The 124940-nt window shown below is 44.3% G+C and overlaps 4 protein-coding genes, 1 pseudogene and 1 gene segment (V, D, J or C); 3 read left to right on the forward strand and 3 right to left on the reverse strand.

Annotated features, from left to right (window-relative positions):
* Window positions 1-993: 993 nt before the first annotated feature.
* Window positions 994-7974, forward strand: LOC308571371 (histamine H2 receptor-like; the record flags this gene model as incomplete). 2 transcript variants are annotated; one of them, XM_081167024.1, is made up of 3 exons in its annotated part: window positions 994-1265; window positions 3843-4019; window positions 6277-7974. In XM_081167024.1, the coding sequence occupies 3 exons, from the start codon at window positions 994-996 to the stop codon at window positions 6938-6940; spliced, it is 1113 nt and encodes a 370-aa protein (XP_081023150.1). In that variant the 3' UTR covers window positions 6941-7974. The 2 variants fall into 2 exon arrangements, 1 of the variants encoding a protein (XP_081023150.1); XR_014001334.1 differs by lacking the exon at window positions 6277-7974 and having other exon boundaries at window positions 1158-1283; window positions 3843-3949.
* Window positions 7975-8095: 121 nt separating this feature from the next.
* On the reverse strand, window positions 8096-51317 carry EIF2AK3 (eukaryotic translation initiation factor 2 alpha kinase 3). 2 transcript variants are annotated; one of them, XM_081166149.1, is made up of 17 exons: window positions 51146-51317; window positions 43662-43791; window positions 36239-36433; window positions 33922-34052; window positions 32674-32908; window positions 32295-32457; window positions 30737-30874; window positions 28531-28653; window positions 26094-26314; window positions 25116-25225; window positions 23642-23764; window positions 22773-22922; window positions 17520-18294; window positions 14399-14566; window positions 12859-12960; window positions 10789-10851; window positions 8096-9146 (listed from the first exon to the last, which is right to left on the reverse strand). In XM_081166149.1, the coding sequence occupies exons 3-17, from the start codon at window positions 36416-36418 to the stop codon at window positions 8982-8984; spliced, it is 2847 nt and encodes a 948-aa protein (XP_081022275.1). In that variant the 5' UTR covers window positions 36419-36433; window positions 43662-43791; window positions 51146-51317; the 3' UTR covers window positions 8096-8981. The 2 variants fall into 2 exon arrangements, with proteins under 2 accessions (XP_081022275.1, XP_081022274.1); XM_081166148.1 differs by having other exon boundaries at window positions 25116-25228; window positions 51146-51314.
* A 2554-nt stretch (window positions 51318-53871) lies between these two features.
* On the forward strand, window positions 53872-72747 carry RPIA (ribose 5-phosphate isomerase A). Its single transcript, XM_081166837.1, has 9 exons — window positions 53872-54137; window positions 56744-56804; window positions 61421-61476; window positions 63455-63514; window positions 64347-64411; window positions 66212-66280; window positions 67360-67501; window positions 68860-68959; window positions 71635-72747. Exons 1-9 carry the CDS (start codon window positions 53958-53960, stop codon window positions 71730-71732), a joined length of 831 nt encoding a protein of 276 aa, XP_081022963.1. The 5' UTR covers window positions 53872-53957; the 3' UTR covers window positions 71733-72747.
* On the forward strand, window positions 57208-57718 carry LOC308571336 (small ribosomal subunit protein eS12 pseudogene; annotated as a pseudogene). Its single transcript has one exon. The product of its transcript is annotated as a small ribosomal subunit protein eS12 pseudogene (transcript).
* A 12088-nt stretch (window positions 72748-84835) lies between the features above and the next one.
* On the reverse strand, window positions 84836-93077 carry LOC308571291 (immunoglobulin kappa light chain-like). Its single transcript, XM_081166916.1, has 3 exons — window positions 92968-93077; window positions 92248-92550; window positions 84836-85393 (listed from the first exon to the last, which is right to left on the reverse strand). Exons 1-3 carry the CDS (start codon window positions 93011-93013, stop codon window positions 85065-85067), a joined length of 678 nt encoding a protein of 225 aa, XP_081023042.1. The 5' UTR covers window positions 93014-93077; the 3' UTR covers window positions 84836-85064.
* A 9219-nt stretch (window positions 93078-102296) lies between these two features.
* On the reverse strand, window positions 102297-102698 carry LOC308570797 (immunoglobulin kappa variable 1-39-like). The segment is given in 1 exon: window positions 102297-102698.
* Window positions 102699-124940: the final 22242 nt, after the last annotated feature.

Here is a 124940-nt window from a genome sequence, read left to right on the forward strand (position 1 = left end):
GTAATTTGAAGCTTCTTTTATTTGGCTAGCTAGCTTGCACTTTTGACTAATGGATGAAGTGGCTCATTCACCACAAAAGTATTTCATCCGTTATCCTGTGCACACTATGAATGTTGTTGTTGTTTAGTCGTTTAGTCGTGTCCGACTCTTTGTGACCCCATGGACCAGAGCATGCCAGGCACTCCTGTCTTCCACTGCCTCCCACAGTTTGGTCAAATGAATAGATTTCTATGAATAAAAAGGTACAGTGGTACCTCGGGTTAAGAACTTAATTCATTCTGGAGGTCTGTTCTTAACCTGAAACTGTTCTTAACCTGAAGCACCACTTTAGCTAATGGGGCCTCCTGCTACTGCCACACCGCCGGAGCACGATTTCTGTTCTCATCCTGAAGCAAAGTTCTTAACCCGAGGTAATATTTCTGGGTTAGCGGAGTCTGTAACCTGAAGCATCTGTAACCTGAAGTATATGTAACCTGAGGTACCACGGTAAAGGTAAAGGACCTCTGACAGTTAAGTCCAGTCACAGAAGGCTTTGGGGTTGTGGTGATCATCTCGCTTTACAGGCCCAGGGAGCTGGCGTTTGTCTGCAGACAGTTTCCCCGGGTCATGTGGCCAGCATGACTGAGCTGCTTCTGCCAAACCAAAGCAGCGCACAGAAACACCGTTTACCTTCCCGCTGGAGTGGTACCTATTTATCTACTTGGACTTTGATGTGCTTTTGAACTGCTAGGTTGGCAGGAGCAGGGACTGGGCAACGGGAGCTCACCCTGTCGTGGGGATTCGAACTGCCGACCTTCTGACCGGCAAGCCCAAGAGGCTCAGTGGTTTAGACCACAGCGCCACCCACATCCCCTTTCTATGAACAGATAGCGACAAGTTGCTCAATATATTGAATCACCTCTGTTAGTGAATAAAGCAGTCTCCCCCCCTCTCTTTTCACAGACTTGACTTCGATGTCCTTGGTTTCTTCAGCTTTAAGCCCAACTAGAAGAGATGGATATAAATATCTCTTTACTGTCCAATATCTGTTCAGCCACCATGTCCTTGGTCAAAGCAGGCACCAATCAGACAGAAGCGGGCATTGGATTCCAGCAGGTGGCAATCGGACTGATACTCGCTTTTATAGATTTGGCGACTCTTTTGGGAAACACAGTGGTGTTTATCTGCCCCTTGATGGAGAAGAGGCTCCGGACAGTCACCTATATGTTCATCATGTCCTTAGCAATGGCAGATTTTCTTGTGGCTTGCCTGGTGATGCCATTTAGGTAAGAAATCTGACAAAGGTAAGCTGCTTCCTGGGGCTTGGGGTTTAATCTTCTTCTTTTTAAAATAATTTTTATTAAATTCTCCATTTTAACAATCCAATCAAATCACATTAAGTACAGTGGTGCCTCGCAAGACGAAAAGAATCCGTTCTGTGATTCTCTTCGTCTAGCGGTTTTTTCGTCTTGCGAAGCAAGCCCATTGACGGATTAGCGGATTAGCGGCTTTTAGCGGCTTATCTGCTGATTGGATCAGCTGATAAGCGGCTTAGCGGCTTAGAAAAAGGGGGGGGGAGGAAAAAAAACCAGCAGGAACTCGCAAGACATTGTCGTCTTGCGAAGCAAGCCCATAGGAAATTCGTTTTGCGAAGCACCTCCAAAACGGCAAACTCTTTCGTCTAGCGAGTTTTCCGTCTTGCGAGGCATTCGTCTTGCGGGGCACCACTGTATTCCAAATTATACGAATACCATATCATATAGTCCAAATATTCTGCCAAATTATAAATTTTTGTTGGGGCTTCCCATGCCTTAGGTTCAGTGGGGTGCTAATCATCTTATGTTTCTACTGCCTTGAGTTTCCAATAGTTCCTTTTTTAAATCTTCCTGTTGTTATCCTTCCTTCTTTCATAGCCTCTGAGTTGTTTACAAAGGCAAGTTGAAATGAACAATGATGTGCTTCTGTGTGAAATTTATATGACTCTCCTTTTTTTTTGCAGCTGGTAAGTCTGTTGTTTGCAGAATGTCCTCACACGCTGGTGTTCATGCCGAATCAATCCAAAAGTCCTTCTCTGGTGGCAGATGCCACCTTCACTCAGTTCCGATTAAATAAAATCTGGGCGTTTGCTCATCAATTTTCTCAGACAGGTTGCACCAAACATTAGTCTTTCTAGGGGAGATTTGCCAAATCGGACTTGAAGTACAGATATAATAACAAATTAAGAGCTCACCTCCCCCAAGACTATTTATTTCTGCAACTCGTTCTTTCCCATAATGGCGGATCCCAATTAAAGAATGCGTCACATCACCCTTCTCAGAATCCGTCCAAAGTTTTTTGGTGTCTCTCCAGCGGCTAACAAGATCCTGCTTCTTTCTCATATCAATATTTGGAGAGTCTTTTATCTTCTTCCAAACGTTTCGAAAAACAAAAGCTTTAGTTATATAGTATTGCTATTTCCACAGTTTATATTTTCCCATCTCACTTGCTGTAAATAATAATAATAATAATAATAATAATAATAATAATAATAATAATAATAATAATAATAATAATAATAATAATAATAATAATAAATTTTATTTATATCCCGCCCTCCCCAGCCGAAGCCGGGCTCAGGGCGGCTAACAACAATAAAACAGTACAAAAGTACAACATAAACAACATTCTAAAATCATTCATTATAAAAATTAATTAATAATATAATTAATTTTAAATTAATTATATTAAATAATATGAACGGTTCTTCTGGGGGGGGGGTTGTTAGGTATTATCGTAGTAGATTGGGGTTTAATCTAGTTGCACGTTGCTATTCCCTGTGCCACTGATACTGAAAGCATAGAATAGATGGTTAGAAATAAGCTGGAAATATTTTACCAACAGAAAGTGTCAGGAAAGAGCTGGGCATCTTCTAGAATGCCTCCAGTTCACACAAGGTCAAGAATAAATCTGGCCACGTCCCTGTGTGCCATTGACCATGTTCCAGAATCCACAGCTGGCATGCAAGCCATTTCTATGCAGACAAACAAAGGTGGGATGTTTTCCCTCGAGATGCAAAGCTTGAAAATCAGTCTTGGAAAAAACCCAACTCAATATTTAAGTGATTGTAGAGCGTGCTGAGTGAACTGGCTCAAAAGCAATGCCATTAGAAAGCCCTGATGCTAGTATACCTGAAGGAGCGTCTCCACCCCCATCGTTCAGCCTGGACACTGAGATCCAGCTCTGAGGGCCTTCTGGCGGTTCCCTCACTGCGAGAAGTGAAGTTACAGGGAACCAGGCAGAGGGCCTTCTCCGGAGTGGTGCCCGCCCTGTGGAACGCCCTCCCACCAGATGTCAAGGAAATACAGTCGTACCTTGGAAGTCTAAAGGAATCTGTTCCGGAAGTCCGTTCGACTTTCAAAACGTTGAGAAACCAAAGCGTGGCTTCTGATTGGCTGTAGGAAGTTTCTGCAGCCAATCGGAAGCCACGGAAGCCCTGTTGGATGTTCAGCTTCCAAAAGTCATTCGGAAACCGGAACACTCACTTCTGGGTTTTGATTGTTTGGGAACTAAGGCATTCGAGATCCAAGGTACAACTGTAAACAACTACCAGACTTTTAGAAGACATCTGAAGGCAGCCCTGTTTAGGGAAGTTTTTAATGTTTGATATTTTATCGTGTTTTTAATATTCTGTTGGGAGCCACCCAGAGTGGCTGAGGAAACCCAACCAGAAGGGCGGAGTATGAATAATACATTATTAATTATTATTATTATTGGACCTATATTCGGCATTCTCCCCGCATAGTTGCGATGTGAAGGCTGGGAGGAAAACAGCGAAGTGGCCCCAGCCATCAACTTAAGCTTCATCTCTTGGTCTCTCCTTTCAGCATCGTTTATGAAGTGACTGGCATGTGGATGTTCGGGAGAGAGTTCTGCAAAGTCTGGATCTCATTTGACGTCATGTTCTGCACGGCTTCCATAGTCACCTTGTGTTTCATCAGCCTGGACAGATACTGTTCTGTCGTAACACCCTATCGTTATTCAAAGAGGATGTCGCGGCAAAGGCAAGTATGTTTTGTCCCCTTTGTTGGTTAAGAGCTGCCGAAGCCTCTTTGGAACATGGACAAAGCTTCCGTTGCAAAACCTGATTTGCAGGTTTTAAGGATTGAGAAAATGCCATTGTTGCTCTTGCAACTCAGGAGGAAATGAAAACATAGGAGCCATTTCATTAATACCTTTTGGCCTCAAAATATAAGCTGTCATCAAATATACATATATGTAACTGTTTTATGGAGGGACGTGGGTGGCGCGGTGGGTTAAACCACAGAGCCTAGGACTTGCCGATCAGAAGGTTGGCAGTTCGAATCCCCGCAACGGGGTGAGCTCCCGTTGCTCAGTCCCAGCTCCTGCCAACCTACCAGTTCGAAAGCACGTCAAAGTGCAAATAGATAGGTACCATTCCGGCGGGAAGGTAAACGGCGTTTCCGTGCGCTGCTCTGGTTCACCAGAAGCGGCTTAGTCATGCTGGCCACATGACCCGGAAGCTGTACGCCGGCTCCCTCGGCCAATAAAGCGAGATGAGCGCCGCAACCCCAGAGTTGGCCACGACTGGACCTAATGGTCAGGGGTCCCTTTACCTTTACCTAACTGTTTTATGTATGAAATTGTAAATAGCTTCAGGATTCCTCATGGGAATAATAATAATAATAATAATAATAATAATAATAATAATAATAATAATGTGCAGTCTTATGTCTGAAGGTGAATTGCATATATTTTACCTTCATCGCCAGCTGGAACTTATATCGCCAGCCATGGGATCTTAAAAGGGTTCTGTGGTTGAGAAAAGGAGGCTGCGTATCACTTAACTGGTTCAAAAACATTAGGATCTTCTACAAAAATTGAATCCTAAAGCCAGTGAGTGATCTGCAACCCAAGAAGTTGGTGCTTCGAATCTTTTCTCTCCCAGGAAACAAACAGGTGGCTTCAGACGAACTACTAAGCCTCAGTCTCCCTTTCTGCTGTACTTATGCAAAATTGACTCATGTGCAACCGTGTATATGTGCAGCAGCAGGAAATACATAGATGCAAACCAGGAAGTGGTGGGAAAGGTGCAGAGTCTTTGTGGCTTGCAAGGAGACGACAACTCCTCCCCCGGAGCCGGAAGAGGACTTCAGTGAGCCCTGAAGCCCCAAAGAGATGGGAGACGCAGCAGGGCTTTAGTTTACGCTGCTGAGCCTCCCTGCCTAGCAAGTGATGTGCGGGGTGACACAACAGCAGCAGTCACTTTTCTGCATGGCCTCCAGACTAGTTGAAAAGTGTTATGTGGAGCGTGGGAAAGCAGGGGGAGAATGCAAGTTTAGAGGCTTTTTAGAGGGTGCTCCCCACTTGAGAGGGATGCGGGTGGTGCTGTGGATTAAACTAGAGAGCCTAGGACTTGCCGATCAGAAGGTCGGCGGTTTGAATCCCCGCCACGGGGTGAGCTCCCATTGCTCGGTCCCTGCTCCTGCCAACCTAGCAGTTCAAAAGCACATCAAAGTGCAAGTAGATAAATAGGTACCACTCCGGCGGGAAGGTAAACGGTGTTTCCATGCGCTGCTCTGGTTCGCCAGAAGCGGCTTAGTCATGCTGGCCACATGACCTGGAAGCTGTATGCCGGCTCCCTCGGCCAATAAAGCGAGATGAGTGCTGCAACCCCAGAGTCGGCCAGGACTGGATTAATGGTCAGGGGTCCCTTTACCTTTTACCCCACTCGAGATTTCCACTTATGTGCGCAGGGGCCCAGAATGCGACCCCCGCTTAAGTGGAGAGAACGCCTGTACAGCGGTACCTCTGGATGAGAACGGGATCCGTTCTGGAGCCCCGTTCGCATCCTGAAGTGAACGTAAGACGCGACTGTGCGTGCCGCGCATGACGTCATTTTGAGAGACTGCGCATGCAGCGAAACCCAGAAGTAACACGCTCCGTTACTTCCGGGTTGCCGCGGAGCGCAACCCAAAAATATTTAAGCTGCAGCGTATTCATCCTCAGGTATGACTGTATAGGATAAGCAAAGGCAGCAACAACTTTACTAAGATAACGTGAGCATCCTTGAACATTCTAAATCGGTCTGTACATGACAAATATTCTAATGACAATAAAGCAACGTTTCCTTTTTGGCAACCCTGGAGCGGAAGCATGCATCGAAAATCCTGATCTTTCCTCATTTTCCATCCGCAAGGTGGCCAAAAGCATTGGCTCATCTTCAGCACCTGTGCACCAGTTACAGCAAGTGGGATGTAGCAACAGGTATCCCAATAATTCTTTTCTTTTCATGCACAGGTGCATCATAATGACCTGCACTGTCTGGATCTATTCTTCCCTGATTTCCTTTCTGCCCATCATGAAAGGCTGGAATGAGATACCCGGCGTGGATTTTGACGCGAGCAAAGAGTGCGTCTTTGTCACCAACTGGGTTTTCGCCATTGTAGCTTCAGCCCTGGCCTTCTTCATCCCCTTCGCCATCATGTGCAGTATGTACTTCTTCATCTACCGCGCATCCAGACTCAAGGCCTCCCGCATCGTCTCTCAGACCCTCGACCTTCACTACCACCCACAGAGTAAACGCCAGAACAGCCTGCAGCTGGAAAACAAGGCCACTCGCACCATCAGCATCCTCATCTCAGTCTTCATACTGTGTTGGCTGCCGTATTTTGTCTTCAACGTATGGTTGGCCACCAAAGGGGCCAATTCCAGCAGCAAAGTTCTTGTTGGCACTTTCAAGATCATCACCTGGCTAGGCTATTGCAATTCCACAATCAACCCAATGCTCTATGCTTTCCTCAACCGGGACTTTCAGCGAGCTCTGAAGAAACTGCTGACCTGCAGGCGCGGGTCTCAAGTGGACATGGGCGAGGATATCGTTTCGATAGTGACGTTCACAAAGACGGCTCAAGACCCCAGAGTGCAAGGGGAAAGAAGATCTATGTTCTGCAACTCTGAATAAGTCTTCACACATGTGGGCAGGAGGAGTCACTGGAATCCTTCACCATCCAGTATGGGAACCCTAGATATAAAATGGATTTTGGGCTGAACTTGTATTGCAAAACATAAGCATGGTGAAGTTTTTTCTTGTCCAGCAGGTGAATAGCTACAGGGGGAAATAGCTAGAATATGCCGACAAAAGAAGCCATTGATTATTCTAGCCAGGGCTGGATTCGAGCCCTTTCAGTGCCAAATGTAGCAGAGTACCAGTTAGATCCATTAAGCTACAGACCTGGGTTTTAGCTTTCTATAAAACACAGCCATTCTGAAAGGGTGTCTGCAACAGCCTTTGCCACTACTGTTATTCCCTTTGGCTCAGTTTCTCCACCGCTATTTTCGATGCTGTCTCCAGCTTAAATCACCACTTGAATCAATGGCTAGGTAGGGTTGATATTCCTTTTGTCTGTTTTTGTTCCTCGCTAGTGTCCTTCTTAAACCTCTGAAGGGACAACTGCAGTAAACTTTTGAGAATCGATGGTCTAGGATTAACCACAAAATCAAGACCTTTCTGGTCAACTCCCTGGTCTTAGTAGGCATGTTGGTGTTCAGCAGAGACTAAATACCATATTTTTCGCTCTATAAGACACACCAGACCACAAGACACACCTAGTTTTTGGAGGAGGAAAACAAGAAAAAAAATATTCTGAATCTCAGAAGCCAGAACAGCAAGAGGGATCGCTGCGCAGTGAAAGCAGCAATCCCTCTTGTTGTTCTAGCTTCTGGGATAGCTGTGCAGCCTGCATTCGCTCCATAAGACGTACACACATTTCCCCTTACTTTTTAGGAGGGAACAAGTGAGTCCTATAGAGCAAAAAATGCGGTAAATTGCATTATACTTCGTAAATGGCAGCAGAAATCAGAATATACTATCTAGGATCCAAAAGGTCAAGTGTGCTACGGGATGTTTTCAGTTCTTCTTCCTACTGCAGCCTGCAAAAAAAGAGGTTAATATGGCTTGGGTAACCCTCCAGAGTTAGGTACAATGTGAGGGATGCGATCCATCTGTGAGACAGAGAAATATTTGGCAAAGATGTATCTCTCTTTGGATTGCAGCCAATGGAAAACGGCAAAAGGAGTTACACTGGTTATTATTTAAGGGGAGGGGGAAACAACTGCATCTAAATAAAAAAAGACTTTATTAAATCAGACTTGAAAAAAGTCACAGTAATTAAATGCACCTAACAATTGTTCCAAGTGCATACTGTACACCGCCAACCCAAATGGATTGATCTTGCCATTTTATAAATAAAATTAACATATTTACAGTGAGAAAAGGGTGTTATTAAGCAATAACATCCTGGTAAAGAAATGTGTCAGAATGATTACTACAAGCCTGCAAGATTACAGTGGATGCTACATCCAGGAAATACAAAAAAATATTAATGAATTAATGCTTAATTTGTTATTGTTGTAATTCGAACCCAGGTTCAACCAGATTTTTTATTACTAAATCTTCTTCCATCTTCATCTAAACACTTTTCAATAACTTCTACTGTGTAGAAACAAATCACCATTTGCTCTAGAACTGGCTACCAATAGTAAAACTATTCTTACTTTATCCTCCAGGGACAAAATATAGAGGGTTTTTATTATATATTTTAAGCTTGTTTTAAAGGTCTTCATGTCTTAAATGAATGTAATCAGGACCTAGATGTCAGAGTTAGAGAGACCACTTGGTTCTATAAAAATACAGAATTTAATTCTATTTACATAACAGGCATCCTTTCCAAATTCCCTAGAAAATATTAGCACAATCCAAACACCAAAGGGTGTATTGCAGCTAAGGTAGGCCAAGTTATGGTGTGAAAGTCATCTGAAAAGCGTTAAACAGAAACGATTAGCTTCGTCCCATGATAATTTTGTGCATAAAACTGAAATGAGAAAATAAAGCTCTGAGCAGGAATATTCCAGTGACATTGCTTGATGTTGGATTTTCCTGCTGGGTGACCGCTCTGAGATCTGTCCAGTGTGCTCATAATAATTGTGCCATCTTGTTTACTCAGCTATCTTGAATGTTTCATTCCGGATGTACTCATTGTCCGTGACCTTTGCCTGAGCACTGGCGTTGCTGGGAACTCGACATCTTCAAATAAAGGGTTTTCGATGATGTCTGCAGCCTCTGGTCTTTCCGTGGGGCTTGGAGACAGCATGTGTTTTACCATTGCATACTAAATGGAAAATAGGGGGAATCTGTGAGATTTCAGACAGTGGAGATGTTTTCAGTTATCCTCAGCTCTAGTCTCCTTCCCGACTACAAAAGAAATGCAAAGACTCTCTTTGCACTGCATTTGAGAAGCAATTTGGGCTTCTCGGTCTTTTATTTTTAAATTCCAGTGATTAAATACTGTATTTTTCGCTCCATAAGATGCACTTTTTTCCTCCTAAAAAGTAAGGGGAAATGTGTGTTCGTCTTATGAAGCAAATGGCGCTGCGCAGAGAGGGAGAGCGGCGCAGCGCCCCTTCAGCAAAGTGGGAGGAGAAACGGAGTCCCTTCCGTTTCTCTTCCTGCTTTGCTGGAGAGGCGCTGCACAGAAATGGAGAGATTTTTTTTCTTGTTTTCCTCCTCTAAAACTAGGTGCGTCTTATGGTCGGGTGCGTCTTATGGAGTGAAAAAAGATGGTGCCTATTTTATTTATTACTTACTTCTCTTGGAGGTCTTAAGACTCCTTTTTCCTTTGCAAAACTCTAAGGGATTTTTTACAAAAATGAACCATTTGCTCAATGAAATGAATTATAATTAACTTAAGTTTTTGCCCAACAGAATGGTAGGGAGGTGCCTGATATTTCTATCTCTGAAGCTAAGATGGAAAACTGCTTGTGGAACCCACACAAACTGATTTAATTAATATTAAGGAGAGCTGATGCTTCTAACTTTTGGGTTACTTGGGTTTTGTGTGGACACCGTGGTGCCTAGCCCCTGTTAAATTAATATCGTGGATTTCTCCACTTATTTCTATAGGCAGCATTTAAAAATAGTTTATTATATGCCCACTTACTTTTTTCCTGCAGAGGTTTTGTACCTTAAGGTCAGCCTAAGTCTACTGATAATTCCTCTCTTGTGTGTGGCTGGTGCAGTTTTGACTACATAAGCATGTGACTGGGAATACTTAATTTGTAATTAAAAGGACTGGATTGCTTGTGCATAGGGTGGACAAAATACAGTGGTGCCTCGCAAGACGAAAAGAATCTGTTCTGTGATTCTCTTCGTCTAGCGGTTTTTTCGTCTCGCGAAGCAAGCCCATTGACGGATTAGCGGATTAGCGGCTTTTAGCGGCTTAGAAAAAGGGGGGAAGGGAAAAAAACCCGCAGGAACTCGCAAGACATTTTCGTCTTGCGAAGCAAGCCCATACCATAGGAGATTCGTTTTGCGAAGCACCTCCAAAATGGAAAACTCTTTCGTCTAGCGAGTTTTCCGTCTTGCGAGGCATTCGTCTTGCGGGGCACCACTGTACATTCCTTTTAACGTGGTGCCAGTCTTGAATAAATGATTTAACGACACACAGTACTAATGTTAGGAGAGCAAGCATAAACCAGAAATGAAGCCCAAATAAGATGCAGTGGAATTCCTTTCAACTTTAATTATCTTATGGACTTCTTTCATTAACATCAATTTACGTCATGATAAAAATCGTTCCCTTTTGAAATCACAATAAGACATGTGAATTTTCTAATGAACCACCATTATTTATTTTGGCTTCTTAAAATGTTATCCCCCAAGATAAAAAAAAAATTTCCACAGCTTAAAATTATAATCCAAGCAAAGTTTGAAAATAAACCACACAACCAGACCAAAGTTATATTAAAACTTACCTCCTGTGGATATTTCTGAATGAAGAGTGGAGGGAAAGTCAAATTCCTTACTTCGCTCAATGTCTGTAACAAGAAAAGAAAAAAAATAAAGCCTCTGTATTGTCATTTGAAACATTGCTCTTTACAAGCCATACACTTGCTTTAGCTTGAAGCCCTGAACTGTACTTCTTTAGATAACAAAAGCAGAAATCACATTTTCCACACTCCACAGAATCATGCAGATCCTAAAACCATGTAAGCTCCCCCGCATTTCTAGCAGTGCCGAGGGCCTTCTGGCGGTTCCCTCCCTGCGAGAAGTGAGGTTACAGGGAACCAGGCAGAGGGCCTTCTCAGTGGTGGTGCCCGCCCTGTGGAACGCCCTCCCACCAGATGTCAAGAAAATAAAGAACTATCTGACTTTTAGAAGACACCTGAAGGCAGCCCTGTTTAGGGAAGTTTTTAATGTTTGATGTTTTATTATGTTTTTAATATTCTGTTGGGAGCTGCCCAGAGTGGCTGGGGAGGCCCAGCCAGGTAGGCAGGGTATAAGTAATAAATTTATTATTGTTGTTATAGCACTACCTCTGTTATTTATCCATTCACACATTGAGTTTTAGATTGAAAACCACCAGAGTAGGGCCTGTCAGCTGGAATTTTGTAATTCTGTGTGCCAAAGTGTCTGCCCTGCTACTGAAATAGCAAATATTTCACGGTATGGAAAAATTATAGAAATCATGAACATTTCTATCTGCACAGTTGTATTAAAATACTCCAGTTATTTTAGGTCTTCCTAGATCAGGGATAGGCAACCTAAGGCCCGTGGGCCGGATGTGGCCCAATCGCCTTCTCAATCCAGCCCAAGGACAGTCCGGGAGTTAGCATGTTTTTACATGAGTAGAATGTGTGCTTTTATTTAAAATGCATCTCTGGGTTATTTGTGGGACATAGGAATTCAGTTTTTTCCCTTCCAAAATATAGTCCGACCCCCCACATGGTCTGAGGGACGGTGGACCGGCCCATGGCTGAAAAAGGTTGCTGACCCCTGTGTCCTGGATACATAAAAATGTAAGGTGTCATCACACTTTGCAGTTCATTTGACCGCCAATAGGTGGTCACAGTAACTGCCATGGATGCTGTAGTTCAGATTCCAACATTATAAGGGGTTTGACTAGATGACCCCTGGGGTGCCCCCAACTCTACAATTTTATGGATGGCCAGCCCAGGAGAGCTGTTTAATGAAGGGGGGAGCAGGCAGTGTGCTGGATCCAGTCGTCCCCCCCCCCCCATTGAATGCTTTTGGGCTTGGTACACATTTCAGGCTCCATAGAAGCTCGTATCCCTTTTATATGTAACATTTGGGGGTTTCCCTTTAGTGGACGAACATATTTTAAAAAGAATAATTTACAAAATCAAGCCCATCAATTACCAGAGCAAAGGCCCACTGTTATGCTGCTTATTTTGGGGTGGTGATGGTGGAGAGATCACATCTTGCTTCTGATGCAAGAAAGCTTCCCAAAATAGGTATTGCAACCATCATTCCCTTTATATTGTACAAGCTTTCAAAAGTGTACAATACAAAAAACTGATATGAAAACCAGCCCCAACTTGGATTCAGGGTGGCGCTGTGGGTTAAACCACAGAGCCTAGGACTTCGAAAGCACACCAGTGCAAGTAGATGAATAGGTACCGCTCCAGTGGAAATGTAAACGGTGTTTCCGTGCGCTGCTCTGGTTTGCCAGAAGGGGCTTAGTCATGCTGGCCACATGACCCGGAAGCTGTACGCTGGCTCCCTCGGCCAATAAAGCGAGATGAGCGCTGTAACCCCAGAGTCGGTCATGACTGGACCTAATGGTCAGGGGTCCCTTTACCTTTACCTTACAATCTACATGGCAACATACTTTTACGGGTGTCCCTGCCTAAAGTGTCTCCAGAACACCCAAGGTGTATTTAGTTTGCTCCTCCAGCGATATTATAAACCCACAACTCCATGCCAGTACTATTTTGCACACCCAACTTTTATCTTATTACTAAGCTAAAATCTACTTTCTCACAGGAAAGAGATAAGGATATCTTCTAGCAGGAGGTACCTACCCTGACTCTCTCCATTTGAGTGCTGAAAGGGTAAAGGAGCTCAAACAAGATCAGCCCCAAAGAAAAGATATCCACTTTGTGTGAATAAGCGTTTCCATAGACCTAGAGAATTCAAGACAAAAAAAGTGGTGGTCAAGCAATTGGATCTTTTGAACTCATACAGGCCACAATTATTCCTTCCTACACCTGTCTCTGACCAAACCCAACAAAATATACAGAACTGGAGCGAACTGTGTATCAGCTGATATCTAATCATCTTTGGCTGGTTTTAATAAACGTTAATGGATAATCATTTCATTGTAAGACACCACAATTAGTTGAAGAGCATGAAAATGGTACAGACTTACTATGCCCGTAACTCAAAAATCTACTTCATAACAGCAGCCAACTAATACATGCAACAATATTGAGGAATGTGGGAAACCCCTTCACACATATACACCAACCCATGAATGGTGTGTATTTTCGAATAAAATGTTATTCGCAACAGTAACCCCTCCCTCTAATAAACGGTAACCAAGTGGCACCAACTGAGAAGAGATTGGGATGTTCAGGGGTCCCATGAGGCTGCAGAGATAAGCATCTTTAGAAAGAACCCTAAGGGACTCCAGCTCAAAACAGACCAGTGAGGACAGCGCATCCACGAATAGCAGGGACAGGATGGACTATCGTGCAAGAGGGCGTGGCTGGCTGGACAGGAAACAGGGGCACTTCACACTGCAATGTTTTATTGCAGGCCACACTTGCAAATATCTATTCCTTGACACCCTATATAGTGCTCACTGGAAGGACAGATCCTGAAGCCGAGGCTCCAATACTTTGGCCACCTCATGAGAAGAGAAGACTCCCTGGTAAAGACCCTGATGTTGGGAAAGATTGAGGGCACAAGGAGAAGGGGATGACAGAGGACGAGATGGTTGGACAGTGTTCTCGAAGCTGCTAACATTAGCTTGACCAAACTGCGGGAGGCAGTGGAAGACGGGAGTGCCTGGAGTGCTCTGGTCCATGGGGACACGAAGAGTCGGACACGACTAAACAACAACAACTGTCTGAAAACACGTAATGACACCCAGAAATATTTTAAAACATTATTCTACATTTACAAAAAGTTGAAGTTATATGATTCTCCAGTGTACAGAATTTTTAAAAACCAGCCACCAATGAATGTAATGAAAGCCAATATAATATTTAAAGCCTGAAAAGGCTACATATACTCTCAGCAGTCCTCACTACAACCTTGTAGAATGGAACAGAAATATTATTATTATTATTATTATTATTATTATTATTATTATTATCTGATTTTATATACTGCCTTATACCTGGAGGTCCCTATTCCCATATTGTAGAGGAGTGCTGAGACTGGGAAAAAGAGTTGTTTGTCCAATGTCACTTAGTCAGCTTGTACGAGATTTAAAAAAACCAACAGCTTCTTGGTTCACAGTTCATATTTACAGTCAATAAGCTGCTCTAGCATCTAGGTTTTAAAAATTAAAGTGGCATTTAGCTCTGCTGATTAAAACCAAGGCATAGGGCGCACCTGTTCTGGGCTCATGTAGAGCTTGGTCCCAACTTGCCCCGTGTGCCTGTCATAAGCCGGCATTGGTGTTAGAACAGAGTTGTCTTCTTCGTCTTGGTCCATTTCAGTCACGAGTCCGAAATCCCCAACTTTTACTATGTCATCCATTGTGAAAAATATGTTGGAGGGCTAGAAGAAAAACAGACCGAGTGAGCACGTGGAGGACCAAGTCAATATATTAAGTAAGACCTAGCTTGCTGTCCACATCTAGCAGGTCCTCTTCAACTGTGTCAATACATTTTCCTAATTTGCTGAGCCCTTACAACATTTGGGACGCGGGTGGGACTGTGGGTTAAACCACAGAGCCTAGGACTTGCCGATCAGAAGGTCGGCGGTTTGAAACCCTGCGATGGGGTGAGCTCCCGTTGCTCGGTCCCCGTTCCTGCCAACCGAGCAGTTCGAAAGCATGTCAAAGTGCAAGTAGATAATTAGGTACCGCTCCGGCGGGAAGGTAAACGGCGTTTCCACGCACTGCTCTGGTTCGCCAGAAGCGGCTTAGTCATGCTGGCCACATGACCCGGAAACTGTACGCCGGCTCCCTCGGCCAGTAAAGCAAGATGAGCGCCGCAACCCCAGAGTCGGTCACGACTGGACCTAATGGTCAGGGGTCCCTTGACCTTTACCTACAACATTTGTGAAAGATAGCCTTTGTTTATCCAAAACGTAAAACACACATGTGCTGATCTGAAAGCCATCCTGAAGATTCTGTTGACTTTGCTGCAGGACAATAGCTTCAAAATAAAATAGAAGCGGTGGCGGCACACTTTACAGGTGTAAAGCAGAAGCAGAGTGTCCCACAGTGGCAGAATTATGCCAAACAAGGATAGGGGAAGTGAGGTAAGAAGCACACACCTTTCTCCCTCTTCCTCCTGCTTGCCGTTTGCTCTGTGACTGAAACTCCTTGGTTTCAAAGGCCAGATTGTACCTGCTCTAAAGCTCACAGAAGTGCAACCAAGTCCTTGAAGGAACTTTCCCCCTCACCCGCCACCTTTCTGCCTTATGTCAACCCCCAAGGTGGTTCACATTAAGAAGCTGCCACTGCAGCTGGGGGCAGCATGGGGGAGATCAGGGGGAAAGTTATCCGAGTTGCCAAAGCCATTGCTGATCCCTTTGAGACTGCAAAGCCTTCTCTTCAGTGGAGGGCAATGATCCTTGAAGGCAACTGGAAAGGTTGCAGAAACCAAAGGAATCAACAATGCACTCAACTGAAGATGATTGCCGCTGCTCCCACTTAAGCTGCAGTGTTTTTAGTAGAAGTGTTTTGCCTTGGTTTGCTTCTTGGCCACAAGGGACCTTCTGACGCCTGAATGGCCTCTGCTGCACTGAAAGTGGTACATGACCAATGGACAGAAACCAAGGACATGGTGTATTCATCATCACCCTTACACATTCTTAATATTTTTCCCAAGTACTAGATTAAGGCCTTAGCGCTGTGGGTTAAACCACAGAGCCTAGGACTTGCCGATCAGAAGGTCGGCGGTTCGAATCCCCGCGACGGGGTGAGCTCCCGTTGCTCGGTCCCTGCTCCTGCCAACCTAGCAGTTCGAAAGCACGTCAAAGTGCAAGTAGATAAATAGGTACCGCTCTGGCGGGAAGGTAAACGGCGTTTCCGTGAGCTGCTCTGGTTCACCAGAAGCGGCTTAGTCATGCTGGCCACATGACCCGGAAGCTGTACGCCAGCTCCCTCGGCCAATAAAGCGAGATGAGGGTCGCAACCACAGAGTCGGCCACATCTGGACCTAATGGTCAGGGGTCCTTTACTTAAGTGCATAAGCCAGAAACAAATACTCTAGTGCCCAATAAAATGGGGAACCTGGTATTACAAGTTTTGGGATTGTAGTCAACTTAGTTCTTCTCAGTGAAGGCCCACCAAGTAAGGCATGCACTGAATGGGTCGACTCTGAATTTGACTAAGCTCCCTCTTAAATCAGACTGCCTCGAAAATATTCCTCAGTTTCTTTTCAGTTTATAGACATGCTAGAGGATGAAGGGACATGCGAAGATATACAAAGGGGAACAAGTGAAAGCTTAAGCTGCATGTGTAACACACATCTACAACTAATGAACAGGAAGGATGCTCTGACACAGGTAGAATGCACAAGAAGAAATAATCATATGGAGAAAGAAATCTGAATTGATGTAACCAACTGCTTCAGATCCTATCAAGTACATTTCAAAGAGAACAATGGTTTCTTAAGGTCAGGTCAGAACAGCAGTTCCTTGAAAAGCTGTATAGTGGTACCTCGGGTTAAGTACTTAATTCGTTCCGGAGGTCCGTTCTTAACCTGAAACTGTTCTTAACCTGAAGCACCACTTTAGCTAATGGGGTCTCCCGCTGCTGCCGCACTGCTGGAGCACAATTTCTGTTCTCATCCTGAAGCAAAGTTATTAACCTGAAGCACTATTTCTGGGTTAGCAGAGTCTGTAACCTGAAATGTCTGTAACCTGAAGTGTATGTGACCCGAGGTACCACTGTATCTTAAATTAAACAGAGTGAAGTTGCACATGGAAGATGTAGCAACTACTGTGGGAGCATTGTGCTACAGTTCCCAGTTTGGACTCTGGGTCAGCCACACTAATCCCTCATTTGATACTCTGCTAAAGGGCAAAGGGACGCGGGTGGTGCTGTGGGTAAAACCTCAGCGACTAGGACTTGTCGATCGCATGGTCGGCAGTTCAAATCCCTGCGGCGGGGTGCGCTCCCGTTGCGCGGTCCCAGCGCCTGCCAACCTAGCAGTTCGAAAGCACCCCCGGGTGCAAGTAGATAAATAGGGACCGCTTACTAGCGGGAAGATAAACGGTGTTTCCATGTGCTGCGCTGGCTCGCCAGAGCAGCTTCGTCACGCTGGCCACGTGACCCGGAAGTGTCTGCGGACAGCTCTGGCTCCTGGCCTATAGAGTGAGATGAGCGCACAACCCTAGAGTTTGGCAAGACTGGCCCATACGGGCAGGGGTACCTTTACCTTTAAAGGGCAAAGAGCAATGAACACAATTCATGGGGTTCTCAAGCATGCACATGCAAACTCCTAACTAGCTTGTGCTAAGGAACTGAAAGTTTACGGTGTTGTTGTCCGGTACAAACCTTGAGGTCCCGATGCATTAACCCTTTCCCATGCAGAAACTGAACAGCTTCTGCTATCTGTAGAAAGATCAGCAGGCAATCTGTCCTGTCTCTCTCCTCTATCGTACATCTTCTGTTCATCCAGTCTTTGAGGTTTTCTTTCCTACAGAGCTGCATCTGAATGTAAAGGTACACTTTTGGAGTGGTAGGCATGGCTTTTTGTGCAGAGTTCTTAGAGAAGTCTAGACTTAAGGTCGTTGGTCTTGGCGGAGAAACAGACAAAGGGCTTGTGGAAGAGGACTTCCTGTTACTGGATCCTTTTGTGCTTGTTGCTTTATCCTCACAGTGGCTATTGTCAAGTGAGCCGTCCGTGTTACTTTCTTTACTAGAAGTATTATCACAACCGGAGTCTTCAAAGACAATAGACGAAGAGGTCCTCTCCCTCACTCTCACTGCTGGCATGGCTGGAAGACAAAGTTCAAAGGAGTTTCCAGGATCATTTTCATCAACAGTACTACCCTCCATATCACAGTCGGCAAGGAAGCTGTCTTGCATGTTTGACACAGGATCTGCCAACTGGCTCAAGTCTCCGTTATCAATGGCAGAGAATTCCAAAGGGGAGAACTGGCTCTCTGATGAATCCGATTGGCCACAAGGTATCCCAACAGAAAGCAAGGTCTTCCTTTCTACAGATGTAGCAATAACTTCAATGTGTTCCTTTGCAGAGAATGGCTCAGTTCTAATTTTAAATGATGGCACTTCCATTGGGCTGGGAGAACTGAGTGGCCAATCAGTACTTAATTAAAAAAAAAAAGAACAGAACATTACAAAACTTTTGGTCATTTAAAAATGCATTACCTAAAGAACAGTATCAGCATAGCTTTGGATTTTCTTTCTCAAAATACTGTAGAAGTATAAACAAGTTAAACTAACATAAAGAAAACTGTCACCACCTACTGGGAACCACCATCAAATATTTTTTCACCATTATTTTTTCAACCATCAGTGTTTTACCTTTTTTTTTACCTATGGACAGTATAACAAGGAATGTCCCCTGAACCCTTTTGATACTTCCCTGTGAGGTGGCACTCCTACCACCAAATGTTCCAGAAAACCACATCACTGATTGGACAGGACACAGCATCAGGTTTCATCCTCACCCCTTTTCTAATCTCCCCCTATTAAAGAATCTAGGGCAGGTAATTCTTTAAAAAGCAATATAATCAAAAATTTAACTTACTTTATGCAAAAACAAATTTGAGATAGCCCATGTTTGCTTATCCCTAAGCTTCAATCTGTTCTAGGTTCCCCTGTAAGTCAATTCCTTATAAGCCATTTCTAAGTCTACAGTGTGCCGTAGTCACCTTCTATTGGAAATAAGTGCAGGTTACAGTGGTGCCCCACAAGACGAATGCCTCGCAAGACGGAAAACTCGCTAGACGAAAGAGTTTTCCGTTTTGGAGGTGCTTCGCAAAACGAATTTCCTTTGGACTTGCTTTGCAAGACGACAATGTCTTGCGAGTTCCTGCTGGGTTTTTTTCCTCCCCCCCCTTTTTCTAAGCCGCTAAGCCACTTATCAGCTGATCCGATCAGCAGATAAGCCGCTAAAAGCCGCTAATAGCGCTAATCCGCCAATGGGCTTGCTTTGCAAGACGAAAAAACCGCTAGACGAAGAGAATCACAGAACGGATTCTTTTCGTCTTGCGAGGCACCACTGTACTTACCTGTAACACACATTCTTCAAGTGGCCTTCTGCAAAGGTACACATACAGAAATTGCAGCTCCACAGAGCAACATCCTGGAAACTTCTAAAGCTAAAAATGGTGGGAGATTGTTAACCCCTTCCCTGGAGAAAGAAGTTCACTACATTACGCCTGTGCCTTGATGGGCAAGTGAGAGCCTTCCCATTCCTGAGTACCCACTTCTGGAGTGTGAAGACCAACTGAAAAGAGAGCCTGCGGGGGGAAGGAGTAACTGAACAGAAGACAGTCAAAGACTCTTCCTTACAAGTAAGCAACCTGTCTTGCCTTGTTTGAAGTTTCTTACAGGCACACATATGGCAGAGTAGCTGGCTGGCTTACTGGTGTTAAGTGAATACTAATCAGCTGAAAACACTACAGGGACCACCATTCCGAACACATGCATATAGAATGGACGAAAAGGATGCTGTCTTGCCAAATGTTTGAATGTCCAAAATGTGGACTGTCCACTCCACATCATTCTTAGCGTCAGAGAAGAACGCAGGAAGGACCAAGTCCCGATTCAAAAAGTGATGACTAGTTGCACTTGAGCAAAGAGCCTGCAACATTCTGCCAAAATGATAACAACCAAAAAAAGCAGTTTTGTGAGACATAACTGCGGTTCACAGGTAGCCAGAGGCTAAAACAGGCAGCTGCAAGTTAAGCCCAAGCTCCATAAAGGGATGGACACATAGGCAGGAAAATGGGAGTTACAAAATAATTTCAGAAGATACTTATAAGGGATGAGACCACACTGAGTAGTAATCAACTGAACAGCAATAGGCTGATAAGCAGAAAAGTGAAGAGGCAGGGAGGAGCTAGCCAGATCCAGGGCTTGTTCCAAAATCAACGGGGGCAACTAAAGGCAATGCATCCTGTGCAGCCATATATGATTTCTGAGTACCTAGCTTCTACAAGTTCAAAAGTACCATAGATGTAAAGGGACCCCTGACCGTTAGGTCCAGTCGCAAACAACTATGGAGTTACGGCGCTCATCTCACTTTACTGGCCGAGGGAGCTGGCGTACAGCCTCCGGGTCATGTGGCCAGCATGACTAAGCCACTTCTGGCGAACCAGAGCAGCGCACGGAAACACCGTTTACCTTCCCGCCGGAGCGGTACCTATTTATCTACTTGCAGTGTGTGCTTTCGAACTGCTAGGTTGGCAGGAGCAGAGACCGAGCAACGGGAGCTTACCCTGTTGCGGGGACTCGAACCACCGACCTTCTGATCGGCAATCCCAAGGCTCTGTGGTTTAACCCCCAGCGCCACCCGCATCCCTTCAAAAGTACCATACCCCAAGGTTAAATAGGGGCTGAAAGCTTCTACTGCACAAAGAAGTAGCAGCCCATTTAGCTAATGGGGCCTTCTGCTGCCGCTGCACCTCCTGACCACCATTTCTGTTCTCATCCTGAAGCAAAGTTCTTAACCCGAGGTACTATTTCTGGGTTAGCAGAGTCTGTAACCTGAAGCTTCTGTAACCTGAAGTGTATGTAACCCGAGGTACCACTGTACTAGCATTGTTTTTATACTTCTTGTTATGTGCAGATGATGCCACTTGGTAGCTTTGGGGCACTTTGAGATACTTGGATCCCATGTCCCAGTAACCCCGGAAGCCAAAAATGCTCATTGTGCATGAAGGGGTGTATTCTCCCACATTCAGAGGCATGGTGCCCATTGCAGGCATGTCTTAAATATTTTTCCTGTCTTCTCTATATTAATCATCACTTCACTTGACATTCATTCAATGTTCTTCTTGTCATTCCATCTGTGCTCAGACTCAGATAGTCTGTAAGTGGGTTGTGCAACTGACTCAGCTTGCCCTTCTTCCTCTGAGTCAGTGTCCAAGCCACTGTCGGTTGCCTAGGTCACAGCCTAAGTCCCTGGGCTTTGACTACATAGTTTTTACAATATTCCTTCAAGCCCAAACAATGCACGGAGCTTACAAGGGTCAATGATGCCGATAGAATCCCATTTGAGAATCCAGGCTGTGCTGAAAGTTGTACTAAAGAAGTCTCAGAACTCGAAGGCCTCAAACCTCAGAAAGCAGAAATGCCAGCATCAGGGTCAGGAGACAAACCCTGTCCAAAAGCCAGCAGATTGGGTCATGCCAGGGTAATGTGATGTTAACATATGAGCGTGCTGGAGGTGAAACAGTTAAACAGGTTACCCAATCAGGACCTGGGGGGTGGCGTCAGAGGGACTATAAAACCAGCTCTGGGAGGGGCAAAGGGAGGAGTTCATTGGGAGTTGGGTGGTTGGTTGGAGTGGGAGTGAATTGGGATAGAGTTTGTGAGTAGGTTGAGTTAGTGTAGCGAAATAAACTGAGTCAGGAATGGTTAGGGGCTAGGAAGACAAGTAAATATCTGAGAGGTGGTTTACTGAGTGAGAGCAGGTAGCGGAAGTTATAGGTCTGGATAGGCACCCCATGAATGTAATTGACCGATACCGCTTGTTAAACTGCAATAAATAAACAGAAGTTCATGTTCCAATTTAAACCCTGACTGGACTCAGTATTGTACCAGGTAGGGCCTGGGTGGCAGCAGCAAGAAATAAAGTGGTGGCATAGGGATCAATAGACGGTGAAACGTCCGGGGACCCTGTGCGATCGCCACACAAGGGTCAATGATGCCGACAGAATCCCATTTGAGAATCCAGGCTGCGCTGAAGGTTGTACTAAAGAAGTCTCAGACCTCGAAGGCCTCAAACCTCAGAAAGCAGAAATGCCAGCATCAGGGTCAGGAGACAATCTCTGCCCAAAAGCCATTACAGGTTTTTAAAGCCCATTCCCACAAAGCAACAGAGTGCAGAGTACTATTTAATCAAGCCTGCTTAGTAAACCCGAGGCGGAAAATGCACAATACCACCCTTTGCTCCTTTCCCAAGAAGAAAGGCTTGTTGTTCCTGGGGACCTTCATCCCACAGCAATGAGAGTTTTAAAAGGTGTCATAGTACATGCAAGGCCGGGCAGTTCTCATGGCTACTGAAGGCCTAAGAAATAACTTACAGGGGGGAAAGCCCACAAAAGCTCAAGAGTAAATTCTCCATGATGCTCCTCTGAAACTTCTCTTAAAGGGAGGGAGTGTGCTTTCTCCCACCTTTTAAAGCTCTATAAGTCTCTGGTTATTGTATTAACATCTCACTTTTCTTCCATCATGGAAGCCTGCTTAGCTTCTACAGGGTGGATGCATCATTTGCCTGAGACCATGTCCTGTTTCCTGTGCAGATACACGTCCTGTATGTGTACTTGCAAAAAGCCCATAAAGAAAAAACAAAGTTTTGAAACAAAGCAGTAAGATGAGCCAGCCGAGAGGCTGTCCAAGTACATGCATGTTATATTTTAAAAGCTAGTGCGAAACAAATCCGGTAGAAGATAGGGACAGCTGAACAAGGACTCATAGAATATACAATTTTTATACAAACTAGAAGTTGCAGTGCAGAAATATAGAGCTTTCTCATTTCTTGCAGTTGGAGTACAATACTTTCCAGGGAAGTATAATACTTTCCCGAGACTTTCCAGGAAATGAAAGTGATACCTTTCGTCTTTTAGCCACAGTTTGTCCATTCTTTCCTGCCAGCTTTCAGGCGGCGCTTCCAGCCACGCATTGAAATAGCGAACAATACAAGGGTGTTCCAGTTTGGCTAATGCTTTTACTTCCCGCATCACCTTCTCACGAGCCAATTCCCTAAAATTGAAAGGGTCATAATGTAAATTAAAGAAGAAGTCAGTTCTCTGTGGGGGATGAACTGGAACGACTTTTAACTGTCATGGTTATTTTAATTTATGAAAGACAAAATTCTGCTTCGAGTCTCATGCTCTGGTGTGTGGACACCACACTACAGGTACACTTTGTAAACAACAGGTAAGTGCAGCAACTTATTATTAACACAGTTTTTTCTCTTGCTTTGTTGGGATGAGAAAAAGTACCCAAGAAAATGTTCAACAATGCCCCAGGAACTCTTTTGGTGTGCAAGACATGTCCTAGGATGAGACCAAGTAGGACTGACATGTGGACCACAGTGCCACCTAGAGATGCATCACGGAAAGGAAACTAGAAAATAAAAGACATTTACAGTGGTGCCCCGCAAGACGAATGCCTCGCAAGAGGAAAAACCCGCTAGACGAAAGGGTTTTCCGTTTTTCGATGCGCTTCGCAAGATGAATTTCCCTATGGGTTTGCTTCGCAAGACAAAAACGTCTTGCGAGTCTTGCAATTTTTTTCGCTTCCCCCCCCCCCTTTTTCTAAGCCGCTAAGCCTTTAATAGCCTTTTAGCCGCTAAGCCTTTAATAGCCGCTAAACCTCTAATAGCGCTAATCGGGTTGCTTCGCAAGATGAAAAAACCGCTAGACGAAGAGAATCACAGAACGGATTATTTTCGTCTTGCGAGGCACCACTGTACTCACCTATTTGGAAGACGAATTCTTTTAATAGCGTAGTTGCAGTCATCCACTTTATTTCTGGCTTCAAACACTACTCCAAATCCTCCACGACCTAGACACTGAATTGGCTCAAAGTCTGTTAGATATCTGCAAAAGAAAGGAAGGAAAATGCTTGTGATTAAGATCTGATTATGATGATGATGATTAGCAGTTCATCTAAAATACTGTCATACGTCGAGTTGTGTTTGCTTCATGTTGTATTTTTTCAGGTTACGAACGCGGCAAACCTGGGAGTGTTTACTTCTAGGTTTGCCGCTTTGTGCATGTGTGATCTGTGCGCATGTGCAGGGGCGCTCTATCGCATTGCGCACATAAGCAATGGTCTACTTACGGACTTTTTGGGGTGCAAACGGCACCCTGGAACGGATCGCGTCCATAAGTAGAAATACCACTGTACTAGAGACGTATTTTGGTTTACTTTTGAACACAACAGTGGTATAAGTACATTCAGCCAAATATTCCTCTTAAAACATAGGAAGATTCCTTACACCGTATCAGCCCATTACTATGTCCAGCTGGGTATTGTTGAAGCGAGATGAGCGCAGCACCCCATAGTCACACTTGACTGCACTTAACCATCCAGGGGTCCTTTACCTTTATCTGTTGACAATGACTCAGAGCAGCTCTCCAGGGTTTCATACAGCAGTCCTCCCCAGCCCTAACTGGAGAATCTGGGGCTTTCTGCTCACAATGCATGTGCTCTTATCACTGAGCTAAAACCTACCACACTGTACTCCAATGTAACATCTTCTGGCAACTAGAGCATTTTATTCATTTATTTAAGGAAACCCTTTCCACGCAAACGGCATCTTTTAAATAAGGAAGCCTCCAACAGCACCAACTCCATGTTTCAGAGCCACAACAACAGAGAGGCATACACTTTCCACTTAAAGGTAAAGGACCCCTGACCGCTAGGTCCAGTCGTGGCCGACTCTGGGGTTGCGGCACTCATCTTGCTTTATTGGCCATGGGAGCCGGTGAACAGCTTCTGGGTCATGTGGCCAGCATGACTAAGCCGCTTCTGGCGAACCAGAGCAGCGCACGGAAACGCCGTTTACCTTCCCACTGGAAGGTACCTATTTATCTACTTGCACTTTGACGTGCTTTCAAACTGCTAGGTGGGCAGGAGCAGGGACCGCAACGGGAGCTCACCCTGTCGCGGGGATTCGAACCGCCGACCTTCTGATTAGCAAGTCCTAGGCTCTGTGGTTTAACCCACAGCGCCACAACATACACTTTCTATTTATTTCCTCTTAAAAACTGTACCTTGTGCTATGTAGGAGGCTGCTTTTAAAGCTCCCCCGAGTTTGAGGGATGGCTTGTTGAGTTTTACAGAGAAGGATAATTGCTTTTGGAAAGAGGGACTCAGAAAGAATGCAAGTCCATTACATTCCAAATGGTGCACAGAAGAGAGGGAGAGAAAAGTAATTGCTTTTACCTTGACACATATCCCGAGTTCTGAAAGTCTCCCCAGCTGTTATCTTTAGCCTGTCCAACTGCAGGTTCATATTTACTGTCCGTCTGACACTGAGTTTCAGACTCCTTCCGCTGCTGAGATAGGAACAGATTGTTTATAACTGAGGCAGCTCAATACTAACTTTATTGACAAGGATGGAAGAACAAAATTTAAAAAGGTAGTGCTACATCCTGGTCACCACACACAAAAATTGGGGGAGGGGAGAGAGAGGGACATGATCTTCATAAGCTAACATTTGGAGGTTGTTTTAGGTAACAGTAACTTCCTGCATGACACGGCAGGGAGTTGCTTTGAGGACAAAGCAATAGTTTGCTAACAACATTTTCCCACACCCTTCTAATAGTAGATGAGCTTTTCCACTCTGCAGTGACACAGCAGAGGCTTCTTGAAGCCTTGAAAACCTTTAAATAATTAAAAGTAACTAAGCTGCAAGATGGGATAGGCACCAAGGGAGTGGTGTCATCATTCACAATCTCGGGTAAATCGTAACTGCACATGGCAATTGCCACGCGCTTGACACCTGGAATAACATTATATCATTTATAAACTGCCTCAAACTCTAGATGCTGTACAACTGCTTGTCAGATAATTAGAAAAGAGGAAGGTAAAGAGTTCACTACATCTAGAACTGCGAAAACATGACCATTGCAACCGCAATGTGGAAGCTTCAAAGCACAGCTTCAAAGGGAAGTTCTTGCTCTGGGTGTAACTACCTGGTTGTATAAATTTCTATTAAAAGTAATGATCAGGACAAGTGCCTGAGACAATCTAGTAGTCAGTTCTTATGACAACCTACTGATTTATGTGAAACCAAAGCAAGCTCGTATTAAGTTCATAAGCGCTGCATTTCATTACTTGAATAAATGCAATCTAAAACATGAAAAGCCTCAAAAGGGAAAACATGCAGTTACACTTCAAGAATCAATTCACTCTACTTACTCGATTGCGAACATGCGGATGGAAAAGTCTACGCACAATAAAAGTTGTGGCCACAATGCATAATATGATGGTGCTAATGATTTCTTTCCACCAGTGCAGAAGTAGAACTGGGTCTTTTTTGCGGATGTTTTGTGGATAGTTCATGTCAGCAAATCTCACGGTGATCTGGGTGCTTCGTCTGTGCCTCTCTCGAGTGTAGTAGGGCAAAAAATAACCATTATCTATATATTTAAAAATATGAACAAAGGGTATAAGAATGTTTTCGTAAATCTACAAACCACCAGGTAGTACTAATCTTTCGATAAATAAAATTTCCCCTTTCAAATGTTGTTGACCAGTGAAAACCCCATGTAGTGGCCAAAGACACTGGCTAGAATCTAAAGATTATGTCCAACTTTAGGCAAATCCAGTGAGAATTTTGATATTTTGTCCTTTGAACAGTGACTCTCTATACCAGGGATGTTCAAGAAGTTGATAGAGACTCTCCTCCCTGGAATAGAGGGGAGTGGTTGTGGGCGGGAGACCGAGCTCCGCCCCTGGTAGGGGGCATTAGCCCCCTCCCCTCCTACCTGGCTGGTGCCCACGCCCACCGGAGGTGGCCAACCAGGTGCCTCCGGGGGGCGTGTGTAGCAGCTTAATGCTGTGGTGCCAGCTCCGCCTCCTCCTCATTCGTCGTCGTCCCTCAGCGAGTCACCCACCCTCCACTCCCATTTAGCTCAGGGTATAGGTTTTTGGCCTTGCTATGGACCTTAGGTTGGTCGCCCTGGTTGGCTGGGGGGCCTGGTAGGAATTTTTCCATTTGGAATTAGGCCTTTTGGTTTTTTCGCCTACCTCGTAGCAATCGTTACAACTTTTGTGGTATTGGTGGGTAGGTTAGGCATTGGATTCATGTGTTGTGCTGTGTCAAGGGCTAGGTGTGGCCATCGCCTATGCTATCTACCGTGGGTTATTCCGTTAAAGGAATCTGGCGGTCGTGTATTCCGTCCGATGCCTGCTTGGTGGGAGGCCATGGCACGACCCTCGGTGACATCAGGGGGTGAGCCTATAGTTGGATGAGCATCAACAGGCTCCACCTACTGTTGAATAAACCCACCACCTATAGTCATCCAATGCCTAAGCCAATACCTTTTCACTGCTGTAATCAATAAAGTTGTGGCCTTTTCTTGCCCATTAACCTTATATCACGTGTCCTTGTGTATTTATTTCACATAGCGGGGTCGGGCCCTCGATCCACAATGATCTACTGGTAGATCCCCATGGGGTTTTGGTAGATCGCGGTCGATCTCTGGCTCCCTTTCCTTAGCGTTGCTAAAACTGACTCCTGTCACACCCCCTCGCCCTGCCCTCCATTGTTGTATGATCTCTGTAAGGGAAGAGAATAGCTTTCTCAGTGCTGCTGTTCTGATCCATAACGATGTTTTTGTGAGTGACTTTGCCCCTTGCCTTTAACCCCCCCCCCCAAAAGAGAACTCCCCCCGCAAAAAAGCTTTTTAAACCCCTTTTAAAAATGGGGCTTTCCTCCTCCCTAAAAAAAGCTCCACAACTTTGAGCTGAACCCCCCCCCCCCAAAAAGGGGGGTAGATCACTGCCAGTTTTTAATTCCGAAAGTAGATTGCAGTCTCTTGAGAGTTGGCCACCCCTGCTCTATACCATACTAGAAGATTTTTGAAATCTCATAGAAAGCTACCAAGTCAAACCATTGGTCCTTTTGGTTCAGTACAGTCTACAGCAAGTAGACTGGGGAATCTTTGGCCCTCTGTATATTTCTGAGCTACAACCAGCTAGCATGATGGGAATTGTAGTTCTGCAACATCTGGAGGGCTAATGGTTCCCCACACTTGGTCTATGCTAAATGGAAGGCTTTCCTGGATTTTAGGTCTCTCTTAGTCCTAACTGGAGATACCAGGGATTGAACCTGTGGACTTTCCTCGTGGCTCTCCTTCCTTTCAAGATGGGTTTTGCAATGGAGGCTGCTCTTCAAGAATGATGCAGAAAGCCTCCTTGGGCTGAGGTTCTCTATAGGGCTGACAAACTCTTCCAGTACAGTGGTATCTTGGGTTAAGAACTTAATTCATTCTGGAGGTCCGTTCTTAACCTGAAACTGTTCTTAACCTGAAGCACCAGTTTAGCTAATGGGGCCACGCTGCTGCTGCACGATTTTTGTTTACATCCTGAAGCAAAGTTCTTAACCCAAAGTACTATTTCTGAGTTAGCGGAGTCTGTAACCTGAAGCGTCTGTAACCTGAAGCGTATGTAACCTGAAGTACCACTGTATTCAGAAGACAGCCATCTCAATTTATTTAGGGGCTAACAATTAGGGTTCCACAGATACCATGATTTATTTTAACTAGGTTTTGTTACTCTAAGTATAAAAAGGAGCTAGGGGTTTCACCTATCAAAACCATGGATGAAAACAAAGCATAGCTCACACACACACCATAGGGATACTGCAGGACGGAAAGGGCACCATTACTGTATTCTTCATGAGAAAACTTGTCATTGCTGAGACATTTGTCAAACTCATCTGATCCCACCAGCACAGGAGTTCTAGAAGGAGAATCTAGAAACAACGCATAATTTTCAGAGTGAGTCTGTTTCACACATTACATTTGAATGAGCATTCCTGCAGGCATAAAACCTTTCAGAAATCCTAAATAGTGCTTCTAGAAATGGCTACCATCATCCAGAGCAGGGGTGAGGAACCTTTTTGGCCTGGTGGGCCAGATCTTCATCTTCCTCCATACTGAGGACCAACTTAATAATAATAATAATAATAAATTTTATTTATATCCCGCCCTCCCCAGCCGAAGCCGGGCTCAGGGCAGCTTACAACAATAAAATAGTACAACATACCAAAATCATTCATTATAAAATTAACTCAAATCAAACTGATGGCAACCACTGGGCCAGAGCTCTGCGAAGATTGCCAAAGGAGGGAGTCAGGCTGTGCCCTGACCAAAGGCCTGGTGGAACAGCTCTGTCTTGCAGGCCCTGAGGAAAGATGTCAAGTCCCGCAGGGCCCTAGTCTCTTGTGACAGAGTGTTCCACCAGATCGGAGCCACAGCCGAAAAAGCCCTGGCTCTAGTTGAGGCCAGCCTAACCTCTCTGTGGCCTGGGATCTTCAAGATGTTTTTATTTGAAGACCGTAAATTCCTCTGTGGGACATACCAGGAGAGGCAGTCCCTTAGGTGCAAGGGTCCTAGGCTGTATAGGGTTTTAAAAGTTAAAACCAGCACCTTAAACCTGATCCTGTACTCCACCGGGAGCCAGTGCAGCTGGTATAGCACCAGGTGAATGTGATCTCGCAGCAAGGACCCTGTAAGGAGTCTCGCCGCGGCATTCTGCACCCGCTGGAGTTTCTGGGTCAGTCTCAAGGGCAGCCCCACGTAGAGCGAGTTACAATAATCCAGTCTGGAGGTGACCGTCACATGGATCACAGTGGCTAGGTCAGGGCGAGAGAGGTAAGGAGCCACGGAAAGGGAGGTGTCAAAGATTACACTCAAACTCTTAACGAACGGTGCTGGAATTAATTGCACCCCCGCAAGAGATGGGAGTTGCCCCCCCCATTAGACAGGTACCACATCATGATGACAGGTAACTGACAAGTGGGTGGTCCTGCCCACCCTGGAAAGTTGACCTGATGGTGGAGAGAGACAGTCAGCTTTGCTAGCACATTCCCCACTGGGAAAATACTAGTAAAGCAGCACCAAGCAGGACTGAACCTCACCAGTCAGGTGACTGATTGACAGGTGGGTGTAGTTGGGGGCTTTGGGGGGAGAGAGATTGCCTTGCAGGCCAAATTTGGATCACCTGGCAGACACCTGGCCTGCAGACTGGAGGTTCCTTACTCCTGTTCTATGAATTTCAAGTTTTTCTATTGCCAGAAAAAATGTACACCTGACAATCGTTAAAACGCCTCAGCTGGAAAGCTCAATAAGCAGTGATAGTTTTTCTGTGGAAAATCCTCCATTTTTAGAAACGCCTTATGTACTGAAATTAGTAACCTAATGAATAAATATAATGCCAGCTAAGTTGGCTCTTTGGAATGAGCAATATACAGTCTAATATAAGAAATTAAAGTTGAAATTAACTTTTTTCAGATGGCTATCCTTAGAATGAATTAACAAATAAATGCAAAGCACAGCTTTGCAGGCATGCTAAAATTCCCAGCACTTTTTCAGTGCTTTCATTCCCTCCCACCACTCAAAATGTAAACAAGGTTAGAAAATAATTTGCCATGCTGTGTCATGTCTTAAAATATTTAGAAGTATTCCGGCAAATATAGCTTCTATGTAAAGCAAGTGTGGGGAGCATGTGAACCTCTAGATGTTGCTGGACTACAACTCCCATCATTCTTGGCCATTGGCCAAGCTTGCTGGGGCTGATGGGAGTTGTCGTAGTAGAGCAATGTCTGGAGGGCCAAGGGTTCCCACACTTGATGTAAAGCTTTGAATTAGTTTCAACGAAACACTTGAATCCACTCGGAGAGCAGTTTCGTGACACCCCACCATCAGTAATCAGACATCTCGTATCAACTATGTTCGAGATATACTTTTGAAAACAGTAATAAAACTCTCTATCAATATTATGGCCTATAACCTTCCAATCTGAAAAAAAAGGATAATGCTAGGAACATCACTTACGAATCAATGGTTTCCACTTGATTACAGGCAAAGGGATAACAGCATTATCATTTCTGGACTCCAAAGCTTTAGGGTTGGTTGGGAACTTATCAGAAATTCTGACTGATGACTGAAGGTACAGCTGGCCTTTGTACATTCCTGCATAATAAACCACAGATCATTATTTATCTCAGGGATTATCATTTTACTTGTGTGCACCTTTAAGAATAGAGGGGAAGAGAATACAAATGTGTGAATTCTAGAGCAATGCAAAAGATGCACTGCCTACATTGTAAGATGATATTATTACATCTACCTACCATATTTTTCCGTCTATAAGACACCCCCATGTATAAGATACCCCCTATTTTGTGGGACTCAAATTTAAGAAAAGAGGGGGAGATGGTCCAGAGTATAAGACGCCTCCTAATTATTGACATTATTTTTTAGGGGGGGAAACCTAGTCTTATACACGGAAAAATACGGCACCTAAGAATACGAAACATGTACAAGAAACAAATTAAGAAATGGAATCATTTTCATAACCTAGCAGCTATTTAACATTCTTGCTCTATGCAGCTTTTAAGCAAGAAAATCTGCAGAAGTATAAAACTGAAGCAACCACTGGAGACTCCACTTGCCTTAGTTGTTAAATCCCCCAAAAATCCAATTGGAAGGAACCACCCTATCCAGGATGTCATCCTCTTCCAAAGAAGGACAATCGGTGAGCTCACAACTTCATGACTCATGAGCTCTGAGGATTGGTTCATTATTTATAAGAAAAGCCAGAGATAAAAACTTTAAAATACAAGTAAACACTACTGCAATATTGCATGCTTCAGCCCAACGCTAAATGAATTTTGACAGATGGTCAAGAAGTTAGTTACAACAAAATCTAGCAGTCTCATTTATTAATTTTCAGGAATGTGCACATAGTAGTGGAAGGTTGGAAGCACAGACAAATATTTCTGAATTACAATTCACTAGAAAGAATGAAAGCCACCCACTGTAGGAGTAGGGGACACTCTGGAAAATAAGAGCGAGTGAAGGACAGATACTTTATAAGACGTCATGTCTATGGCAAACATTAAGTCTTATCAGCAATTCACCGACAACAGAGAAAAGGCCTACTCTAATCGAACTACTCTCTATTTGTGGGTTTAGTTAAAATCATACTATTTGTGCATATAATGGGACAGTACTTTACATAGCTTAGTAACTCCAGCTGCAATAATAAGCTAACGTCGTACTTAACATCCAACACTGACTAGAAATGAGATCCCACTGAATTAAACAGAATTTAGTTCTGAGTAAACATGCACAGGATCAGGATGAAAATGCACAGATCATATTGATGCATGGCTTTTTTTGTCAAGAATAATGCACTGATGCAACAAATATTCCACTGCCAAAGCAAAACACACAATGCTTTAGATATCTACCATGTTGTTCTTTGGCTTTTGCTGAAACACTTAAATTAATTATACCCACCTAAAAAGAAAAGAAAAATCAAGAAAATGTCTACTAAGGGTTTGGACAATGCAAAGATTATATCTTGTGTTGAAAGTTGGTGCTGTACCTAAATAGACACTGGACTCTGTAGCTCCTCTTGCAGCTTCCACTATGTCTTCTTCATCTTCTAAGACATCACTATTGGAGGTGTAGCTTGTGTCATCAAAGAGGCTAATTGGAATTACCTTGCCATCCTTAACCAGCCAGGCAGAAGCAACAGGTGTGCAAAACTGCAGATAAAGTATGAATATTTGAAAATCAGTTCAATGCATTTTCTCGGTAATACCCAATCTTTTAAGAGCACAGCTTTTCATGAACTCAAAAAGTGAACATATTACAAAAGCAAAACATTACAAAACAAGCCTCAAATTCCAGAAAGATGCAAGGTATTTTTGGCAATGCTGTAATATTTCTAGAAAGCGTCAAAATGTTACCATCTTTAGTACCTGGTATTCCCATTCCAGATGTCCTCCCTGCTTATTAAATGCCATCACCTTCCAGTCGGCTACTGAGACCTTTATCACCGTATCCTTCATTACAGCCTCCTGCTCTTCCACATCTGAAATTATTTTAGAATCTTCTTTGTTTAGATTTGGTTTTAAATTGCCTTCAAGAAATCCCATTCTCTTTTCAGTGTCTGGAACATAGCGCAGTTCAAAGTGACCAACACTAAAATTCCACCTTTAAGTTAAAAAAAGAGAAGATGACGACCGTGACTGCAAATCAATCCAGTTTTTATAATACGTAAAAGGAGACAACATGGTATTTCTAAAGTAATGTAAGCCTATTTTGCACTGCTGTAGTAAAGCATGTTATCTTCTAACACAGTACACAAGCTTTTGACTTCACACAAATCTTATCCACAGACTGGGTGGTTGATAAAGGAAGGGGAAAGCAGTACTTTTGCGCCAAAGGTAAAGGACCCCTGACAGTTAGGTCCAGTCGTGGCCGACTCTGGGGTTGCGGTGATCATCTCGCTTTACTGGCCAAGGGAGCTGGCATTTGTCCGCAGACAGTTTTTCCGGGTCATGTGGCCAGCAGGACTAAGCCGCTACTGGCAAAACCAGAGCAGCACACGGAAACACCGTTTCCCTTCCCGCCGGAGCGGTACCTATTTATCTACTTGCACTTTGACGTGCTTTCGAACTGCTAGGTTGGCAGGAGCTGGGACTGAGCAACGGGAACTCACCCCATCACGGGGATTCGAACCTTCTGATTGGCAAGCCCAAGGCCAAAGCACATTTGAAAACAAACAGCTTCTCTGCATCTTCAAAGGAGGTTGCTATAATGTGAATAGAGTTACAGCAACCTCCTTTGAACTTTGACAAGTGTCAGTCACCTGACATCATCATCAAGATTCAGTCCCCCACCCCTGCCTTAGGGCATCAATGCAGGCAGCATATCCCTCCAGTTCCTCCCAGCTGGTACCTGCAAAATACATCAGGACACTGGGCAAACCATTTCCTAGTTACTACATTGTTGTGAAAATAGTAAAATCTATCAGAATTCAATGTCTTCTGGGTAAAGGAAAGAGAGAGCAAATTCAAGCATCTTCCTAAAAACTAGACGTGTCAGATTCCTTCTAAATTGTTGGAGTAAGAAAGAACATGAACTCTTCAAAGGGCAACAATCTGACAATGCACCTTCTGTTGCAGAAATTATATACAAATCTCATATACTATGTGTGTCCGTACTTCTCATTGCCGCTGCGGGGCCCAACAGCACGAACAGTTTTCTGAGTTCGATGTAAAAGAAGAATATCTTCCTGTTCCATTTCGTCTTCATCCCAGCGACGACAGCCCATGGCAGAGCAGATATACTTCACCTGAACAAGAAAGAGAAGTCTTAAAGGATCAGACATAGTTTTTTCAGTATATCCTTCTATTTACTAATCATGCAAAAAGTGTGACTCCACTCCATTTTGCTCTCACCTTCCCATTACATTTGTACCCAGAGATGTAAAAATGGATTCCATACACAAAACAATACTGAGGAAAAGTTGCCAACTAATATAAAAATTCACCAAAATAATACTTAGCATTAAAAACAGGCTATGCCCATCACATAGGCAATTATTGTTGCTATGTTTATATGCACGGAAGTTGGAGAGATCTACTATTTTAATGCTATCATTGGGTTTCTATTGTACTGGATGTGGAATGTGCTCTACATGGGGCTGCCCTTGAAGGAAACTCAGAAATTTCAATTGGTCCAAATTGCAACAGCCAATTCCTGGCTGGGGTTCCTTTAGATTGCACAGAATCCTGTTTTAAAACAGCTGCATTGGTTACCAGCACAATTCAAGGCGCTTAAGCTACCTTTTTAAAGCCCTAAATAATTTAGGCCTCAAATATTTGAAAAACTGCCTTCTTTTGCTGCAGACCCTCTTGGCCAGTGATGGCCAAATTAGGCTCTCCAGCTGTTTTGGGACTACAACTCCCATCATCCCTAGCTAACAGGACCAGTGGCCAGGGATGATGGGAATTGTAGTCCCAAAACAGCTGGAGGGCCAAGTTTGGCCATCACTGCTCTTGGCTGTTAAGATTGGCGGTGGGTGGCTGTAGTCTGGGAGACTGCATTCTCTGTGGCAGCCCCAAGTTTGTGGAGCACCCTCTCGACAGTGGTGTGTCTGGCAACTTCACTGTACAGTTTTCGGTGAATGCTGAAGACATACCTCTTTCCCCCTGCCTTTGAAACCAGGGATGTCAATTTTAAGGAGTCACTCTATTTTTTCTGGCTGTAGGTCACTTTAAGCTGCTTTTAATGTTGTATTTTAAATTGTTGTAACCTATCCTGAGGCTCAAGGATGAAAGGCAAGTAATACATTTAAACAACCACCCTGCCCCCTGGTGGCTTACTGAATTAAAGGGCTGTAAAAAAGTAAAGTAAAGTAAAATACAGCTTGGAAGCAGAATAGAAATTTGTAAAAATAAGCCAACCTCTGTAAGACCTAGAAAACTTGCAAGGTGGGCCAATGTTATTACTCTATATTACACATAGCGCTGAAATTCAGAGAATAGCTTGCCTAAATCCACCTTGTATGTGAGATTAAAACTGAGGCCTTATGTGAAATATGAAAAGAGTAAGTCGGATCCAGACATCTGCCAGCAAAAGGAGCAGGTGTAAGCTGGCTTTCCCACCTCCTCTTGCCTTCTCCCTCAACTCCTGCTGAGTGGAGTGAGCTGTGGTACAGGGAAACTGCTCAGTCCCACTTCCCTGTGCAAGATCCCTGAGCAAGATCCAGCCACTCAGCCCTGCTCAGAGGATTCTGGTGGGAGCCCTGCCTGGTATGATACTAGGGAAGCACAAGGGCAAGAAATGCTACTACAATAACCCTGGTTCCATATGGGTTATTCCATAAGAAATTATATAATAAATCATCTTTAAGCAGTAGGTAAGCAAGTGCATAGGGACGCGGGTGGCACTGTGGGTTAAACCACAGAGCCTAGGACTTGCCGATCAGAAGGTCGGCGGTTCAAATCCCCGCGACAGGGTGAGCTCCCGTTGCTCGGTCCCTGCTCCTGCCAACCTAGCAGTTCGAAAGCACGTCAAAGTGCAAGTAGATAAATAGGTACAGCTCTGGCGGGAAGGTAAACGCCGTTTCCGTGCGCTGCTCTGGTTCACCAGAAGCGGCTTAGTCATGCTGGCCACATGACCCAGAAGCTGTACGCCGGCTCCCTCGGCCAGTAAAGCGAGATGAGCGCCGCAACCCCAGAGTCAGTCACAACTGGACCTAATGGTCAGGGGTCACTTCACCTTTACCCTAAGTAAGTGCATAAGTAGCCTCATCAATTTCAGTGAAGCTTACCTTGCTCCATCTGGGCTAAGTGAGAATGTCTTTCTGGGAAACTGTTAAATTTCCATATACATACAGCTTTTATTAAGAGTATGCAGCTGATAGCCAGAAGTAAAATGGGCCAGTGCTATCTGGTGCTGAGCGCATGATGTATTTTGATGTGCTCTCTTGCAAATATGTAAGAAAAAGTCTGTCATCAGTAAGAACCTTTTTACCTTTCCTGAATATGAGCTCAGCCCATATGTTGTCAAGGACTTCCCTCCAACCAGGACAACATCATCTCCAAATTTGTATGATGATTCGAGAAGAGATTCCACAGTGAAAGGGACAGCTTCCATGCTTTCTCTGTCACGATCCCATTGAAAAAGGTCCCCATCCAAGGAAGGAATTATCATCTTATTCCCAAATACCTACAAAGCATTAGAACAGAAATACATATAATGGCAACCAGGACACAAACATATTTTGTACCAAATGTGGGGCACAATGCAATAATAATTTGTAGCTTAATCTTCATAGTTTGTCTTTTACATGTCTACTGTAAATGTCTGCTATACATTTTACATGTCTACTGTAAATTGTGAATATTCATTTTTAGCTACCGGTACTTCCTCCACCTTTAGCTTGGCATGGATGGAAATGCCAGTTTGTGTGTTTTGTATTGGAATCTGCAATAGCTTTTATATGCATAGACATTCTCAATATTTATTACATAGCACTCAACAAGTGTTCTTTAGGCAGTTTACAGTAACAGTTAGCACTATTTAACAAACAAATAAAGCAAACAAAAAATTTAAAGCAGAATAAATAAAAAAGCTGCAGAATAAAACCAAAGTAAAACTAGAAAGGGAAAAAACAATAGTGCAGTATCACTATTACTTCCCTGGTTCAAAACACTATACTTCTGTTGATGCAGCCTATAATAGCATTAGTTTTGTTTTGTTGGGTTCTTGTTGTTTTGTTGGGTTCTTGCTGCATCACACTGTTAACTTGTTTTAAGCTTGTTGTCTACTAAGGCTCCCTAGATCCTTTTCACATGAACTACTGGCAAGCCAGGCGTCCTCCATGTTAAATTTGTGCAGCGGGTTCTTCTTCCCTATGTGTAGAACCTTATATTTGTCCCTATTTGAATTTGTTTTGTTAGTTTGAGAGCAGTTCTCCAATCTGTTATGGTCATATGGAATCCTGATTCTGTCTTCAGTAGCATTGACTACCCCTCCCAGTTTGGTACCATCTGCAAATTTGACAAGCATCCTCTCAATACATTCATCAGTGTCATTTATAAAGATGTTGAACAACATGGGGAGAGGTGAAATATGAATAAATATTCCCTCCTCCTCTGGGTGCCTCTGCAAAATGAATGGTGTCAGAGAGGCTCACCTAGCACCTATTTTGTCTTGTGGGTGGGCTTTTCATGGAGGACACCTGGCTTGCCAGTAGTTCATGTGAAAAGGATCTAGGGAGCCTTAGTAGACAACAAGCTTAAAACAAGTTAACAGTGTGATGCAGCAAGAACCCAACAAAACAAAACTAATGCTATTATAGGCTGCATCAACAGAAGTATAGTGTTTTGAACTAGGGAAGTAATAGTCCCGCTTTACTCTGCCATGTCAGACCACACCTGGAGCTCTGTGTCCAGTTCTGGGCAATACTATTTAAGAAGGGTAGTGACAAGCTAGAATGTGCGCAAAGGAGAGCAGCCACGATGGTCAAGGGTCTGGAAATCAAGCCTTATGAGGCACGGTTTAGGGAAAAGAGGAGACTGAGCAGAGATAAGATAGTCATCAAAGATCTAAAGGGCTGTCACGTGGAGGATGGAACATACTTGTATTCTCCTGCTCTGGAGACTAGCTGGGTTAAGGGGCTGTGAATGGCCCAACGTCACCCTATGATCTTCATAAGTGAGTGGGGATTTGAATGCTGATCTGCCAGGTTCTAGTCTGACACACTAACCACTACACCACACTGCCTTCCTGGAGTCCTCCTGCTATGGGGCAGCTATATAAATTTAGTAGGTAAATAAATATGGGGAAAGCAAAATCTCACTTAGAGAAGCATCTGAAATATTTTCCTTGAAGCTTGAATTTGTTCTGTATTGTTTTATTCGATGTTTTAATGTGCTGTAAACCGCTTTGAGATTTAATAATAAAGTTTGCTGCAGTAAAGGCACCTGGACATTCCATTGTAGCGACTGTAACCTAGGTTTAAGGCACCATTTGCCGATTAGCTTATATATCTGATGCTGATCTTGGCCTCTTCCAGCAATTGTTCCCTAGGGGAGAGAGTTGTTAACAGTGTTTAAAGCAGGGGTAGCCAAGGTGAAGCCCTCTTCAAGTTGCTGGACTACAGCTTCCACCATTCCTCTAAACTGGCCATGCTGCTTGGGACTGATGGGACTTGGCTACCCCGGTCTAAAGGAACTGGGAAGTTCCGTCTATCTTAGATAGTGGTGTGAGTGACTTCCTTTTTAAAATCTCTGCTTAAACTGCCATCTACATTCTTGGATGTTCAGATTTTAAAAAACAGAAACGAACGTTTTTCATTGCGCATGCACAAAGAATCCCCTGAGTATGTAGAACAGCTTTCTTATTTTGGGGCAGCCTCATTTCATATCAAAACAGAAAGGCACTTGACTATATGAATTAAATATAAGACAGAATTATGATTTCTGTTCGGTGAAGTTGAACAAATGATGACTTAAATTGACAGTTCACAAGGCATGTGTAAGTACCTTGTGATACCCTACATCCTTTGTATCAAGATAATTGGACATGACTGCCTGGATGACTCATTCTTGCATTAGATGAGATAATGCTTTAAGCAAAAAGGAAGAGGGGGTGATGTCATTTCTTTACCTAACTTACATGCCTTTGCTGATTCTTACCGCCTCCCATGAAATCCCTTTCTACTTCCGCATGATAGTACACATTATTTGAACCTCTTCCTAATTCCACTGGGAGCCCATGCTCCCAATCTTTCTGGAGCATGTGGTGATCTCATCACTTGACTTATGCATACATCAACCAGAAGAGTCTGGTTTTAACTTCACTTTACTTCTTGAATTCTGAATTGTCTCCACTGGCATTGATTTCTGCTATCACAATCCTTCCTCAAGACCTTTGAGCCCTCCAATTTATAGTCTGGGTTTTCAGCTGGGAGATTCCAGGTGAACTTTTTAAATTATACATTGCAAGAATATCCCTATTTAGAATGTTCTAAAGCAGTATAACCAGTTTGTTTTTTTCTATGTTCTCAAAAATTGATGGTTCTTTGTTCTCATGCATAATGTGATTTTTCACTAATTTCTATTTATATAATCTTAGCTGTAATATCTGTTCAGCTGTTTTGTATTGGCCATCCCAGAATACCATACAGGTGCACTTCCTCTTACTGAGTGCTACAGGAAGCTTTGAACATGATCTGCAGTGGCAACTATAAGCAGACTGCTGTCTTTATGTGCAGGCTATGCATAGGCAGCCTAACATGGAATATGTATAATCTGTGTGTCCTTGACTGCTTTTAGGGATAAACCCTATAAATAGTGCAAGATAGGCATATCCCAACTGAAACTCATTGGCTTCCTTCTTGGTTTCATCTACAGACTTCCAGTTCTCCTACACTGCTTCTTTAGAAGATCTTGGTTTTTCCCCTTAGATATAAACTTTGTCTACTGCTGGAATGTTGATTTAGTTGGTTAATGTACACCTGCTGATTCATTGGTTTGTGGCCAAAAATACCAAATAAGTAGATCACCTGATTACCTAGTTTGCAAAGGTACGGAAGACAAGAGGTCAGAACAACCCTAACTCCTGCTACCTTAGATTTTGAAAACTTAACCCTGTCTTGCCCACAGAGTACTCTGGTGAATTTGGTCACTTCTGTATAGTTATTTGCATTTATTTATAATCTACAAATTTAACTGTAATTAGGGTTCGCTCTTCCTGTCCACTGTCTACATGTCAGCCTGTGAATTCACTTAGGCTTGTTTTCTGCAGCGCTGCTCTTATGTTTGCAGGGAAGGAAGTGAGAGAAGAGTGATTCCTTCCTTTAGGGAAAAGGCAGGCTGCTCATTCACCTTTCAAAAGCTGCATGATATGAGATTGGACTCTGATGTTCCTGAGAAAATCTTTAGGGATTCTTCTTAAGTTGCCTTGAGTCCCATCATGGGTCCCTGCAGGACCCCATGTGACACATATTCCCCAGGATGATGAGAAACTGTTACTGAGCATTCTTTGGGTTTGGTCAGTCAACCAGCTACAAATCCACCTACGAGTTATCTCACCCAGTCCACATTTTACCAGCTTCTCCACAAGAATAACACCCCACTCCCCAGTTTAAAAGGCCTGTTTAATTTGCCAAAGGCCTGGGAGAAGAGGAATGTTTTCCTCTGGTGCCTAAAGATATGTAAGGAAGGTGCCAGGTGAGCCTCCTTGGGGAGAATATGCTACAAATAGAGAGCCACCACAGAAAAGGAGCAGCAACAAATGGCAGAAATGCATATAGAAAACAAGTAACACAATCCCAGTGAACCAGGGTCTACAATAACGCTTTATCAGAAATATACAGTGGTGCCTCGCAAGACGAAATTAATTCGTTCCGCAAGTCTCTTCGTCTTGCGGTTTTTTCGTCTTGCGATGCACGGTTTCCCATAGGAATGCATTGAAAATCAATTAATGCGTTCCTAGGGAAACCGCCTTCAGACCAGGTCCGGGGACAGTCTGTCCCCGGACCTCTTCTGAAGGCTGGGGGGGGGGGGACAAGGGCTTTTCTTCCCACCCCCAGCATTTTAAAAAACCCTGGGACAGCGGAGGACTTCTCCGCTGTCCGGGCGATCTTAAAATGCTGGCGGGCGGCATTTTAAAATCCCCCCGGACAGCGGAGGACTTCTCCGCTGTCCGGGGCGATTTAAAAGCCCCTGGGAAGGCAGGCAGGGGGGACAAAGACTTTTGCCCCCCGCCAGCCTTCAGAAGAGGTCCTGGGGGCAGCGGGAAGCGAAGCGCTTCGCTTCCCCGCTTCCCCCGGACGTCTTTTGCAGCAAGGGGCTGCGGGGAGATCGCTATCTCCCCCCAGCCCCTTGCTTCAGAAGAGGTCCGGGGGCAGCGGGAAGCGAAGCGCTTCTTCCCCGCTTCCCCCCGACGTCTTTTGCAGCAAGGGGATGCAGGGAGATCGCTATCTCCCCCCAGCCCCTTGCTTCAGAAGAGGTCCGGGGGCAGCGGGAAGCGAAGCGCTTCTTCCCCGCTTCCCCCCGACGTCTTTTGCAGCAAGGGGCTGCAGGGAGATCGCTATCTCCCCCCAGCCCCTTGCTTCAGAAGAGGTCCGGGGGCAGCGGGAAGCGAAGCGCTTCGCTTCCCCGCTTCCCCCGGTCTTTTGCAGCAAGGGGCTGCAGGGAGATCGCTATCTCCCCGCAACCCCTTGCTTCAGAAGAGGTCCGGAGGCAGCGGGAAGCGAAGCGCTTCTTCCCCGCTTCCCCCCGACGTCTTTTGCAGCAAGGGGCTGCAGGGAGATCGCTATCTCCCCGCAACCCCTTGCTTCAGAAGAGGTCCGGGAGCAGCGGGAAGCGAAGCGCTTCGCTTCCCCGCTTCCCCCGGTCTTTTGCAGCAAGGGGCTGCAGGGAGATCGCTATCTCCCCGCAACCCCTTGCTTCAGAAGAGGTCCGGGGGCAGCGGGAAGTGAAGCGCTTCTTCCCCGCTTCCCCCCGACGTCTTTTGCAGCAAGGGGCTGCAGGGAGATCGCTATCTCCCCCCAGCCCCTTGCTTCAGAAGAGGTCCAGGAGCAGCGGGAAGCGAAGCGCTTCGCTTCCCCGCTTCCCCCGGACGTCTTTTGCAGCAAGGGGCTGCAGGGAGATCGCTATCTCCCCGCAACCCCTTGCTTCAGAAGAGGTCCGGGGGCAGCGGGAAGCGAAGCGCTTCTTCCCCGCTTCCCCCGGACGTCTTTTGCAGCAAGGGGCTGCAGGGAGATCGCTATCTCCCCGCGGCCCCTTGCTTCAAAAGAGAAGACCCGCTGTCCCCGGGGGCAAGCTTCGTTTTGCGAAGCAAGCCCATAGGGAAATTCGTCTTGCGAGGCAACTCGAAAACGAAAAAACCTTTCGTTTTGCGAGTTTTTCGTCTCGCGAGGCGTTCGTCTTGCGGGGTACCACTGTATTAAAAGCACTTGCAACCGTCTTTCACCTTTACTGCAGCTGGAGTAAATAAAACAATGAACAGAAAGAGGTGTGGCAATACAGGAAGATGAAATAGTCAGTAGCTATAGTATCTATGATAACTTGTCTGAGCAAGCAAGGATTCGGAATTAAAAACAAGGTTTGGAAGGTGAGAATGCAACTCAGTTCCCTACTTTGATCTGCAAAATGTTGTAATCACTAATTGAAGGTCTTTTACCTCAGTATCAACCAATCTTAACTGAAAGATTAAGAATTAAGTAATTAAGATTAAGTAGAAGAATTATTAATAATTTTTAAGGTGTGGGAATAAGAATTAAGCAAAGGATAAATACTTCTCTTTCTTTCTTTCTTTCTTTCTCTCTCTCTCTCTCTCTCTCTCTCTCTCTCTCTTTCTCGCTCCAAGTTCAGACCAGCTGTTATAACCTTGGGTAATTATTTTGATATAGTACAACTTCATATTACTGCATTTCTAATTAAAAGTTAAACTCAAGTTGCATTTCAGCTGACTGAACAACCTTTAAGAAAATGCTCAGTGTGTTCTACAAGATGGAAAATAGATTTTTACTCTGAGGGAAATACCACTGATTTCAATACAACTCCCATGTAAATATATAAGGTCATGCAAGAATATTTTATAGTCAAAATTCAAAGACATGAAGTGTTTTAGAAGTACATATTTTGATTGTTTCTTTGCTGCCAAATGGATATAGGAATGCAGCCTAAAGATATTTTCTTCCATAGGGTTAATGCTATTCAAAATTAAGATACTAACTAGCTTATTGGAGGATTGTCAACCAGTGTGACTTTCAGTTCTGACAGGCTCTTAATGTTCAGGTCCCTAGAGAGGCACGGGGAAAAGGACTTTGACCTTTTTAATCCTGCCATTAATGGCCCTATTTGTTCTATTAATGGTCAGAAAAGGGAAGATTTGCAAAAGCAACTGAAGGAACTGCTACAATGGCATTCTATTGTAAGGAAGAAAAGTATTCTTTATTCATTTATACACTGCCTTTTGGCCAAGAAACCCAATAGATTTACAATTTAAAGTATCAGAGTCAACAAATAATATCCCCCCCCCCATGTCAACTTTAGGAACTGATGGAACAGGCTCTCTCCCCTGGCGTTCCTCACAGTCTTACTCAGAAGTAAGTCCAACAAAATTCATTGGTGCTTACTTCCATGTATTTTTGTAATAAATCTATTGGCTAGAAAATAAAAGAGTCAGATTAGGACAGGATCAAATCCATAATATCCCCACATTTTGTGTTTGGTACCAGAAAAACAATGCAAGTATTTAACATATGAGTTTATATGGACACATTTGTGTGGTAAAGAGTAGTTTTAAAAATTAGAACACTGATATCCAAGTAAATACTAGTGAAGTTGATAACGTTTTTTTCTGGTCCTTACAACAGATGCAAGAGTCAAGAGAGCTTTTTGCAAATCTTAACTTAAATGCAACAATGTATTTATCTTACCTCTGGTTTACTGAGGCTAGAGGAGACAAGAGAACCTGATCCCACATCCAGATCCCACTGCTTTCTACCTCTGTTCTCTGGGTCTAGAGCAGCAATCCGTCCATCCAAAGTGCTTATGATTATTAATGATCTGTAAATGGAAGACACATCCACAAGTCAGAACTAGAAATCACACTATTCCAGGGTTCATGTTTTTAAGACCCAAGACCCACTTAATGCCAACTTTTGACAGGAAACCAACATCAACCCCAACAACAAAAAAATAAGAACCCAAAATAGTTTGACCCACTCTTAATAGAGGCATAACACATGTGGGATCATTTTCACATCATGCAGCCTGGTGATGTGCCCATCCGTGTGTTCCCTTGACCCTTCCCCTCTTGGCTTATTAAAACATGCTGGTAATGGCTAGTTGGGTCCTATGTGGGATCAATGTATTCTTGTGCGAGGGACTGGTCCCAGGCATCTTGAACAGGCAGCAATATGACTACTACTGAAAAAAACGACCTTGGAGCCGTTGCTTTGTGGCAATTATTGCCCAGTCATAAACACCCAATTTGAGGGGAAGATAATGAACAGGGTCATGGCAGGAAAGTTACAAGCACTCTTGGATAAAACAGATTACCCAGACCAATTTAAGTCTGGGTTGAAGTCTGGTTATGGAACTGTATCAGGTTTGGTCTCTCTGAGAGATGTCCTTTATCAGGACGACAGCAGGAATGTGACTCTATTATGTCATCTTGGCTGCGAGTCCTTGAAGATCTGCTCCCTGTGTTGCTAGCCTTTCTCCACCTAACCTGGGAGGGTGGAGCCCTGACTGACTCCAGCTACAAAAGCAGTTGAACACTCTTGGGCTGTTTTATAGTGTTTTGCTGAGGGAAAGGAGGTGTTGTTGTTGATATTAATTTTTGTATCTTTATATCTTCTTATGATTTATGTGGAAATTGTTTCAATTTGGTTGTCTACTTTTTAATGTGTTTTATCTATTGCCTGTGGCTTTTGTTATGTTTGCGGTTAGGTAACTATTGTCATGTTGTAAGCATGGTTTTAACCATGGACAGAGAGCGTACAAATAAAATTATTATTATGATAGCTCAGACACTTTTGATACCACTGCCCATGGTATCTTGATGAACCAGCTCTGTGATGGGCACCAAGGGCACAGTATTACCATGATTTCAACCCTATCTTCAGGGTTGGTGTAATAGAATATCACTATGTATTCAGCCCCCTAACAGTTGTGCTGTTGGGTGCCAATTTAGTACCTAAATAAAACCACTGGGATGAATAATTAGATTTCCATTTTTCTGTAGCAAGGAGAGGAACTGGGCCAGTTTCTGAAGTCTGATGACTAGATGAAGGCCAATGCAGTTTGAATCCTGGCAAGACATAGGAGCTGTGGGTGAGCAGTTTCTTAATCTATTCTCGATAATTGGTCAAGTCCCTGCTTCAGATGGGGCCGTATTCCCACTGAAGGAGCAGGTTGGTAGTCTGGGGGTTCCCATGGTTTCATTTCTATCACTACAGTTGCAGGGGATGCGAGTGCCTCGGAGTGCCCTTTTCAGCTCTGGCTGGGTCACTTCTGGACTGTAATAGCCTGGACACTGCAATATGCTTCATGGGGTGCTCCCTCCAAAGCTTGCCTGGAAGCAGCAACTGTTCACTGGGGAAGATATTGCCATCACGTTATGCTGCTGCTGAAAGAACTCCGCTGGCTGCCAATTAGCTACCAGACCTCCTACAGATACTCTTACATCAGGAGGTTTATTCTATGTACCATGCAGAACTTGGGATGTTTAATGTGGCAGCACCTATCCTTTGGAACTCTCTTCTGTTGCATATCAGGCAGCTGCTGTCTCTACTGACTTTCAGCAGCTACTGCAGACCTTTTTCTAACAAGATTTTTAAGTTGAGATTTTTATCCTAGCCTGCACAAGCACTGGATTAGAAATTGTTTTTATTGTTAAATTGCCTTAGGACATTTCATAGGAAGCAATTCTTAAATGAAGTCAAATAATAAATAAACATTTCCTTCCCCATTTGCCACATATTTGTATTGGCACTGGATAATCTCTTGTCTTTTCAACCCCTTGGGGAGCGGGGACAAGAGCAAAGGCACAGCAAGATTAGTAGCAGGGCTGCAACCAAAGTAGGATATACTGTACTTTCACAGTACAATGCGAGTGGAACTGCAGTAGATCCAGATCCTCACAATTATTAAGCAGTTGCATTGCACCTTATGCAAAGCACGTCCTGAATCTCATTGCTGCATGACATCCCTTCAACAAATGAGCCCTACTCACAAGCAGAGATTCGTCTCAGCAAAATTTTATAGTTTTAGACAAAGTTTCTTATTTTTAAAGATAACTCTTAATTATATCCCTGAACTCCAGTATGTTCAGAGTCCTCTTGAGCATCTCTTTGGAAAACCCTCAGTAGTCTAATACAGTGGTACCTCGGGTTACATACGCTTCAGGTTACAGACTCCGCTAACTCAGAAATAGTACCTCGGGTTAAGAACTTTGCTTCAGGATGAGAACAGAAATTGTGCTCCAGCGGCGTGGCAGCAGCAGGAGGCCCCATTAGGTAAAGTGGTGCTTCAGGTTAAGAACAGTTTCAGGTTAAGAACGGACCTCTGGAACGAAATAAGTACTTAACCCAAGGTACCACTGTAGTAGTGTAATTTCTTTCATAAGCCATACCTTTAGACAAACAATTCTTTCCAGAGCCAAAAGGTAGTGCTTTTGTTTGAACAATTATAGTCACAAGACAAGTCCAGCCTTATCATGTTCAAGGCTGATGCCATGTTTATTCAGAACAGAAATAACTACCTCAAGCAGGAGTTACGGTAATTACGACTATGTACTCTGGTTTCATATTAAGAATGTCAAACAGATATAGGAAGCTGGAACACATTAATAGCTGTATTATAGTGATTCTACACCACAACCCCATAATACTAAAAAATTACTAAATTGTGTGTTGTGTACAGTCGTACCTTGGTTCTCGAATGGAATCCATTCCAGAAGGCCGTTCGACTTCCGAAAATGTTCAGAAACCAAGGTGCGGCTTCCAATTGGCTGCAGAAATTTCCTGCACTCAATTGGAAGCAGTGTCAGATGTTCAGCTTCCAAAGAACGTTCACAAACCAAAACACTCACTTCCAGGTTTGTGGCATTCGGGAGCCAAAACGTTCCGAGTAACAAGGCGTTCGAGAACCAAGACACGACTGTACACATCTCAGATGTTAACAAACACTTAGGGTGAGTGAAGTATTTCTGATTTGACAATATATAATCTTAATTACTGATTCCAAATACTTGCAGATATTTGCCTACTTGGATGTCAGGACTATAAGGCATTTGACATTTGTTACCAACCAGTTTTCAGACATTTTTTTCTAATATCATCACTGTACTATTATATTTTTACTATTTGTACACCACTTTGTATTTCTTATGTAAGTGCCATTTATAAATATTTAAATATATTACACATATCCAATGTGCATTTCTGCACCTAGAGGGTACTGCCATCTTCATTTATTATGAACCCCAGCCTGCCCCCTTTCTATGACCTCTCATGCAATTAAGAGATACTGACCTGTAAGTCCCATTGCCTTCAAAAAGGCTTACTGTATGTGTATGAGGCTGCAGCCTAAGCCTTTCATATGGTTGAGGCTGCAATCCTATGCTTACTTACCCAAGAGTAAGCTCCACTAAACAAAGGATATAATATTTATGAGTAAACATGCACAGGATTCCATGAAGCAAGCTGATGTGGGGCGTCACCCTGAAAGGAGAAGCTAGCGGCAATACAAGCGAGGTTGGTTAGGGGCTGCATCTCCTGCCGCCTGACCCCCAACAGCCGCCACCACTCACCACACCATCATGCACCCCCACACACAGGTGGAGCTGGTGCCCCCACAGCCACTTCCTGCTCAGCACCCAGCCGTCCCCACTGCCAGGGGCTTACTGCTCACCACTGCCGGACACTTGCTGCCTCCTGCTCCTCAATCCCAGCAGCTGCAGCAGAGCACTTATGGGTGGTGGTTCACTCCCCTACTCACCCCCCTGGGTCATCTTCCTCCTCCTTGCCCTCTTCAGGGCAGCCCAGGCGTGAGTAAAGGAGTGTGCCACTGCAGACAGGGCTGAGGAGCAGGAGGCAGCAAGCACCAGCAACAGTGAGTGCCTGGCAGTGATGAGTGCCAGGTGCCAAGCAGCAGCAAGGGGCAGGAGGTGGTGAGCAGTGCCAGGGGTTTTGCCAATAGGATTGTTTTATAAGATTCATGAATATGCAATATGGTACAGTTTTGTTAAGCTATAAATAATTTTAATGCTGTTAAAGCCATAAAATAAGATTAAGACTAACCAGCAAGTAGTTTGTACAGTACTTTGATTTTTCACAAACCACTTTTTCTGCAGCTTCATATTTTATAAAAATGTCATTTCTCTAGCCTTAGCTGGCTTGTGGAGCCAGCAGAGTCACCAGGCTACTACTGAAGCCCAGGGGATGCTGCTGACCCAGAGTTCATGATGGGGGCACAGAAGCTAATGCATAGGAAACTGAGGCACTTGGGTTGAGACATCTCAAGTACCTTAAAATCAATTATAGAACCGGGGGCAGGGTGTGTGTGTGTTAGGCCTCCAAAACACTCATTTCCCCTTGTCCCCTTAAACCTCTCTCAATCACCCTATTGCTTTCACCACATCCGCTTTTGGGGCTGTCCCACTGTCCTATCTTTTGGACACTGAATTCACTTTCAAAGGTGTGAAAAGAAAAAGAGTGCTTTGTGGGTGTTCAATGGTGTGGATGGTGATGTTGTACAAATATAAGGAAATGAGAGCTTTGGGATGGGAAAAGGGTAAATTTGATTCTTGGACATACAGTACTGAACTTAAGACAAAGAAGAATCCGAGCAGATCAAAGGAAGCAGATGCAAGTGCCAGATTGTACAGTATGAATAATATTCTGAGACAGAGAGGTGGACAGCATATAGGCTGTACTGAAAGCAGATGGATGACTATTTAATGGTAGTCGCTTCAAAAGTAAGTCTGCATAGGAATGAGCTATAAGGACTTTTTTGTGGCTGTGCAGAGGCTTGCATACACAAGATTCTTCAAATCATACCACTACCAGAGGCATGCAAATATTACAGCCGCAAAGGACTGTGATCATGGTTTAAACATTTTAATGCCTCTGGAGGTTTCAGCACAAGCATGGACTTTCCAAAATCTACCTTTGGGCTAAGTGATGACTAAAGTAACATTATCTTCAACTTCAGCATACAGTACAGTACTCATTTGCCATCACCCTCAATGGATCTACTGGGAAACTATTCACTTAACACTTTAGTTACTGGTGTGATCAAATGTATAGTTTGTCAAATATAACATAGAACATAAGGAATGTACCAATACAGGGCATGAAGGAACAATCTCACTAAACTATACAAGTTCTCAGACACAGGTAGACAGTGCATTGAATGCTGTAAGCATCACACAGATTTTTGCATCTTTGCAAATAGGTCCACATAAGAAGGCAGATTTGTCTCCTAACACACACAGAGGTAGGTAGGTAATCTGAAAGATGAAAAATACCACCCTTCGAGATTAGAATACTTAGAGAAAAGTATATCTATCCCTGAACATGTGGGCAAGTAACAGCCCATGCAGGGACCCAAGCTGCCCCAACTGTCAAAATTTTGTGTGACTGCAATAAGGAAAGTGCATTCAAAGGGCACTTCTTTTCCTGCTGGAGAGGCCACAGGCCTGCTAGTCTCCACCCCAGCAAGAAAAAACCATGTTTGTGTGTGTATATGCGCAATTGTGTACCTGTCCAAGCCACACTCACCATCACCTCAGGCCACACCCACTGGGCATGCAATCCCCAGCACCTATCCAACTGCTCAAGGGCCAAATAAACACCCACCTGTGGCTTTTCCAGCAGTCTGGTTTGCACACAAACACAAGGCTCTCCCGCCAACTCGCACAGAAATGGCCACCAACAGAAGTGGGGCGATGAAGACCCCAAACCCTATCAAGTTGCAGCGCAGTGAGAACGGGATGGCGGAGTTTTGATGTGTTGTGTTTAAACTTGAAACAAATAAATAATAAAAAAGGATGGTGGAACAGCAGCAGGTTGTTCTTATACTCAGGGTATTGCTGGTGAGCGTTTCAAACCAGGGAAGGGTTACTGAGAGGAATACCTTGGGCCAGTCCATTCCACACTTAGCCCAACTCAATGGTGTGTTAACTGCAGGAACACAAAAGCGAGGTGGGTGGGCGGGGGGGGGGGGGTTTCTTGCTTCCTTTTGTTCTTGTTATTAATCTGACTTGAACTGATTTTATAATGAAATGATTTTAAAATGTTGTAACATTTTACTGCTGTTAGCCGCTCTGAGCCCGGCTTCAGCTGGGGAGGGCGGGATATAAATAAATAATAATAATAATAATGCATTTTGTTTTTTTCTACTGCATTGTTATGCCGTGAGGTCTGCGGATGAAGGGCTGCGTACAAATTTAATAAATAATAATAATAATTATTATTATTCTTGGGAGAGGGAGAGGTAAGTAAGAAAAAACCAAGACATTATAAAGCCCCTCTTCTAGTCGGATTCTGCATCATGAAGTGCGCTTGGGACAAGAGCAAGATGATTGTCAACAACAACAACAAGCAAGAAGAAATACCAACAAAAGAAGAATGGAGGATGAAACTGATGGACTATGCAGAATTAGACAAATTATCAGGAAGAATTCAAAACCTGCGGGACCAGAGATTCATCACAGAAGACTGGCGTAAATTTACAGACTATTCGAAAAGTAATTGTGACGATCAGATTACGCTTGTAGGTTTTGTAAGGTGAATTATTGCAAAAATGGCAAAGAGGAGAATTATTAGTTAAGATAATTAAAGGCAATATGAATTTAAGAAATGCAGAAGAAGTGTGAGAATGGTGGATCATCAGAGGTGCTGATGGAAGTCCAAAAAGATTGTATAAGAAAGATTGTATAAGAAGTGAAGTTTTGTTCTATGTGTGAAAAGCAATATGTTATATATATATATATGCAGGTTTTGGTGTCTTCGGGTGTCTTCCGTGTAAGAGTTGGGGTGTCTAGGCGACGTTTCGACGAGGTCTCACTCGTCATCTTCAGGCTGGTGCTTAACAAGAAGCCGAAAGCACCAGCCTGAAGATGACGAGTGAGACCTCGTCGAAACGTCGCCTAGACACCCCAACTCTTACACGGGAAGACACCCGAAGACACCAAAACCTGCATTCCTGTACCCGTGAAAATCTACGAAAGCATATATATATATATATATATATATATATATATGTATGTATGTATGTATAACAACAACAACAACAACAACAACAGGAGCCTGGCCCGTGGCTAGCGATGGAGAAGAGAGCAGGGATCGCGGAAGCAAGGCAACCGGATCCAGGCCTCTGCCGAGGTCCCCGCCGCGCTCCGGTGCCTCACCTGCAGCTGCCGCCCCGCGCGGGCGTTTCCGCGCCTTCCTCCTCCTGCTCCCCGGAGGTGAAGGCCGCCGCTTGGGCCACTTCGCCGCCGGCCTCATCGTCCTCCACCGTCACGTCGGCCGCCAAGGGGAGCGCGGCGGCGGCGGCCCCGCCGAGCCCTAGCCCGGGCCGGCTGTCCTCATCCAGGAACGCCGCCGCCGCCGCTGCCGACCCCCTCACGGGGACGCAGAGCGGCAGCAGCCACAAGAGAACCAGGGCGGCGACGGCGGGAAGAAGAGGCCGAGCGCTCGGGCCTCGCGGCCCTGGCATGGAGCGGCCCTCCCCGCTCCGGTCGCCTCAGCAACACCGTTACGCTCCGGGCATAGGAAGCCAGACCCGCCGCCGAAAAGGGCTCGGTCGGTTTTACCTCAGAAGCCGGAGCTCGCCACTGCGCACGCGCGAGCTCCAGCGACGCAACGCAACTTGCCTACACCCACTACCCGCCAGCCCGCCTTTAACCAATCCCCGCCTCTTCCTCGGCCACGTTACCAGAGCGCTTTGTTTCACAGAAACCGAGCTCGCTTGTTTCCCCCCCTTCAGCCTTCGGTTTCATTAGTGAGGAAAGCTGTCGTTTTTGCGCGACTATCCAATCGGAGGTGCGGACGCCTTTTGTTCCCGCCCCCACAGCGGAAAAGGAGAAGCGACGCGCGATGTTTTGTCAACACGGTTCGATTCCGAGCCAATGGCAGGGACGACGCCACAAAGCTCTCCCGCCAATTAAAAGAGCTCACTTCCCCATGTTTCCCTATGGTTGGTTTAAGTAACATGACCGCCCCGCCCCCTCTGCTATTGGCTTTCCGCGCTCTGATTGGAGTGCGGTGGCGGTTGGTGGAGCTCAGCGACTGGCTGCTGCTTTTTTCCCGCCCCTTCCTGATTGGGCAACGCCAATGCTTCCTACGTGGCCGATTCTGAATGTGGACCACGCTCCCCAGTGCCCCAGGGCGTCAAGGGAGTTCGCGTCTTAAAGGGGCCGCAGCAAAAGAGCGCTTAGCCATGCTGGTTATTGCAAAGGGGAAAAGCATCGCGAATGTGCCTTGTGGAATCTGAAGGCTTCTTTCGCACGCGCCCAAGGCAGCAGCTGAGAATATATAATACTGTAAATAATAACAATGATGATGTGCTACATTACATGAACATTAATCCCAGCAGCAAAAATTAAAAATTAACTGCCCTGTTTTATAATTAGGCTAGGTAGAATGAGACTTTGGGGACTCCTGAATGCACAGTGCGGTGGTGGCCTACACTTTGGAACTCCCTGCGTGTTATGTACTGAGTTGAATAGGATCCAAAATGCAGCAGTCTGATTGGTCCTACAACAATAGGATCAAGAATGCAGCAGTCTGATTGGTCCTACAACAAGAGGATCAAGAATGCAGCAGTCTGATTGGTCCTAGAACAATAAGATCAAGAATGCAGCAGTCTGATAGGTCATACAACAATAGGATCAAGAATGCAGCAGTCTGATTGGTCCTACAACAAGAGGATCAATAATGCAGCAGTCTGATTGGTCCTAGAACAATAGGATCAAGAATGCAGCAGTCTGATTGGTCCGAGAACAATAGGATCAAGAATGCAGCAGTCTGATTGGTCCGAGAACAATAGGATCAAGAATGCAGCAGTCTGATTGGTCCGAGAACAATAGGATCAAGGATGCAGCAGTCTGATTGGTCCTAGAACAACCCACAGCGCCACCCGCATCCCTAAAGTTGCTTAGCTGCTAGGAATTCAGAAGTGTGCATGCACATGAAAGCTCATACCAAGAACAAACTTAGTTGGTTTCTAAGGTGCTACTGGACATTATATAGGAACAGCCTTTGTATAAGGAAGTTCCGTTGGAAAACTGCCCCGAGATGTAAAATAATAAATAACAAATAAAGTAAAACAAATTTTTTTTTAAAAAAAAACCCCTGAATAACCAGCACAAAACTTCCATCTAGCAAGTCTGAATCATGCGGGCGTTGTCATGGGAGGGGTATTTTTAGGATCAAGGCTAAACTGTCAAGCCCCACCCCACCCCACCGTGTTGCTATTTTGCTATTGCCAGGAGGTGCAAAGTTGTCAGCGTAATGAAAGGCGGTATATATAATTGGAATTTTGTTTTTGAAAAATGATATTGGAAAACTGCTACATTTAGTTACAAGGAAATTCAGATGGGAGGGACTGGAGGAAGTCAAGTAATATGTTCATAAGGTTGGAAGTTTAATTAATTATTAGTTTGTATTGTATTTGTTGTTATATCTTTTGTTGCTATTTGTTTTATTTCTCTTTCTATTTTTTCCTTGTTGGTTTTTTTTTAGTTTGTGTTATATTTGTAAGAAACTTAATAAACATTATGGGCGGGAATGAAAGGCGTTATAGAACTTTAAATTAAATTAAGACATAACATAACATAACATAACATAACATAACATAACATAACATAACATAACATAACATAACATAACATAACATAACATAACATAACATATGTTCAGCCACTGCAAGGACAGACTACTGGACTAGCAGGCTGTTCTCCCGTCCTTCACATGAGGCCCTGGCGCGCCGGGGTGCATTGTGGGTCCTGTAGTTCCCCGGCCGCCTGGATCAGGCTCTCCGCCTGGCGGCGGCACTACAAGCCCCATGCGGCCGCGGGGTGGCGAGAACGCTCAGGTGAGGAGGGAGAGGCCGGCTTCCCTCAGCCGCGGAGCAGCAGCAGCCAGCCCCGAGGTGGCTTCCATGGGGCCGGCGGCGGGCCGAGGCAGGCGGAGCTGAAAGGGGGCGGAGGAGGGCAGGCAATGCGGAGCCGGGGGCAGCGCGCCGCCCTTCTCTGCCGGAGGCTTGTGGCGGAGGGGACGAGGCACGCGCACAGGCGCGCCCCGCGTTGCAGCAGCCAAAGCATTAGCGGCAAAAGCAGCGCGATGACGGAGGAGGCGAAGAAGCTGGCCGCCTGGGCTGCGGTGAACAACCACGTGCAGGTGGGGAAACCTCCTTTTCGCTTTGGCTTTTGGCAAAGTTCCCGAGGTTAACAGCAGGCTGCGGGAGCCGGGCGCGTCTGCTTCCGCCAGAAATGAAGGATCCCGTCTCAAGTGTTGGGGGTGTGGATCTCGTGCACATTGCCTCGGCTGGGGTTTTGGAGGACAGCGGTTGTAGGACTACTGCGAAGTGTGTGTGTGTGTGTGTGTGTGTATAATATACACACACGCACATGTATGCATATATAAATCCACACACACATATATCTAGAGAGAGAGATATGCACGCTCAAAAGTTTCACCCAAGAATTCATAGAATTTCATCCTATAGAATTGTTTTTAGATGTATACTGTACTGTGTGTGTGTGTGTGTGTGTGTATGTATATATATAAATAATACACACACACACACACATGTATGCATATATAAATACACACACACACACACACACATATATATATATATAGAGAGAGAGAGAGATGCACGCTCAAAAGTTTCACCCAAGAATTCATAGAATTTCATCCTATAGAATTGTTTTTAGATATATACAGTACTGTATATATATATTCATCCTATAGAATTGTTTTTTCATATATACTGTACTGTATATATAGCTTATAGAATTGTTTATATATATATGCACACACACTGTACTGTGTGTATATGTATATATATGTATATATATATATATATATATATATATATATAAAATCTTATAAAATTGTTTATATATATATATGCACACACACTACTGTGTGTGTGTGTGTGTGTGTGTGTATCTTATAGAATTGTTTATATATATATATGTACACACACTGTACTGTATATATATCTGTCTATCTTATAGAATTGTTTATATATATATGCACACACACTGTACTATATATATATAGATATATATATCTTATAGAATTGTTTATATATATACACACACACACTGTACTGTGTATATATATGTGTGTGTGTGTGTGTGTGTGTGTGTGTATATATACACACACACACACACAGTGGTATCCCGGGTTACATACGCTTCAGGTTACAGACTCCGCTAACCCACAAATAGTACCTCAGGTTAAGAACTTTGCTTCAGGATGAGAACGGAAATCATGCTCCGGCGGCATGGCAGCAGCAGGAGGCCCCATTAGGTAAAGTGGTGCTTCAGGTTAAGAACAGTTTCAGGTTAAGTACAGACCTCCGGAACGAATTAAGTACTTAACCTGAGGTACCACTGTAATTATCTTAACTAATAATTCTCCTCTTTGCCCCACGTTGGGCAAAAAGATTCCTGCCTTGCAGGGGGTTGGGCTAGATGACAGTGGGGGGTCCCTTCCAACTCTACAATTCTCTGATTCTGTTATTGGAACAAATGAATCAAGCAGACAAAACCCTCCAAGTGGTTTATGAAAAGATGCAGCCAGAAAACTGAGAAAAATCCACAACCACGCTTTAAAGAGTACAAAGGTTAAAATGCTGAAAAGGATTAAAACGCACCTCGGCTTTCTAAGCATCTGTGTAAACAAATGTTTTAGAAGGTGCTTTTAAAAGGATGCAGTGACTGAGGGCATTTGCTTGATCTCAGTCTTGTTAATATCCCAGGAATTGTATGTTTGGCTTGGACCTAAAGTAGAAAAGCACTCATAAGATTTGTTTGTTCACAGCTAGGAACTTTTGCAATGCATGTTTGCTAAGTCCCGCCAAACTTCATGGGTTACTCTTTCAGGTATTTCATAATGTTGTTAAATACACACTTGAAACAGGAAATTCAAAATCTATACCATACAGACAGTCATCAGACAAGTAGCAGAATTCTGTATTAAATAAAATGGTGAAGTACAGCATTTAACTGTACGTGTTAGTTTTTAATGTAAGGAAATTAATAAATGTGACCTCATACTTTTTTCCATCTGCTTAGTTTTTAACACGGAAGCGTGCTTTTTAGCTTTTAAATCAAAGCATGTCTTATTTTACTGGGCCCTATCTTACAGGGGAAGGGACGCGGCTGGCGCTGTGGGTTAAACCACAGAGCCTAGGGCTTGCTGATCAGAAGGTCGGCGGTTCGAATCCCTGCGACGGGGTGAGCTCCTGTTACTCGGTCCTTGCTCCTGCCAACCTAGCAGTTCGAAAGCACACCCAAAAGTGCAAGTAGATAAATAGGTACCGCTCCGGCAGGAAGGTAAACGGCGTTTCCGTGCGCTGCTCTGGTTTGCCAGAAGCGGCTTAGTCATGCTGGCCACATGCTCCCTCGGCCAATAAAGCGAGATGAGCGCCGCAACCCCAGAGTCGGTCACGACTGGACCTAATGGTCAGGGGTCCCTTTACCTTTACCTTATCTTACATGGGATGTCTTTCTGCCTCCTTAAAACTAATACCGTGGTTCAAGGATTAGGAACCTCTGGAACTCTGTACATGGCCCTGCTACTCAGTTTGGTGGGAGTTGTGAGTCCAACTGTACCTGGAAGGGTACAGGGTCCACACCTGTGCCATAGATTATCAAGTATTCTAGAAGTTGCCACTTTTTGCATATGCTAAATACTCTCCAGTAAACTCAAGCCATGTGGTTTCTAAGTAGACTAAATGAGAACAAAATATTTCTGTCTTTTTCCTTTAGAATAATCAAGTCCTCGGAATTGGAAGTGGGTCTACAATTGTTCACGCTGTGCAGAAATTGGGTATGCATTTCCGCTATTATTTTTGTCAGAAATCATGTTTCACTTATTTAAACATCTAGAGTCTGTTCTAAACAAGTGTACCTGGTTCTGCTTGCCAAACAGCCAGCCCAGTGTGTGGAGTCTGTGTCAGGCCAAGGGCTGAGATATCTCTATCTTGGACGTAATCTTTGTACAGTGACTCCATGGATTAAATCCAACACATGTAGGCCCAAAACATACAGTTACTTTGTGGTTTTCATGTGTGTAGCACAGTTTTCTTCAGTCTGCTGATCTCCAGAGGCTTGAGTTATTTATTAAATTTGTATACCGCCCTTCCTCTGAAGATCACAACACAAAAACACAAAATAAGAGCACAAAATACATAATAAAATAAACCAATAACTCCACTACCACAAACACACTTAAAAGGACACCTAGCTGCTTTTCACCATCGGTTCATGGAAGCTGAGAGCCACCCCCCGGGCGGGAGAGTCACCACCAACCATGGCCGAGGAAGGCATTGCTGCTGGAGGTCTAATGGATGTCAACACCGCCCTTCAAGAAGTGCTGAAGACCGCACTTATCCACGATGGCTTAGCCCGTGGAATTCGTGAAGCTGCCAAAGCCTTAGACAAACGCCAAGCCCACCTTTGTGTTCTTGCATCCAATTGTGACGAGCCCATGTATGTCAAATTGGTTGAAGCACTTTGTGCTGAACATCAAATCAACCTGATAAAGGTTGATGACAACATGACAACAAGAAGCTGAGTGAATGGGTAGGTCTCTGCAAGACCGACAGAGAAGGAAAACCCCGTAAAGTTGTGGGCTGCAGTTGTGTCGTTGTCAAAGACTATGGCAAGGAATCTCAGGCCAAAGATGTCATCGAAGAGTACTTCAAGTGCAAGAAATGAACCAATAAAATATATTTGCGCCGGGGGGGGGGGAGGACACCCAGCTCTACCTCTCTTTTAAATCAGAACCTGTGAAAGTCCTGTGTGAGTGCCCAGAGGCGGTTGGAGGATGGATGGCAGCTAACAGATTTAGATTGAATCCTGACAAGACAAAAGTACTGTTTTGGGGGACAGGGGACGGGCAGGTTTGGGGAACTCCCTGGTCCTGAATGGGGTAACTGTGCCCCTGAAGGACCCGGTGCACAGGCTGGGAGTCATTTTGGACTCACAGCTGTCAATGGAGGCGCAGGTTAATTCTGTGTCCAGGGCGGCTGTCTACCAGCTCCATTTGGTACGCAGGCTGAGACCCTACCTGCCCGCGGACTGTCTTGCCAGTGTGGTGCATGCTCTAGTTAGCTCCTGCTTGGACTACTGCAATGCACTCTACGTGGGGCTACCTTTGAAGGTGACCCGGAAACTACAACTAATCCAGAACGTGGCAGCTAGACTGGTGACTGGGAGCGGCCACCGAGACCATATAATACTGGTCCTGAGAGATCTGCCTTGGCTCCCAGTACGTTTCCGAGCACAATTCAAAGTGTTGGTGCTGACCTTTAAAGCCCTAAATGGCCTCGTTCCAGTATACCTGAAGGAGCGTCTCCACCCACACCATTCAGCTGGACACTGAGATTCAGCGCTAAGGGCCTTCTGGCAGTTCCCTCATTCTGAAAAATGAGGTTACAGGGAATCAGACAGAGGGCCTTCTCGGTAGTAGTGCCCGCCCTGTGGAACGCCCTCTCATCAGATGTCAAGGAAATAAGCAGCTTTCCTATTTTTAAAAGATATCTGAAGGCAGCCCTGTTTAGGGAAGTTTTTAATATTTAATTCTGTATTGTTTTTAACACTCGATCCGGTATAGGGAATTGGCCCACTTAAGGACCAATAAGTGCAAAGGATTAAGGTCTCAACTACGGATAAGATTCCAGGATGATTATGTTAAACTTTCTGAAGTTTTCTCTGACCACCATCTTGAAAAGTTATTCAGAATCTAATTTCAAAGGTGCATCGAGCTACAGTTTCACGTGATAACAGCCCACTCCCCTCTTTAGCACGGTTATTGTAGCGTTTTCATGTGAAGCAGTTGCCAAGCTGCAAGTTGCATGGTTGTGACTTGAATCAAATCTCTGTGTGGTCTGCTGAGGCCTCTATGTTGTGCTCCTGGAGAGAAGCCAGTTTAATCTTGTGATATGGTACGCTTCCTCATGTTTCTCTGGTTACTGGAACATGCTAAGAGCTAGAGATACGTAGCCTGCAAGGCATGCTTGGAACAGATGTACGATTCTGTTTTTTTAAAAAATAAATTTTTTATTGGTTTTTCACAATTTATATAAACACAAACAATGCACAATACAGACAAACAAACACATAAACAAACATGTATAATTTCAAATCCTTTTTTCTTAAACCTTACTTCACCGACTTCCCCATACCTCCCCTTTCTGCATCCCAATTTCCAAATTTGTTTCAGTAAATCCTCCCCCTTGATTTTATCTAATTTTCCCTTATTCTTTTCTTTTACTTAATCTTTTACAGCTGTAGTCCCCTTTTTTCTATAACCTAAACATTTTAGCATTCATTAATTTTACAATATTTCTTAAGATAAATTTTGAATTTCTTCCGATCTTCTTCCGCCATCTCTTTCCCCTGGTCTCGGATTCTGCCAGTCATTTCGGCCAGTCCCATATAGTCTATCACCTTCATCTGCCATTCTTCCAGAGTGGGTAGATCCTGTGTCTTCCAATACTTTGCGATGAGAATTCTTGCTGCTGTAGTAGCATACATAAAAAAAGTCCTGTCTTTCTTTGGCACCAATTGGCCGACAATGCCCAGGAGAAAGGCCTCTGGTTTCTTCTTCAGGAAGGTATACTTAAATACGATTCTGAGAGGCTGGAGGGCTCAAAATGTTGCAGTCTCATCCCCACCAATGAATGCAGTGACCTTGTATTGCCCTCATGACAACAGGAAGGGAGCAGGAACCTGCACAATTGGGATCTAAATAGCCAGCAGCCCTAATTAAAGTGGTACATGGCTTTTCTGCCCAAGCATGCATGATGCACAGGGACACGGGTGGCACTGTGGGTTAAACCACAGAGCCTAGGACTTGCCGCTCAGAAGGTCGGCGGTTCAAATCCCCTTAACGGGGTGAGCTCCTGTTGCTCGGTCCCAACGCCTGCCAACCTAGCAGTTTGAAAGCACGCCAGTGCAAGTAGATAAATAGGTACCGCTCTGGTGGGAAGGTAAACGGTGTTTCCATGCACTGCTCTGGTTTGCTAGAAGCAGCTTAGTCATGCAGGCCACATGACCCGGAAGCTGTACGCCGGCTCCCTCGGCCAGTAAAGCGAGATGAGTGCCGCAACCCCAGAGTCGTCCGCGACTGGACCTAACGGTCAGGGGTCCCTTTACCTTTATGCATGGGAGAAGCCTCCTCAGACAGGTCCAGTTCCTCAGTTCCATGAAATAAAGCAATACCTCTGGATTGGGATTGGCTGAGCAGGACAGAGCGCTGATTGGCAGAAATATCTCCAGAACTTCTCTCAAGTTCAAATGGATGTACAGTAGTACATCAGGTTACATACGCTTCAGGTTACAGACTCCGCTAACCCAGAAATATTACCTCAGGTTAAGAACTTTGCTTCAGGATGAGAACAGAAATTGTGCTCTGGCGGCGCGGCAGCAGCAGGAAGCCTCATTAGCTAAAGTGGTGCTTCAGGTTAAGAACAGTTTCAGGTTAAGAACAGACCTCCGGAACGAATTAAGTACTTAACCCGAGGTACCACTGTATAACATGTATGTGGGACAGGGAAGAGTATGTGGCCTTGAAATTTGGGTGCTCTTTTGTTTTGTTTTGTCCTTGGGAGTGCTGTTCCCCAGTAGCCCTGGTTGGAAGAGTCCCAACCTTTGCTTTAGCTGAGTAGTGATGAATGTTAACACCAAATGACAAAGCTCATGGATGAGAAAAGGGCCATCTTCAGAAGGACAGCAATGCTAGCTATTCCATGATAGCTGCTAACCAGAATGGACATAAATTTTCTTATTTGTTAACGGCTATCCTCCATCAGTTGTAACACCTTCAAGATGGTTTCCTCAATCTGTAGCAAGTAGTTTGAAGAGTCTTTTCTGAACTTGTAAGGTTGCAGCTTGCAGTTTTTTCGAGGTAGGAGCTGTAAAAGCTGGTATGTTCAGTAAATTTTGCGGCATTAGCTTTTGCTTCATTTGCTGCGCAGAAATGACACGGATAATTAGCTGACTGCTAATGTGCTGCTAACTGGACATACCTTTTGCTTCATTTGCTGCACAGAAATGACAGAGATTGAAAGTGGTAATTTTTCTCCATTCAGCAGAAACCGTAAACTGCACCAGCAATGGGCATTTCCTTCCTGTTTCCTTTTGCAAGCGGAATGAAGCACAATATAGTCATACCTTGGAAGTTGAACGGAATCCGTTCCAGAAGTACGTTCGACTTCCAAAACGTTCCAAAAATAGCTTGCAAACCAGAACAGTCACTTCTGGGTTTGCGGCATTTGGGAACCAAAACGTTCGAGATCTAAGCTGTTCGAAAACCACGGTGCGATTGTAACTGAAAAATAAATAAATGAATAAACTAGTTTAAGCAGGAATATTTTAATATGGGTGCATGACTCTTTCTGGTCTGAGTATGTATTTAACAAAGCAGTTTCTCCCCCACAGCTGAGAGAGTGAAGCAAGAGGATCTCAACATAGTCTGTATACCTTCGTCTTTCCAGGTAAAATCTCCCCCTTGACATCTCCATTTTTTAAAGAGCCAGATCTTGGATCAGCCACTCAACAGCTACGAGGCTGTTTTCCAGTATGTAAGCAGCTAAATTAAGGTTATTTGTAGACTAGCTTTCTGAACTGATCTCGTGTGGACCCCTATCCCATTAGGACTCCACTTCTGACTTCCTTAAGAAAATCTATATGCCACCACAGAGGTGTTAATAATACCCCTTGTGGTGTCTCAACCATGGGGAAACTCTCTTCCAACAGCGAGTTGTACTTGTAAGTCTTCAAGGCAGCACACTGGAAAGGCATTGCTAATTTGCCTTGTTTCTTTTTTCCATTCATTGTTTTCTTAATGCTCCTCCCGAGATTAGAGCTCTGAACATGACAGCAAGTGCTACCTGCAACCCTGTCCATTTTTGAACTGTGTGTTGAACTCACCTGAGGTCACAGCCTAGCAACTCTTTGTTTCCTAGCAACTAACACCGAATTGCCTTCGTGCCTGGAGTCTGAATTTCCAAATCATTAGACCGTTGGTGCAGTACGGCTACATTCAGTTGGGCAACATAATAATGTTCTTTAATGTTCATTCCCACAATAATGTTCATTTCCATGTGTGAGTAGGATGTTTGAATGGCCACCTTAGGTGTTCCTTTTGGGACTGGAAGGTGGGGTTTGAGTAAATATCTATTCATTCAGAAGATCTAGCATGCATTTACATGCTTTGTTATCCTGTTGAAACAGGTAATCTGACGGGTGAGACCTGCAAGGTGGCTAAACACTGGAAAAGTCAGTTTTGAAATGTGGCTGAGTCTCTAGTACAGAGAAGGCTTTCTTGGTTTGTGGGGTATATGGCTGTAGTTGTAAGAATCAATTGACAATATGTGGTTCTCCAACAATATTAAGCAATTTCTTACTGGGAAAGGTGGCCTGTAAAAATATCTTTCAACTGCTTTAGGCCTTGATTTTACAAGAGTGTTTCCTGGGGCTGGAGTTACTAGAAGCAACAGGTAGAACCCTACACCCTCCAGATATTTTTTGGGACTACAACTCCCATCATCCCTGACCACTGGTCCTGTTAGCTAGGGATGATGGGAGTTGTAGTCCCAAAACAGCTGGAGGGCCAAGTTTGGCCATGCCTGGGTTAGGTGGTGCCCATGTTGCTTTTGTTAAATATAGCATAGCTGTCAAAAAAGATGTGCTCATAGGAGCATCAACTGTTACTTATATCACTCAAAATGTACTGCTGGTATTCAGCGTTACAGGTATACATGCCACAGTGCGTTAATATCAGAGTCCAGCAAATCATTTTAAGAAATCCCAGCCTTTTCAAATCCTCATGGAATATGATCTTGCTTGCAGAGGGCGTCAGGCCACACCTAATAAGTAAACAGGCTTAGGATTGCAGCCGTCGTTCAGTTGTATTGGTGTGAACCTTGTGCAACGTTTTTAATGCGAGTATCTTTCATAGTCTGTTGAAATATTAAATGGGTGTTCCAAGTCAGACCATTAGTCTGTCTAGATCAGTATTGCCTGCACTGGTTCGGCAGCATCCCTCCAGGGTTTCAGGCAAAGTTACAGCAGATTAAATTTGGGGCCTTTTGCATGTAACGCATGTGCTCTGCTATTAAGTTTGTGCTGTTTGACACCAGAGATTCCATGTTGATTCTGAGAGGGCCATTCCAACCTCTTACAGAAGACGATGGATTTTATATCTGCCTGGCTTGTTAATGAAGATGAGAACTTGAGTGTGCAAAGGCTTTAACACTCCCTCATTGTGGGAGAAATGAGTCTTTTCTTGGTTGAAAACCCGCTTTCGTTGGATCAAAATAGCATGCTCCTGAAAGATTAACATTCACTCCATTATAGTGCAGTTTCTTAACCACTAATTTGTATTACCGCTGCTAATAAACATGTCGAAATGACTCTGATTTCTCCCCTATAAACTCTGGGAAACAATTTTGCCTTTTACTTTCCGTTTAGGCACGTCAGTTGATTCTGCAGAACGGCTTAACCATAAGTGACTTGGATCGACACCCTGAGGTAAAAGATTTGGGTTTTACTTGTGCTCTTCAGCAACTGTTTGGTTCCCATGCAACACTAGTTTTCTCAGTACAGTGGAACCTTGGTTCTCAAACTTAATCCATTCCGGAACTCTGTTTGACTCCCGAAACTGTTCAAAAACCAAGGCGCAGCTTCCGATTGGCTGCAGGAGCTTCCTGCACTCAAACGGAAGCTGCGTTGGACGTTTAGCTTTCAAAAAAGATCGAAAACCGGAACACTTAATTCTGCGTTTTCGGCATCTGGGAGCCGATTTGTTCTTCAACTAAGCCGTTTGAGAACCAAGGTTTCCACTGTATAAATGATTCTAATGGTTCTAATAATTGCAGATGATACAACGGTGGAATTCCCGCCGGGCTCCGCAGGCTTGCGGAGAGCTGCCCGAAGCCCGGGGTGCACAGCGCCGCACTCCCCGGGCTTCGGGCTGCAGGCAGCTTTCCGCAAGCCCGCAGAGCCCGGCAGGAACTTCCCCTTCATTTTTGGAGGGGAAAAAGTGCGTCCTATAGAGCGAAAAATACGGTACGTTCAAAGAAGATTGGAAAACATTTATTGAATATATGGGGGGAAGTTGTGTACACCTGAAAATGCTGGCAGCGTTAAGATAAATTCAACAGTGTAAATAATTTTGGATGGATGGAAAACCGATTGGTATAGTTTTTGTAAAACATGCAGAGATATAAGATATGCAAAATGAACCATGGAACGAGAAGGGAAGTCGTTGATTTCTTAAGGATGTAAAATGTTGATCTGAAATTGGAAAACAGAAAAATTAATAAAAATCATATTTTTTAAAAATCTCTTTTCTTTCCTGAAGTTGAATGTTGCCATTGATGGTGCCGATGAAGTTGACTTGGACCTCAATCTTATCAAAGGAGGAGGGTAAGAAATAATGCCTAATTATTTTACTTGCAGATGAAAGTACTCAGAACAAGGGTGGAAAGCTCATTGGAAGCTGGTGGACCCTATAGCTGGTAGACTGGTGACCAGGCAAGGCTATGGAAAGCAATCATTCCCCTCCAGCTTTTATTTTTCTAGGCCTGCTTTTCAGAAAACGGAAACACTAGAATACCAGTTGCTAGAAAACTGCAGGAGGCTGATTTTCACAGAAGCAGGGCTGGGCATTCCCAGAACAGAAAAGTAATTCTAATCGGCTTGCCAAATTGCCAAGGCCTTGGGGTCCCAGACATTTTGGGAGTGTTTATTTAGGATGCCTGCTAATTTCTATGCCCAGATTGGCTGGATTGTCTATACAGATGCAGGTGGAGATTTAAAAAATGAATGAACAAACAGCAAAAATGCCGGGTGTGTGTGTGTGCCCTGGTGTTTGCTATGGGAATGTGTTTTTCTGCCTGGAGGTGAGTGAGAGAGACCTTCAGGCCACAGCAATAGTTTTGGCCTGGGATGATGATGGTGATTATGATGATTATGATGATGATGATGATGATGATAATAATAATAATAATAATAATAATAATAATAATAAATAAATAAATAAATAAATAAATAAATAAATAAATAAATAAATTGTTATTTGTACCCCGCCCATCTGGCTGGGTTTCCCCAGCCACTCTGGGCTGCTTCCACCAAGACCAAAAATAAACTTAAGATGTCACACATTAAAAGCTTCCCTAAACAGGGCTGCCTTAAGATGTCTTCTGAATGTCAGGTAGTTGTTTATCTCTTTGACATCTGATGGGAGGGCGTTCCACAGGGCGGGCGCCACTACCGAGAAGGCCCTCTGCCTGGTTCCCTGTAGCTGCACTTCTCGCAGTGAGGGAACCGCCAGAAGGCCCTTGGAGCTGGACCTCAGTGTCCGGGTAGAATGATGGGGGTGGAGACGCTCCTTCAGGTATATAAGACCAAGGTCATTTAGGGCTTTAAAGGTCAGCACCAACACTTTGAATTGTGCTCGGAAACGTACTGGGAGCCAGTGTAGGTCTTTCAAGACTGGTGCTATATGGTCTCGGCGGCCGCTCCCAGTCACCAGTCTAGCTGCCGCATTCTGGATTAATTGCAGTTTCCGGGTCACCTTCAAAGGTAGCCCCACGTAGAGCGCATTGCAGTAGTCCAAGTGGGAGATGCACCACTCTGGTGAGACGGGGGTTGGCTGAGCAGTGGAAGGAGCTGATTGACAGAAATGGCTACAGCAGTTATAATGGAAGGCTAGGGAGTGCTTAGGGAGAGCAGGAAATAGTATGGTTTTCTTGGCGGGGTGGGGGTTATATTTGCGGGAATTTTGCGATGGGGCAGGGCCCCAGTTGTCCTAAGCCATGGGTAGGCAAACTAAGGCCCGGGGGCCGGCCCCGGCCCAGTCGCCTTCTAAATCCAGCCCGCGGACGGTCCAGGAATCAGCGTGTTTTTACATGAGTAGAATGTGTCCTTTGATTTAAAATGCATCTCTGGGTTATTTGTGGGGCATAGGAATTTGTTCAATTTCCCCTCCAAAATATAGACCGGCCCCCCACAGGGTCTGAGGTACAGTGGACCGGCCCCCTGCTGAAAAAGTTGCTGACCCCTGTCCTAAGCTGACCAGCCTGGAATAAATAGCTGCGTTGATATCCAGGGCTCCAAGATTCTATAGATAGATTTCCTTCCTAAGCCGTCAGTTGCTAAATCCTTAGTTGATTTCTGATCGGTCTGGGTAACAGGGTTTGTGTTCTGCTCTCTTTCCTCCTCCAGAGGCTGCCTGACGCAGGAGAAGATAGTCGCTGGCTATGCGAAAAGCTTCATTGTCATTGCTGATTATAGGTAAAATATGCTGTTTGGTGTTTTTTCCAGAAGAGAGAGGGAGCTGTATTCAGTCCTAACATGCCTGAAAGACTATCTCACTCAATCGACCATTGCATATTGCAGGAGAAGACCTCCTGAAAGTTTATCAATAAGGCCCATTCGGTAACATATTGGAATCGGGGATGTTAGTGTTGTGACGCCTACCCTTTTGTATAGGTAAAGGTAAAGGGACCCCTGACCATTAGGTCCAGTCGCAGACGACTCTGGGGTTGCGGCGCTCATCTCGCTTTATTGGCCAAGGGACCCGGCGTACAGCCTCCGGGTCATGTGGCCAGCATGACTAAGCCGCTTCTGGCGAACCAGAGCAGCGCACGGAAACGCCGTTTACCCTCCCGCCAGAGCGGTTCCTATTTATCTACTTGCACTTTGACGTGCTTTCAAAGAAGCTTTTCATCCGCTTTGCTATCTCTCAACAGAAAAGGTTATTAATAACATAACATCAAACCTATGAACATAGAAATAAAGTTAACTACATCCTCTTATTTCACTATCTTCTAAACGTTTCCTGATGCTAATAATGTGAATGTTTATTTAAATCCTGCCATCAAGTCTATTGCCTTTCTTTGTTTCTGCAAATATAATATGAATGGTTCCCAATCTTTTTCAAAGTCTCTGTTGTCTTTTTCTCTTGGTCTTTCTGTCATTTTTGCCAGGTCTGCATAGAAGAGCACTGAGAGTTGTAGAGAGAGCCCTATTCCCCTCGCAGAGCTACAATTCCCAGAGTGAAAATAAAAAAATTCCTTCCAGTAGCACCTTAAAGACCAACTAAGTTAGCTCTTGGAATGAAGTGTGCATGCACACGAAAGCTCATACCAAGAACTAACTTAGTTGGTCTTTAAGGTGCTACTGGAAGGAATTTTTTTATTTTGACTATGGCAGACCAACACGGCTACCTATCTGTAACTAAATTCCCAGAGTGGTTCATCAATCAGCCCCTCTTCTCAGGAAACTCTTTCTTGTTGCAACCATCTACAAAAGAAGTGTGCATTTGTACAGTGTGTTAATTCCGGTTTTGCTTTTAAACAATGTCCCTGTAGGAAAAAGTCTGAAAGCCTGGGAGAGCAGTGGAAGAAAGGTATTCCTATTGAAGTCATCCCAATGGCCTATGTTCCAATTTCCAGAGCTCTGGCCAAGAGGTTTGGGGGCGTTGCTGAGCTGAGGATGGCTGTGAATAAAGCGGTAAGTTTTGATTTCTGGGCAAAAATGCGCCTTCTAGAAGGTATAGAATTTATTTCAGCTTGGGCCTGTATGATTTTTCTCTTTGATCAACTTGTAGGATTGCTTGAGACAGTATCGCCCTATAGGTAATACTGTGCTTGCAATATGCTTTACTGAGTATCTTTCATCGTCCAATTCTAATTTTTTTTCTTCAAAATTTTTGCTGATTTTCACAAAATTAAAAACACACTAACAAATAAACAGACAAACATAAATCATAACCTTATTGAAACTAATCTTCTTAACATTGTTAAGTGACTTCCTCGTATCCCCCTAGTTGAATTTCAATGCATATCATTTTAATGGTTTCCCAAATCAAAGTTCTTAAGATAATCTTAACTTAATCACTTAACATCACTCTTTTTCCCCAATTCAGCATTAAACATAATAATTCATCACATTACTTATTTAAATCCTAAGCCTAACTGGTAATTGCAAGCTTTTTCCAATTTAATTCAACTTAATGTATTTAACTAAATATTAAATTTCGTCCATTCTTCCTGGTACTCCTCCTCGTTCTGGTCGCAGACTCTTCCGGTCAGGTCGGCTAGCTCCAAAAAGTCCATCACCTTCATCTGCCATTCTTCCACAGTTGGTACTTCTTGCGTTTTTCACTTCTTAGCTAGTAAAATTCGAGCAGCAGTTGTGGCATACAAAAATAATTTAACACCTTTCTTGGGCAATTCCAAACCTGTTATTCCAAGAAGAAAGGCCTCTGGTTTCTTTATAAATGTATATTGCAACATTTTTTTTCAATTCATTATAAATCTTTTCCCAAAAGTCTTTCACCTTGGGGCAGGTCCACCACATACATGTGATAAAAAGTTCCTTCTTTTTCTTTACAGTTCCAACATAGATTATCACAGTTATGATAAATCTTTGCTAATTTAACAGGAGTCAAATACCATCTATATATCATTTTCATTGTATTTTCCTTTAACATTGTACATGCAGTGAACTTGACCCCTCTCTTCCACAATCTTTCCCAATCCTCAAACATTATGTTATGACATCGTCCAATTCTAGATATCATTACACTGTTGAATCTGTTCTGCAGTATTCATCCAGGGGTATACAGTATAACACACATTCGCCCCCATTTGTGCTTTGATTTGCATTAAATTAGGGAGTCGTTATCACATGTGAATATGGTGACTTTTCTTCTTTCAGTCCAGCAGTCCATAATTCCATATATGATGATTCTGTTCTATAGTGCTTAAGTTTTCACTTGGAAGTTGGGGTTTGTTTTGTTTCTGTTTCACCCGTTTTGATTTTTGTTTCTTAAAAAACGAGTCTCTACCTATTCTCTTCGCTGCTAGGGCCCTGTCGTGACTGACAATGGGAACTTCTTATTGGACTGGAAATTTGATAAAATCCATAATTGGCGTGAAGCGAATGTGGCAATCAAGATGATACCAGGTAGGTAGTCTTGCGACAGAAGCATATCTCATGAGGGTTTTTTAAAAAAATTCCCTTGTAGCTGGCGTATTAACAGCTGTACAACTGTGGAACTAAAAATTCTAAAAAGTTATTAATTAGAGAGTCCAGTCCTCTTTTTTATAAATGAGGAAAAATATATGCCTAATGCCTGAATAACACTAGAACAGAATTAAGTGCTTTGGAACTTATTTTTGCCCCTGACTGTACATCGTCTTAGTACGGTGATAAATATGAATTCTTAGAAATATTTCTTTTACTGAAAGCCTAGTGGAGGCGTTAATGCTGTATTTGCAACTGTTAGACAGCAGGTGGCGCCATTGGTGTAGATTGCTCTATATGTGGTTATCTCAGATCTCCTGTGTTAAGATATATTGTAGCATCATTTATTTTATTTTACTTTTTGTGACTTTATTAAGAGTTTCAAAACGAATATTTTGTAAATACAGAAACAGGAAAAACAAACTTGAGGTGTAGGACAGTGGCACATGTTGATAACATTGTTCTACCATGATATAAATTAGTGGTTCTCAAACTTATTTCTCTGGACCACACTTCCAGGAAAAAAAATTGCTCCTGCCACACCATTTATTATTATTATTATTATTATTATTATTATTATTATTATTATTATTATTATTGATAGGAAATACATTGGAAAACAGAAAGAAGCAGCTCCTAGCAGTGCTTGCTTCATAACATAGAATGTGACTGCTTTATAATATGAAGACGAGTCATCCAGAAAGTGTAAAACATAAATCATTCCCAAAATATAATTATGAATGAGCCTCTTACATGTATCTAAGTATGTATACGCACCTTAAGTGTGTATGCAAACTGAACAAAAGTTGTGAGCTCGCAGTACCGCCTGATGCTCATTCCCTCATTTTGAAAAGATATCTATCTATATTCTGCAAATAATAAAAAATATTTCGACGCTGTGCTGCAATATACTGCACTGAAATGTTTTAAATGTTCCTGTTTTTTATTATTAATTTTTATTGAAGTTTTTATCTCTTCAAAATAACAGAAACAAACGTTTACACATATGTACATGTTAGTAACACAAAGCATCCCACCAACTCACACAAACTCCACCCCCATTGGTTCGACATAACTCAAAATGTGAGTTAAAATCTGACTTGTTTCCATCGTTGCTTGACCTTGATTCTATAACTTATCTTTACAGTTGTGTTGTTCTATTGTATTTGACAAATATTCTGATTTTACTAGCATTTGTAACCTTTCCCCCTTACAAACTTTGTTCTTTACATAGCAATATTTCTGTACCAGAGCATTGTTTTTCATATATTCATTCATGCAACTCCATTCTTTTATTAAATTTTGATTTGTTTGACCTCTGATATCTGCCGTCATTTTGGCCAATTCAACAAAACACCCACAATAATAGATTGGCAAATCAAACTTGTTGAATTGGTTAAATGTTCCTTGGGTTGTTCTTGAATCTTCCTGCCACGCTTGCCACCCTCTCCTCCCACACCCTTTGAGAACCACCGATATAAAGGATCAGTATGGTAAACCAACATTTAGCAAAACGTGCATTTCTGGTCTCTCTCTAATTTTATTTTTTAAAAATTTAAATATAGGCCCAAAGATAGCACAGTTCAGAAATTCATTCTGCCCCCAGTGGGATGAAATTACAAACCTATGACTTGTATCTTACAAGTCCAGTATTTTCAGTGGTTATTAATACTTCTGGGCCACCCAATTGAATATAATGAATGGGAAAGACTATGGACAAAAAAATATAAATTTTACAGCATGTTACCTAATAAGAGAGAACTATATGAAAATGCATCACAGGTGGTACCTGGCACCAGAAAGGCTTGCAAAAATGAATAAAACATATAATGATAAGTGCTGGAGATGCAAGATACAAAAAGGAACCTTCTACCGTATTTGGTGGACATGCCCCAGAATTGGGAAATTTTGGAGCATGATCCACGAAGAAATAAAGAAAATATTAAGAATATCATATAAGTAAAAGGCCAGAGGCATTCCTTTTAGGAATTTTAAATGCTGATATTCCAAAAGGCAAAACTAAATTTTTCTTATACGCAACGTCTGCAGCAAGAATCCTGGTGGCTAAGTATTGGAAAGGGAATCAGTTACCCATTAGGGGGGAGTGGCTATGTAAGCTCTCAGAATACTTAGAATTAGCCAAATTGACAGACATAATAAGACAAAAACCAAAAAGTGAAGTAAAAAAGGAATGGGAGTGCCTAAATGAATACCTCAAAAGTCAAGGTTCGAGGACAGAAATCTGGCTGAGTCTGGAATAACCTTGTGAACTGAAAGGATAAGGAAGAGGGATTTGTATCTAGATGTTAGGATAGAGATGATAAGGAAAACAAGAAGACACAATGAGACATAAAGGAGGTGCCGTGGGATTGGTGGAAGTCAATATCTTGTTGTTTTAGTGCTTCTAATATTAACTTGTAAGATATGGATTTTTATTTTATTTTTGTTTTTGTTGTTGTTGCTTTCTTTAGTTTTCGAATGTTGATTTTTGTGTGTTGTGTATTGTTATTTTTAGATATCTTTCGTGTTGTTGTTGTGTGGAAAATACTAATAATTTTTTTTTAAAAAAAAATACTTCTATTGCATTCAGACGTGATTTTGCTTTTCTGTTATAGGGGTGGTGGAAACAGGCCTGTTTATCGACATGGCGGAACGGGTTTACTTTGGCATGGAAGATGGTTCTGTCAGCGTCCGGGAGAAGCCAGTCCACTGACCGCCACCCAGCCCCCAAATCTACTCTGCCTTCAGCCCATTGCATACAGTTTATCACTTTGGTGCCAATTTGACATCTTGCCTTAAAGCCTGTTTGTCCCAATCTTGGTGAATGTAACCGAAGGTCCAGCAGATCTTACTAATACTGGAAATGAATGTTGTTTTAAATTATATTTTTTACTATTTTTCATGTAAACGTTTTTTTAAAAAATCAATCATTTTGAGCATTTTAAACCTTTTTTTCCACTTTGGTTTTTATACAAAACATTGTACCAAAAAGGATATTTTATACAGTACTTGAACCATCGGGTTGCTTGGAGTGTGTCTAGCGGGGGGAGAAAATAGAAGTTGCATTTGGTGGTATTTGCATAAACACCCCCGCAAAATGCATTGACGCAGAAGGGTTTGTGCCCAGTTGGAACTCACAGATGCCTTATTAGAATCTTTTTCAGTTCTCTGATTTATGCCTTTCAATGATTTTTACCATAACTGTTTTTAACAGGGAATGTTTAGTCTCAGTATAGATAATTTGCTGATAATTTGTGCTGTTGGCCTCCATGGAATTTGTACGGCATGGGATCAGCCACGACGCCCATTCCACGCAAATAATTCATACCTTTAAAATAATATGAAATAATAAAATAATATACTTTGGAAATGTTTCAGGCCCCCAACTTCCCCAATAATGGATGGATGAAATTCGAGGCTGCCTAGCCATCCGTACAGGTGAAGGTGCACTGGGTTAATGCCCAGTTTCACAATTTTGGGCCCAGTTGGAGTTTCAAAGAGTTCCTGGGCCTCCCTTTGCATGACGACATTTTCACAGAATGCTGCTTCGAAACACGTCCAAAGAACGAGCCTTACTGGAAGGATTGTATTAATGTAGCAAGGCACTTTTTTAAAAACAAAAAACCTGTTGTCTCTCATCTCTTAAGTGCTTTGCATGATAACCGTGTCAGAAATGTACGACTCGTCGTTTTTGTTTTAGGCACTGAAATTAAAGAGCTGTAACGCCAGCCATTTGTGTGTTCGTGTTTGTTCTTAAATGCCTTCCTGATCTGCCCTTTGGTCCCCAGATTGGGTCAAACTGCCCCGTGCCTCATCTGCCCCAAATTGGTGCCTGAAACAATTCGGGGACAGGGCTATGGGTTTTTCAAAATCCTGTTTTAGAAACGCAGTCAGTAGTGGTGAACCGGCATCATGCAAGATTGGATCCTGACGCTTAACAGGATCCAATCCTGTGCCCGGTTGCTTCAGGCAAACAACATCAAACCTAGCGTTACGTAAAATACATTCAACAAACCCACAAAACGTAACCGGCTGTGCATTCACATAAACAATGCTCTTCTGTATTTATCACAGTATCAAATATTTCTCTTGCACATAATCAACACATAAAGTACAACAAAGTAAATGGAAATCCCAATAGATCAGTTCATTCAGAGAGTCCAAATATTTGCTAGTTTCTGTTCCACGTATGTCTTTGTATGTTCATAAAATCCAAATGGGAGCTTACTACAGTTCCATAGAATCTTGACAAGGATTTCCAGAATAATGCCTTGTTTCGCACTCCTGGGCTTCATCAGTTGTTTCTGCAGAAACCACCATGTCCTGGTACATATTTACCAGGGACTAAGCCCCATTGAAGTCAATGAGCTTCACTTCCGAACTGGCAAGCATGGGACCATGCTGTTAAAGTTGAAGAGTAGGCCTTTCATGCGCTATACTCTAGGACAGGCATCCCCAACCTGCGGCCCTCCAGATGTTCTAGTCTTGGGTAGGGGGCCTGGGTGTCCTGCTTCAAAGGACAGGGCAGGGCTGATTACCCAACCATAATTTGTGTGATGGGGCTCCAGTACATGGGCCAGTATGAGCCCTCAGGAAAGAGCTTCTGTATCTTCCACCCTCTCCTGAATAGGTAAATATCCATGCTCCTATGTCTCTCTTTTCTAAGTTCCTTGGTTTATTGACTTTCTCTCATGTTCCTTGTGCATGATCTAAGTCATTTAGATTTTGAGTTTGGCTCAAGTGCAGTCAGAGCTAGACCACTGGACCAAAAAGGATGCCATAGCCCAGGGTTCCCAGTAACCCCAGCCCAGAGAGTGGCAGGTGATGGGAGCAGGCCTTGCCATAAGCATACCAAGCCCTGTCACAGCTGACACTGGTCACTGCAAAACCATTTCTGTCTTCTCCTCCTCCTACTATTGTTTTTAAAGGACATTTTATAGTCAGGAAAGGCAGGCCTGTTACAGGGGCTCATTCCATCATTTTTGCATTAAAATATATATATTATCCTTCTTTACAACAAAATGGTGCTTCCTCCTAAGGCAATGTGCTCAGCTTCAGGCCAGCAGAAGCAATCCTTATTTTATTCCCATAGGCATGATTTGTGGTGTGATTTCAGTGAGTTTAAAAGGTGAACTGTAATGCTCAGCATCCTCCCTCCCCAAATGAAAGAAGGATTGGCAAACTGGTTGTTGTTGTTGTTGTTGTTTTACTCTAATATATTGGGCATGTAAAAGTATGGAATGGAGGGGGTGTTCATCATCTGCTTTGCAACTGAAATAATAATGCACAGAGCCAATGGTGGCAACGCTTGGTTGTGGTTCGAGGACCCGAACCCCGCGCAATGGAATGAAACACAAGGACACGTGATATAAGGTTAATGGGCAAGAAAAGGCCACAACTTTATTGATTACAGCAGTGAAAAGGCCTCGGTCCAGTATACCTGAAGGAGCGTCTCCACCTCCATCGTTCTACCCGGACACTGAGGTCCAGCACCGAGGGCCTTCTGGCGGTTCCCTCACTGCGAGAAGCCAAGTTACAGGGAACCAGGCAGAGGGCCTTCTCGGTAGTGGCGCCCTCCCTGTGGAACGCCCTCCCACCAGATGTCAAAGAGAACAACAACTACCAGACTTTTAGAAGACATCTGAAGGCAGCCCTGTTTAGGGAAGCTTTTAATGTTTGATGTATCATAGTATTTTAATATTCTTTTGGAAGCCGCCCAGAGTGGCTGGGGAAACCCAGCCAGATGGGCGGGGTATAAATAATAAATTATTATTATTATTATTATTATTATTATTATTATTATTATTATTATTATTATTATTATTATATTGGCTTAGGCATTGGATTACGTCAGCTGACTCCACCCCCTCAGAGAGGGGTGAGTCTAAAACGGGGGTTTATTCACCAGTAGGTGGAGCCTGTTGATGCTAATCCAACTATAGGCTCCCCCCTGATGTCACCGAGGGTCGTGCCATGGCCTCCCGCCAAGCAGGCATCGGACAGAATACACGACCGCCGGATTCCTTTAACGGAATACCCAAGAATTGAAGGCGCAGGCGATGGCCACACCTAGCCCTTCGACACCACAACACATTATTCCAATGCCTAACCTACCCACCAATACCACGAAAGTTGTGACGATTGCTACGAGGTAGGCGAAAAAACCAAAAAGCCTAATGCCAAATGGAAAAATTCCTACCAGGCCCCCCGGACAACCAGGGCGACCAACCTAAGGTCCATAGCAAGGCCAAAAGAAAACTGGAAACCCTGCTCTAAGGGAGTGGAGGGTGGGTGACTCGCGACAGGACGAGAAAAGTGAGGGCTGGAGGCTGGCGCCGTAGCAATTCAGGCTGCTGTACACGCCCCCCTGAAGGCACCTGGTTGGGTGCCTGACCGAGGGCGTGGGCGCCAGCCAGGTGAGTGGGAGGCAGGGGGCAAACGCCCCCTGCTTGAGGCGGAGACCGGCTCCCGGCCACAACCACTCCCCTCTCTTGCAGGGAGGAGAGTCTTTGTGGTGCCTTGTGCAAAATACATTTTGGGTGGGACTCCCAATTTAGTTTGATTATATACCCAGTTACATACCTTGTGTTCAAAGATGAAAACAGTAATCTGTCAAAAGGAAATTTAATTAACTATGAAGTACCTACCAGTATCTTCAGCTTGTACAATGGTGCCTTGGGTTACAGACGCTTCAGGTTACAGACGCTCCAGGTTACAGACTCCGCTAACCCAGAAATAGTACCTCAGGTTAAGAACTTTGCTTTAGGATGAGAACAGAAATTGTGCTCTGGCGGCGCAGCAGCAGCAGGAAGCCTCATTAGCTAAAGTGGTGCTTCAGGTTAAGAACAGTTTCAGGTTAAGAATGGACCTCCAGAACGAATTAAGTTCTTAACCCGAAGTACCACTGTATATACATTACAGATGCATATCTATATGTAATATTAATTGACACAATGAAGTTACTGTATATTAGAATACGTTTGCAGGAAGTTGCATGACATAAGACGATGATGTCAATGCATAAGTGCATGCTGTAGCTTCTGGGAAATTTCTAACAACACACAGCACCCTTAACAAACTGCAGTTCTCAGGATTCTTTGGGAAAAATTATGACTGAAGTAGTATGACACTAAATTAGGGTTGCCATCAGTCCGATATTCAGCCCTGCATGTAGCGTCCTGGAGCAAATCTGGACGTACGGCAACCAATGTTGTAAGTCTAGATTTTGGCAAATTTAAAAATAGTTTTTTGAGAGTTTGCAATAAAAGCTCAACAACTTCAGGCAAAAAAAAAAAAAAAGGTCGAACAACTTTGCCAAAAAAAGCTCTTAACTCTCAACTTTTGGGTCCGGATTTTGACTGTTTGAAATATGGCAGCCCTATTTAAATGCTGAGACTCCAATACTTTGGCCACCTCATGAGAAGAGAAGACTCCCTGGAAAAGACCCTGATGTTGGGGAAGATGGAGGGCATAAGGAGAAGGGAGCGACAGAGGACGAGATGGTGGGATAGTGTTCTCGAAGCTACCAACATGAGTTTGACCAAACTGCGGGAGGCAGTGGAAGACAGGAGTGCCTGGCGTGCTCTGGTCTAGGGGGACACAGAGTCGGACACGACTAAATGACTAAACAACAACAACAACAAATTTAAATGCTCTGTCATCACATCTAAGCAGGCTTCAGGGTAATCAATACAGTAAAAGACTCACAAATCTGATCTTACTACCCATTTTGCTGAACTGAGCTAGCAATTGAAGCAGTGGGGAAAATAGTGCCATAAAAATGGTTGCCTGGCCTGCAATGGAAGGATATTTGTGTTGCTTTGCAAGAACAGCCTTAAACACCAGAATGTTGCATCTCGGAAAAACCTATAACAGTATAATGTTATATCTGAACTGAAATGTGTGGTGAACTCTCTCTCATCCAGTCAGTAGCGAGAGCCAAAAAGTCCAGTGACATCTGTCCCGTACTGAGAATAAGATAACCAAATTTTCTACAGGTTACGGTTTCAACCTGACTTGTTTCAGAAGTCTAAACAGGCCTCAAGGGAGTAGCCGCATCGGCCAATTTAGAGATCACCAAGGCAACAGTATCAGTCAGGGCCCCGTTATGAGGAACCGAAACCCCAAAACCGCAACGCACCTGGAGGCATCACAAACAGCACACCAATTTTGGAAGGAGGGCTGAAGCTGATGGTTGCTCAACCAGAAGAAGAAGGATTTTAGGTGTTCCAAGCATGTCACAAACATTATTTCATATTTACCCACAGAAAAGCAAAGCTAACACTACAATGCTATCACAAGTTAGTCCCATTGAGTGCAATGTAACATACAGTGATACCTCAGGTTAAGTACTTTTTCGTTCCGGAGGTCCGTACTTAATCTGAAACTGTTCTTAACCTGAAGCACCACTTTAGCTGATGGGGCCTCCTGCTGCTGCCACACTGCCGGAGCCCGATTTCTGTTCTCATCCTGAAGCAAAGTTCTTAACTTGAAGCACTATTTCTGGGTTAGCGGAGTCTGTAACCTGAAGCGTATGTAACCTGAAGCATATGTAACCCGAGGTACCACTGTACTCCCAAGTAAGTGGGCATAGGATCGTTGCCTGAAGCATTATAATGTGTTAGTAGCAATTAATTTTTTTGCCCAGCCGAAAGGAAGATCTGGAAAGGAAGATCTCTCCTATGCCTGAGAGCTTCCTTTGCCAGGCACTATGACTCAGAAATATTACTGTTTATTTTTTAAATCTATGCATCCCCTTTCAGACATGCTCTCTCTTTTTTAATCAAAATGGAAGCACAATAGAAGCAAAATATTATGAAGACCACAAGAAAAGTTTAGAAACAATAAGAACTTTTATGGCCTGGAAGAATTTTTTAAAAAGGAATTTGCCTGGAGCCAAAAAATGTGAGTGTGTTGGCACCAGGTGAGTCTGCCTGGGGGTTGCCACCACCAAAAAAGATTTGGTCAACCCCCTGCCCCCTGAAACCTGACTTCGTTTGGTAGGAGCACTCAGAAGAGATCTTCGGAAACATACCTCAATATTAGGGCAAGCTATTAGGGTGAGCCTAGGGCTTGCCGATCGGAAGGTCGGCAGTTCGAATCCCCGCAACGCAGTGAGCTCCCATTGCTCGGTCCCAGCTCCTGCCAACCTAGCAGTTCGAAAGCACATCAAAGTGCAAGTAGATAAACAGGTACTGCTCCGGTGGGAAGGTAAACGGTGTTTCCGTGCACTGCTTTGGTTTCTCCAGAAGCAGCTTAGTCATGCTGGCCACATGACCCAGAAAACTGTCTGCGGACAAACGCCGGCTCCCTCGGCCAATAAAGCAAGATGAGCGCCGCGAACCCTAGAGTCGGCCACAACTGGACCTAATGGTCAGGGGTGTTTTACCTTTTTTTTTTTTTTTAATAGGGTGAAGGTATTCCTTCAGGTACCAAACAGCATAGGGCTTTATACGTATGACTGTACAGCCATCTATTCCAGCAACAAAATCATCAAGTTTGCTGATGACACTACGGTGGTGGGGCTCATTTCAGGAGGGGATGAGTCCGCCTATCGGGACGAGGTGGAGCGGCTCTGTGTTTGGTGTGGAGAGAACAATCTGGCTCTTAATACGGCTAAGACCAAGGAATTGGTGGTGGATTACAGGGGAAAAAAGGCGGACATTCAGCCCTTGTATATCAACGGGGAACGGGTGGAGAGGGTGGCGGAATTCAGGTTTTTGGGAGTAGCTATCGATCAGGGCATGACTTGGAGCGCACATACCACCGCTCTGGTGAAGAAGGCCCAGCAGAGAATTTATTTCCTCAGACTTTTAAAGAAGAACAATCTGAGTGAGAGACTGCTGGTGTGCTTCTACCGAGGCTCCATAGAGAGCATTCTTACATACTGTATTTGTGCTTGGTTCTCCGGTTGTACAGCTAGGGAGAGGAAGGTGCTCCAGAAGGTCATAACCACAGCCCAAAGGATTATTGGTCATCCTCTCCCATCCTTGGAAGAACTGTACAGTTCCCGTTGTCTTAGGAAAGCAAATAATATCCTGCATGATTCATCTCACCCGGGACACAGTCTGTTTGCACTACTGCCTTCTGGCAGGAGATATAGAAACATCAAGTCAAAGACAAATAGACTGAAAAACAGTTTCTATCCAAGAGCTGTGGCCTTTTTGAATGCTGTAACTCGATAGTGTGACCTGGGAGTTTGATGGGTGTGGTGTGGGTGTGGCTGGAATGTGGTTTGTTTGGTTGTTGTTGTTGTTTTGCTTTTGATGTTTTAAGGGATGGCATCCAATTTCGTTGCACTTTGTACAATGTTGCACTTGTGTAATGACAATAAAGAATCTATTCTATTCTATTCTATTCTTTAAGGTAAGCACCAGCCCATTGAACTCAGAAACAGACCGGAAAATCTTCAAGTACCTGGAAGGTATCTTCCCAGTGACTGGTCTCAGTTAGCAGCCAAGGGCCGTGTTGCGAATCAGATGCAGTGCCCAAGCAGTCTTCAAAGGAGGCCCAACACTGTGCAGTAGTCAATCCTGACAGTTACCAGAGCATGGGTGACTGTGGCTAGCCTTGCCTAAAATAGGTTAGTGCACCAGTCTAACTTGATGGAAGGTGCTCCTCACCACAGAGGCTACCTGGGTCTCAGGTGATAAAGCCAGATTTTTGACAACCTTCCCCAAACTGGTGTGCTCCAGATGTGTTGCTGAACTTCCAAAGATCCAGTCAGCTTGGCCAGTGGTCAGAGAATAATACTAATAATACTGATGCCAATACTGCTACAGTACTAATAGGCTTATTATTGTGGACTTTAGGAAATGTAAATTGAACATTCAGCCACTCATTATTGAGGGGAAGTGTGTGGAATAGGTTTTGGTGTTTCAATTTCTGGGAATGGAGTTGAGAGATGACCTAACCTGGGGAGAAAACAGCAAAGACCTGATGAAGAGAGCACAGCAGAGGTTATATTTTCTGAGAATCCTTTGGAAAAATAATCTCTCAAAGCACCTGTTGATGGCATTTTACCATTGTACTGTTGAGAGTGTATTAACTTATGGTCTCTGTGTGTGGTTTGGGAGCTGCACGGTTAGGGGAAAAACAATGCTGTCCATGGTTGTAAAGATCATGGAGAGAATAATTGGGTGCACTCTTCCCACCTTGGATCAAATCTATGCTTCCGGGTGCCATAAGAAAGCTGCAGAGATAGCGCAGGATAGTGCGCACCCCGGAAATGATCTCTTTCAGCTTCTGCCTTCTGGAAGAAGGCACAGGGTTATTAAGACTAGGACTAGCCACCTGAGAAACAGTTTCTATCCAAAAGCGATTTTGGTTTTAAACGCATTGTAAGGTAGTCTCTATGGGAGTATGTTGTATTTAATTATGGGGTATCAGAGTTTTAGGGGGCTAAACAGGCTGGGATAGCTGGGATAGCAGGCTTGTTGGTTTTGAATGTCTGATGTAGATTTTTTCAATTTCGTTGTTCTGTATAGGACAATGACAATAAAGATTATTGTGTCGTATTAATGCCGGGGACACAGGTGACGCTGTGGGTTAAACCAGTGTTTCCCAACCGGTGTTCCGCGGCACACTACTGTGCCGTGAGACATCGGCTGGTGTGCCGTGGGAGGGAGGCGGGCGAGAGGCGGCGGCGGCGAGGATCCGGCGGGGGTGGGGGGAGCGGGGGCCGTCGCGCGCAACCGAACTCACTTGGCGCGCTGCCGGCTTGTCCTCCTTCAACCCGGGTCGGGCCAGGCCTGCTCACGTCCCCGGATCCCCTAGCAGCAGCCGCACGCTCTCCAAAAGCGCAACGCTGCGCGCAACCGCTCGGCCAGCTGGTGCTCTGCGACTCCGCCCTTTCCCCTCCCAGCGCCGGAGGGTTCGCGCGACCGCAGCTGTTCCCTTTCGCAGCGCGCGGGAAACAATTCCAGGCCGATTGCCTTGTGCCGAAAAGCACCGCCTCTCCTTCCAGCTCAGGCCCGGGCCGCCGGCTCCCCGAATGACGTCACGGGGGCGGGGCTTTAATGGTGGTGTGCCGCGAGATTTTTTTCCGGTAAACAGGTGTGCCGTTGCCCAAAAACGTTTGGGAAACACTGGGTTAAACCACAGAGCCTAGGACTTGCCGATCAGAAGGTCTGTGGTTCGAATCCCCATGACAGGGTGAGCTCCCATTGCTCAGTCCCTGCTCCCGCCAATCTAGCAGTTTGAAAGCATGTCAAAGTGCAAGTAGATAAATAGGTACCGCTCCGGTGGGAAGGTAAACGGCGTTTCCATGCGCTGCTCTGGTTTGCCAGAAGTGGCTTAGTCATGCTGGCCACACGACCCGGAAGCTGTACGCCGGCTCCCTCGGCCAATAAAGCGAGATGAGCGCCGCAACCCCAGAGTCGGCCACGACTGGACCTAACGGTCAGGGGTCCCTTTACCCTTTAACTTTATCTTAGCTTAATGCCAAAATGGGGATAATGGGTGTTAATAGTTCAACATCATGGTACCAGCTTGAGGAAGGGGGTTCTGAAACACTGAGCCCTAGGCAGTGGCTCTGATCCTACAGTTGGAGAACAGTCCTGTCGAGAACAGGTTGAATACCATCTCCCTGAGCAGGAGCAGAAGAATTGCCTCCCCACATAACCGCCACCTTGCTGGGATTAAGGCCACTGGCGTACGAAGGGGGGACAGGGGAGTGCGCTGCACCGGGTACCATTTGGGGGAAGGGTGCCATCGCGACCGCCCCCGAGACGCATACCGCTCGCCACGCGTTCCTGGGACACATGCCACACGCCGCACAACCCCGGGACGCATGCCATGCCTCCACGGCACATGCCACGCCCCCGGGACGTGTGTCAGCCACGCCCCCATCTGTTCTCCGCTCCGGGGGCTGCAGCATGTTGCTCCGCCACTGATTAAGGCTCCATGTACATTTTACATTTACCTTAACAGCATCATCTTTTAAAATTTTAAATAGTTCAGCTGGAATATCATCACTTCCACTGGCCTTGTTATTAGCTGTGCTTTCTAAGGCCCATTTGACTTCACTCTCCAGGATGTCTGGCTCAAGGTCAGCAACCACACTACCTGGGGTATACGAGACATCCATTTCTTTCGGGTATAGTTCCTCTGTGTATTCTTGCCACCTCTTCTTGATGTCTTCTGCTTCTGTTAGGTCCTTTCCACTTTTGTCTTTTATTATGGAAATCCTTGTACAAAATGTTCCTTTCATATCTCTAATTTTCTTGAACAGATCTCTAGTTTTTCCTATTCTATTGTTTTCCTCTATTTCTTTGCATTGCTTGTTTAAGAAGGCCTTCTTGTCTCTCCTTGCTATTTTTTGGAAATCTGCATTCAATTTCCTGTATCTTTCACTATCTCCCTCACATTTTGCTTGCCTTCTCTCCCCCACTATTTGTAAGGCATTGTTGGACAGCCACTTTGCTTTCTTGCATTTCCTTTTCATTGGGATGGTTTTAGTTGCTGCCTCTTGTATAATGTTACGAGCCTCCATCCATAGTTCATCAGGCACTCTGTCCACCCAATCTAAATCCTTAAACCTGTTCCTCATTTCCACTGTATATTCATAAGGGATTTGACTTAGATTGTATCTTACCGGCCCAGTGGTTTTTCCTACTTTCTTCATTTTAAGCTTGAATTTTGCTATAAGAAGCTGATGATCTGAGCCACAGTCAGCTCCAGGTCTTGTTTTTGCTGACTGTATAGAGCTTCTCTGTCTTTGGCTGCAGAGAATATAATCAATCTGATTTCGATTCTGTCCATCTGGTGATGTCCATGTGTAGAGTTGTCTCTTGTGTTGTTGGAAAAGGGTGTTTGTGATGACCAGCTTGTTCTCTTGGCAGAACTCTATTAGCCTTGGCCCTGCTTCATTTTGAACTCAAAGGCCAAACTTGCCAGTTGTTCCTTTTATCTCTTGACTCTGTACTTTAGCATTCCAATCCCCTATAATGAGAAGAACATCCTTCTTTGGTGTCATTTCTATAAGGTGTTGTAAGTCTTCATAGAATTGTTCAATTTCAGTTTCTTCAGCACCAGTGGTTGGTGCATAAACTTGGATTACTGTGATGTTAAAAGGTCTGCCTTGGATTCGTATCGAGATCATTCTATCATTTTTGAGATTGCATCCCAGTACAGTTTTCGCCACTCTTTTGTTGACTATGAGGGCCACTCCATTTCTTTTACGGGTTTCTTGCCCACAGTAGTAGACGTGATGGTCATCCGAACTGAATTCGCCCATTCCAGTCCATTTTAGTTCACTGATGCCCAGGATGTCAATATTTATTCTTGCCATCTCATTTTTGACCACATCCAACTTACCAAGGTTCATGGTTCTTACATTCCAGGTTCCTATGCAATATTTTTCTTTACAGCATTGGACTTTCCTTTCGCTTCCAGGCATATCCGCAACTGAGCGTCCTCTCGGCTTTGGCCCAGCCACTTCATCAGCTCTGAATCTACTTGTACTTGTCCTCCGCTCTTCCTCAGTAGCATGTTGGATGCCTTCCGACCTGAGGGGCTCATCTTCCAGCGTTATAACTTTTATATGCCTGTTGTCTTTGTCCATGGAGTTTTCTTGGCAGAGATACTGGAGTGGCTTGCCGGTTCCTGCTCCAGGTGGATCACGTTTGGTCAAAACTCTCCACTATGACCTGTCCATCTTGGGTGGCCCTGCACGGCATAGCTCATAGCTTCTCTGAGTTATTCAAGCCCCTTCGCCACGGCAAGGCAGTGATCCATGAAGGGGAAATGGATATAGGTTGGTGCTATAAATGTACCCTCTACCCCAACTAAAGAATCATGGCAAGAAAAATTGATGGACTATGCAGAACTGGCAAAACTGAGATATAAGCTACGGGACAAGGATAACTGTGACTTTAAAGATGAATGGGAACCCTTTACAAAGTATTTGAAGACGCAGTAAAGCGAATTGGACTCCTTGGCTGGCTTTGAATAAACATTCACAAACTCTTTATTGATAATAATCAGCTAAATAGTTTGAGGATCTATACAACTGTGTAAAATGCAGAAAACAGCATTCATAGAGAAATCAAAGACTGGAACTGAGGGAAGCCGGGGGGTCGGGGTGTGTGTGTGGGTTTTGTGTGGGAGGGTGGGGGGAGGGAGGAAAAATGGGGGGGGGATAAGGATGATATGTTTTTGGATGATATGTTTTGTTTTAATTTTGAATAAAAAAGGTTTTGTTTTTTTTAAAAAAAGGAAATGTACCCTCTAACTGTGCACCATGGCAACCAACCAACAAATTCTCACCCGTTCAGTGGAAAAAGGGATGTAGTAACCACAGGCAGCCATATTTGCTGGGACTTGAAAAGTTGTTTCAGAGCAGGTGGAAGTTAAGAAGAAGAAGGAGGAGGAGGAGGAGTTTGGGTTTGATATCCTGCTTTATCACTACCCGAAGGATTCTCAAAGCGGCTAACATTCTCCTTTCCCTTCTTCCCCCACAAGAAACACTCTGTGAGGTGAGTGGGGCTGAGAGACTTCAGAGAAGTGTGACTAGCCCAAGGTCACCCAGCAGCTGCATGTGGAGGAGCGGAGACGCGAACCCGGTTCCCCAGATTACAAGTCCACTGCTATTAACCACTACACCACACTGGCTCCGTAAGATCTTTTACCAACCACACCTACGGTTACCGTCATATTGATTCCTTACGGTTGATTCATTATGCCTTAGGATCAATAGCAAGCAGCCACCTGCCCTCTCCCCTCAACCCACCACCCCATTAAGTATTATAATTAATCTGATTTTGCTTGATTTCCATTGATTGCGACCTTGAAAACAAGAAGCAGAGGGAGACACCATGCTTTTCAAGATAATGCGTTTATTTCTGCATTTATATTATTTCCCAAGGTTAACGGGATATAAGTAAGAGAAAAAAGGGCATGGAAGAAGTTACAGACTGCAGAGAAAGGACATGCAATATGAGATATTTCCTACAGTCATAATACTAGGGGGATTTCTGGTACAGATGGTAAACAGGGGAATGACCATAAATGACCAGTAAATGAAGATCCTGCTTTATAGAGGGGCCTATCCGGAAAGCTCAGACCTCTTAAAACTCTTCACAAGAGGACTGGACAACGTTTTGTGCGTCACTTCACAACTGTATGATTCGTGGGTGTTGAAATCCGATGTAGAGAATGTCAGGGTGCTGCTCAGCTTATAGGTGTTGTCTGTATCTGACGCTGGGGGGCTGGTTTGGACGCCCTCAGTGACGGGAGTGCCGTCCACTTTCCAGACCACGGTCAGGTTGCTCGGGTAGAACGTGCTGACCAGGCACACCGCAGTGGCTGAATCCGTTTTAAGTTGCTCCGGCGTGGGTGGGAAAATGAGTGCCGATGGGGTGGAATCTTCTCTTCCTGCGTAAATGAACAAGAACACGGAATATTGCATCATTCAGGGGTACCAGAGGGCCATTGAAAGACCACAGCGCTAGTTCAAAACATTTTGCTGCAAATGGCGCCGCTGTAAAATTGTGAAGGTACCAAGTGCTTGAGGCAACGAAAATCCACAAGTTTCCCCTCTACTTCTTCACCCCCCATAAAGTAAGTGAAGTATTTGCTGCTGTTTCATGACACCCCCTAGTTGGCCGCCTTGATCAGACCAGAAATGCAAATAGCATTCAGGCTCAGATTTGCCAACATCATCATCATCATCATCATCATCATCAGTATTATTGTTATTATTATTACTGCTTCCCCCACACATTTAGCGTCTCCACCCACATCATTCTGCCCGGACACTGAGGTCTAGCTCCGACTGTGAGAAGTGAGATTACCGGGAACCAAGCAGAGGGCCTTCTCGGTAGTGGCGCCTGCCCTGTGGAACGCCCTCCCACCAGATGTCAAAGAGAACAACAACTACCAAACTTTTAAAAGACATCTGAAGGCAGCCCTGTTTAGGGAAGCTTTTAATGTTTAATAGACTATTGTATTATAATATTCTGTTGGAAGCCACACAGAGTGGCTGGGGAAACCCAGCCAGATGGGTGGGGTATTTATTATTATTATTATTATTATTATTATTATTATTATTATTAGGCAGCCCAACATTCAGAAACTGATTGGAGGTATAATGCTTTTATTCTTGCTGATGATGTCTGCAGATTAAACAGCTGTTAAAGGTACAGAAAAGACTTCAAGCTGCACCCCTACGTCCCCTTATCTGGAAGTAAACCCTGCTGAATTGAGAATGTCTCATTGCTGTGCGAACATGGACACGGTTGTTCTGAAAACCATAGAAATTCAAAATCCTACAGTGTTCGTGACAGTGTTTGTACTGCAGGAAAGTAAAATTTGGGCTCAGCAGACCCTCAGAGAAGACGCAGTAGCTGTGCAGAGAACTGATCTAAAGTTTGGCAGGTGTCGTTGTAAAAGAAATAGTTCAACACATTTTTAAAGTGAACGTTTTCCTAGTCGTATCTTTCAGTCTTTACTGAGTAAAGTAAAAACTGGAGAAAAGACTCCACGGGCCAATATTCATATCTGGGTGCTGCAAAGGGCATTACAGCCTTGTCCTAATGTGGGGCAGCAGGGACAGAGAAATTAAGCTCATGGGGAGAACACATACAGAAAGCTGCAAAATTAGAAATATTCTGCATTACTTTGGCTTGGATAATTGGTGTGTGGTGCATTGTTATAAATTTGGCTAGAGTGTAAGTGCAGATATTTCTTTACTTCTTCGTACATGGTTTTTACATTTTGTATCCTATAGATGAAATGCGCTGTTTAAACCCTTCTCTAAGCACCAATACATGAATCACATAGGAGAGTTAAATTCTATATTCCATCATAAAACTTTTTTTACCATATTTTACGTTGTTTCTCCTTCCTTGATTACTTCAGAAATGCCCAAGTAACTAACAATGGCCCAAACCAGTAAAATATGAAGTCCCCCAATTAATTTCAATGGCAATTAATTAAGCATGTGCTAAGCATTCAGTGGGCTTAGCATTGATCATCTTGTGCTCTAAGTTTCGTAAAGGACATATATTTAATTTTACTTGCTGTAACTTATCTGTGCAAAGTATTGCACCATCAAATTGGTAGGGACAAAATAAATACTATACAGTGGTACCTCGGGTTACATATGCTTCAGGTTACATACGCTTCAGGTTACAGACTCCACTAACCCAGAAATAGTGCTTCTGGTTAAGAACTTTGCTTCAGGATGAGAACAGAAATTGTGCTCCGGCGGCATGGCAGCAGCAGGAGGCCCCATTAGCTAAAGCGGTGCTTCAGGTTAAGAACAGTTTCAGGTTAAGTACGGACCTCCCGAACGAATTAAGTACTTAACCCGAGGTACCACTGTATTCACTTTGAAAATAGCCTTGAAATTTCACTCTTTTTCTTTCCCCCTTAACTTTCCTTATTGCAGAATTCTGTCTCTGCTATAAATTAATAGCATCTTCAATCCCATCTTCAATAGCCTTCAATCTCTGTCTTTGACAGAGCGCATTGACAAAATTCCTGCTTATTTTTATTTTTTTAGGTTCCACTTGACTTATCTATGATAGAACAGATTTTGATTTATCAATGTATTTGTTGATCAATCAATACATTTGCACAGCACCATCAATATGCATGGTATGCCACAGCCAAAAGAAGGGGGAAAGGGTTTTGCTGTGCCATTTGGGCAAATGTCCTCCAGTTATGGTAGTCTATAGAGCTATATCTATATCTATTTCTAACATAGGTTTTTGCAGAACAGTCAGACTAAAATCCCTGTGGAAATCAATGATAGAGTATTTCTAGCATCTTAGTTACAATGCTAGACTTAACTACAGACAAATAGGATCTCACCTAGAAATACCTGTATTTTCAAATTAATGTATTCTCAAATTAATGAGTCCAGAAATCATCTGTTGTGTTCTTGCTACTTTATCAAGTGCATAAATCAAGGTTCACTGCTCCCATGGGATTCCTTTCCATTCGTTCAGATGAATGTGTGCTAAATCGATACCCAGTGGTGCCATACAACCCAATCCTATGCAAGTTTAATTGAATTTCCCCCCCCAATAAGTTTACATATGATGGCAGGATTGGTTCTATGCAGTCAAGCCCAGGAATTACCTAATTTTTACCACCCAGCCATCCATTGGGACTTAAGGGTACCAAAATATTCCAAATTGTGCCCATTTACATTGAATAAATTCCCCTAAAATGAACTGGGCTGGTTTCCAAGTGCTTGATAGTGCAAAAAACCCCATTCCCTCCCAACTGTAATTTATTTCAAATAAAGCGCTTTCTATGAAGAATACATGTTTTGAACACCCAGTGTAAAAACCTGGTAACGTGCAGAAAGGGGGAATTTTGTTTCAACTGAATATTCAGTTCTTTTTTTCTGCACTTCTCTGTCTGTGATCTGGTTTCTTCATCAAGTTTTCAACAATTAGCAGTTTTTTAAAACAGTAAGTCTGAATTGTTATTGGTTTGTCTAGAGGCAACCCAATTTAGCTTCTGGGACAACCCCCTACGTTCTGAAAACCTTTAAACTGTTTCTTTAAATTGGCTCTCCTTTGGAAATCACTTAGTTTATACCAAATTAAACCAGTTAGAGGTGTTATTCCCATCTTTACTGCAGCTTTGGCTAGAAATTCTGCTAGCATCAATTTCATGCAGAGCTCAAGACATTGTGGGGAAAGAGGCAGAGGTGACACAAGGGAACAATAAAATGCACACTGTTTTATCTCCCGTTTGGTCCCATTGCTGAGAGTGAATCGCAGCATTTCCCGCACGCTGAAGTTTTTTAACTGACCACCCAGCAGAGCTCTTAGCAGCTTCAGTTAGGAAAAAATACAATCCCAAACCCTACCTCAGTTTTCTGTCATCATCGTCCATTCCCCAGCTTGTGTAGTTTTTCTCCCAATGCCCAGATGCTTGCCAACACTCAACAAAAATGAAAATATAGATTTCCGACACACTGTACCCCAAAGCAACAGAGAGAGAAAACAGACTTACGCTTGATTTCTAAATGGGTCCCGCTACCAAAAATGAGCCACAGTGGTTTGCCATTGCTCATGCCCTCGGCAAAAACCCAAGTCCCTCCCAACTGTGGGCACTGAAGGGAAGATTTTTACGAGTAAGCAAAGCGGGTTTCGCTCCTAGAGATCTGGAAACAAGGTACCTACCAGTCTCACGACAAATTGAGTGCCTACAAAGTGGAACTTTAAGCATAGTCATTTAACAGAGAAAAAAGACGTCTATTTTCTTCACTTAGGTGGCAGTCTTAAGCTCACCTACCTGGAAGCAAATGCCATTGAACTGAAAAATAAACCCACAAAGAGTTCCAAACATATCCCAGCAAAATCTGCACAATTAAAGCTGATTTGAAGCTGTTGCAAAACAATCCCCGTCCCACAAAAGATAGGGCCTTTTCCTGCAAGGTAAACGCACAAATGACACAACACTGTCTAAACTTACAATGGGTTTAACTCTGACCACTTTTTGTCCTCAGATCCTTGAAGGACTTACACGTTTTACCTGTTGCAACGTACACTTTCAAATGATGGCGACCTCAGGTTGATATATCTGACACCACAGGGATAAGAGGCCCACTGTGTACCCTTTGAAAAGAACTTCACCAGTTTACGATTTTTATCTGAGGTCCAGCGCCGAGGGCCTTCTGGTGATTCCCTTGTTGCGAGGAGCCAAGTTACAGGGAACCAGGAAGAGGGCCTTCTCGGTGGTGGCACCTGCCCTGTGGAACGCCCTTCCCCCAGATGTCAAGGAAATAAACAACTATCCAACTTTTAGAAGACATCTGAAGGCAGCCCTGTTTAGGGAAGCTTTTAATGTTTAATAGGTTATTGTATTTTGGTGTTCTGTTGGAAGCCGCCCAGAGTGGCTGGGGATACCCAGCCAGATGGGTGGGGTATAAATAAATTATTATTATTATTATTATTATTATTATTATTATTATTATTATTACCACTACTACTACTACTACTACTATTATTATTATTTTCCTTATCGCACCAGTGATCAGAATTCTGCCTCTGACAGAGTTAACTCTGGGCAAACATGACATTCCCTGGAAATACCTGATTCGCAAATTAATGTATTGCTGTAGAGTCCAGAATTTCAGCTGTGGTCTTCTCATACTCATAGAATCATAGACTTGGAAGAGTTGGTAGAGTTGGAAGGGACCACGAGGGTCATCTAGACCAACCCCATGCAAAGCAGGGATCTTTTGCCCAATGTGGGGCTCGGACCCACCACCCTGAGATTAAGAGACTCACGCTCCTCCAACTGAGTCAGGTGAAGTATGTGCTTTCACAAGTTCATACCAGCTCAATCTATTACAGAAGTCATTCTAATCTTCACCTCAACTTTGGCTCGAAATTCCGCTGGCATTATTTTCATGCACAGTCCCAAGATGTTGGGGGATGGAGCGGAGAAAGAAAAGAACAATAAGGCACACACTCCCCCCCCCTTGATCCCATTGCTGAGATTGACCCACAGCTTTTGCCCCATGGATTTGCCCCACATGCTGACATTTTTCACTGCTCGAGCAACTCTAAATTCCACTGCAATACACTGTTATCCATTCCCCATAATGCACCGGCAAATCCTAAGCTCTGTGGTTTAACCCACAGCGCCACCCATGTCCCCACAACAGCAGTACCATGTCCCTATAGCTAGAGCAAGCAGAGGGGGCACCACTTTGTGGTTCGCCTCACGTGCCAAAATGTCTTGGACTGATATAACATTAAACTATGGGAGTTTTGTCAAGAGCTGGCGATATCATGCCACGCGGACCTGTGGCAACAGCTGAGTGTCAGTTCAGAAACTGGCAACTGCTTTGCCACCCGCCAAAATGGCAACGGAAACGATGCCATCTTCACCTCATGGTTCCAGCTCACAAATCAGGAGAAACACCTGGGGGTCATTTAATGTAAAGAGTCGTTCTCTTAGAAGGTTTTACTGTGCTTAAGATTTTGCCAAAGCATAAAAAAGTTATAGGCATTTGTTGGTTTCCTCATTGCGCGCCCAAGCGCCCCCCCATCCGACGGACTGTCTTAAACCACAAATAACGGAGCACGACAAGTTCTATTTTTGGTCAAATCAGGCCACAACTTTATTGACTACAGATGTAAGAGGTTTGGCACAGGCTTTAGGTAGACCGCACCCCTTCTGGGCCCCCCAACAGAAGTACCTAATATGGGGTCAACCGGAAGAGAGGGAGTTCTTTACCTACATCAAAGAGTCGTTAACCTTCTGGGTTGTACTTGGAGAGTCAGGGTGTCCAGACAGAAGCATCTCACCTGGATCCCTTGAATGGGATCGCCCACTTTCCGGAGGGGCAGGCAGAGGCTACAACCTCCCCTCCCTCCAAAACTAGGCCTACCCAATGCCTAAACTGCCCCGAGTTGTTCCAGCTGCACCATTCTACCGGAGAAACTCAGCATGGGAGGAGGTTTGAGTTGGTTTCTCCAGCTCAGCCACGTGGCTCTCACAAGAGAGAGGGGTTTGGTCACCATGGTGACTTGTGGTTAGGGAATGATAGTTCTGCTGCTTTTGCTTTTCTCTGTTTCCCTATTTTTCCATCTTGAATTCAGTTTGCCAAACTTCTCCAATGGTGAAGCTTGTTTTTTTTTTTTTTTAATCCTCATGAAAATTCACCAGACTTTTGTGCTAATTTCTCATTATGAATTCATTTTAGAATACAGTGGTACCTTAGTGTCCTAGGATTTGAGGATCGGAAGGTTGGCGGTTCGAATCCCCGCGACGGGGTGAGCTCCTGTTGCTCGGTCCCTGCTCCTGCCAACCTAGCAGTTCGAAAGCACGTCAAAGTGTAAGTAGATAAATAGGTACCACTCTGGCGGGAAGGTAAATGGCGTTTCCGTGCGCTGCTCTGGTTCGCCAGAAGCAGCTTAGTCATGCTGGCCACATGACCCGGAAGCTGTACGCCGGCTCCCTCGGCCAAGAAAGTGAGATGAGTACCGCAACCCCAGAGTCGGCCATGACTGGACCTAATAGTCAGGGGTCCCTTTACCTTACCTTTTACTGGTTGGTGGCAGTGGGGAAGCGAGCACAGTGGTGGCACAGGGATCAATAGACCGTCAAACGTCCGGGGACCCTGTGTGATCGCCACACCTTCTGACTTCAAAAAAGATGCTCGGCCAATGAATGCCGCTGATGCAGAACACCCACCGTCATTCCTTCCTGCTGTCTGAGGCCACCGAGCTGGTTTTTGTACTGAATTGTCTCACTTTGGAGAGGGAACTTTTGGCGTTGGAAACAGTGGTATTCTGCCTCGTCCTCAGCATGTACACCGTTGATAGTGAAGGAGAAGTCAGTGTTGCTGTGGCTGCCACTGAAACGATCCGGAGTCCCTCCAAAACGGCTTGAACCTGAATAAATCAGCACCTTGGGTTTCTGCCCTGGTTTAAACTGATAGAAGTCCATATTGCTGCTGACAGAAGAGGAAGCCCTGCACAAGATGGTGACTCTGTCCCCAGGACTTGCCTGTAGGGAAGCTGGTGTCTGAGTGATGACAATCTGCCCCCTGGATTCTAGGAGGAGAGAAAAGAAGATGGTGAAGGCAGCCCATTTCCCAGAGAAACTCAGGAAGAACAACACTTCCCTTAAAACAGGGGTCAGCAACCTTTTTCAGCCATGGTATGGTCCACCGTCCCTCAGACCATGTGGTGGACCGGACTATATTTTCTTTTGGGAGGGGGGATAAACGAATTCCTATGCCCCACAAATAACCCAGAGATGCAATTTAAATAAAAGCACACATTCTACTCATGTCAAAACACCAGGCAGGCCCCACAAATAACCCAGAGATGCATTTTAAATAAAAGGATACACTCTTCTCATGTAAAAACACGCTGATTCCTTGACCATCCGCAGGCCGGATTGAGAAGGCGATTGGGCCACATCCGGCCCAACGGCTTTAGGTTGCCTACCCCTGCCATAAAACCTACCCTCAAAGAAACTTGAGACCAGCCAAATCAAACAAATCTGAAACATGATGCTGCTGTTTGTGAAAGCTTTCCCTTTCCCTCTGGGATATTCTCACTGCCAGACAACCCCTCCAGAACGACGGGGATAAAACTGGGGGAGTTATGAAATGTCAAGGATGGAAATCTATGCAAACGAGTAGAAGAATGTCCCTCCCTGTGGGATCGTGCTTCAGGGCAGAAGAAATGTCTGTGGTGGATGTTGCAACGCAAAAAGCAGAAAGAAATCAAGGGAGATTTCAAGCAAACTTAATTATACGCAGAGATGTCTCACATCCTCATAGACAATCATCTTCATTAATGGATAATTTTTGGGGTAAGAATTGTCTAGCACTGTCTATAGCATACTTGCACTCATATGTAGGATCAATCATGCCAAAAACCCGCTTAGTCTCCATTGCCTCTCTTCATTCTTTCATGTTTCCCCATTTGGCCCTCCATTAAGTGCATGCATTGTAAATATGCACAACTTTGTTCTATGTGCATGCCAAGAGATTAGCTTTCTCATAAGCGCTCTGCAAATATGAACCATTGTGAAGTCTAGAACAGGCCCGGGGAACCAGAAAGGTGAGGGAACTCAGATCCTCCAAGGGTCCCTTGCTTTCCAGGGACAATCCTGGATTTCCAGAAACCATCCCAGTTTTGATTTGATGCTGGCATATCCCACTTTTCCTTAGGATGTCCCTGTTTCCATCAGAGGAACTTTGGCAGTTATGTGACCCCCAGAGTCATGGAGATAATAACTATACAAGCTTAGAAGACACCTGAAGGCAGCCCTGTATAGGAAAGGTTTTTAATGTTTAATGTCTTATTATGTTTTTATATATCAAGGACACGGGTGGCGCTGTGGGTAAAACCTCAGCGCCTAGGGCTTGCCGATCGCATGGTCGGCGGTTCGAATCCCCGCGGCGGGGTGAGCTCCCGTCTTTCAGTCCCAGCTCCTGCCCACCTAGCAGTTAGATAGCACCCATAAAGTGCAAGTAGATAAATAGGTACCGCTTTCTAGCGGGAAGGTAAACGGTGTTTCCGTGTGCTGCGCTGGTGCCAGCTCGCCAGAGCAGCTTCGTCACGCTGGCCACGTGACCCGGAAATGTCTCCGGACAGCGCTGGCCCACGGCCTATAGAGTGAGATGGGCGCACAACCCTAGAGTCGGACACGACTGGCCTTCGGGCAGGGGTACCTTTACCTTTACCTTTTTATGTTTTTATATGCAGTGGAACCTCGGTTGTCGAACATAATCCATTCCACAAGACAGTTTGACTTCCAAAATGTTCAACAACCTATGCTCAATGGGCGGTTGGATAATTCAATTGGAAAAATAGAGAAATGTGCCTCGGAAGCTGTTTGACTTCTGAGGTGTGTTCGAAAACTGAAGCATTCACTTCTGGGTTTTCAGTATTCGACTTCCAAGATGTTCGGCAGCTGAGACGTTTGAAAACCAAGGTTCCACTGTATGTTGGAAGTCGTCCAGGGTGGCTGGGGCAACCCGGTCAGATGGCGGGGTATAAATATTCCAACAATGACTACTGCTATGGAATAGGATGTCCCTATTTTGATCAGAGAAATGTTGGAAGGTATAGCAGGCATTGTCATGGCCAAAAAGCCCGTAGGAACCCTCAGCCAAGGCAATGCGGAAGCATGCTTAGAATACAAATTTTGAAATAAGGTTCTGTCAAAGGCCTTTTGGTGGCATAATAGGTGAGAGAACATCACTGCTGTTTTCTGAGTGATAACTGTCCTAGGCTGCATTGCTCAGACAGCTTCCCACTGTTGGTGTTGGGTGCACTGAGAATGCATCTGTAGTAAGTAGGTCTTCGCCCACAACATATTCAGAGTCCAGTGTTTCAGTTGACACTTTGGCTGATTGGCAGAGCAGCTGTCAGTTCCTGAACTGATGTCCGGAGAGACAGTGCACTGTAGCAGTTACAATATCAGCCTAGGAGCTGGGGGAGTGGGCTTCAAATCCCACTCAGCTAAAGAGTTCACTGGTCGAGCCTGGGCCAGTCTCACCCTCTCACCCTGGCTGACCTCACAGGGTTGTTGTGAAGATACAACGGAGAGAGTGAGAATTAAGTGTGCTAGCCTGAACTCTTTGGAGGAAAGGTGGTGTGTGTTGAAATGGAAGAAAGCCATCTTGTCAAGACATGGCAACATGCAGCCGTGATGATGTGCGACGAGGACTGGATATCAGTTCAGAAACTGTCAGCTGCTTTGTCACCTGCCAAAGTGGCAACAAAAACGCTGCGATCTGAGCAGGTGGCCACAGGGGATTTCTATGAGACACGGTTGAGGCGTCAGCTGGCAATCTCTAAAGTCCTGCCAATTCAGGTTTCTAGCACATTGGTAGGCAGCATGAGAGAAAAAAATAGGAAAAATCATTCTTTGAATAGGGAGTAATAATACTTGCAGCTATATGCCTAGAACCTAAATATCTGGTTATGTGACATGGACAGAATTAAAGCCAAGTGTCATCCCATTATGCCAAGCAAGAGGGTGGGAATTATTCTTCATGCCAATGACATGAATATAAGATAGTCACCCCTTGATTCTCCTTTGCAAAGTCCATGAACAGAAAAACGACAAGGATGAGATGTAAATATTTGAAATATTGGGGGAGTTCAGGAAATAATCTGGATGTGAGAGTGCCTCAAGTATGCCCTGAATGTATATTTACAATTTAGAATCATGGCATCAGCATAAAAGGTAAAGGGACTGTAAAGAAGCCGGTGTCTGAGTGATGATCTGCCCACTGGATTATGGAAGGAGAGGCATAAAACAAGTTAGTGGATCTGCAACATTTGCCTTAAATATTCAGAGAGAAGAACGCAACTCTTCAAAGTTACCCGCCAAGAAACTGGAGACCAGCAAAATCAAACAAATCCGGAACATGTTGCTGCTGCTGTGGATGACACTCTTTCTTGGCTCCCAGATATTATCACCACCAGGCAGCCCAGCTTCAGAATGACGGGGATAAAATTGGGGGAGTTATTAAGTGTCAGGGATGGAAATCTATGCAAATGACTTGAAGGGGTTCAAGGGATGAGAGTCCCTTCCTGTGGGGATTGTGCTTTAAGACAGAAGGAACCCAAGGAAGATGCAGACAGCAATCAACGAGAAACATGAATGTGAAGATCTGAGCTCCTGAATTACAAAATAGTTTTGCCTATCTGGAAAGAAAACGTTACGCAGAGATCATTTTCTGCTCCAGTTTCCTGCATAATAGATATTCCACCTTACGTCTCACTCGATTAGAAAAAAGGACACTATACCAAATTCACTTTTAAAATGGATGGGAATGGGTGAATTCAGTTCAGATGACCATCACATCTCCTACTGTGGGCAAGAATCCCGTAAAAGAAATGGAGTGGCCCTCATAGTCAACAAAAGAGTGGCGAAAACTGTACTGGGATGCAATCTCAAAAATGATAGAATGATCTCGATACGAATCCAAGGCAGACCTTTTAATATCACAGTAATCCAAGTTTATGCACCAACCACTGGTGCTGAAGAAACTGAAATTGAACAATTCTATGAAGACTTACAACACCTTATAGAAATGACACCAAAGAAGGATGTTCTTCTCATTATAGGGGATTGGAATGCTAAAGTAGGGAGTCAAGAGATAAAAGGAACAACTGGCAAGTTTGGCCTTGGAGTTCAAAACGAAGCAGGGCAAAGGCTAATAGAGTTCTGCCAAGAGAACAAGCTGGTCATCACAAACACGCTTTTCCAACAACACAAGAGACGACTCTACACATGGACATCACCAGATGGGCAGCATTGAAATCAGATTGATTATATTCTCTGCAGCCAAAGACAGAGAAGCTCTATACAGTCAGCAAAAACAAGACCCGGAGCTGACTGTGGCTCAGATCATCAACTTCTTATAGCAAAATTCAAGCTTAAACTGAAGAAAGTAGGAAAAACCACTGGGCCGGTAAGATACAATCTAAGTCAAATCCCTAAAGAATACACAGTGGAAGTGAGGAACAGGTTTAAGGATTTAGATTGGGTGGACAGAGTGCCTGAAGAACTATGGATGGAGGCTCGTAACATTATACAGGAGGCAGCAACTAAAACCATCCCAATGAAAAGGAAATGCAAGAAAGCAAAGTGGCTGTCCAACGAGGCCTTACAAATAGTGGGGGAGAGAAGGCAAGCAAAATATGAGGGAGATAGTGAAAGACACAAGAAATTGAATGCAGATTTCCAAAAAATAGCAAGGAGAGACAAGAAGGCCTTCCTAAACGAGCAATGCAAAGAAATAGAGGAAAACAATAGAATAGGAAAAACTAGAGATCTGTTCAAGAAAATTGGAGATATGAAAGGAACATTTTGTACAAAGATTTCCATAATAAAAGACAAAAGTGGAAAAGACCTAACAGAAGCAGAAGACATCAAGAAGAGGTGGCAAGAATACACAGAGGAACTATACCAGAAAGAAATGGATGTCTCGTATACCCCAGGTAGTGTGGTTGCTGACCTTGAGCCAGACATCCTGGAGAGTGAAGTCAAATGGGCCTTAGAAAGCACTGCTAATAACAAGGCCAGTGGAAGTGATGATATTCCAGCTGAACTATTTAAAATTTTAAAAGATGATGCTGTTAAGGTGCTACACTCAATATGTTAACAAATTTGGAAAACTCAGCAGTGGCCAGAGGATTGGAGAAGATCAGTCTACATCCCAATCACAAAGAAGGGAAGTGCCAAAGAGTGCTCCAACTACCGCACAATTGCACTCATTTCACATGCTAGCAAGAATTCTACAAGGCAGGCTCAAGCAGTATGTGGACCGAGAACTCCCAGAAGTGCAAGCTGGATTTCGAAGGGGCAGAGGAACCACAGACCAAATTGCAAACATGTGCTGGATTATGGAGAAAGCTAGAGAGTTCCAGAAAGACATCTACTTCTGCTGAATGCAGAATTCATCATGCGAAAGGCTGGGCTGGATGAATCCCAAGCCGGAATTAAGATTGCCGTAAGAAATATCAACAACCTCAGATATGCAGATGACACAACCTTGATGGCAGAAAGTGAAGTAAAGAACCTTTTAATGAGGGTGAAAGAGGAGAGCGCAAAATATGGCCTGAAGCTCAACATCAAAAAAAACGAAGATCATGGCCACTGGTCCCATCACCTCCTGGCAAATAGAAGGGGAAGAAATGGAGGCAGTGAGAGATTTTAGTTTCTTGCGCTCCATGATCACTGCAGATGGTGACAGCAGTCACAAAATTAAAAGACGCCTGCTCCTTGGGAGAAAGGCGATGGCAAACCTAGACAGCATCTTAAAAAGCAGAGACATCACCTTACCAACAAAGGTCCGTATAGTTAAAGCCATGGTTTTCCCAGTAGTGATGTATGGAAGTGAGAGCTGGACCATAAAGAAGGCTGATCGCCGAAGAATTGATGCTTTTGAATTATGGTGCTGGAGGAGACTCTTGAGAGTCCCATGGACTGCAAGAAGATCAAACGTATCCATTCTGAAGGAAATCAGCCCTGAGTGCTCACTGGAAGGACAGATCCTGAAGCTGAGACTCCAATACTTTGGCTACCTCATGAGAAGAGAAGACTCCCTGGAAAAGACCCTGATGTTGGGAAAGATTGAGGGCACAAGAAGAAGGGGACGACAGAGGATGAGATGGTTGGACAGCGTTCTCGAAGCTACCAGCATGAGTTTAACCAAACTGCAGGAGGCAGTGGAAGACAGGAGTGCCTGGCCTGCTTTGGGGTCACGAAGAGTCGGACACGACTAAACGACTAAACAACAACTATAGGAGGAAAATATGGGTTGGTAGTATTACTTGAGGCAGAGCATGGTTTTTGTCTCACCAGAAGGAAGACAGGTGTAGTTTAAGGTTTGAACTGGGTATTTTGCTTAACAATACAGTGGTACCTCGGGTTAAGAACTTAATTCGTTCCGGAGTTCCGTTCTTAACCTGAAACTGTTCTTAACCTGAAGCACCACTTTAGCTAATGGGGCCTCCTGCTGCCGCCACGCCGCCGGAGCACGATTTCGGTTCTCATCCTGAAGCAACGTTCTTAACCCGAGGTAATATTTCTGGGTTAGCGGAGTCTGTAACCTGAAGCATATGTACCCCAAGGTACCACTGTATCAGCCATCAGTTGTTATAGCAGAAGCAAGGAGATAAAGGGGAGGAGAAACTAAATTCACAGTTCAGGAACGCTGTCCTGTAGTGGAGAGTACATTAACCCCTCAATGGCTTTCTCCTCTCAGTTCAGTGGATCTTGATTAAAGGTTGTTGCTTGTTCAAACATGATGAACTATAAAGGTAAAGGGTAAAGGGACCCCCTGACCATTAGGTCCAGTCGTTACCAACTCTGGGGTTGAGGTGCTCATCTCGCTTTATTGGCTGAGGTAGCCGGCGTACAGCTTCCGGGTCATGTGGCCAGCATGACTAAGCCACTTCTGGCGAACCAGAGCAGCGCACGGAAACACCGTTTGCCTCCCCGCCGGAGTGGTACCTATTTATCTCCTTGCACTTTGACGTGCTTTCAAACTTCTAGGTTGGCAGGAGCTGGGACTGAGCAGCAGGAGCTCACCACGTCGCGGGGATTCGAACCGCCGACCTTCTGATCGGGAAGTCCTAGGCTCTGTGGTTTAACCCACAGCGCCACCCGCATTCCTATGATGAACTATAATCCACTGTAATCCCCTCTGATGCCCTTGAGAGAAGCAGTGAGCTGTCTTGGCAACCCAAGCATCTCACAAAGTTATCCCTCTTCTGTCTTTTCAGGTCCTTAGTTCTCAGCTTAGGTTTTTCATTAATTGATTATTATTTTTTTGTCCAGTTCTTGTTGAAATCTCAGATAATGTGCGGATTTCTCCATTAGAGCTGTATCTCATCTCCTGAATTGATATCCAGAGAGCCAGGGCACGGTAGCTCTACCTCTCTTTTAAATCAGAACCAGTGAAGGCGGTGAAGGTCCTGTGTGAGTGTCTGGAGGCGGTTGGAGGATGGATGGCGGCTAACAGATTGAGGTTGAATCCTGACAAGACAGAAGTGCTGTTTTTGGGGGACAGGAGGCGGGCAGGTGTGGAGGATTCCCTGGTCCTGAATGGGGTAACTGTGCCCCTGAAGGACCAGGTGCGCAGCCTGGGAGTCATTTTGGACTCACAGCTGTCCATGGAGGCACAGGTCAAATCTGTGTCCAGGGCAGCTGTTTACCAGCTCCATCTGGTACGTAGGCTGAGACCCTATCTGCCCGCGGACTGCCTCGCCAGAGTGGTGCATGCTCTGGTTATCTCCCGCTTGGACTACTGCAATGCGCTCTACGTGGGGCTACCTTTGAAGGTGACTCGGAAACTACAACTAATCCAGAATGCGGCAGCTAGACTGGTGACTGGGGGCGGCCGCCGAGACCATATAACACTGGTCTTGAAAGACCTACATTGGCTCCCAGTACGTTTCCGAGCACAATTCAAAGTGTTGGTGCTGACCTTTAAAGCCCTAAACGGCCTCGGTCCAGTATACCTGAAGGAGCGTCTCCACCCCCATCATTCTGCCCGGACGCTGAGGTCCAGCGCCGAGGGCCTTCTGGCGGTTCCCTCATTGCGAGAAGCAAAGCTACAGGGAACCAGGCAGAGGGCCTTCTTGGTAGTGGCGCCCGCCCTGTGGAACGCCCTTCCAGCAGATGTCAAAGTGATAAACAACTACCTGACATTCAGAAGACATCTTAAGGCAGCCCTGTTCAGGGAAGTTTTTAACGTGTGATATTTTATTGTATTTTTGGTTTTTATGGAAGCCGCCCAGAGTGGCTGGGGTGGCCCAGCCAGATGGGCGGGGTATAAATAATAAATTATTATTATTATTATTATTATTATTATTATTATTATTATTATTAGTGTTTTGGAATGGCACGAGCCAACCAGGGTCCAAATCTCACTCAGCCAAGGAGTTCTCAGGATGAGCTTGAACTAAGCACACCCTCTCATACCCTAACATACCTCACGGGGTTGCTGTAATAATACAATGGGAAAGGGAGAATTATGTAAGCCAGCGTGAGCTCCTTGGAGCAAAGGTGGCATGGATGGATGGATGGATGGATGGATGGATGGATGGATGGATCAATTGATCCATCGATTGATCTAATGCCCACACACACTGCAGAGCTCAGCCAGCTTCTGAATATACTCTTGGTGGTGGAGCAAGGTTTGGATCCCACTCAGCAAGGGGTTCAGTGGGTCCACTTGGGCATTGGGAGAGTGGTGTGTGTGTGTGTGTGTGTGTGTGTGTGTGTGTGTGTGTGAGAGAGAGAGAGAGAGAGAGAGAGAGAGAGAGAGAGAGAGAGGGAGAGAGAATGGTAGAAGCACAACTTGAATTGCCCTCCAAGATGGCGCCGAAGCTGTGCCACAACTCTATGATTCTATGATTCTATGTTGGAGAGACTCTTGGAACGATGGGAGTTGTGTCAAGACATAGCAATTTGGGGCCACGGGAACCTGTGTGAAGGACTGAATATCAGTTCAGAAACTTGACAGCTGCACCAGCACCTGCCCAAGTGGCAACGATAATTCTGCTATCTGAGCGGGTGGCCACAGGGGATTTCAGTGGGGCATGGTCGAGGTGCCAGCTGGCAATTGCTAAAGTGCAGTCAATAGAGTTTTCTAGCACGTTGGTAGGCAGCATGAGGAAAAATATATATGAAAAGCAGCAGTTTGAATATGAAATGATACTTGCAGCTACATACCTACAACCTAAATATTATGCTGTTTGACATGGACAGAATTAAAGTGTCGTCAGATGTTGTCTTGGAGGAGGAAGGGAGTTGTTCTTCATGCCAATGACATGGATATAGAATCATCATCCCAGAACTCCACTCTTCATATTCCATGTGCAGAACAGGAACAAGGGTGAGGTGGAATCATTCCTGAAGTCAAGAGGCAACTTGAAGTAGCATCACCTTCTGAAACTCTTTTAAAGATGAGCTATTGTTGAATAGAGGGTTTAAACCACTGCGCTCCTTGGACTTGCAGATCGGAAGGTCAGGGATTTGAACTGCCGACCTTCCGATCGGCAAGCCCTAGGCTCAGTGGTTTAGACCACAGCACCACCTGCGTCCTTATCTTGCTTAGTGGCTAATCCAGCCCTGGGCTGGGTGGACCAATAGTTTGACTCAGTGCAAGGCAGCTCGGACTGAGGCTGAGGTGAAGCTGCCGCCTCTTTAACATTGTGCACAGCTTCCCTGGACGCAAAGTTCTTAGAGAATCCAAAAACCTGGCTTTCTTTTGGTTGATCTGCATGGGCTTTCAGTTGTTCTCTCACCCTCCATTCTAGCAAGCTAGAAGGGTGGTGCTGCTGCTGCTGCAAAACACCAGTTCCATTTCTCTCCCCTGCCTTAATTCACTGAGGTGGTTTTTGTACTGAAGTGTATCACTGTGTAGAGGAGTGCTGTAGTCTTGGACACAGTAATAGTCTGCTTCGTCCTTGGCACGGACGTCGCTGATGGTGAAGGAGAAGTCAGTGTTATTGTAGGTACTATTGAAGCGATCTGGGGTCCCTTCAAAATGGCTCGTAGCATTACGAATAAGTAGCTTGGGTCTCTGTCCTGGTTTAAACTGATATAAGGCCATATCATCACTCATGGAAGAGGAAGCTTGGCATTTGAGGGTGACTCTGTCCCCAAGACTTGCCTCTATGGAAGCTGGTGTCTGAGTGATGACAATCTGTCCCATGGATTCTAGGAGGAGAGGAATAAAGCACAATCGTAAATCCATTACATTTGCCTTAGAAACTCAGAGAGAACAACACCACTCTTAAAACTTACCCTCCAAGAAACACAAGATGAGCCAAATGGAACAAATCTGTAACATGATGCTGCTGTTAACGTAACCTTTCTGTTGCCTCCCAGGTACTATCGCCACCAAGCAGCCCAGCTTGAATGATGGGGATAAAATTGGAGCAGTTAATAAGTGTCAAGAATGGAAATCAATGCAAATGAGTAGAAGAGGCGCAAGGGATTTAGTGCCCCTTCCTGTGGGGATTGTGCTTCAAGGCAGAAGATGTGTCATGGAGGAGGTTCCAGCTCATGATGCAGAAGGAACTCAAGGAAGATATGGACAGCAATCTTACTGAGAGCAATGAATGGCAGACCCTATTTTCCAGGGACGTCCCTGATTTAGAGAAGCCGTCCCAGATTCTGATTTGATACCTAGATTCCTAAGGATGTTCCTATTTTCATTGGAGAAATGTTGTCGGGTATGGAGTTAAACGACAGCAGAGCTGTCTGAAGGCAATCCTGTGCAGGGAAGTTTTTTAAAAAATGTTTAATGTTTTATTAGGTTTTTATATATGTCGGAAGCTGCCCAGAGTGGCTGGGGCAACCCAGTCAGATGGGTGGGTAATCAGTAATAGTAATAGTAACAGTAATAGGAGTAATAGTAATAGTATAGGATATCCTTATTTTCATTGGAGAAATGTTGGAGGGTATGGCACACAGAGATCTGTTCAAATCTGCTGTTTACTGAAAACAGCACTTGGGGTGAGGGGCAAAAATAGAAACCAGATCGCAGTCTTCAGTGGGTAACTGGTAGAGCCCTCATCCAGTCCAGGGCCCTCTTTGACTGCTTTGCCTTCAAAATGAGAATGCATGTTTTTTAAAACGTATGCTTAGTACAGTGGTACCTTGGTTCTCAAACTTAATCCATTCTGGAAGTCCGTTCCCAAACTGGAAGCGTTCCAAAACCAAGGTACGCTTTCTTATAGGAAGTAATGGGAAATGGATTAATCCGCTCCAGACTTTTAAAAACAACCCCTAAAACAGCAATTTAACATGGATTTTACTATCTAATGAGACAATTGATCTATAAAATGAAAACAATTGTCAGGGGTTCAGGGACAGAGGCACAGGTGAGGGGGGAGACGGAGAGCGATGGGGAAGAATCCCAGGACTGTGAGGAAGAGGAGGACAATGACTTGAGGTCTTCCATGAGTCTCTCAAGTGAATCGGAGGATTCCCAGAAGGGGGCGCCCCTAGTCAGGCCAAGGGGGTTCACAGGGGGGACATGCCAGGGGCAGGGAAGCAGCAGGGAAACCCCGAGTGGGAGTGGGAGATCGGGGCCGGCTTCCCAGCAGGAACGAAGTGAAGAGAGTGGAGTTCCCAGTGTGACACACGGAGCAGAGCAGGAAGGAGACAGGGGAAGGAGATCGGGGCAGAACGTCCTGCCGGAAGAGGCGGAGAGTAGTACAGGGAGTAGTGTAAGTGTCAAGAGAAAGGTCAGGGGTAGCGAACGCGCGCCAAGTTCAAATGTGGAGGCGCGCGGAAATGGAGAGAGCCCGGAGGAGGAGCCTGGCCCCAAAGCACGAAGGAGGGGGGAACAGGCACCTGAGGAATCCGCTTCAGGAGAGAGCAGGAGGGAAGGAACCCAGGGGGGCAGAAAGACCCTGCGGAAAAGGAAAGACAGGAAGAGGTGGACTAGCACAAGCCTCTTAAGCTGGTGTAGGGGCGGGACCGATTCAGAGGGGACTTAAAAAGTCTAGGCTAAGAGACGCGGGGCTGCGCGCCTCGGTTGTGAAAGCAATAATGAACTGCAATAAACATCCTTGTATATAAGAAGAACCTGGCGTTGGTCTTTTGTGAGCTGAGACCTGAGGCAGCCCTGACAGCAATGAACAATGTACTGCAGTCACATAGTCAATCAATCAATCAGTAGCTGAACTGGGTTCCACAGAGTCACAGAAACAAAACAAAAAGAGCAGAAAGAAGAAAAACACAAAATGAATAGCAAAAACAGACAGCCCTCAGCGTAACACTCAAAACGGAACACGTTCGGCTTCTGAAAAAGGTTCACAAACTGGAACACTTACTTCCGGGTTTGCAGTATTTGGGTTCCAAGTTGTTTGAGTACCAAGGCGTTTGAGAACCAAGGTACTACTGTATAAGCATGTATTTTGGTCCTTAATAAACCAGCCATTTAATCCTCACGATTCAAAAAATCAATTGCTTCTTATTTTTGATCCCTTAGAGATGAGAAGTGGTTGATCTGGTTTCTGCTGGTACCAGTGATTCTGGCATCTGAGCAGTGGCGTAGCGTGGGTTGTCAGCACCCGGGGCAAGGCAAGTATTTTGCGCCCCCTAACCCGTGGATTTGCGGCCCCTAACCAGTGGATTTGCGCCCCCTAACCCTAACCCCCAGATGTTGCGCCTGGTGCGGCCGGCCCCCTGCACCCCCCACGCTACGCCACTGCATCTGAGTCACCACAAGCAGACCACACCACATCAGTGTGTCACCACACCTATCGCCAGGCGCGCCCTCTAGGGGTGGCTGAGGGGCTGAGGACCCCCAAAAATTTTCAAGGAAGAGCACGGCCCCCCTCAATATTCCACAGCAACATGCTCACGCCATGCGCACATGCCGCGCAAGGTGCTCACGTCACATGTACAAGCCACTCGGTGCGCACGCAACACATCAGCATGTGGCACTGGCCCCCTCAATCGTGGGGGCAAACTGGCGGATCACTCTGTTCCACAACTTCCTAATCCATAGATGCATCTAGGAAAACCAACTGCTTCTATATTTATAAGACATTCAGCTTGCCTTGTCGCATGGCTGCTCTGTTGGGATTTTTTAATATACTTCAACTCAGAAAAGGAATGCTCAGCAGTGAAATTTGTGACCATTAATGTAAAAACTTGGCAATGAGATATTTCTGTGGTGCCCCCATTCTCTTGATGCCCTAAGCATGTCCTTATCTTAGGTAAAGGTAAAGGACCCCTGACAGTTAAGTCCAGTCGCGAACGACTCTGGGGTTGCAGCACTCATCTTGCTTTACAGGCCAAGGGAGCCGGCATTTGCCCGCAGACAGTTTCTCTGGGTCATGTGGCCAGCATGACTAAGCTGCTTCTGGCAAAACCAGAGCAGTGCATGGAAACGCCGTTTACCTCCCCGCCGGAACAGTACCTATTTATCTGCTTTCAAACTGCTAGGTGGGCAGGAGCTGGGACCGAGCAACAGGAACTCACTCTGTCGCAGGGATTCGAACCGCCGACCTTCCGACCGGCAAGCCCTAGGCTCAGTGGTTTAGACCACAGCGCCACCCGTGTCCTTATCTTGCTTAGTGGCTAATCCAGCCCTGGGCTGGGTGGACCAATATTTTGACTCAGTGCAAGGCAGCTTCTGATGTACCTGTGCCTCGGACTCAGGCTGAGGTGAAGCTGCCGCCTCTTTAACATTGTGCACAGCTTCCCTGGAAGCAAAGTTCTTAGAGAATCCAAAAACCTGGCTGTCTTTTGGTTGATCTGCATGGGCTTTCAGTTATTCTCTCACCCTCCATTCCAGCAAGCTAGAAGGGGGCTCCTGCTGCTGCTGCAAAACACCAGTTCCACTTCTCTCCCCTGCCTTAATGCACTGAGGTGGTTTTTGTACTGAAGTGTATCACTGTGTAGAGGAAAGCTGTAGTCTTGGGCACAGAAATATATGCCTTCGTCCTCTTCACGGACGTCACTGATAGTGAAGGAGAAGTCAGTGTTCCTGTAGCGATCTGGGGTCCCTTCAAAACGGCTCGTAGCATTACGAATAAGTAGCTTGGGTCTCTGTCCTGGTTTAAACTGATATAAGGCCACATCATCACTCATGGAAGAGGAAGCTTGGCACTGGATGCGGACTCTGTCCCCAAGACTTGCCTCTAGGGAAGCTAGGGTCTGGGTGACGACAATCTGCCCTCTGGCTTCTGGGAGGAGAGGAGAAAAAAATAACAATAGGTTACTGAATCCGTAACGCCTGCCGGAGAAATTTGCAAGGAATGACATCTCTGTGAAAAGTTACCCTCAAAGAAACTCGAGATGAGCCAAATCAAACAGATCTGTAGCATGATGCTGCCGTTGGCGTAACGCTTGTCTCCCAGGTACTATCACCACCAAGCAGCCCAGCTTCCGAGTGATGGGGATAAAATTGGGGGAGTTATTAAGTGCCAGGGATGGAAATCTATGCAAATGATCTAGACGGCAGACTTACTCAGAAGATCTCACGTCATGAATTACAAGATACGTTTGGGGTTTTTTTCAACAAGTAGTTATTACCTAGGGATCTTTTCAGTCCCGGCTTTCCACATTACAGATTTCTTTTTGTTGTTGTTGTTAGAGCATTTATTAATTTTCCAATAAAAAACATCCAATTAACATATCAAATCATAATCCAATAAAGATAAAAAAATAAAATAAAAAAGATCAAATTGTCTTCTGATATCTAATTTTGGTTTTATGACTTCCCACAGTCTGACCCTCAAAGTGTATCAATATCTCAGTCCTGCCTCTCACGATATTTTCATATTTTCATATTTGATTTTATCTCTCCAGACCTCTTTGCCTCTGGCTCTGCGATCCTCAATCACGTCCGAAAAACAGATAACCGCCCCATCACAGATTTCTTGTCTTCTAACTGTCTCAATTAGAAACAAAGGCACAATGCCAAATTCAATGGCAAAAATGTAAAATATTTGCCAGGCACCAGAACACAGAAAATCTGCACATAGCAAAATAGGGTACATATCTCTCCTTTTTTTGGAGAAAATACAGCTTACAGATAAAATTCATTAGGTGAACCACTCCTTGTGATCTCCTGCAACCTCTTCCTTTGGAACTTCTTCTGTGTCACTCAAAAGGTTTCAAAACACCAAAAAGGTATTAAGAAACACACAGAATACGGTTTTCCCCAATGTAAAGTGACAGGCACACTTTGTTCAAGAGCAGTTAATTTGTTAACAGCACAACCATGAGCAACATGTCCAGGACCCACTGATTGGTTGTGGACTTCACCAGGCCCCACCACAGGAGCCTGAAGTTATGGGGTGCTGGAGGGACCTAGCAAGCCAAATGGGTGACCCAAATGATTCCTCGTGTGTTTCTTGACTGGTTTTTCAAGGAAACAAACAGAAAGTGGGGTAGTTTTTGTTGAACTTCCTCATCAACACAGCGTGTGCTCAGCGAATGGCATGTAGGAATAAACAGTTGTCCACAATACCTTTCTTAGTTTTATTTTTGAAAACGTAACAACCAAACGTTGCAAGCCATCACCCCTCCTCACCAGCAGCTAAGCAGGTCAAACTGCAAACATACACTTCTGAAACCAACCTGGTTCCTGAGTAGCGTTATTGATCACTTTAAGATAAAGAAACAACCAACAGTTTTGGTCTGTGTGTCTGTCTGAGTGGCAAAGAGAGAAAATGTGAGCACATTTTGGGTCCACAAAGCATGAAACCAAAATTGGTCATTCCTTGTTCCATGAAACATTGGCTATTTGATTGGGCACTTTAATACCCAGCTGGTCTGAAATTTGCATACACGCACACGGTGATGAATTTTTTCCCCCCTAGTGCAAGTATTGGTAATTTCTTTTCAGAACAGAATGCATACCTTGATAAATAAGTGTATGGGGTTCAGAAAGGGGAGTGATGTTGTTGTTGATGATGATGATACTTTCTCTTAAGCATGACTTGATAGGTTCTGATACAGCTGGCTGGCATTATGAGTTTGCTAGATAAGTTTTTTTCTGAACTGTATCACTGTGCCATACTCATCGCCTCAGCCGTATTCCTTGCACCATCAACTAAAAGTGAACGTGGAGCCATTGCCACTAAAGTTTGCAGGACCAGCGCTGTTCTAAGGTCTCAAATATAGAATAAATATTCATAAATGCTCACATATCTAAATATATAAACCATGTGACTGAAAGGAGAGCAATCCTGATGCCATTTGGACTCTACCAATTACCTCAAATATTCCTCTGCGGTAAGGGAGGCAAATGGGGAAAGCCTTCCCATTGTCTTTTCACTTCCAAATCCTGTCTTAAGGGCCTATTTGCGCATGAATAGGGTGAGCCTGTGACCTGGATTCAAGAACTAAAGCAGGGGTCAGCAAACGTTTCAGCAGGGGGCCGGTCCACTGTCCCTCAGACCTTGTGGGGGGCTGGACTATATTGGGGGGGGGATGAACAAATTCCTCTGCCCCACAAATAACCCAGATGCATTTAAAATAAAAGCACACATTCTACTCATGTAAAAACACACTGATTCCTGGACTGTCTGTGGGCCGGATTGAGAAGGTGATTGGGCCGGATCCGGCCCCCCGGCCTTAGTTTGCCTACCCATGAACTAAAGTATTAACTGTTATGTACTGAAGTTCTCACCCAGGGCCAGCAGGGAGATACTGCAGATAGTTTTCACTCAGGTCCACATATTCAAATAAGGGATTGAAAGTGACGTTCAGTGATTGGATAGTTACAGAAAGTGGTTACTGTTGTTTTGTACTGGAGCTCTATATAAGCAGGCTGGCTGAATCCTTCAGTTCAGTTCTGTTCTGGCCTGTGAATAAACAAGAGCTGTTTGAAGAATCGCTGTGTTGTCTGATATGTTCACCCACAACTTAACATTAACCATCACCAAAGAATGGCCATGCTGTCCAGGTAATACAGCCAATGACCATTATCAGGTATCCTGGCAGACTGGATTTCTGCTGTAGACTACCTCCTATGATGATTTTGGGGTGGTCTTTGGCTAAGGGGCTGGGCAATGTCGAGTCTTACAAGGTTCCTGCACACTTTGGTTCAGGGTCTCTCGCTACTTGGAAGGAGGAAAATAAAGATCAGCCTTGTTTTCCACTGGAACCTGCCTCCATCCATTCTTCTCTGACTGATCATGGGCTTTGGGGACTCAGAGTCCCATGGGGAGTTGGGCAGCAAAAGCCAAACCCCAATTTTTACACCAGCGCCAAAGCACTTGCCCCCTTGACACCACACCAAAAGTGACCCACATGGCCAAATGACCTACAGAGAGCATTTCATGTGCTCACATCTCCCCCCACACTTCTCTCAATGTGAAGCAAATTGGCAACCTGTGACCTCTCAGTCTCCCTCTAAACACAAACATCTTCTCCCCAGCAGTGCAGGATTAGCCGATCACTCATTTTTTTGGGGGGGGGGGAGTTAAAGATGAATGCTTTGCTCCTTTCCCTAATTCACCATGGAAAAGTATGAGATGGTGTTTCTCTGCCCCCCCATCAGTTTGTACCACAAGGGATTTGGGGTGCTAGCATTTTGTTGTCTCGTTTCGCATTTTTTGCCACAAGCAAGTTCAGGGAGCAGAAATGCACTAGTTGTTGTTGTTAAATTTATATTCTGCCCCTCATTGGAACATCCCTGGATGGAGTACATTAAAAACGCAATTTGCACACACACCCATTTTCCTCTTCTTTCATTTTCCAAAAAATGGAAAAGAAGAACTCCCAGCAAAAGAAGAATGGATACAAAAACCTATGGAATATGCAGAAATGGCAAGACTTACCGGAAGCATAAGAAATCAATATAACAAACCTTTTACAAAAGAATGGAAATGGTTTATTGAATATTTACAAATGAATTGTAAACAGATAAGAACATGGGCAGGATTATTGCAATAACCTGCAGTTTTATAAGAGTATATATTTAAAGCAGATGAATAAATGAGTCAATTAAGTTAATTTGGAATATGCGGGGGGGGGGACAAATTTAAGGAACCACAGAAAGGAGGGGAAGGAAGTCGATTGTTGAAATGTTGAAATGTAAAATTATTGAAATATATGAAACTGAAGATCATAAATAAAATAATAATAAAAAATAAAAAATGTAATTTGCATAGCATAATAATAATGATAAAATAAAACAATCACAGAAAACCCCCCAATAATAATAGCCGCGCAAAAAACATTTAAATGCCACCTCCAAAACTTTCAGGGTTTGGTCTCGGTTTGGGGGCACAGGGAAGCCATGCGGCTCAGAAGCAGATGTGTGGCCTCAAATATGCAGAAATTAAGGCACAGGTAGTAAACCAGGAGCAAGGAATGAGGGGATATCATGACAGATACAGTTTGCAAAGTCCAGCGGACTACAAAACCCATTATCCCTGGGCCTTTCCAGCTTGGGCTGATGGAAATTGTAGTCCTAAACATCTGGAAGTCACCAAGTTAGTGAGGAAGGTTGCCTTCGACTGAGGAGCTCTGAGTTCAAAAGGCTCTGTATTGCTGCCCCTGAGGGAGACTGACTACCTCACAAGAAACCTGCACATGCACAGACACTACTAAATGCTGTCTAAACATTGTGAGGAAACTATTAGAAGCCCTGAAATTGAAATATATCTGCTTGGTCCAAGGCAAGCTTACAGTAGAAAGCTTCCTCTAAACTGCTAGGCCTACACGTTACGGTAGGCAATACTGCCACTGTGTGTCCACAACTAGAAATGCATGGGGAATTTCAGCTTTGCATCTAAAGGTCTTAACAGAATTTTATGGCAACGTATTTGAAGAGGGGTAGTACCTCTGGTGGGGGACACATTGTGTGCCTTCTGGGGTAGTTTTCAGCAAATCCAAGTAAACTTGCTTTAGTTTAAAAAAAGACCAAAAAAAAAAAAAAAGTGTGCTCTTTGTCATTTTGCAAACTATACTTGTTAACTGCATGAAAGGTACAGTGGTACCTCGGAAGTCGAACGGAATCCATTCTGGAAGTCCGTTCGACTTCCAAAACGTTTTGGAACCAAGGCACAGCTCCCGATTGGCTGCAGGAAGCTCCTACAGCCAACCAGAAGCCGCGGAAGCTGCAGCGGAACGTTTGGGTTCCAAAGAACGTTCACAAACCAGAACACTCACTTCCGGGTTTGCGGCGCTCGGGAGCCAAAACATTTGACTCGCAAGGCATTCGACTTCCGAAGTACGACTGTACTTGATTTTGTATTTCACTTCCTAGTTTTCAAGTGACTGAAGATTTTGCTGAGTGCAAGTGTTGTGGAGACCAGGGCCGGATTTAGGTTTGATTTAAGCTGCTGTAGGTAATGGGGCCCTTTATATGCCCAGCTGCCCTTTGTCAACAACAAATTGCCGCTGTTTTTTGTGCTGAATATATGCTATACAGTGGTACCTCGCAAGACGAATGCCTCGCAAGACGAAAAACTCGCAAGACGAAAGAGTTTTTGGTTTTTTGAGTTGCTTCGCAGGGCGAATTTCCCAATGGGCTTGCTTCGCAAGACGAAAACGTCTTGCAAGTTTGTTTCTTTTTCTTAAAACCGCATTCCTATGGGAAACCGTGCTTCGCAAGACGAAAAATTCGCAAGACGGAAAAACTCACAGAACGAATTAATTTCATCTTGCGAGGCACCACTGTATGGTAATTTATGGACCTAATAAGTATCTAAAGCCATTTGCACATGCAGAATGTAGGCACCCTATATATAGAAATGAGCAAACCAGTGATATTTTCAGGAGCAGGCTAGCAGGCGGGGCCCATTACTTGCATCATAGGAGCCTACACAACACAGAGCACTGTTGCTGTAGGTAGGTTGTGTTTTTTTAAATCTTATATTTTGGAAATGTACATCTAGTTTTTTCCCCTTTAAATTTTTTGGGTGCCCCCAAGAGAGTGGGGTCCTAAACTATAGCTTGTTTAGCTTATATGTAAACCCAGCACTGGCTGAGATGTTTCATTCCGAATTTGCTGGGCAGAACCAGACAGAGGATGATGAGGATGGTGATGATGACGACGACAACAACAACAACAACATTTTATTATTTATACCCCACCCATCTGGCTGGGTTTCCCCAGCCACTCTGGCCGGCTTCCAGAGTGCATCCTGGTTTTGTTAACAGTAATCTGCTTACTTCTCTGGTTTCAGGCAATGGCTTTGTACTGGGTCTCCTCGAGTTTCATGGGCCTTTCGCACAACCTTCTGCTTCGTTCTCCTGCTTTCCATAGACTCTGCCGCATACCCTGGACCAAGTCTGATTCAGACACTCCTTACAGAGATATCGCTGCTGGAATCTGTGCAAAGTATTTCCCAAAGTGAAATACTCTTTCAGAAGACCTGTGCTATGTTTAGATTTGGAACTGAGCTGTGCTCTGCTATAAAAGACTTATTTAATGTGGCTCCATTGGACTGATGAGAATTGTGACACTGTATTTATTTTCCTAATAAAAGAGTACATGTCGTTACACTGGGAGGCCTTGTGGCTAATATGTTCACAGAGTGGGGAAATGTGTCAATCCTTCACCACTACCAGTAATAATTTCATCTGTACATTCTGTTCAGCTTCTAAAACAGGCATCCCCAACCTGCGGCCCTTCAGATGTTTTGGACTACAACTCCCATCATCCTTAGCTAAGAGGACCAGTGGTCAGGGATGGTGGGAATTGTAGTCCAAAACATCTGGAGGGCTGATGGTTGGGGATGCCTGTTCTAAAACATTGTACATGCTTTCAGATTGTCTTGGATTTCTGAAATCCCCCTCTTTGTATTAATCTGCATTTTAACAAACGCTGTACTGAAATTTGTGATTAGATGCATACTTAAGTTTGTAGCTTATTTGCATACCTATTTAAATACCTATTTTATCACAGTGTATGCATCTCTGTGTATCCCCAAAACACACATCTTTAATCTTTTTCGAATCGCTTTTTGAGATGAGAGGTGTATTGCAGAATTTTGGGATGTACAAAATCTGAAGAACAATTATGTTGCAATCCATATATTAGATGGGGAGAAGTGAATTAAGTCAGTTTGTTGAAAAACCCCGGACAGAACGACATTCACATCCATCCTTAGAACCAGGCTGAGAATGTCTCTCCACTAGCAATCACAGTGCCTCCTAGCCATAATTCCTTCAGGGTGGTCTCTAAATAAGCAAGACCAGCTAATATTATCTCATGATGCAATTATGATTAATTGGAATAAACATAAAATATTGCCTCTTGTACTCTTATTAATAAAAAAATGCCTGATACACAAGATATCAAGGGTAGGATCAAATGCAGTCCCCCCCCCCAATGTATAAAACAGGATCTAAGATATATTGGAGATTTAAAGAGAAAGATGGTACTTTCTTTCATGTGTGGTGGGAATGCAAGAAGGTTAAAGAATATTAGGAAATGATATATAATGAATTGAAAAAAATGTTGGAAAAAACCTTCGTTAAAAAAACCAGAATCTTTCCTGCTCGGAATTTTAGATCATGGTATAAGAGAAGGAAATTGGGGATTGTTTATGTATGTGACAACAGCAGCAAGAATTTTATTAGCATAAGTATGGAAAACAGAGAAAATGCCAACAAAGGAAGAATGGCAAGCCAAACTTATGGACTACACGGAACTGGCTAAGCTGACAGAGAGGATACATGAGAGAGACAACATCAATTTCAAAAAGGAGTGGGAACCATTTATAAACTATATAAAAAGACAGTATAAATATCTGGACCCATTGGCAGGTTTTGACTAAACTTTCACAACTATATAAGAGGTAAAATCAGCAGGGTATAGAATTTGTTTAATAAGTCAATACAGAAATATGGGGGAAGCCAAAGTAGTGGGAGGGGAGAAATAATGTATAAATTGTTCAGTTAAGATTTGTGGAAAATTTGTTGTTATAATTTGAAAATTCAATAAAAAAATATGTTTAAAGTATATATATATTTTAAAAACAGGTCAATTCTGTATCCAGGGCAGCTGTTTATCAGCTCCATCTGGTACGCAGGCTGAGATCCTACCTGCCCGCAGATTGTCTCGCCAGAGTGGTGCATGCTCTGGTTATCTCCCGCATGGACCACTGCAGTGCGCTCTACGTGGGGCTACCTTTGAAGGTGACCCGGAAACGACAACTAATCCAGAATTCGTCAGCTAGACTGGTGACTGGGGGTGGCTGCCGAGACCACATAACACCAGTCCTGAGAGATCTGCATTGCCTCCCAGTACGTTTCCGAGCACAATTCAAAGTGTTGGTGCTGACCTTGAAAGCCCTGAACAGCCATGGTCCAGTATACCTGAAGGAGCGTCTCCACCTCCATCATTCTGCCCGGACACTGAGGTCCAGCGCTGAGGGCCTTCTGGTGGTTCCCTTGCTGCCTGCCTTGTAGAACGCCCTCCCACCAGATGTCAAAGAGAAAAACAACTACCAGATTTTTAGAAGGCATCTGAAGGCAGCCCTGTTTAGGGAAGCTTTTAATGTTTAACAGATTATTGTATTTTGGTATTCTGTTGGAAGCCTGATGGGTGGGGTATAAATAATGGGTGGGGTATAAATAAATAAATAAATAATAATAATAATAATAATAATAATAATAATAATAATAATAATTATTATTATTATGGATCAAATGCAGTTGGCCATGGGAATTCAAAACCAGGTCTCATCAGTCAGTATCCAACACTGTCCTGTTTCTCACACTGACTTGTTTTCCACTTCGCCCCATCCTTGCCACTTTTAGCTTCTACTCAAGTATCCGTGTTCCATCTCTAACTTGGCCATTCCATATTTCTACAAGCAGAGGTCGGATTTAGGGCAGCGTGATCAGTTCCCCCGCACAGGGCACTGAGCCGAGGGGGCGCCTTCCCACAGCCTAGTTTACGCTTTCCCATCTTTGAGAAAGAGGTGGGAGAAGATGGCGTGTGACGCAGATCAAATTGCAACTCTTGGGGACACAGAAAAAGTAGGGGCGAAAAAATGGAAGTAGAGATGCTGTCCAGGACATGATCAGCACAGGACGAATGAAGAAAAATTGGGGGGGGGACATCTCTCATGAGGTGGCCAAAGTATTGGAGCCTCAGCTTCAGCATCTGTCCTTCCAGTGAGCACTCAGGGCTGATTTCCTTCAGAATGGATAGGCTTGATCTTCTTGCAGTCCATGGGACTCTCAAGAGTCTCCTCCAGCACCAGAATTCAAAAGCATCAATTCATATAGCATATATTCAGCACAAAAAACAGCGACAATTTGTTGCTGACAAAGGGCAGCTGGACATATTAAGGGCCCCATTACCTTCAGGAGCTTAGGGCCTCATCAAACCTAAATCCGGCCCTGGTCTCCGCAACAGTTGCACTCAGCAAAATCTTCAGTCACTTGAAAACTAGGAAGTGAAATACAAAATCAAATACAGTCGTACCTCGGAAGTTGAATGCCTTGCGAGTCAAACGTTTTGGCTCCCAAGCGCCGCAAACCCGGAAGTGAGTGTTCCGGTTTGCGAATGTTCTTTGGAACCCAAATGTTCCGCTGCAGCTTCCGCGGTTTCCGGTTGGCTGCAGGAGCTTCCTGCAGCCAATCGGAAGCCGCGCCTTGGTTCCCGAACGTTTTGGAAGTCGAACGGTCTTCTGGAACGGATTCAGTTTGACTTCCGAGGTACGACTGTACCTCATGCAGTTAACAAGTATAGTATGCAAAATGACAAAGAGCACCATTTTATTTTTTTTGGTCTTATTTTTTAAAAAAATCTGAATTAAAGCAAGTTTACTTGGATTTGCTGAAAACTACCCCAGAAGGCACCCGATGTGTCCCCCACCAGAGGTACTACCCCTCTTCGAATACATTGCCATAAAATTCTGCAAAGACCTTTAGATGCAAAGCTGAAATTCCCCATGCATTTCTTTTCTTTCTTTCTTTTTCTGAATTTGCATTTTATTTTTTTGTTAACATTCTTATATAAAATTGGTAAACGTTGTCATATTACATTACAGGACTTACTATAATATAATTTCCAACATGTATACAAAAATTATATAAAAATTTTATATACCTAGAAAGAAAATGAAACAAAAGAAAAAGAAAGAACAAAGGAAAAAACAAAACAAAAATTCCCCCCAAAATCATATACATACCAACACACTAGACTTCCTCTCTTTCCCGTTGTATTTTCCTTTTTTACAAATGAATGTACTCTTACTATTGTATATTTCTTTACATATTATCTAATATATTCCTATATCAATATGTGCTCTTAGTCTTATTTCTCAACTCAGTCTCACTCCAACGTCAATCAAATGCTAGCATAGATAGTGAACCTTCACTGTATTTTTGAGCATATGTTTTATATCTATCCCACTTTTCCATAATTTTTTGTTTTGAATTGCTTGAAATTCCCCATGCATTTCTAGTTGTGGACACGCAGTGGCAGTATTGCCTACCGTAATGTGTAGGCCTAGCAGTTTAGAGGAAGCTTTCTACCGTAAGCTAGTTAGACTCCCTTGGACCAAGCAGATATATTTCAATTTTGCAAACTTTCAGCGCTTCTAACTGTTTCCTCACAATATTAAGTTTAGGCAGCATTTAGTAGTGTCTGTGCATGTGCAGGTTTCCTGTGAGGTAGTCAGTCTCCCTCAGGGGCAGCAATACAGAGCCTTTTGAACTCGGAGCTCCTCAGTCCACGACAACCTTCCTCACCAACTTTGTGCCCTCCAGATGTTTAGGACTACAATTCCCATCAGCCCAAGCTGGAAAGGCCCAGGGATGATGGGTTTTGTAGTCCACATCATCTGAAACGCACCGGATTGAGGAAGGCTGGACTTTGCAAACTGTATCTGTCATGATATCCCCTCATTCCTTGCTCCTGGTTTACTATCTGCGCCTTAATTTCTGCATATTTGAGGCCACACATCTGCTTCTCAGCCACATGACTCCCCTGTGCCCCCAAATCGAGACCAAACCCTGAAAGTTTTGGAGGTGCCATATAAATGTTTTTTGGGGGGCTATTATTATGGTTTTTTTCTGTGATTGTTTTATTTTATTATTATTATGCTATGAAAATTAGGTTTTTTATTATTATTATTTTATTTATGATCTTCAGTTTCATACATTTCAATAATTTTACAACCATTTTAACATTTTGACAATCGACTTCCTTCCCCTCCTTTCTGCGGTTCCTTAAATTTGTCCCGTCCCCCCCACATATTCCAAATTAACTTAATTGACTCATTTATTCATCTGCTTTAAATATATACTCTTATAAAACTGCAGGTTATTGCAATAATCCTGCCCATGTTCTTATCTGTTTACAATTCATTTGTAAATATTCAATAAACCATTTCCATTCTTTTGTAAAAGGTTTGTTATATTGATTTCTTATTCTTCCAGTAAGTCTCGCCATTTCTGCATATTCTGTAAGTTTTTGTATCCGTTCTTCTTTTGCTGGGAGTTCTTCTTTTCCATTTTTTGGAAAATGGAAGAAAAGGAAAATGTGTGTGTGTGTAAATTGCGTTTTTAATGTACCGTCCAGGGATGTTCCAATGAAGGGCAGGATATAAATTTAACAACAACAACAACTAGTGCATTTCTGCCCCCTGAACTTGCTTGTGGCTAAAATTGCAAAACGAGACGACGATATGCTAGCACCCCAAATCCCTTGTGGTACAAGCTTATTCAGGGGCGCAGAGAAACACCACCTCATACTTTTCCATTGTGAATTAGAGAAAGGAGCAAAGCATTCATCTTTAACCCCCCCCCCAAAAAAAAATGACCGGCTAATCCTGCACTGCTGGGGAGAAGATGTTTGTGTTTAGAGGGAGACTGAGAGGTCACAGGTTGCCAATTTGCTTCACATTGAGAGAAGTGTGGGCGAGATGTGAGTACATGAAATGCTCTCTGTAGGTCATTTGGCCATGTGGCTCACTTTTGGTGTGGTGTTAGGGAGGCAGGTGCGAGCAAGTGCTTTGGCGCTGGTGTAAAAATTGGGGTTTGGCTTTTGCTGCCCAACTCCCCATGGGACTCTGAGTCCCCAAAGCCCATGATCGGTCAGAGAAGAATGGATGGAGGCAGGATCCAGTGGAAAGCAAGCCTGATCTTTATTTTCCTCCTTCCAAGGAGCGAGAGACCCTGAACCAAAGTGTGGGGGAACCTTGTAAGACTCGACATTGCCCAGCCCCTTAGCCAAAGACCACCCCAAAATCATCATAGGAGGTAGTCTACAGCAGAAATCCAGTCTGCCAGGATACCTGATAATGGTCACTGGTTGCATTACCTGGGCAGCATGGCCATTCTTTGGTGATGGTTAATGTTAAGTTGTGGGTGAACATATCAGACAACACAGCGATTCTTCAAACAGCTCTTGTTTATTCACAGGCCAGAACAGAACTGAACTGAAGGGTTCAGCCAGCCTGCTTATATAGAGCTCCACTACAACGCAACAGTAACCACTTTCTGTAACTATCCAATCACTGAACATCACTTTCAATCCCTTATTTGCATATGTGGACCTGAGTGAATACTATCTGCAGTATCTCCCTGCTGGCCCAGGGTGAGAACTTCAGTACATAACAGTTAATACTTTAGTTCACGGGTAGGCAAACTAAGGCCGGGGGGCCGGATCCGGCCCAATCGCCTTCTCAATCCGGCCCACAGACAGTCCAGGAATCAGCGTGTTTTTACATGAGTAGAATGTGTGCTTTTATTTAAAATGCATCTGGGTTATTTGTGGGGCATAGGAATTTGTTCATCCCCCCAAAAATATAGTCCGGCCCCCCACAAGGTCTGAGGGACAGTGGACCGGCCCCCTGCTGAAAACGTTTGCTGACCCTTGCTATGTTAACTCCTCCTGAAGCTGGGTAGAATATTGCTTCTGAGATGCTCCGGTTTTTAAGACGGTGTCATAAATTTGGAAGAGCCAGGTTTTGCGGCTGGAGTGAGGCCTGGGTTCAAATTCCCCTCAGCCTTGGTGATTGGGTTATTTATGGGGCATAGGAATTCATTCATATATTTTTTTCAAAATATTTCAGGTCTGAGGGACAGTGGACCGGCCCCCTGCTGAAAAGTTTGCTGACTCCTGCTTTAGTTCCTGAATCCAGGTCACAGGCTCACCCTATTCACACGCAAATAGGCTCTTAAGACAGGATTTGTAAGTGAAAAGACAGTGGGAAGGCTTTCCCCATTTGCCTCCCTTACCGCAGAGGCATATTTGAGGTCATTGGGAGAGTCCAAATGGCTTCAGGATTGCTCTCCTTTCAGTCACATGGTTTATATATTTATATATGCGAGCATTTATGAATATTTATTCTATATTTGAGACCTTAGAATTCTTATGACAGCGCTGGTCCTGCAAACTTTAGCGGCAATGGCTCCATGTTCACCTTTGGTTGAAATTTGGCTGAGGCGATGAGTATGGCACAGTGATACAGTTCAGCACAAAAACCTATCTGGCAGGCCTCGTAATGCCAGCCAGCTGTATCAGAACCTATCAAGTCATGCTTAATAGGAAGTATAATAATAATAATAAAAATAAATAATAAATAAATAATAAACACTCCCCTTTCTGAACCCCATACACTTATTTATCAAGGTATGCATTTGGTTCTGAAAAGAAATTACAGTGGTACCTCAGGTTACATACGCTTCAGGTTACATATGCTTCAGGTTACAGACTCCGCTAACCCAGAAATAGTGCTTCAGGTTAAGAATAGTGCTTCAGGTTAAGAACAGAAATCATGCTCAGGCGGCGTGGCAGCAGCAGGAGGCCCCATTAGCTAAAGTGGTGCTTAGGTTAAGAACAGTTTCAGGTTAAGAACGGACCTCCGGAACAAATTAAGTACTTAACCTGAGGTACCACTGTATCAATATTTGCACTAGAAAAAAATTGTTTTAGCACCATGTGCGTGTATGCAAATTTCAGACCAGCTGGGTATTAACGTGCCCAATCAAATAGCCAACGTTTCACAGAACAAAGAATGGCCAATTTTGGTTTCATGCTTTGTGGACCTGAAATGTGCACACATTTTCTCTCTTTGCCACTCAGACAGACACACAGACCAAAACTGTTAGTTGTTTCTTTATCTTAAAGTGATCAATAACGCTACTCAGGAACCAGGTTGGTTTCAGAGGTGTATGTTTGCAGTTTGACCTGCTTAGCTGCTGGTGAGGAGGAGTGATGGCTTGCAACGTTTGGTTATGTTTTCGAAAATAAAACTAAGAAAGGTATTGTGGACAACTGTTTATTCCTACATGCCATTCGCTGAGCACACTCTGTGTTGATGAAGAAGTTCAACAAAAACTACCCCACTTTCTGTTTGTTTCCTTGAAAAACCAGTCAAGAAACACATGAGGAATCATTTGGGTCACCCATTTGGCTTGCTAGGTCCCTTCAGCACCCCATAACTTCAGGCTTCTGTGGTGGGGCCTGGTGAAGTCCACAACCAATCAGTGGGGCCTGGACATGTTGCTCATGGTTGTGCTGTTAACAAATTAACTGCTCTTGAACAAAGTGTGCATGTCACTTGACATTGGGGAAAACCGTATTCTGTGTGTTTCTTAATACCTTTTTGGTGTTTTGAAACCTTTTGAGTGACACAGAAGAAGTTCCAAAGGAAGAGGTTGCAGGAGATCACAAGGAGTGGTTCACCTAATGAATTTTATCGGTAAGCCGTATTTTCTCCAAAAAAGGAGCGATATGTACCTTATTTTGCTATGTGCAGATTTTCTGTGTTCTGATGCCTGGCAAATATTTTACATTTGTGCCATTGAATTTGGTATTGTGCCTTGGTTTCTAATTGAGACAGTTAGAAGATAAGAAATCTGTGATGGGGAGGTTATCTGTTTTTTGGACATGATTGAGGATCGCAGAGCCAGAGACAAAGAGGTCTGGAGAGATAAAATCGGATATGGAAATATGAAAATATTGTGAGAGGCAGGACTGAGATATTGATACGCTTTGAGGTTCAGACTGTGGGAAGTCGTAAAACCAAAATTACAATTCGGAAGACAATTTGATCTTTTTTATTTTAGTTTTTTATTTTTATTGGATTATGATTTGATATGTTAATTGGATGTTTTTTATTGGAAAATTAATAAACGTTCTAACAACAACAACAAAAAGAAATCTGTAATGTGGAAAGCCGGGACTGAAAAGATCCCTAGGTAATAATTACTTGTTGGGAAAAAAACCAAACGTATCTTGTAATTCATGACATGAGATCTTCTGAGTAAGTCTGCCGTCTAGATCATTTGCATAGATTTCCATCCCTGGCACTTAATAACTCCCCCAATTTTATCCCCATCACTCGGAAGCTGGGCTGCTTGGTGGTGATAATACATGGGAGACAAGCGTTCCGCCAATGGCAGCATCATGCTACAGATTTGTTTGATTTGGCTCATCTCAAGTTTCTTTATGGGTAACTTTTCACAGAGATGTCATTCCTTGCAAATTTCTCCGGCAGGCGTTACGGATTCAGTAACCTATTGTTGTTTTTTTCTCCTCTCCTCCCAGAAGCCAGAGGGCAGATTGTCGTCACCCAGACCCCACCTTCTTTACAGGCGAATCCTGGGGACAGAGTCACCCTCCAGTGCCAAGCTTCCTCTTCCATGAGTGATGATATGGCCTTATATCAGTTTAAACCAGGACAGAGACCCAAGCTTCTTATTCATGATGCTACGAGCCGTTTTGAAGGGACCCCAGATCGCTACAGGAACACTGACTTCTCCTTCACTATCAGTGACGTCCGTGAAGAGGACGAAGGGATATATTTCTGTGCCCAAGACTACAGCTTTCCTCCACACAGTGATACACTTCTACACAGTGATACACTTCAGTACAAAAACCACCTCAGTGAATTAAGGCAGGGGAGAGAAATGGAACTGGTGTTTTGCAGCAGCAGCAGCAGCAGCAGCACCCTTCTAGCTTGCTGGAATGGAGGGTGAGAGAACAACTGAAAGCCCATGCAGATCAACGAAAAGAAAGCCAGGTTTTTGGATTCCAGGGAAGCTGTGTACAATGTTAAAGAGGCGGCAGCTTCACCTCAGCCTGAGTCCGAGGCACAGGTACATCAAAAGCTGCCTTGCACTGAGTCAAACTATTGATCCACCCAGCCCAGGGCTGGATTAGCCACTAAGCAAGATGAGGACGCAGGTGGCGCTGTGGTCTAAACCACTGAGCCTAGGGCTTGCCGATCAGAAGGTCGGCGGTTCGAATCCCTGTGACGGGGTGAGCTCCCATTGCTCGGTCCCAGCTCGTGCCAACCTAGCTGTTCGAAAGTAGATAAATAGGTACTGCTCCGGCGGGAAGGTAAACTCTGGGGTTGCGGCGCTCATCTCGCTTTATTGGCCGAGGGAGCCGGCGTACAGCTTCCGGGTCATGTGGCCAGCATGACTAAGCCGCTTCTGGCGAACCAGAGCAGCGCACGGAAACGCCGTTTACCTTCCCGCCGGAGCAGTACTCCTCCTCTCCACAGTGATACACTTCAGTACAAAAACCAGCTCAGTAGCCTAAGGCAGAAGGATGAAATGGCAGCAGGTGTCTTGCATCAGCACCCTCATTTCAGCTTGCAGAATGGGAGAAGACTGGAAGAGAGAATAGGAAAGGGGGTGAGGACCAATGGCCTCTGAAGTTCAACCAGGAGGAAGGCTGCTTGGACATGGCTGTTGAAGAAGACCACACTTTCTTCTCTGTTGAAGGCACATGAACTGCCTTATAGTGAGTCAGACATGGTGTCCAGAACTCTGTATTTTCTACACCGACTGGCAGTGGCTGTCCAGGATCTCAGTCTTGAGTTTTTCCCACCATACTTGGAGAGGTCAGGAACCCAGGACCTTTTGTATGCAATGCAGATCATGTGGGCCCTTCCAAATGACAGAAGGCAAATTGGCAAGGAGTGGAACAGCATGAGGGCTTGATGTGTACCAGGCCAGAAGGCCATCTGCCACTTCTTCCAGGACTTGGGACAGAGACCCATGGCACAAAGGTGCTGTTCCGAGAATTAAGATTTCACGTGGCTGGCCCATTGCAGTCCAGCATATCCAGCGACCTTGTAAGAAAAAGTTTTTTTAAAAAAATGGTTAAAAAGAGTGAAGCTGAGGCTCCAATACTTTGGCCACCTCATGAGAAGAGAAGACTCCCTGTAAAAGACCCTGATGTTGGGAAAGATGGAGGGCACAAGGAGAAGGGGATGACGGAAGACGAGATGGTTGGACAGTGTTCTCGAAGCTACGAACATGAGTTTGACCAAGCTGCGAGAGGCAGTGGAAGACAGGAGGGCCTGGCGTGCTCTGGTCCAGGGGGTCACGAAGAGTTGGACACGACTAAACAACTAAACAACAACCACAACAACTAAACAACAACCACAACCACTGCTTCTGGCGAAGCCAGAGCAGTGCACGGAAACACCGTTTACCTTCCCGCTGGAGCGGTACCTATTTATCTACTTGCACTTTTGATGTGCTTTCGAACTGCTAGGTTGGCAGGAGCAGGGACCGAGCAACAGGAGCTCACCCCATTGCAGGGATTCAAACTGCTGACCTTCCGATCTGCAAGTCCAAGCAGCGCAGAGGTTTAAACCATAGCGCTACCCACATCCCTCTATTCAACAATAGCTCATCTTAAAAAGAGTTTCAGAAGGTGATGCTACTTCAAGTTGCCTCTTGACTTCAGGAATCATTCCAGCTCACGCTTGTTCCTGTTCTGTACATGGAATATGAAGAGTGGAGTTCTGGGGTGATGATTCTATATCCATGTCATGCTGCCTACCAACGTGCTAGAAAACGTTGACCATGCCCCACTGAAATCCCCTGTGGCCACCTGCTCAGATAGCAGAATTATCGTTGCCACTTGGGCAGGTGCTGGTGCAGCTGTCAAGTTTCTGAACTGATATTCAGTCCTTCTCACAGGTTCCCGTGGCCCCAAATTGCTATGTCTTGACACAACTCCCATCGTTCCAACAGTCTCTCCAACATGGCACAGCTTCAACGCCATCTTGGAGGGCAATTCAAGTTGTGCTTCTACCATTCTCCCTCCCTCCCTCCCTCCCTCCCTCCCTCTCTCTCTCTCTCTCTCTCTCTCTCTCTCTCTCTCTCTCTCTCACACACACACACACACACACACACACACACAACTCTCCCAATGCCCAAGTTGACCCATTGAACCCCCTGCTGAGTGGGATCCAAACCTTGCTCCACCACCAAGAGTATATTCAGAAGCTGGCTGAGCTCTGTACTGTGTGTGGGAATTAGATCAACTGATGGATCAACAGATCCGTCTATCAATCAATGCCACCTTTGCTCCAAGGAGCTCAGGCTGGCTTACATAATTCTCCCTTTCCCATTGTATTGTTACAGCAACCCTGTGAGGTATGTTAGGGTATGAGAGGGTGTGGTTAGTTCAAGCTCATCCTGAGAACTTCTTGACTGAGTGGTATTTGGACCGTGGTTGGGTTGTGCCGTTCCAACTGCT

The sequence above is a fragment of the Podarcis bocagei genome, assembly GCF_964188305.1.
Source record: "Podarcis bocagei genome assembly, chromosome: 13".
Lineage (NCBI taxonomy): Eukaryota > Metazoa > Chordata > Lepidosauria > Squamata > Lacertidae > Podarcis > Podarcis bocagei.

What these genes read in the sequence shown, in the direction of transcription:
- EIF2AK3 (XM_081166148.1), bottom strand. Translation starts at nt 36,418, where the DNA reads ATGATAATTCCTTCCTTGGATGGGGACCTTTTTCAATGGGATCGTGAC. An exon ending in CTGTGGCTAAAAGACGAAAG is followed by an intron (nt 18,295 to 22,772) that starts GTATCACTTTCA and finishes TTTTTAATTAAG; the next exon opens with TACTGATTGGCCACTCAGTT. An exon ending in TTCAGAAATATCCACAGGAG is followed by an intron (nt 9,147 to 10,788) that starts GTAAGTTTTAAT and finishes TTTTCCATTTAG; the next exon opens with TATGCAATGGTAAAACACAT.
- RPIA (XM_081166837.1), top strand. Translation starts at nt 53,958, where the DNA reads ATGCGGAGCCGGGGGCAGCGCGCCGCCCTTCTCTGCCGGAGGCTTGTG. An exon ending in CGGTGAACAACCACGTGCAG is followed by an intron (nt 54,138 to 56,743) that starts GTGGGGAAACCT and finishes TTTTTCCTTTAG; the next exon opens with AATAATCAAGTCCTCGGAAT. An exon ending in AATCTTATCAAAGGAGGAGG is followed by an intron (nt 64,412 to 66,211) that starts GTAAGAAATAAT and finishes TTCCTCCTCCAG; the next exon opens with AGGCTGCCTGACGCAGGAGA.
- LOC308571291 (XM_081166916.1), bottom strand. Translation starts at nt 93,013, where the DNA reads ATGTTTCAGATTTGTTTGATTTGGCTGGTCTCAAGTTTCTTTGAGG. An exon ending in GGTCTCAAGTTTCTTTGAGG is followed by an intron (nt 92,551 to 92,967) that starts GTAGGTTTTATG and finishes CTCTCCTCCTAG; the next exon opens with AATCCAGGGGGCAGATTGTC. An exon ending in CCAAAAGTTCCCTCTCCAAA is followed by an intron (nt 85,394 to 92,247) that starts GTGAGACAATTC and finishes TCATTTACGCAG; the next exon opens with GAAGAGAAGATTCCACCCCA.